This window comes from Mustela erminea, chromosome 1 (assembly GCF_009829155.1).
Source record: "Mustela erminea isolate mMusErm1 chromosome 1, mMusErm1.Pri, whole genome shotgun sequence".
Lineage (NCBI taxonomy): Eukaryota > Metazoa > Chordata > Mammalia > Carnivora > Mustelidae > Mustela > Mustela erminea.
Window position 1 is genome coordinate 172105274 of NC_045614.1, and position 104262 is coordinate 172209535.

At 38.4% G+C, this 104262-nt stretch overlaps 2 protein-coding genes across 5 annotated transcripts; both read right to left on the minus strand.

Annotated features, from left to right (window-relative positions):
- Positions 1-16867: 16867 nt before the first annotated feature.
- NIT2 (nitrilase family member 2) lies at positions 16868-33206 on the minus strand. Of its 2 annotated transcripts, XM_032351003.1 has the most exons (10): positions 33101-33206; positions 30870-30988; positions 29257-29377; positions 27970-28058; positions 24574-24667; positions 23911-23985; positions 22524-22602; positions 20973-21071; positions 18870-18925; positions 16868-18540 (listed from the first exon to the last, which is right to left on the minus strand). In XM_032351003.1, the coding sequence occupies exons 1-10, from the start codon at positions 33126-33128 to the stop codon at positions 18449-18451; spliced, it is 852 nt and encodes a 283-aa protein (XP_032206894.1). In that variant the 5' UTR covers positions 33129-33206; the 3' UTR covers positions 16868-18448. The 2 variants fall into 2 exon arrangements, with proteins under 2 accessions (XP_032206894.1, XP_032206903.1); XM_032351012.1 differs by lacking the exon at positions 23911-23985.
- A 5371-nt stretch (positions 33207-38577) lies between these two features.
- On the minus strand, positions 38578-97409 carry TBC1D23 (TBC1 domain family member 23). Of its 3 annotated transcripts, XM_032351026.1 has the most exons (19): positions 97139-97191; positions 75655-75766; positions 74190-74295; positions 73020-73224; positions 68622-68745; positions 65629-65753; positions 65491-65537; positions 64595-64698; positions 63100-63222; positions 61665-61757; positions 59091-59261; positions 56318-56360; positions 54251-54360; positions 50761-50900; positions 49278-49322; positions 45707-45795; positions 43015-43150; positions 41072-41266; positions 38578-40235 (listed from the first exon to the last, which is right to left on the minus strand). In XM_032351026.1, exons 1-19 carry the CDS (start codon positions 97189-97191, stop codon positions 40154-40156), a joined length of 2103 nt encoding a protein of 700 aa, XP_032206917.1. In that variant the 3' UTR covers positions 38578-40153. The 3 variants fall into 3 exon arrangements, with proteins under 3 accessions (XP_032206917.1, XP_032206927.1, XP_032206935.1); XM_032351036.1 differs by lacking the exon at positions 49278-49322 and having other exon boundaries at positions 40154-40235; positions 97139-97409; XM_032351044.1 differs by lacking the exon at positions 97139-97191 and having other exon boundaries at positions 40154-40235; positions 73020-73219; positions 75655-75765.
- Between the last annotated feature and the right edge of the window lie 6853 nt (positions 97410-104262).

Sequence of the window (104262 nt, forward strand, 5' to 3'; positions counted from 1 at the left end):
TACCTTTAATTCATCTCAAGCTTTATCCTTCACCAATTATAATATCTATCTTGGACAATAGCATGGTGCAGGGAAAAGTGTAACTGGCCTCAGCATGAAGTGACCTAAGTTCTAACAATGCTTTTCACTGTGTGATCTTAAGTAAATAATTGTCCTATCCGGCTCTAAATTATGCAAAGCTACATCATGTCCCAGATCTTACCCAATTAGAATCCCTTAGGGTAAAGAAAAGATTCCAGAAAATGTAGAAGTCATTTAGCCAGAAAACTTGTACATATATTAGTGCAATCTGTAGGAATAAAGTCACTCCAATTTAACATGTTTTTACTGAGCACCCATCACAATGAGGACTAGCCATAAAAAGATAAACATAAAGGCTTTGAGGAGCTCCAAAACTAAGATGACAAAATTGGTGCAATAAAGCTCAATACAATGTGGGATGGAAAAACATACAACAGTAGTGAATTCTGCTAGAACTTGAGGGATAAACAGATTTAGGTAAAGATTCTTGCTAGAAAATGGGGGAAACCACCAGAATTTAAAAATAAAACCAAAGTGAAGACACATTATGAGTATGAGCTGGAAATAAGCCACCCAAATTAAAAGAGTCCAGCAAGATGAAACTGTTGTTTTTATTTTAACTGGTGAGGAGATGCCAATAGTATACTATCAGCATATATTTGCGATTTCAGGGCACCTGGGTGGATCAGTTGGTTAGGTGTCTGCCTTCGGCTCAGGTTATGACCCCAGGGCCCTGGACTGAGTCCTGTATCAGGCTCCCTGCTCAGTGGGGAGCCTGCTTCTCCCTCTGCCCCTGTCTCTCATGAATAAAAAAATAAAATATTTATTTTTAAAAAGATTAATTATAGATGAGATTACTTCAGGAGAAAATAAAAAGGGCTAAAAATAATGGGAAATATCAACATCTAAAGAACAAACAAGTTGGCAATGAAAAGTTGTTAGACCACTAACCACACACAGTAAGACCAAGGTCACAATGACGGTGTTAGGTTTCAAAGAGGTCAAACGGACAGGTCTACAAATAGATTATAAGTAATCTTTGCTGAAGAAGTGTCATTGGAATGGTAAAGGCAATCTCTGGCTACCAGGCTCTGAAAAGTAACTGAAAGACAAGAATGGACCAGTGAGCAGAAATGACTCCTTTAAGAAATGGGGTAAAAAAAAGTTCTAAACTAGGTGAACCCAAGGAAGTACATTCCAAGACATAATTAAAATGGCAAAGGTTGGGGCACCTGGATGACTCAGTTGGTTAAGTATCTGCCTTCAGTTTAGGTAATGATCCCTGGGTCCCTACTTGCACAACAGGGAGCTTGCGTCTTTCTCCTCTTCCCTCTGTTTACAGCTCCCCCTGCCTATTCTCTGTGTCAAATAAATAAATAAAAATCTAAAAAAAAAAAAAAGGAAACCCCATAAGGTTATCAACTGATTTTTTCAGCAGAAACTTAGCAGACCAGAAGAGAGTAGTAGTATGATACATTCAAAGAGCTAACGGGAATAACGTATAACCAAGAATATTCTAGTAGGCAAGGCTATCATTCAGTACAGAAGGAGAGATAGTTTCCTGACATAAGTAAAAGGAATTCAGCACCACTAAACTGGCCTTACAAGAAATGTTAAAGGGACTTGGGGGGGGGAGGCGAGCATAAATAGAAAAGTAAGAAAATTATGAAGAAAGATGTAAAATATGACAACATACACACAAAATGTGGAGGAGGGAATAGAAAAGAAGAAGGTGTCAAACTTAAATGACCAACTTAATGTAATTTGTTATATACTTAGGATCCTATATATGAACCTAATGGTAACCATTAACCCAAAACCTGTAATAGATACACAAAAATAAAGTCTAGCCTAAGAGTACAGAAAGTCATCAATCACAAGAGAGCAAGAAAAGAAACAAAGAACTACAAAAACAACGAGAAACAACAAAATGGCAACAAGTACATACCTATCAATGTATACATTAAATGTAAATGGTCTATATACTCCAATCAAAAGACACAGGGTAGGGGAATGGATGGAGAAAATAAAATCCACCTATATGCTGTCTACAAGAGACATGTCAGATCTAAAGACATATATAGACTAAAAGTGAATGGACAGCACAAGATATACCATGCAAACAGAAGTGAAATAAAGAAAGCCAGGGTAGCAATAGTTAGACAAAATAGACTTTAAAACAGACTGTAACAAGAGGGACACTTGGATGGCTCACCTGATTAAGCATCTGCCTTTGTCTCAAATCATAATCCCAAGGTCCTGGGACTGAGCCCTTTGGCAGGCTCCAGGCTTAGCCTGCTTCTCCCTCTTTCCCTCTGCATCCCTCTCACCACCCCCACTTGTGCATGTGAACTCTCTCTCATAAATAAATAAAATCTTTAAAAAATAAAAATAAAACAAAGACTATAACAAGAGACAAAGACCACTACATAATGATAAAGGGATGAATCTGACAAGAGTACATAACAGTTGTAAATATGTATGCACCCAACACCAGAGTACCTAAATACATAAAGCAATTATTAAAGGATATAAAGGAAGAAAATGATAGTAATACAATAACAGTAGGGGACTTTAACACCCTACCTGCATCAATGGATAGATCATCTGGCAAAAAATCAATAAGGAAACTGTATCTTTTCAGTGACACATTAAACCAGATGAACTTAACAGACATACATAGAACATCCCAACCAAAACAACAGAATACACATTATTTTCAAGTGTACATAGAACATTCTCCAGGACAGATCATGTTAGGCCACAAAACAAATCTCAATAAACTCAAGAAGACTAAAAGCATATAATACCTTATTTCCAACCACAACAATATGAAAAAAGAAAAATCACAAGAAAAATAAATGGAAAAAAAATACAAACATGGAAACTAAACAACATACTACTAAAGAGCCAATGGGTTACAAAGAGAGAGGAAATAAAAAAACTACATGTGGACAAATGAAAATGAACCTACAGTAGTCCAAAATCCTTGGGATGTAGCAAAAGCAGGACTAAGAAAGAAACTTACAGCAATATAGGCCTACCTCAAAGAATAAGAAAAATCTCAAATTAACAATCTAAACATATACCTAAAAGAACTAAAAAAAGAAGAAAATCAAAACCCAAGATTAGTAGAAGGAATGAAATAATACAGATCAAAGCAGAAAGAAATGAAATAGACTGGAGGGCGGGGAGAGAACAACAACAACAAAATATTCATCAAACCAAGTCAGTTCTTTGAAAAAATAAAACTGATAAATCTTCAACCATATTCAGAAAAAAGAGAGAGAGAGAGAAGACAAAAATAAATAAAATTGGAAATGAAAGAGAAGTAACAAGTCAACAGAAACACAAAGGATTACAATGCTAGGAAATATTATATACCAGTAAACTGGACAACCTAGAAGAAATGGGTAAATTCCTGGAAACATGTATTCCTCAAAAACTGAATCAGAAAAAAAAAAAAACAGAAAATCTGAACAATTATTCGTAATGAAACTGAATTGGTAATCAAACTCCTAACAAAGTCCAGGACCAGATGGATTCACAGGTGAATTCTACCAAACATTTAAAGAAGAGATAATAGCTATTCTCTCAAACTATTCCAAAAATAGAAGAGGAAGAAAAGCTTCCAAACAGTCTACAATGCCAGCACTGCCCTTGTAAGAAAACTAGACAAAGACACTACTAAGAAAGAAAATTACAGGCCAATATCTCTGATGATCATAGATGCAAAAATCCTCAACAAAATATTAACAAACTGTATTCAACAATACATTAAAAGGATCATTCATTGCAATCAAATGGGATTTACTCCAGGGATGCAAGGATGGTTCTCTATTTGAAAATGAATCAACATCATACACCAAATGAATAAAACGAAGGATAAGAATCATATGATCATCTCAGATGCAGAAAAAGCATTTGACAAAATTAAACACTCATTCATGATACAACCTTTCAGCAAAGTAGGTTTTCAGGGGACATATCTCAACATAATAAAGGTCATATGTGGGAAAAAACAAAAACAAAACAAACAACCCTACAGCTGAATCTATAGCTGACATCTTATTCAATGGTGAGAAACGGGGAGCTTTTCCTCTAAGATCAGGAACAAGACAAGGATATCCCATATTCTTACTGCTTTTACTCAATGTGGTACTGGAAGTCTTAGCCACAGTAATTAGACAAGGAAAAGGAACAAATGACATCCAAATTGGAAAGGAAAAAGTTAAAACGTCACTATTTCCAGATGACATACTGTGCACTGGAAACCCTAAAGACTCCACCAAGAAAAAAACATTAAGAAATAATGAATACAAAATTAACACAGAAATCAGCTGCATTTCTATGCACTAATAATGAAGTAGCAGAAAGAGAAATTATGAAGACAATACCATTTACAATTGTATAAGAAAGAAAACACCCAGGAATAAATTTCACCAAGGAGGTGAAAGACAGGTTCTCTGAAAACCACAAAAAAAAAAAAAAAAAAATTGATGAAAGAAACTGAAAATGACACAAATGCAAAGACATTCCATGCTTGTGACTGGAAGAACCAATCTTGTTAAAATGTCCATACTACCCAAAGCAATCTACAGATTCAGTGCAATCCCTATTAAAATACCAACAGCATTTTTCACAGAACTTGAATACTAAAATTTGTATGGAACCACAAAAGACCTTGATTAGCCAAAGCAACCTTGAAAAAGAACAACAAAGCTGAAGGTATTACAATCTCAGATCTCAAGACATATTACAAAGCTATATTAATCAAAACAATATGGCACTGGCACCAAAAAAGATCAATGGAACAGAATGAACATCCCAGAAATAAAACCACGTTTATGTGGTCAATTAATCTATGACAAAAGAAGCAAGAACATACCCTAGGCAAAAGATAGTCTCTTTAATAAATAAATGGTGCTGGGAAAGCTGTACAGCAACAAGCAAAAGAATAATACTGGACCACTTTCTTAAACCATACACAAAAATGAAGCTCCAAATGGATTAAAGACCTAAATATGAGACCTGAAACCACAAAGTCCTAGAAGAAAATACTGGCAGTAATTTTGCTGACATCAGCCATAGCAACATTTTCCTAGATTTGTCTCCTCAGTCAATGGAAACAAAAGCAAAATTAAACTACTGAGATTACATCAAAATAAAAAAGCTTTTGCACAGCGAAGGATACCACCAAAAAAAAAGGGGGGGTAGGGGGCAACCTACTGAATGGGAGAAGATATTCACCCATTTCAGCAAAGTGGTATATCAGATATATCTGATAAGGGGTAATATCCAAAATATATAAAGAACTCATACAACTCAGCCCCCCAAAACAAATAAGCCAATTAAAATGGGCAAAGGACCTGAAGAGACATTTTTCCAAAGACAGACAGATGGCCGATGAAGACATGTTCAACATCACTAATCAGCCGGAAAATGCAAACCAAAACCACAATGAGATACTATCTTATACCTGTAAAATTGGTAGAATCAAGAACACAAGAAATAACAAGTGTTGGTGAGGATGTGGAGAAAAAGGGACACTTGTGTGTTATTGGTGGGAATGCAAAATTAGTGCAGCCACTGTGAAAAACAGTATAGAGTTTCCTCAAACAAATTAAAAATAGAATGCCTTTATAATCCAGTAATTCCACTACTGGGTACTTAGCCCTCTGCAAAAGCAAAAAACAAAAAAACACAACCATGAAAACACAAATTCAAAGTTACATGCACCTCTACATTTATTCAGCATTTACAATACCCAAAAACTGGAAGCAACCCCAGTGAACATCCACAGAGGAATGCATAAAGAAGATGTGATCTATGTATACAATGGAATACCAGTCAGCCATAAAATGGGTAAGAGCCCGCCATCTGTGACAACATGGAAGGACCTAGAGGGTATCGTGCTAAATAAATCAGAGAAAGGCAAATACCATATGATTTTACTTATACATTGAGCCTAAAAAAGCAAATGAATAAATAAAGAAAAAGCAGAAACAAACCCATAAAGAACTGATGGTTGTATGGGTGTGAGAGAGCAAAATGGATGAAAGGGTAGGAGATACAGACTTCCACTTACAGAATGAGTAAGTCATAAGGATGAAAGGTACAGTGTGGGCAATATAGTCATTGATATTATATCAGCATTGTATGGCAACAGATGACTGCCGCACTTGTGGTGAGCATAACATAATGTAGAGACTTACTGAATCACTATGTTTTACACCTGAGTTAATGTAATACTGTGATAGATAGACAAATTAATAAAAAGAAATGTGGTGAAAAAAATAGGACTACTTTACAGGATGGTATGGTTTTAAGGGAGAAACTTTGAGAATGAATCTACAGACACAGCAGTAATAACACGAGCACAAAGGAACACATTTATAAGGTTTTAAATATTTCAGGAAGAGCTAGGAACCAGAGCACTTAAAATATTACTACAACTTGCCCACTGTGCTCCATTCTTCCAGATGCTTGTTCACTTGGTGAATTATGAACCAGCTATGAAGTAATTATTGAACAAGAAGTAATCTCTTCCTTGCCTGATTGAGTTTTGGTTATTTGATGGTAGATCTGGAGCTTAAGATGGTTGTTGTTGTTGTTGTTATTGTTGTTGTTTTAAGTAATCTCTACACCCGAAATGGGGTTTGAATTCACAACCCCAAGATCAAGATTTATACATTTCACTAACTGAGCCAGCCAGGCATTCCCCTAATTTAACTTTTTAATTCTTGATTTTAACAAACCACTTTATTCTAAAGCGCATTCTCTCTTCCAATAACTAGCTTTTACTTATTCTTCAATCTTTGCTCAAGAAGAAACAGAACTGAATGAAAATAATAATTTAACAAGAAATATGTAACTATAACACAAAAGTGGTTATAAGGCATAACACAGAAAAGCCCATATGAAACCTGCTGCACTGGCAATATTTTTGGCCAGTGCACACATCACAAAACACACAGCTTTTTCCTTGCCATCCCCTGGCTTCACAAGACCCATTCACCATCAAAACACACCCCACAGTGCCTAGGAGGTAGCACAAAAAACTTAAAACTACTGCCGGTAGACAAAACATTGATCCTGAAACCTAAACTCTTGTCTAAACCCTTTTTCATTTGGTAGACCTTGCACAGACCTAACTTTTGGTGGCTGCAAGAAATCCTTCCCTAAACAACTACTGGATGTCACAATCTAACAGTTAGTTTAAACCCTGTAATGTTAGTAATTTACTCATTTGCAAGCAATGCAAAACCATTATCTGTTAGCTCTCCACTTTAAATAGGCCAGTGTTTAGCGGCACTTTCATAACTACCTGCCATATCTGGACTTATTTCAACAAAAGACATCATTACTGTAAGGGAGTCACTTCAATTAGTTAAACCTGCTGCCTTATTTGAACTGCAGGAGAAAGATTGTGACATGTAATGGCAAATTTCAAAGTATAATGCAAAAAAATATCACTGCCTAAGTCAACAAGAAGTGAAACATTTTCATGGCCTTGAATGCAGTATTCTACTGTTTCAAGTGGACCAAATCCAGGGGTCATTTTGATCAAATATCACTTTTTTAAAAGTGGAATCAGGGGGGACATTACCACATACTATTTAAGAATAAAATGTTACATACTAATGTAGATGCCCACTTCACTCATTCATTTTACAGTCTTCGATGCATCAGAAGGCAAGATCACCCAAAACACCACCAAAAGGACAAGACAACATGCACTTAATGAAATACAAAAATAAGTCTAGCATCCATGTGCTTTATCTGTTATAGGAATGCTACATAAAGGTAAAGTATCTTTCCTTTTATAGCGAGGATGGCTTGTCCATTGGTTTTTAAACTATTCTGAACTGTTCTTCGAAGGAAATAGCATAAAGAGTTGTCTGGGGACTAGGCAGGAATTCAAGGTAGAGGGCTCCTAGGCTTGCCACACCCACATCAGTCAGCTCATTCAGATGTGGGGTTTACTGCAAGATTATCTACCAAAAAATAGTTTCATACTAAAATTATGAAGTTTAAATATTTACTGTGGGCCTACTAGGATACAGAGCAATGATTCTCAAAATCTAGTCCATGGTTACCTGAAAGTTCCACCATCCTTTAAAAGGATCTGTGAGGTTTATTTTTATAAAATACTAAGAAGTTATTTGGGAACTTCTAGTTGTAGCCAAGATGGGAATTATAGGGATCAGATTTACCCTTCCATCTAAAATAAATGAAAAAAAGGACCCCATATGAAACAGTATTTTTCAGACATCAGACCTCAGAACAGTGATCCAAGAGAAGGTAAAAAAAAAAAAAAGGGGCAAATCCTATAATTGCCCTAGCTTGAGTTTCCAGTTTGCAGCACGGGGAATGGGAACACAGTGGAAAGTTAACAGTCTCCCTGAGTTGAGAAGACTAAGTTGAAAACCCTGGGAAGCCAAGATGGTAAGAATTCACATGGCAGAGGTACTGGAGAGGAGAGAGTTGCATACAGAGGAAGCTCAAGAGATCTGTAAAGGGCTGTGCTCGCATCCTCAGCTGAAGTACTGATAGCATATGGATATAAGGAAACCACCTAAAGCATGGGCAGGAACCACCTGACAGTGACAAAGAAAAGACAGCCACTGATACATCAAACAAGGATAAAGAAAAAAATACACCAAAACACAGAAACTAGCCAAAAGGAAATACACAGAAAAAATACCAGGGTGGTGTGCAGCAGGGAGGACAACAATAGTATCCTTATTGGGAAATTTTCAAGCAGCCTGATGCATATGTAATCAGGAAAGGGTTCATAACACTTTAAGAAATCCTACCCGAAAGACACAAAGAAATGGAAAAATGTTCCATGCTCATGGATTAGAAGAACAGATATTGTGAAAATGTCTATGCTACCTAAAGCAATCTACACATTTAATGCAATCCCTATCAAAATACCATCCATTTGTTTTCAAAGAGATGGAACAAATAATCCTAAAATTTATATGGAACCAGAAAAAGCCTTGAATAGCCAAAAGAATATTGAAAAAGAAAACCAAAGTTGGTGGCATCACAATTCCAAACTTCAAGCTCTATTACAAAGCTGTCATCATCAAGACAGTATGGTACTGACACAAAAACAGACACATAGATCAATGGAACAGAATAGAGAGCCCAGAAATAGACCCTCAACTCTATGGTCAACTAATCTTTGACAAAGCAGGAAAGAATGTCCAATGGAAAAAAGCCTCTTCAACAAATGGTGTTGGGAAAATTGGACAGCCACATGCAGAAAAATGAAACTGGACCATTTCCTTACACCACACACGAAAATAGACTCCAAATGGATGAAAGACCTCAATGTGAGAAACGAATCCATCAAAATCCTTGAGGAGAACACAGGCAGCAACCTCTTCGACCTCAGCCGCAGCAACTTCTTCCCAGAAACATCGCCAAAGGCAAGGGAAGCAAGGGCAAAAATGAACTACTGGGATTTCATCAAGATCAAAAGCTTTTGCACAGCAAAGGAAACAGTTACCAAAACCAAAAGACAACTGACAGAATGGGAAAAGATATTCGCAAACAACATAACAGATAAAGGGCTAGTATCCAGAATCTATAAAGAACTTAGCAAATTCAACACCCAAAGAACAAATAATCCAATCAAGAAATGGGCAGAGGACATGAACAGACATTTCTTCAAAGAAGACATCCAGATGGCCAACAGACACATGAAAAAGTGCTCCACATCACTCGGCATCAGGGAAATACAAATCAAAACCACAATGAGGTACCACCTCACACCAGTCAGAATGGCTAAAATTAACAAGTCAGGAAATGACAGATGCTGGCGAGAATGCGGAGAAAGGGGAACCCTCCTACAATGTTGGTGGGAATGCAAGCTGCTGCAGCCACTCTGGAAAACAGCATGGAGGTTCCTCAAAAAGTTGAAAAATAGAGCTACCTTACGACCCAGCAATTGCACTACTGGGTATTTACCCGAAGGATACAAATGTAGTGATCCGAAGGGGCATGTGCACCCGAATGTTTATAGCAGCAATGTCCACAATAGCCAAACTATGGAAAGAACCTAGATGTCCATCAACAGATGAATGGATAAAGAAGACGTGGCATATATATGAATACTATGCAGTCATCAAAATAAATGAAATCTTGCCATTTGCAATGACATGGATGGAACTAGAGGGTATTGTGCATAGCGAGATAAGTCAATTGGAGAAAGACAACTATCATATGATCTCCCTGATATGAGGAAGTGGAGATGCAACGTGGGGGGGTTGGCGGGTAGGAAAAGAGTAAATGAAACAAGATGGTATGGGGAGGGGAGACAAACCATAAGAGACTCTTAATCTCACAAAACAAACTGAGGGGAGCCAGGGGGAGGGGGTAGGGAGAGGGTGGTGGGGTTATGGACATTGGGGAGGGTATGTGCTATGGTGAGTGCTGTGAAGTGTGTAAACCTGGTGGTTCACAGACCTGTACCCCTGGGGCTAATAATACATTATATGTTTATACAAAAAAAAAAAGAAATCCTACCTGATGTTCTCAATTTGATGAAAATTATACAACCAAGGATGCACAAATCACAAAGAACTCCAAAGCATAAGACACATGAAAAAAAAAAATACCCGCACTAAAGCACATCATTTTTTTTTTTTTAAAGATTTTATTTGTTTATTTGACAGAGAGAGATCACAAGTAGGCAGAGAGGCAGGCAGAGAGAGAGGAGGAAGCAAGCTCCCTGCTGAGCAGAAAGCCCGATGCGGGACTCAATCCCAGGACCCTGAGATCATGACCTGAGCCGAAGGCAGCGGCTTAACCCACTGAGCCACCCAGGCGCCCCACTAAAGCACATCATAATCAAGTTCTATGAAATTAATGATGAAGAGAAAATCTTAAAAGCATGCATAGGAAAAACAGACATTACAAAAAGGGACAAAGGATAATAATGACAGTACACTTTGCCTCTAGAATGCAAGCCAGAATATAGAAGAGCAGCATATTTAAAGTATTCAAAGGAAAGAAAAAAAGGGAATTCTATAATGAGTAAAAATATATTTTAAAAAGTGAAAGCAATATAAAAACTTTTCAGATATACAAACGTTGAAAGAATAAATCACCAGGAGACCTACACTACCTAAAATGTTCAAAGAAGTGTTTCAGACAGAAAAAACAAAGGATCTACTCTAATGAAGAGTACCAGAAATGGTAACTATGTTGGCTACAAAAGATGTTTATCCGTATTTTTCTTTTTTTTAACTTGTTCTTTATCTATCTTTAAAAGATTACTGGGTGTTTAAGACAAAAATAGCAATGTATTGTGGGGTTCATACACATGCTGAAGTACAGTGTATAACAATACAAAGGAAGGAATAAAATGAAGTATACGACTTTAAGATTCTTACATGTCAACTGGCATACTACTTGAAGACTAACTGTGACATTAAGAGTATATACCATAAACCATAAAGCAACAAGTAAAATAACACAATAATTATAATTTATAATCCGACAAAGGAGACAAAATCTATCACAGAACAATATTTAGTTAATCTAGGAGAAAGAACAGGAAGATAAAGGAAACAAAGAACAAATGGGATAAATACAAAATAAAAGGATGGTAGATTTAAATCAGCCATATCAATAATCACAATAAACATAAATAGCCTAAACACCCAATTAAAAGAAATATTGTCCAACTACATAAAAAGGCATGACCCAGCTATGTTGCTTAACAGAAACCCACTTTAAGCATGAAGACACATGGAGCACTTGGGTGGCTCAGTTGGTTAAGCATCTGATTCGATTTCAGTTCCCATCACAGTCTCAGGATCACGGGATTAAGCCCCACATAGGGATCCATGCTGAGTGTGGAGCCTGCTTGAGATTCTCTCTCAAGTCCCTCCCCCAGACTATTCACTCTTTTTCTCTGAAATAAATAAATGAAACAACAAACACGAAGACACAAAGAAGTTAAAATTGAAAGGAAAAATTGAAAAACATAAATCATGTAATCCTAATCAAAAGAAAGATGGGCATTATTAATATCAGACAAAGTTACTTCAGGGCAAAAACAGATACTTGTTTCATAATGAAAAAAAGGTCAGTTCAGTGAGATGATATAACAGCCCTAAATGTTTATGCACCTAATAAGAGAGCTTCAAAAAATATGAAGCAAAAACTGATAGACATATGATAGAAAAATCCACAATTATAATCAGAGATACCAACAATTATTTAATTATTTGAAAAATTAGAAAATCAGTACTGATACAAAAGACCTAAAATATTATCACTCAATATGACCTAATTGACATTTATAGAATGTCTAAGAGCAAAATATACATTCTTTTCAACTGCACAGGGAACATAGTATATACTAAGATAGAGCATACTCAGGCCCATAAACAGTCTCAATAAATTTAATATGATTCAACTTATACAAGGTATGTTGTATCACATACCTTGTGATAGGATCACAGAAGACAACAAAGAGAAGTTAGGATTTAAACTGAATGACAATGAAAACACAACATATCAAAGGTAGGAAATTCAATTAAAGCAATCCCGGGCCATTTATAGCACTAAACACCAATCCCGGAAAGAAGGAAGTCTCCAATCAAAGATCCGTAAGTACACATGTCAAAAATCTAGAAAAAATAAGAGCAAACGAAATCCAAAATAAGCAGAAAAATATAAATGAGCAGAAAGCAACAAAATCAAATCTAAAAAAGAGATTAAAAAAAAAATCAATGGAATTTTAAAATGGTTCTATGAAAAGATCAATAAAGTTGATAAAGCTCCAACCAGAATAATCAAAATTAAGAGACAAGATGCAAATTACCACACAGTTCTCTCAGACCAATGAAGAGGGAAAAAAACTTCCCAAGTCATTTTTTTAAATGTTTTAAAGACTTATTTTTTTTATTTGAGAGAGCGTATGGGGGAAAGGGACAGAGAGGAAAGAGAGAGTCCCAAGCAGACTCCCTGAGTAGAGCCGCATATGCAGCCCAATCTCCTGATCCTGAGATCACAGCCTGGGCCAAAACCAAGAGTCAGATGCCCAGCCAACTGCACTACCCAGGCACCTTACTTTCCAAGTCATTTTAGGAGGCCAGCGGTCCCTGGTATCTAAGCCAGAAAGAGGTATTACAAGGAAACTACAGACCAAACTCCCTTATGAACATAGATGCAAAAATTCTTCAAATGTTAGAAATCAAACCCAACAATAATTCATTATGGTCAAGTGAAGTTTATCCCAAGGATGGAAGGCTGGTTTTACAACTCCAAAATCAATCAGTGTAACTCACAATATAAACAGCCTAAAGAAGAAAAAAGACGTTTGTCTCAATAAAGATTGAAAAGGAATCTAAAAAAATCCAGATAAAAACTGGATCCTATCCTGATAAAAACTCTCACCAGACTAGGAATAAAAAGGAATTTTCCCAACCTGATAGAGGGCATCTATGAAAGGCCAAATTTTTTTCTCTAAAATCAGGACCAACACAACTTACAACTACTCACTACTTCTATTCAACACTGTTCTGAAACTTCAAGCCAATGCCACAGGCCAGAAATGGATGAACTAATGAATGAACAAAGAGGAACCAGACTGGAAAGGAAAAAGCCCATTTATTTTACAAAAGGCCTTTATTTGCAGACATGATCATCTATGTAAAAAAATCATATGGAATTTACACCCAAAAAACTGCTTGAGTGAGTTCAGTGAGGTTGCAAGATATAAGATCGAATACAGGAATAAAATTTATTTTTACCAGCAGTAAAAAATTAGAAATTAAAGTTTACAAAACAAGACTACTGCATCAAAAAATCTGTAGTCTCTATGGATAAATCTGACAAAAGAGAAGTTTTCGGGGTTTTTTTTTTTTTAATTTTATTTATTTGACAGAGACAATGAGAGAGGTAACACAAGCAGGGGGAGTGGGAGAGGGAGAACCAGGCTTCCTGCTAAGCAGGATACCCGATGTGGGGCTCATCCCAGGACCCTGGGATCACGACCTGAGCCAAAGGCAGATGCTTAAGGACTGAGCCACCCAGGTGCCCTGACAAAAGATACATATTACCTTACAGAAGCAAACAAACATTCCTAAGAGAAATTAAAGGCCTAAATAACTGAGGACATAGCTTGTTCACAGGTTTGATATTAAGAGGTCAATTTTCCACCAAACAGCTCTGTAGCTTCAATGCAATCCCAATCAAGATTCCAGCAGACTTTTTCTTTTTCTGTAGAAATTTACAGACTGATTCTGAAATGTATATGGAAATACAAAGAGCTTAGAAGTTGGAGGACTAATACCATCAGACTTTCATATTTATTTTAAAGCTAAAATAACCAACATAGTTAAGTTACTTTGTAAAAATAGATGAATAGATTGATGAAACAGGAGAATACAGAGGTAGATCGAGATATATATAGCCAACTCATTTTTCATAAAAGTGCCAAGGCAGGGCGCCTGGGTGGCTCAGTTGGTTAAGCATCTGCCTTCAGCAGCTCAGGTCATGATCAAGTCCCACATTGGGCTCCCAGCTCTGTGGGGAGTCTGCTTCTCCCTCTGACCTTCTCCCCTTTCGTGCTCTTTCTCACTCTCTCTCTCTCTCAAATAATTTTTTAAAAAGTGCCAAGGCAATTCAATGGGAATAGGGTAAGCTTTTCAAGAAACGGTGCTGGAAAAAATAAAAGAATCTTTTTTTTTTAAAGATTTTATTTTTTTTATTTTAGAAAGAGAGAGAGACGGTCCAAGTCCCTACTCCGTTGTGTCGGGTATACTTGGGCCCAAGCTTAAGCTTGTCGAATAAATCCTCATGTGATTGCATAGGTGTTGGCTCCTTGGTGGTCTCTCAGATGTGTAAACTTGGCCATTACATCTGGAGGTTCCACCGAGATCTGGGAGACTCCCAGGACACCAACCCGGAGGGTCTTGCGCCCACTGGACACTATTGGAAACATTGGTTATTTTACCAAGGCTTTGACTGGAATGTCATATTTGAAAAGACTCAGATATGACCAGACAGCTTAAAGGAACTAAGGTTGACTTTATGAAACCTGGAGCTTTATGAAACCTTGCTTACAGAGTTCCCAGCAGCCTCACCAGGTATTGACCTGGTCTGAGGGCCCTCACGAGACTGGGCCACCCCCGGACCCCCGCATCAATATCGGCCAGGTGACTGGGTGTACGTCCAGAGATACCAACACCAGACACTTCAACCACACTGTAAGGGACCCTACATCGTGATCCTGACCACTCCCACTGCTCTCAAGGTTGACGGGATTACTCCCTGGGTCCACTACACCCACATCCAACCAGCTGACCCACACACTGTTCTCAAGGACTTTGTCCCAGAATGGAAAAGTCAGCCCGACAAGGACAACCCCCTAAAGCTAAGACTGCACCGTTCTCACTTACCCCACTAATGTTGCTTACTTTTGTCAAAGACAGAGTCAGTACAGTTCAGCTCATGGTACTCAGACAGCAATACCAACCACCGGACCTTGTTGCTGAGACCAGCCTGGACCCATGATTGGGTCCTTCCTTAGGTTCCTCTGAGAGGGGGAAATGTGGAAGCCGAGAAAAACTACGGCCATCCCACCTCAGGTTTAGCCTTAGCATAAGTACAGCCTTCTTAGCTCCAGTAGCCATCTCAGATCCCTGTGCCCAAGGGCTGAACTTTCCCCTACTTTACTTTAGTTCTAAGGGCCCCCACTCTGCTTTAGTAACAAGAACCCCCACCCTGTTTTGGTTCCAAGACCCCCACACTGCTTTAGTAACAGGAAGCCCCACACTGCTTTGGTACCAGAAACCCCCACCCTCTTTAGTAACAGGAACCCACAAATACCCCTGCCTTTAACTAGGCTCAGGGTCCAAGTCCCTACTCCACTATGTCGGGTATACTTGGGCCCAAGCTTAAGCTTGTCGAATAAACCCTCATGTGATTGCAAAAAAAAAAAAAAAAGAGAGAGAGACACAGCACCAGTGAGAGGGGCAGAGGGAGAGAATCTCATGTAGACTCCAGGCTGAGTGCAAAGCCTGACATGGGGCTCAATCCCTACCCTGAGAGCATGACCTGAGCTGAACCCTAGAGTTGGAGGCTCAACCACCTGTGCCACCCAGGTACCTTGAAAAGCATCCTGACTCTTACCTTACACCATATATAGAAAACCAACCATTCTGAATGGATCCAAGACCTCAATAGAAGAGCTAAAACGATAAAACTTCCAAAAGAAAACACAGGATAAAGTCAGTGACATCAGGTTTGGCAATTTCTTAAATGCAACATAAAAAAGACAAACTTTAAAAGAAGAAAAAGCAATTAACTGGCCTTCAGGGTAATTAAAAACTACTGCTTTGAACTATACTTTTTAAAAAATGAAAAGACTTTTTTTTTTTCTCAGATTTGGAGAACCTATTTGCAAAACATAGTATCTGATTTTTATCCTGAGCATAGAAAGAACTCTTACTAATCAGTAAGAGGATAAATAACCCAACACAAATATGGGAGCAAGCTATGAAGAGACACCACACCAAAAGGGATATACAGACAGCAAACCACATGAAAAGATGCTCAGCATCAGTAGTTATTAGGGGATTACAAAATGAAAAAACCACAATGAAATAACATCACACACACATTAAAATGGCAAAACTTAAACAGTCCTCATTACCAAATATTGCTGAGGATGTGGAGCAGCTGGGACAGTGACAGACCAAGGTGATGAAGTTAAATGGGACAGTCACTTGGAAATACAGTTTGGCCATGAAATACACATAGGACCCCACCGCTCCACTCCTAGATACCTACTCAAGAAAAATGAACAACTCATACAAAACGTTTTTAGCAGCTTTATTTCTGAGACCCAAAAACTATCCCATTACAGTGTATCCGTATAGCAGACTGCCACTGAGCAACACAAAAGAAATGAGTGATACACACAGGGATGAGTCTGCAAACATGATGAGTGAAAGAAGACACAAAGTATACACATGGTGTGATTCCACTTAGTAATTACAGAAAATTCAAACTCACCTACAGTGATGCATCTAGTCAGGGGAGTATCTAGACAGGACCATACAAGAGCACAAGAAAACTGCTGAGGATTGGGGGAGGCTGGGAGGAGTGAGGGTTGCATATTACCTTGATTAGAGTGGTTTCATGGATGTATACATGTGTCAACTTCTACCGAATAATACATGTAATTTTAAAATGTCATTTCCCTTTTTCACTCCTGTGTTATTCTGAGTATACAATGCTGGCTTCCAAAGGTTAAATGACAATGGTGTCGTCATTCTCACAGCTAATAAAATGTGTGCTCATGCATTCTTTTGTTTTAAATTTTTGTTTTATTTTCCAGGATGGTAAATATATATGGAAACAGTGGTGTGCGAGAGCATGACTGCCCCAGCTCACAAGTGCCAACTGTGCTTTTATTTCCAGCTCTGTTTAGAGGTGTTGTACTGATAGTCTGAACCTTGGCCATGGGGCAAAAGTATTAACACCATGGAAACTGGCAAATGCTACTGCAAAATCAGGGCTTTTCGGGGGACAACTGGTTGTTAAACATTTACCAGCCCAACATATAACATAAAAATAAAGTGCATTGGAATTCTTAACTTTTAACTGTGGAAAAGGATACTGAAAAACCCTCGGCTAAACATCTGCCTTTCTCAAGCTAGAAGGTGTTACTAGGGAGGAAAACAAAAAGATTTTCAGGCACTCACCCCGTCAAGAAAATCTTTTGCAGAGGTTTATCTTTAGCTGCCTTGACCAAATGCCACCACTGCCATTCTCCCGTAGGATTCACAGTTGACACAACCCTTCCCCTAAGACCAGGAGGGTCTGGGCTTGATTCATGAGCTCCTTCTTGAATTTGAAGAAAGAACCCCCAGGCAGCTAGGAAGGACTGGGGCTGCCATCTCCTCCAGCAAACACCAAGGCTCCATTGCCTGGCTCCCCAAGGCTGCGCACAGACTAAAAACGTAACTTGAACATCCTCCTCGGAAAAGCACTAGCACTAGACCAAGGTTTCTCCATAACAGACTCCCAACCCCAGCAATGAGGTAAGAGGCGTGTGTGACACAAACGTATTTGTACCACGTGAGTCAACCTGGATACCAAGGTCTGGTACTGTTACCAACTACTAGGAGGCACCGTAGTCTGGAAGGGGTCCGGCCATCCTCTCCTCCTTCCTTGCTCAATGCCAGAGCCCCAATCCTTTTTAACTATTTAATCTGGTGTGAAAAGTACCCTGTGCTGATGCTCCACCGTCTCATTAGAGTGTTCCCAGGAAGGGAAAAAGCTGAATTTAAAAACAAACAAACAAACAAAAAACTCTGAAGAATTCAGCAGGGAGAGGATTACGTTGCAGAAACATATCCTCCTGTTCCATGACATGTTAGAAACATAAAGCTTAGGGCTTTTTTGCCTCCACTGCATAGAGGTCTGATCGTTTCTGGCTAAAAATAGGGATTTGCTGGCGTATTTCAGCCAACTTCTTCAGGTCTGCAAAAACAGGAAAGTGTACCATTACTAAGATGTAACTCCCCACTAACCAATGAGAATTTCTTCCCCAAACAGTATAAAAACCACCAGAGTCTCAGCAGATAACTCAATAATACCAGCCTTGTTCAGAGGCCCAGGTGGCCTGGCACGGCCCCTGGAGTCATTTCAAACCAAACCAAGAAATCCCAAGCTGAGCTACAGCCCCCAGGGTCTGGCCGGAGAACCACGGATAAAAGAAAAGGGGGCCCAAGGGAGCCCCTCCAGGGTCCGGCAGCTTCAGAGCTAGTGAATCACCTCCCACGGACCTAGCTGTGCCCCGCAAATCTCACCTATGTCCGAACACACAATGGTCTCTCCGGTGCCAGCTTTGGCAAGGACGTCCCCCCTGAAAGAGATTGAGGAGGGAGTGAGTGAGAGAGGCTGATGCTTGTGGGCCCCAGGGGTAGGAAATGGAAGGGTAATACAAGACGGGAGGGGCATAAATTCCTGCTCTACCATTCAGGTAGCTGCCGTGGCCTTGTGGAGAGTCATCTGCTATCTCCATTCCCTAACCTATAAAGTGGAAGTAAGAGCTCTGTGAGGACCTAGAGGATTATGCAGTTGGTTTTGTAAACAGCCAGTGGCTAGGAAATGGGAGCTATTCCACGGTTATACACCTCCAGAAGCAGAGCTCCCTATAAACACTGGGAAGCTATCTCATCCTTCCTGAGTGTAGCAGCAAGCCTTTTGGGAGGGTGGTCTGGCTCTCCACACCTACCAAGGCCAGGGACAGAGGCTGGGTCTGAGCAGAGCGCAGCAAGGCCTGGGTCTCTGGTCTCGTGCTTGTGGTCGCTCGTTAGCCCATCACTGGGTTTCAGTTTCTAAAGGAAAGAAGTGGTGGGGAAACCATACCCCAACAGGAGAAGAACCCCATGCTTAAAAATAGCAACCCTCCTCCCTAAATCTGGGGAAAGCCTGATCTGGAAAACCTTCCAGTCCTGAGTCTCTTGGCCCAAAGCAGGACTTCAAAGATATCTAGTGAAATGAAATTTCTCCAATGCACAAAATAAAGTAATCTGACCTAACAATCTGACACAGTGACTGGTTCTGTCTCGCAGATGGCCACAAATCCATTTCTGGCACAAATGAGCTACAAATATCATCATTAATGCCATTTAACTGAATTCTTCTTTATTCTTTTCTATTTCTCCCCCCATTTGCTCTGGCATTCCAAGATCTCTCTTTGGGTTAACCCCAGGCACCCATCCTGATGACTATATAAGCCAGAGGGCCCCCAAATCCTACAGACAGATTTCTGAAAAGGAACAAAGACAAATCTTGTAGACTTCACGTCAGAAGCAGCCAGCTTGATCAGTCACAGAGTTCCTCGGAAGAACGAGCAGGGGAGGAGAGCAGCCCAAGAGGCCAGGAAGCCTATCGCTGACATCTGGACAGAGAAACTCAAACCAAGTTGGAGGAAATCTTCAAGCCTGCCAGTGCCTCCCCAATCCTAATGTGCCTGAGGCTCCCTGGTCATACTTCCAAGGCCTTCCCCATCACACACTTCAATCTTTGGGTCCTGTAAAATCAGAAGAGGGAACTTCAGGGATCCCACAGTAATAGATAATCCTTCTCAGCCTTGTTGTTGGTATATTTACCCTGAAATTAGAGAAATACACATCTGTGTGTGTGTGTGATCATACAAATGTGTGAGAAGTGGCATGGCATAAGTTCTGAAGTCAGGAGTCCTGAGTCTAAACTCTAGTCCTAGCCACTGTGTCCCGCGAACTTCAATTCTGCCACTATAAATGGAGCGTAATTTAGGAAAAGCCTCCGTGAGTTCACACGGAGACCACGAGTGTGAAAGGACTATGAGGACCACACAACTACAGACCTTGATATCCGGACAGTGACAAATGACATGCCTGCGCAGCTGGGCAGACTTTCATGCTGGTTTCCCTAGGACAATGCTTTTCCCTCTCACAGAGGTCAAAGTCAGAGTTTTCCTTAATTGAACTCATCCTCCTCCATCCTCTATTCGTCAGGCAGGGAGCAAAATCCTCACCCTGTAATGAATTCCTGCTCTAGAACCAGTCACCCAGCCTAAATTTTAACCAAAGGCCAAGAGTCTGGAAGCCCTTTTTATTAAAATCACCCACCCATCTGTGCTGCCCTGTTGCCCCCATGTGAGCCAAGTCTGACTGACAGTAAAAGCCACTCAGAAACTCAGAGGAGGGCCAAGGTCAAGCACTCAATCAGGACAGCAGGACCATTTCTTTCTCACATGGTTTTCAGGCGGCAATGTCTCTCAAAGACGAGGCGCAGACCTGGTGGGCAGTGAGGATATGGGGGCGGGGGGAGGAGCAGGGCTGGTCAGGAATCAGAAAACCCCCCAGCCAGAGTGCTGCCTCCCTTAAGCTCCTGGTGAGCGTGTCCCTGCTTAACCAACTCACCAAGGACTCACAATAGTGCTGTGTCCCCAGGCAACATACGAGGCCTGATCATCCCGGGCAGGAGATGCTGTGGCCACATACACCTGATTATCAACAGCCCTGTGGTCAACAGATAAAAAAAGAGGTAATTCATACCTTATAGACCGGCAACATCTTTCTATTCCAAAAGTACAGATCCTTCTTTTAAAAACTAGGACAGGACATGGAACGAAACAACCAATTCGCGAAACCCTCTCTTCCTCTTCAGAAAGTATGTATCTTAATGCATAAACCAGTTCTCAGCTGGGGGGTGATTTTGCCCAGTGGAGACATCTGCCAATGTCCGAAGACACTGACTTTGACCTTCATACTTTCACGATGGGGGTTGCTACAGGCACCTGGTAGGTGGAGACCAGGGATGCTGCTAAACATCCTACCGTGCATGGGACACCCCCACAGCAAAGAACAATCTAGTCCAAAATGTCAATACCACCACAGTTGAGACCCTGGCCTGAGCCAAACCATTCACCTGAAAAAGAGCAAGTCAAGGTGGCCAGAGATAATGGACTGGCCTTGCTGGGGCCATATGCCTTGCTGGGCCACATGGCACTTCCAGGCCTCAATGGCTGAAGTCCCACCAGCTCAAATTAGATAATAATTTCGGGTGGCGGCCTGGGTACATCAGGCCACCTCACCTGGGAGCACTCCAGGCTCAAACAGCAGATCCAGGCCGGGCCATTCCAATGTCTCTCAAGCTTTTGTTGCTTTCTACAAGACTGCATTAACTAATATACATGGTACCAGATACCCCATCTTCCATCAATCACCCAGCCAAACACCTCTGCTGCCTCCTGATAAATATATCATTTATATATATACATATATATCACCATCATTTATAGACAGTGAGAACAGCGGCTCCATCTGAGCAAACAAGGAAAGGGTTGATGGAAGGAACAAAAGGCAGCATTCTAGAGATCTGGAAATGTTCTGTGTTGACTTTGGTCTCAGGTGAATACATGTGTAAAAATTCACTGACCTACAGACTTAAAATTTGTGTATCTTTCTCTAAGGACATTATACCTCAATTAGCAAAATTGTAATAAAGAAAACCAGCACTTTTGACCAGTATTTCATGGTTTTCAGCACACGTTCAGACACACACAGTCACACTCCTCCTCCCTTCCATGTTACACTCACCTCTGCTATCTGCCCTTCTCCGCTCACTCCCCAACCTTATGGGTCTCAGGATACAGCTACTCTGACATGCCAAAGACACTATACAATGGCTCGGACTTACAGATTAGATAAAACAAGAGCCTGTAACAAGTGTTGTGGCAGAGTATTCCAGGATGGGCAGAATGGTGTAAATGTTGGGGCAAGATAAGCACCCCTATCTGAACAGCACCGTCAATGGGGTGACTCATCTCTTCCGACTGCATTTAGATGTCCAAGCGTGCTGGGTCAGGGGCAGCATTCTGCATCAGAAAGGCTGGTACTCCCACCAAACTGGAAATCTTTGCACAAAGCAACACCAAGACACCTGAAGGTCTGCCCAAGATGCTTTCTTACCGGCCTCGTTGAAGCAACTCCCAGTGGGCTGGTCCAGTGGTCATATTAAAAGCTCCGGGATATACCAACAGCTGGCAGCCTTGGGAGAGAAAGGCCAGAGAAGAGTGGGTCCAGGTCAACACCCCACCACACTAGCTCCCTATTTTGTTCCTTAGCCGGGGGGGGACCAAACTCAAACTTTCCCAAGCCTAATAAGAGGTCCGCCAAGCCAGACACTGTCAGGAGTACTAAGCTATGGCTCTGAATTCCTTTAGAGACACACACATGCTTACACATACATACAAAAACGGTGGTACTGATGACCCAAACCATGGTATGTGACTTCACTTTAAAAAATATATATCATTCAAATTTCTCACAGCACCATATGGTCAGCTCCACATGGCCAAGAACCACATTTTTTTTAAAAGATTTTATTTATTTATTTGACAGAGAGAGACAGAGTGAGAGAGGGAACACAAGCAGGGGGAGTGGGACAGGGAGAAGCAGGCTCCCCGCCGAGCAGAGAGTCCGATGCAGGGCTGGATCTCAGGACGCTGGGATCATGACCTGAGCTGAAAGCAGACGCTTAACGACTGAGCCACCCAGGTTCCCACAAGGACCACATTTCGTAATGCTTTTCAAATGAAACGGAGGGCAGAGTGGGTGTTCTAATGCTTACTGAGAGAGCTTGAGAGTGTCTGCCAACATAGAGCCCACGCTCTTCCATCTTTTTTGCTGAGCAGGCCATCAAAATATTTGCACCCACTCTGCTTTGTTAGGTGAAAGTCAAGTCCAATCAGAGTAGCCTGGACAGTCTAGTAGGGATGCTCACATTTGTTGAGTACATACGAGGAGCTAAGTTCTCCCTCCTTAATCTCCATACCATAGCTATGAAAAACTGAGATCCACACTCCCCTAAAAATTAAATAATTTACCCAAAGTATCATGTCAATTAAGAAGAGTTGGAACCAGAACCCAGGTCTTCTGACTTGGTCAGTATTCTTGCAGGCCAGCAGGACACTTCTCTGGACTGGAAGGTCACAGACTACATTTCTACTGTACCCAACGGCTAGGATTACTGAGTGTGAAATCCAGGACAGACACCATAGACCACATCCTTATTTCTAGTGGTATCCAAGTGACTCTTTCCAAACACAGTAGCAAGAAGGGCTCAAAGAACAGAGCAATTTAGGAGCACGGTTCCTGCCTTAGCTGCACGGTGTGCTGAAATACAATCTCCGAAAAACCGTACTGCCCACATGCAGCAAGTCTCAGCAGCTGGACAGGGTGGAGACATGAAGACCTCTTCTCTAGTTTTTCTGCCTAGGGCTCTCTCGAACCACAGAGACCAAGGCAGAATCCCATCGCTAAGCACCTCTACCACACAGCCGTGCGGCCATCTCACCTCTCTGTGCGTAGACTTGTGCGAGCTCTGCAAAGCGCATGTCGTAGCAGATGCCCAGGCCCACTCTGCAGTAAGCTGTTTTTCAGACAGAAAATGCACAAATGAGAAGTCAACTCCTTGCAACATGGTGTGGCAGAGTAAAGCCTCTGTCTAAGATCACCAAACACTGATGGCAATCCACGAACCCAGGGCCATGGATGGAGAGACTGCATAAGCTTAGTCCTGCTTGGATCTCACCTCATAAAGACATCATTTATCTTAGATTAGAAATGAGAAATTCATCCTGACTGAACGCTTAGTATCTATGTGGGAAGTGTTCAATCACAGCCTAAGAGGTAAACTCTGGGAGCAATCATGCTAATAGCATGCTGTGACCAAACCATAGAGCAAAATCCAGTCAAACCCCTAGTTTTCCGGTCAGCCTACCCTTTCTAGATCTCTGACTGGTCTCTGCCTATCTCCCTCTGGTCTTGCAGTCAGGGTGTGTAAAGAAGTGCAGGGGGCGGGGGGGTGCGGACCATAAGAGGGAGAAAAAAGGAACACGTGATCGTCTTTTTTTTTCCATTTTATTTTATTTTATTTCTTTTCAGTGTTCCAGCATTCACTGCACATGATCGTCTTCTACTGATACTACTAAAACAGGTGAACAGGTCTGGTACTTACGAGTATCAAATGTGGAGAAACTATCACCGGGACTCAGTGTTTCAGATTCTTGAAATGTAATTTTCCCAGGCACATCAATGTCAAACAGATGGAGCTGCACCACAAGTAACGAATTTGGTTACCTCTACTCCAGCAGGGCTCACGGCAGTCATAACAAACATCTTTCCACGGCCAAAAGCTGGGAAGCTCTGAGATCAACCACGCAAACAGCAACCCCCACCTGCCCACAACCCACCCCACAAGCTGACATATTATCAAAATGAGTTCTAATACGCAAAATGGGAAAATCATGCTGTAGTTATGACACTTCTTTCCTAGGTGGTGCGCAAGCTGAGGTCTAGGTTTCTTTTGGGAAGCAATTAGCATGTTATTCTTTTACTCAGTGTAAATGCTCAATGAAGTCGTCACAGAATCATAATCAACCTGACAAACTGACAGGAGAGGTAGAGAGCAGGACAGTAATTAAAACAGGTAAAATTCTCCAAATTAAATAGAGCAATATATAAAAAGAGTAACACATCACTTCGAAATTGGGTTTATTCAAGGAAAGCAAATGTTTAACATTAGGAAATCAATCAACGTAATTTATCACGCTAACAAAATGAAGAAGAAAAGTCATAGGATCATCTTAAGAGGTACACAGTGAGCATTTGGTAAACTTCTACATTCATTCTTATTCTAAAAACAAAAGAAAAAAACTGCTAGGAAGGGAACTACCTTAATCTGATAGAGTATCTGGAAAAAAAAAAAAAAGGAAGGACCATCATACTTAACAGTGAAATATTAAAAGCCTTTCCACACTGAGATCAGGAACAAGACAAGGACACTGGGTGAATTTCCTGTTTAGACCCTTTCAGCTGGAAGCAACGTCCCTGCTGTTGCTAGAAGTGGTGGTAAAAATCACCTATAACCATACTGGCCCAAGGAACCAGAGGACAGAGCTTCACAGCAGCTCAGAAGTGAGGGAGAAATCCTGAAAAGGAGAAAGCCAAAGAGGAAGAGCCCTAAATTCTACATATAAAAATCTGTCCAAGTCTCTGGCTAAGTACTGAATTAAAGATGTGCAGGGCTGACTCCAAGCAGCCCAGCTGAAGCTAAACAACTTAGAACAGAGTAGCCGAAGTTGCTGCCCACCTCCCAAAGGAAAAAAAGTAGGGTGTTTGAGTACAAGCAAGTTAACTACTTAGTAAAACAAAATAATACATTTTTCAGATAATAGAAGCTGGAATCTCAACAATATATAATCCAATATGCAACTCAAAATCACTAGACAAAGAAACTAGAAATGTTACTGAACTTTAAGGAAAAGGCAATCAATGAAGCAGACCCCAGCAAGACCCAGATATGATAATTACCAAAAGCAACTACAGAAACTAAGCTTAAGGGTCTAAAGAAAAATACACTCTTGATGAATGGACATACAGGAAATATCAGTAGAAAAATAAGTTTATGTGACTTTATGTGAAATTTTGTATTTATGTGAAATTTTAAAAGATTTCACTGGGTTGGCATAAAGGAGACTGGGGCTTACAGAAGAAAGATTCTGTGAACTTGAAAACAGATCAATGCAACGTGTCCACACTTTAGAATACTGAAAGAGAGAAAAAAGGTAGGAAAAACAAAAACAAGAAGAAACGAGTCTTGGCGACCTGGTTTAGTGGAACAGTATCAAAACTGAAGTCCAGTATGAGAATGGAACAAAAAAATATTTATCAAAATAATACCCCTAATATAATGAAAGAGTTATAAAGGAGCACAAACAGGACACATATAAAGAAAACCATATCTAGGCAGGCACATCAGAGTCCAAACACTGAGAACTAAGGATTATGAAAAAAATTTTGAAGGCAGACAGAAAAAAACCAAGAATTACATACAGGAGAATAATACAAATCACCACATATCAGAAAAATTTTAAAAGGAGGCTAGAAGATACCTGAAAAATGTCATTCAAATTGCTAGGAGACAAAAGAACAGAACAAAAGAATAGAACCCAGAATTCTATTCCACCGAAAAGATCTCTCAAGAATGAAGACAAAATAAAAAACTAAGGGAATTCGTATCTAGTACAGCCTCACTACAAAAATTCTAAAGAAGGTCTTTCTGTTTGAAGGCAAAGATACCAACTAGATAGAACTATGCTCTAAGGGTGGGGGATGGTGGGTGGTAGGGAAGGAAAACATGAAACAAGATGGTACTGGGGTGGGAGACAAACCATAAGAGACTCTTAATCTCAGGAAACAAACTGAGGGTTGCTGGGCGGGGAGGTAGGGATAGGGTGGCTGGGCTATGGACATTGGACAAGGTGTGTGCTATGGTGAATACTGTAAAATGTGTAAGCCTGATGATTCACAGACCTGTACCCCTGGGGCAAATAATACATTATATGTTAATAAAAAAAAAAAAAAGAAAGAAAGATAGATAGATATCAGAAAGGTAAACATTCCAATAAACAAAATATTTTTATTTCTTTAAAATACACAAAGCTACTTAAAAATTGTGTTTTTACAATCTATGTAGATGCAACATGTATATCAACTCTAACACAGAAAATGGGGTCGGGAAAGGAATGACCTATACAATTGGGAAGCTCTTAAATTTCACAATGAAGCAGTATAATAGTAATTCTAAGGAGACTGTAAAAAGCTAGGGTGCATGTTGTAATCCTTAGGGCAACACTTAAAAAAAGCAAAGACGTATATAGCTAAAAGCCAAGAGATAAAATGGAATTCTAAAAAACACTCAACTAAGCCAAAAGAATGCAAAAAACAGGAACAAAAGGAAAAAAAGAAAAAGAAAAATGTCTAATGGCTAAATCCAACCATATCAATGATTATATTAAATAGAAGCGAAGTAAGCACTCCAGCTAAAAGGCAGAGGTTGCCAGAATGAAGACAATAACAAGACCCAAATGCAGGCTATCTATAGGAGAACCATGTTAAATATAAAGACAAATACAGATTGAAAATAAGGAATTAGAAAAGGATGTATTATAAAACACTAAGTATAAGAAGCCTAGAGTGGCCAAAGGAATATCAGAGATAAACTTTAAGACAAAGAGTATTATGAGGGGGGAAAAAACGGATTTTATGATGCCGAAAGGATCAATTTACCAGGAATATTTAACAATCCTCAATGTACATGCATTTACTACAGCAAAGATGTCAGCTTTCCCAACAAGATCTCACTATATTCAATGTAATTCTAATCAAAATTCCTGTAGATTTTAGACTTGGCTTAGTCTAAAATTTGTATCAAAATATCAATAGCCAAGATTCGACAAGTCGACTGTCAATTCATCTAATGCCCCATGTGTGTACAATACGGTGAGAGGGACTAGGGAACTTTACAGCAAATTCTCAATCGGTTATGCGACTTGACACATTCCCTGCTTACCTTTCTGTATTTTACCAGTAAAGTTCCATCAGGCCCAAACACGGTGCAGGTGTTATATAATTTCCCAGCATCCTCTTCAGGAATAGAACCTTTCATTGAGAGGAGAAACACACAGGCAAAGATTCTAAATAAAGCATTCTTTTACGATCACCAGACCAGCACTTGATAAACAGTCACTTGGGTCCAACAATAAAGTATACTACCTTCTAAGGGTTATTAATGGGTTTTTTTGTCTTTGTGAGGATGATCTTTCAGAGATAAACTCCAGACTACAGAGGAAGTATAATAAAGTCAGCCGCCAAAGGCAGGTTTCAAAAATAACCAAACTGTTTCTGAATTCTGCTTTGACCTTGGCCCTACACCGCATCTCTAACACTAGAGCAACACGGAGGAGTCACTGTTGTGCAACCCGAATCCACCAGGCCCTGAAACATAACTGTATCCAAAAGGCCTCGAGATGGGAATGTAAACCGGGCCTGCCTTCATGGAATGTAGTTCCTGCATTTCCCTTTTCTTGCTTTGTCTTTTCTTCACCTCACATTCATTCTAATTCTTAATATAACAGAATAATTTTGCTATATTTATTACACAGTTTTACTGTATTCTTTAAGCAAACAGAACATTTTAAAATGTATTTCAAAACCACTAATATAAAGCTACCTTGATGTGTATGGCCTCTTTGTGAAAAAACAATTTCTTAACTTTGTATTAGTACAATGAAAGACACTCCAATATGGTTTTTCTTTCCACATTTCCACTTGCCCCTGTATCTGCATTGCTTCTCCAGGGAAAAACCGTCCTCATCAGTTTGGTGTGTCCTTACACAACACTTACTCTGTGCTACATATGTAAAGACACACGGAAACACTTAACCTCTTGTGTGAGGGATTCATCTGAATGAGCACCTGTTCACATCATACTGAACTTTCTTCTTCCATGTAATGGTGTATCCGGAACGTTTTTCCACATTATTATGTAAAATCCACCTCATTGTTTTCTTTTCTCTCTTTCCTTCTTTTCCTGAATATTATTTACTTATTTATTTGAGAGAGAGAGTACAGAGAAAGAGGGAGAAGCAGGCTTCCCACTAAGCAGAGAGCCCGATGCGGAGCTCAACCCCGGACCCCGAGATCATGACCTAAGCAGAAGGAGCCACCCACGTGCTCCCACCTCATTCTTTTCAATGCTAATTTATATGGCTTGTATTTCATGGGTTAAATGTAACAACAGAAATTATTCAGATGCTTTCAATGTTTGGGCCATTATACCGTGAGGGTAGGAAGTTACCTCCGATGAGATAAATGCCGCACTCCTTTGCTACTTCAGAAAGCTTCTGTGTGGATTCACCAGGAATTTTTTCCGCATATTCAGGAAAATATTTCGTGCCATATGGAGAATTAAAGCATTCCTAGAATAATGTTGGTGGAGAAAAAGGGGGAAAAAAACACAAATATCCAACTCACTTTAAAGTTCTGCTTTAAGAAAGCAGAGCTGCCTCTTGTAGCTCTGCTCTCAAAGGGGTAAAATACAACTGATAAGAAAAACAACAATATCCCTGAGGTAAAGAGCCTGTGGCCATAAGCAGAACTCCTGGGCTGGCTCAGGTGGGGCCAGCAGATACAAGTCCAGTGTGCTCCCTCGGGTCCTTGTCAATCTAGCAGATCTGCCTCTTCCTCAGCGTCTACAGAACTACAAGATCCCACCCTTGGGCACCCAGGCCCTGTGACAGCTCGGCTCAATCACAGGACTGTGGCTGTCAGAATGAATCCACAGGCTCAGAATTATCATCTGTAGAATGAGCGGTTTCTGACTCCCTTCCAGCACTATCATGCTGATTCTGCGAAATCTCATTCCCCAGAATATGTCTTTCTTCCACGGCTCTGTGATAATGGAAAAGCAGAAACCAGACTTTGACTTTCATTCATTCATTTGCATCCACGGGCACTGTGCACCGCGCACGGTGCTAGGAAACTCAAACCAGAGGACAGCCGGCTTATACAAGCCACGTGTGAGAGAGGGCACAGGCAGAATCCAAGCGCTTTCACTCCAGCCCCCAGCAACTGAAACCAACAGGAGACCATGGTCAGGATACCGATACAGGGAGGTCCCAGAAATGTGGCTGTAAGGCAGGCCGGATTCACATTAAGATCTCGTGTTCCCTTGTTAAAGATTCCTACCCACTGGCCACATCTTTCATGGACTGGAGCCTAAAGTACGAATGGTCCTGTAAATTCTCTAGTTGACCGAAGCAGGGTTTACAAAGGGCTACTTCCTCCCCAGAGTGGGAGCAGGGGAGCAGGAGAGCAGATGAGGGGGCTGCCTGGAGTAGTTCTGCCTCGGATGCTAGCGGTCCTCAGCCACAAGATGCAGTACCACAGGCCCCAACCTGTGTGGGCCCCTTCTCTGGGGCTCACCCTCCACCTACTGACAAACAAATGGGCTGCATCCTTTCCCTGGCTCTGTTCTGAAAGCCATCACCTAGGAAACACACGCAGGGTCTTACAGGCTTGCTCCAGGCTCCGGCATTTAGGGAGGTGCTGCAGGCTTCCTCCGTGTCTCTAACAATTTCCAGTTTTCTACAAATGTGGGAGGCTTAGCACTAAACTCTATCATGGTCCTGTAAAGACTTCATTTCACAAGGAAAGAAGGTAAGTATCCAAGGCACTGACCTTTAAGTAAGTCTTACAACCTCCCAGGATTCTGGAAAGAGTAGATGACCCTAAAGTTAAAGACCTGTAACCATGCTGGCACATCATATCACGAAGACCATTGCTAGGGTCATCTTCCAGACAAGCACGGAAGGACCCCCGGACCCAAGAGCACCACCAGCACTAGCAGGCAGGATTCTACTCGGTCCAGAGTGTCCAGAACGAGGTGGCCACCTCCGCCTCCATACTTACTGGCAGAGAAACGATCTTGGCTCCTTGTGTTGCTGCCTCCCGGACGAGGCCGCAGGCTCGAGTGACATTATCTGATTTGACGGAAGAAACCTGAAGCTGGATGAGGGCCAAGCGGAAAGCTGAGGATGAAAAGAGAAAACCCTCAGAAGATCTGACTGCCAAATCAGAGCAATTCTCAACCGGAGGGCAATTCTGACCCCAGGGACGTGTGGCAACGGAGACATTTTTGATGGTCACAGCTGTTGGGGTGCTACTCAGGGACGTGGCTCAACATGCCACAGGCCATAAGACAGTCTTTCACAATAGTTATCCAACCTGAAACATGACTGATGCCAAGGCTGAGAAACCCTGGGGTAGAGCAGCCCCCACCCGGGCCACGTCCCCACTGGGGCCCCCCGGAGCCTCAAGTTGGGGAGGTAAAGCCAGCTGCTCACATACTAATGAGAACATGGCTTGAAGGAAGGAGGCTGAGTTTGAACATGGAATTATCCCTGTTTGACCTTGGGAATCAACCTACCCCTGGTCCAAGTATCAAGCCCATCTCACTGCAGGTGAAATCCCTTGGATATCACCCATTCCCCGTGAAGTAGGGCAGTGGGCCCATGAGAAGGAGAGGCGCCAGTCTCTGCTTCCCCAGCACCAGCTGGGGCCTGGTGTCACCAGCTGGCCAGGTGCAGGAGGGATGGGGGGTGGGGAGTCTGGCAGCCGATGAGCAGCACCTGTGCTTAGTCACAGGCAGGGCCTGCGGGCACCTGTGAGATTTTGCACTCACTGAATATTCCTGTGCCCCAAGGAGCACAACAGTAAGTAGCAAATAAGAAGCACCAGGAGAGGCTGAGAGAGAGACTACAGAAGGAAAAGTCAGCAGTGTTTTTTCCTGCTACGTGAGTAAGGGGCTCTACATTTACCTCGAGACTGAGTCCCACGGATTATGTGGCCAACAAGAAATGCTGTCAGCCAAGGAGGTCAGGGGCTCTTCCAGGCTTCTTAACCTCCTTGAGGTAATAGCTACAGCCTACATGAGCTTTTCCTATATCCTTTAGAGTTCTCTTGTAGCTCTTAAGAATAATCACCTACTGGTTAATCATTCTTTATAATAAAATTTTCCCCGTTCAGGGGTGCCTGGGTGGCTCAGTGGGTTAAAGCCGCTGCCTTCACCTCAGGTCATGATCTCAGGGTCATGGGATCGAGCCCCGCACTGGGCTCTCTGCTCAGCAGGGAGCCTGCTTCCTCCTCTCTCTGCCTGCCTCTCTGCCTACTTGTGATCTCTGTCAAATAAATAAATAAAATCTTAAAAAAAAAAAAAAAATCCAGGTCTCCAGACAATGAGTCCAGAGCATTTCAAAGCCTCCCAGAAAAGAATCTGGCAGAGCCTGGGGGCAGAGATCGCTACAAACGTGCCCCTGGGGCCGACCCAGGATAGAGATGTGTAAGTGACATGTAATACCTAACCTGAAAGCTCAATGTCCAGATACAGAAACAGTCTGTCCCGTTTTCTTGATCAGAAGAGAGCACTGTCCACTGGCTGTGGGAGTGTGCACCAGGGGGCAAGTTAACCAGTCCTCTTACCACACAGCCCAAACAAAAGAAAACACACGCTTCATTTTCACGCGACAGGGTTCCAACCGCAATCAGGGTTGATGCCTTTGCAAAACGCAAGTCCAAAAATCAGTCTGGGAGGAGAGTGAAAGCCACCCCGCTGGAGAGTCGCGCTTTCTGATGCAAAACCAAAGAGCCTCCAGGAATCCCACCAGGCAGAGGTTCCCACACTTGAAGTATCGTAATCCCCGAAGGCTTTACTGAGAGTGCAGTCCTCGAGTTGGGGCCGGGAAAGCGGGGTGCGGAACTTGGATTTGAAGTGAGCACCCGTCTCCGCGCCTTTTCCCGCGCGGGGGAACTTGCAGGGGGCGGCCCCGGAACGCACCCAGAAGCACGGGACGCAGGAGCCCTGCGAGGAGGAAAGCGCGGGCCCTTCTGGCCGGGAGGCCTGGCGCTCCCGCGGCCGCCCGGCCCTCCCGGAAGCCCCGAGTCCCCGGGAGTGCGCCGGGCCGCGCTCCGCCGCCGCCAAGCCGCCCGAGCCTCCGGCCCCGAGAACGCCGGTCCGGGGAAGGCCTGGAGCGCGGCGGGGACACGGAGCGGAGGCCAGCGGCTGAGCCGGGGAGACCCGCCGCCGGCTCCGCCACCTAGGCCTCCCTCTCCTAGGGCTGAGCTCCGGCCGCCCAGCTACTTACTGGCCATCGCTCTCCCAGGTAGCACCATCGGTAGCGCGGCCCGAGAGGAGGTCTCCGAATCCGGAGCGGCGACACGGCTTGGGGCGGGGCAGAGCCGCGCGCAGGAGGGGGCGGGGCCCTAGGCTCCGTCCACGCCCCGCCTCCGGCTCCGCCCAGAGCATGTCCGCTTCCCTGCTCTCCTCAAGCACCTGGGAGTCCTCCGCTGTTTGCACTAAGATGAAGCAACGAGAAACGACTAATGACATCCCAATCCGGAAAAGGGAATGCCTCAAAAGCCAAAGGGCCCAAGGGGGGCGATCTAAGTTGGGGTGGTATTTAACAATCGGCCTCTCCGATGGTCAGCAAAAAGACCGAACCTCTTGCGGGTTAGATGACCTCTGGCCGGGAATAACACTCTATTTGGTGATTGCCTTGGGCTACTTGAACAGTCCCTGTGAAGGGGATGGAATTACCTAGGTTGCTTTACGCACTCAAGACATCTGCGGGCTCTGACCACAAGGCTGCTCCGTCATCGGGGAGGGGAAAAGAGAAACAGTTCAAATACTGTACCCTCTAAAGTTCAGTCGTCTTGAAGAGGGAAAGCTAGGTTCTTGTCTCAGGGAATCAGAGAATGAGTCTCGCAGACAGTAGAGTGAGTAAAGCGATAGAAATTTATTAAGCAAGGATACAGGGAAAAAAGCATTTAGGAGTGAGAGGGGTCCCGACAGCACTGCCAAGGAGAGCCTTCACTGATAGTCTTTGATTTAGAACTGGCCAGGCACCTTGTGGCCTTATTCTTGTGATGTCTTGGTTTGAGTAATGACTAGTGATAACATCTTTAAAAGCTTCTTTTTTAGGGTCTGGTTATTTTTTGTTGGTCACAGATGACTATTTTAAGACACTCCCCCTCCCCCTCACTCCTAGGGCAGGGTGGTTTGGTTTGTTCCTTATCTCTGGTTCCTTTACACCTCAGCATTTTTGGGATTTCTGTGAGCCTGATCCCATAGCCCCCTACCTATCTCTCCCTACCCAGCCCCGCCTGCATCTTACTCACTGTTACTGAAACACACTGATACTGTTAGGACTTTTGCATTTATATTTATTAGGATTGCTTTTTGATTTTTTAAAAGGATTTATTTATTTGAGAGAGTGAGTGTGGGGGCTGGAGGACAGAGGGAGAGGAAGAAGCAGACTCCTTGCTGAGCAGGATTCCTGAGAACATGACCTGAGCCAAAGGCAAAGGCTTAACTGACTGAGCCACCCACTCGCCCCAGATTGCTCTTTGAATTTTGTGTTTCGTGTGTTTTTGTTGTTGTTGTTGTTGTTGTTAGGTTTGGGGATCAAAAATCATAAAACAAATAAAAGCTTGCTATCCTTTTTTTTTTTTTTTCCTTTTTTCTTGCTATCCTTTTCAATGCTCTGGAGTAGTTTATTGAAGTAGATCCTAGTTTGTTTGTTTGGATCCTAGTTTTTAAAAGGATACTCAAAACATTTTTGGAATAGAGACATTAAAGTATGAACTGGGTATTTGATACCTTAATGACTTTTGTTATTATGCCAATGTCTTTTCGCTGAGAAGATGCATGCTGAAATATTTAGGGGTAAAGTGTCAGAAAGTCTGACTGGAAAATGGTAGACAAACAGAAAACGTGTTTATAGAACAAATGTGGCAAATTTATTAAATCGAAGAGGAGAACATATAGCTGTTCATGGTACTATTTTAAGACCTTCTAAGTTTTAAACTATAAAATTTCAAATTATAAAACGTTCATAATAAAAAGTTGGGGGAAAATAATAGTAATTATGGCCTGGCTTTACAGCAGGAAGATAATAACCTTTTAATTTCTGCTATGTTTATTACCCTATTAAGGTTCCTGAGTCAATATTGGCCACTTATAATCTGCCCAAAAAAGGTCACCCATTTCATTTAGATTTGTAAGTTCATTGGCATAAAGCTGTATCTGACAGTAGTACCAAACATGGCTGGACATGTTATTAGAGCATATAGGTGGAGATGCCCACTAGGCAGTTGGCCATAAGCCTCAAACTCAGATGTTCAGGCTGGAGACTGATTTAGGAGACACCAGCAATTTAAACTAGGACAAAGTTCTGAGTATGGATGACAACATGTGAGTGGACTGTGAAAAGCACAGGCCTAAGTAGGGCCTAGTAAGGAGCCACCTAAGAGGTAAGAGAAGCAGGAGAGGGATATCCAGACCAAGAGTCTGTGGGTGCTGTGTTCCCTACATCGCATTCAGGGAAGCCAGTGACGGGTTCTAGAAAAGGGAACAGTTAAGAAATACGAAAACTGTTTTTGAGCATTCCTTTAGAACTTTCTGGGCATAAGGGAAAGCTAGTCACTGGGTTCCAGTTCTGGCTCTGCCACTGATGGAGGGTAAGGCAAATCACCTCATTCTCAAGAACTTTTCATCATCTGTAGCACAAAAGATTCACAGGCAAAAGAAGAGGCTGGAGGACCGAGTTTGTGCAGTCTTTCCTGTCACATCTTCACCCCCTGTGAACCTCTGCCTTCATGTTTCCATGTTCCTTTCATCTGACATTTGAAAAACAGCCAAAGAATAAAAGCACTACACTAAGTGGATCTCCAGAGCCCAGCTCAAAATCTGGCATCGCCAATCAAGTCTCACAACTCTACTGATCATTTTCCAAGCTGATACTGGTTAGATTTCTACTTTTACTCCAGAGGAGCTTTTCCGGCATCCCCAGCTGCCTGGAAGTCATCTCTATTTATATGTCTTGACATCAGTTTAAACTCAACTGTCCAAAACTAATTTTATCATCTCTACAAGAGCTTCTCCCAGCTTTGCTCTTAAATATAGGCACCACCACATTTGTTCCAATTCTCCCAGTTCCCCATGTCCTCCCTTCAAAAACTGAAATCACCCCTGTATCTTTCAAGTCTTTTATTGTCCACCTTTGGTTAAGGACAGGGCCCTTCTGACTCTCCTAAAATACCCCTTGATTGCTGCCTCCTTTTCTGTCCCTGTGGCCATGGCTAGGCTTTCCTCATTTGGAGGAGACTGCTTTAGGCAACTTAACTGGTGTCTTTTCCCTCAGCACCTTATCCTCCAATTACTCTTTGTAGTATTAGGGAAGTTAGTCTAGGAGACATAAAGTGCAATTCTGAGTGGTGAGGTATATATACAACAGTGAGGACATAAAGTTCAATTCTTGGGGGTGAGGTAGATATCCAATAGACTAACAGTTACAATAGTCACTAACAGTTACAATAACTAAGTTACTAATACAACTAATAGTTACAATAACTAATAGAGATGAAGGGCTGAAGGAAAATGTATGATAATACAAAAATCAAAAGATCCAACTTGACAATTCTCTTATTGGATTTAGAGCTTGGCACAAATTTCCAACAAGTGATGAATGGATAGGGGCACCTGGGTGGCTCAGTCGATTAGACATCTGCCTTCGGCTCACATCATCATCTCAGGTCCTGGGATTGAGCCTGCATCAGGCTCCCTGCTAAGCAGGGAGACTGCTTCTCCCTCTCCCTCTGCTCTTCCCCCCCCCCGGCCCGTACTCAATCTCTCTCTAATAAATAAATAAAATCTTTTTAAAAAGTGATGGATAAATAAAACATGATACATCCATAAATGGAATATTCTTCAGCCATAAAAAGGAACAAAATTCTGATACATACTACAACATGGAGGAAGCTTGAAAATATTATTCAAAGTGAAAGAAGCCAGACATAAAAGACACTGTATGATTCCTTTTATCATGAAATGTCCAGAACAGGCAAATCCATAGAGACAGAAAGGAAACGAGTGGCTACCAAGGGCTGGAGGTTGAGAAAGGAAAAAGGAGAGTATGGATCTTTTTTTTTTAAAGCTTTTATTTGAGACAGAAAAGAAAGAGAGTACATGAATGAAAGCACACAAGTGGGGGAGGGATGGGAAGAGGGGCAGAGGGAGGGAGAAAAACAGACGCCCCCCCACCCCGACCCCCCTGAGCAGGGAGCCAACTCACGCTGGATCCCAGGACCCTGGGATCATGGCCTGAGCCAAAGGCAGGTGCTTCACCACTGAACCAACTGAGCCACCCAGACATCCCAGGTATGGATTTTTTTTGAGCAATGAAATGTTCTGAAGTAAAATAGTTGTGATGGTTGCACAAGTCTGTAAATATATTAAAAACCGCTTTGTGGACCTTCAAAAGGTGAACTTTATGGTATATGGATTATAGTTCAACAAATTATTTATTTTTAAAATGTTTATTTATGAGAGGTAGGGAGAGAGAGAGAGGCAGAGAGCGAGCAAGCAAAAGAGCGGGGAGCGACAGGCAGAGGGAGAAGGCACCCCACTGAGCAAGGAGCCTAATTCAGGGCTCAAGCTGAGGACACTAAGATTATTACCTGAGCTGAAGGCAGACGCTCAACCAACTGAGCCACCCAGGTGCCCCCAATAAATTTTTTAATTCAAAATGTTAAGGGCAGAGTTGAACCATTACTTTCATCACACAACCGACAGAGTTGGGTTTTCTGCAAGACAAACTGTCAATTTTAAAGAGATATGCCAATCTATGGCTGGTTAGTTTAGTATGTTAGATTATTATATGGGCTCAGATCATGATCCTAGAGTCCTGGGATTGAGTCCCGCATGGGAGGTGGGGCGTTCCTGCTCAGTGGGGGTCTGCTTCTCCCTCTGACCTTCCCCTCTCATGGTTGCTCACTCTCATTCTCTCTCAAATAAATAAAATCTTTTTATTTTAAAGATTTTATTTATTTATTAGACAGAGAGATCACAAGTAGGCAGAGCAGCAGGGGGCAGAAGCAGGCTCCCCGCTGAGCATAGAACCTGATGCGGGGCTCAATCCCAGGACCCTGAGATCATGACCTGAGCCGAAGGCAGAGGCCCAACCTCCTGAGCCACCCAGGTGCCCATAAATAAAATCTTTTAAAAAATATATATCATAGGGCGCCTGGGAGGCTCAGTATGTTGAGTAGACTGCCTTCGGCTCAGGTCTTTCAGCCTTCGTTTTCTAATCTTGAAAATACAGGAAATACTAACAACTTCATCATGTTGCAAACTCTGCAATCCTTGAGAGTCCATAGAGGTGGATATCCCAGAGTGAATTCTAGTTCTGTAATTAGTGGGTCCGTTAAGGAAAGATGAGCTACATAAGTGCCTAATACAATCAGTGACATGTGTTTTTATTTGATATTTATGACTAGAACCGCAGGGTTACTGCAGATGAGGAAACTAAAGTTTAGGGAAGTTAAGTTGGTCAAGGCAGAAATTTATTACATGTGGAATTTAATGTCATTAAACCACCTCTTTCCTCCTTCCCCATATAGATGAGCTGAAATAAAAATCTAATACTTTCAATCCTAAAACTTAAACATTAAATTCCACTGAAAGGATAGCCATCAATTTTCTAATTTTGTGTTACCGACAGAGATTTACAAATGGGGAGCGGGAGGGGAGAAAAACGTCGAAAAAGAGTCATTAAGAACAAAGTTATGAGCAAACTGTACTGGTTTATTTACAACTGTAATTTATAAACTGTAACACAAACATCTTTACATTAATATTATGAAAAAAGTCCCATGGCTGAAATGGGCAAAAAATGGAGACTTCAGGGCATTTCTAAAGGGGGCGGGTGCCAAAGAAAATAAGAAAAATGCAATACAACCGTTGTGGGTAGAGTTATAAATACCAAGTACTTCACCAGGTGCAATTTCATGCAAATGTCTTCAACCACTCAAGTAAACGGTTTTTATTTAGATATTAGAATAAAATATCTTGAACTATGTTGCCTGTTATTCACTTGATTTCCAAAAACTGGCTATAAATAGAGTACATCTAAATATTTCTCCTATCAACCCCTTAGAGATAATCCATTACATTTTAGGACATGGTAAATTGTTAGGATTTGCTAGTTCCCAAAAAGATTTTATAAGGAGTCATTCCATAGCCCCAAACATGTTCCCAGATTTTCTCTCACCAAATGTGTCTAATATAGACCTCAATAAATTAAACTGAGAAAGCTGCAAAATGAAGATCACTTTTTAGTTTTGTCATATTAAAAAATAAAAATAGTTTCAAACCACCAGAACTTTAGCAAGAGAAGACAAAAACCAAAGAAGAGAAAAAAAATTCGGAGATGATAAAACAACTGTACTTTATATAGCTCTCTTATTATTTGGCTTTCATTTAAGTGGACACTAATGTGGTCACAGACCATAACCTCAGTAAGGATAAATCAATGTGTGTACAACACCCTTCTGAAATATCCTAAATCAAATATTCCACTTGTAATAAAGACCAATGACATTTTTATAGGTATAATTCTTGTCCCCAAAATGTTTATTTTAATCTTAGTATGCCTACCTACTTATTATTATACTTTTAACTGCTCCTTAGAAACCATTAGGATGAAGTTTATTATGTGAAGCACCCAGTGTTCAAATCATTAGCTAATGATGCAAAAAATGATTTAGATACTGATGCTTCACATTTCACTAACTGGACTGCATTTCTGAGTTGGCTGGAATCTTCACCCACTTCACTGAAAAGATTTCACTTTTTTATAAGGACAGAAACAGCAAGCTATTAATCTATGTAATACTCTCAGTTTCTGATACTGCTCAGTGGATAAACTAAATGTAGCAATTAAAGGGGTCTCTTCAGCTAATTCTATCTCTAATTTTCATTGAAGACATTGCAAGTATATATGTGTATGGGTCTTTTTAAATCTGAAAGTGATACATGTTCCCTTTTTAAAACACAGCTCTTCAAAACAGAACTGCATTCTGTACCCTTAGTTCATAAGGGCATAGGGTCAGTTACTTCAAAGTCATTTAATAACTGACCTTTATAAATCATTTTACAAAACTGAAAATGCAAAAGAAAATTTAAGAAAAATTTTAACTGTCCAGAAATTGATTATAATAATTCACACATACTTAGACCTGCAATTCAAGCACCCCCATGAGCAAATGAAAGGTCCTCAGTTAGTATTCAATCAGGAAAATATGTCTTTGTTTCTTTCTCTTGGTTGCCTTAATTTCTTTTGAAGTAATTCTCTTTTATATTAACTTTCCAAAGCATCCAAAACTTTCATGATCTGTTGTTTTATGGCTTTGGTAGCATCTCCTGCATTTGGAATCAAATACCTGGTGGGGAGAGAGAATATACATATGTATTAATATAAATTGCTTTCACTCCAGGACTCAGTTTAGATGTCACTTCCAGTGGGAAGCCTTCCTAACCTACAAAGCAAGCAGACACATCCTCATATTTACCATAACTTATCCAATACACACTCGAAAGCACATTTTGAAAGAAAGAAAATCTAAATGTAAAGCTACATGATTTTTCATATAGTGTACAGCCACATGTAATGAACCACGCATCAGGAGTCAGGAAGGCTGTATCTGGTCTGATCACAAGCTAGGTGTGAAGATCTCCAAGTCATTCAACTCCTCTGGGGTTCACATTTTTAAAAGATTATAAAGATGGTTTAGTTTTGAGATGAGTGTGGTCCTACAGCTCTTGGTGCCAGTACATGAACTCTGTCACTGGTCCACATTAAGACAAGAAGGAACTTATACCAGATTGTAAATTAAATATACAACACAGCACACTGCTTACTTTGCTGACACATTTTCAAAGCAAGAATTTTTTTGATGAAAGAAAACAGAAACACTGACTTATATTCTGAAACAAGCTTCCTACCTGTTTACAAACCAGCATTTAGTGCAGCAATGGTACAGATTACTTAAAGGCCCTTCAGTCAAAAAGTTTATGAAATTAGCTATGGCACTCACTGGAACCACATGCTGATTAGCCACATGTGACTAAAGATACAGAAGAAAAAAATCAGCGAAGAATGCTGATAAAAGTGGCTCTAGTATGCTAGTCCACCACCTACTCCCCCAAACAGAGAAACAAACTATGTTTAATAATGAACTAATTCAACAATTCAGATATCATCCTAAGAAAATCTTACCTTTCGATTGCCAAGATTTCTATTCCTGAAGCACTGCTGTTGCCATACTTGAAGGTAATTAGCTCAGGGTGTTTTTTTTTAGATGTAATTTTAACTACAGAATTTAGTGCTTGTCGAGACTGTATATAAGCCAATCCTTTCCGTGAAAGAATCTCCCTTAAACAGTACATGTGTGTTGCAGTGACCAACAGATGACTTGAGAGGGAAAAAAAACATTAAAAAACAAGAAGAATTTTAAAGAAATGTCATGCAAAACAGCTGTTAACACAATAAAAAATATTCAATCCAGATGAAATTACTTTTGAATTAAAGAATATAGACAAAGGATCACCTAAGAACAAAAAGGTACCCAGTAACATTTTTAAGTTCCTTTTAATGGTATGAAAAATTAGTATTTTATTAACAGAAAATCCTGTTAACTATATAAAAGCAAGTTTTATATTTTATATAATAAAAACTACAATACAATTAGAAATCATTTAAATAATATTTTTAGAATCTACTCTGCATGATATATGGAAGACAATACTTTTCAAACTTTCCCAGAGTTACTATCTATACTCATAAACTATTCTCACTCACTATACTACAGTATATACTCTACACTGAAGACCGCTAAGCAGTAGTTGGGCTGCCTTACATGTTTTATAATATTCTGTAAGTGGATCTTGAACATAGAATGGGCATAGAATTATTGTGTCTCAGCCTGTGTCCCCCTCTTTGTGTCTCAGTTCATTTATTATAGGGATATACTCATACACTTTTGTGTAATACAATAAGACTAGCATCAGACAAGTCCAGAATGCAGGACATTCTGCAGAATAAATGGCCTAGCCTCAGGATTCATTCATCATAGAGCAAAGGGGAGGTGCTGATAAGGGTAGTGGTACTATTGGACATGGCATGAGACTAAAGCGATTAATGGGCAAATGCAATGTGTAGACCATGACTAGATCCTGGATCGGGAAGAAAAAAAACCAGAGACTATAAAAGATGCTGTGGGGGTACTCTGAAAAATCTGAGTGTGAACTGTATGTTGAATGATGCTCATTTTAAGGTTTTTGAAGAGTTATAATGCTCATATTCTTGGGTGACTTATGCTGAAGCATTTAGGGTAAAGTGTCATATCTGTAAGATTCTTCTGAATGGCTTGACAAAAGAGAACTGTGTATATTCTTGTGCCTATATATAGATAAAAAATGGAAAGATGGGGTAGTACAAATAGAAATTAAAATCCAATGAACCTAAGAGAAGAATCCTATTCCACCACCTATTCCCCCAAATAGAGAAAACAAACTATAAAGATGTTCAATGTACTGTTCCTTCAACTTTTTTGCTTAAAATTTTCAAAATAAAAAATACGTAAGAAATATTCTTTTTTTTTTTTTTAAAGATTTTATTTATTTGACAGATAGAGACAAGTAGGCAGAGAGGCAGGCAGAGAGCGCGAGAGAGAGAGAGAGAGGAGGAAGCAGGCTCCCTGCTGAGCAGAGAGCCCGATGCGGGGCTCGATCCCAGGACCCTGGGATCATGACCTGAGCTGAAGGCAGAGGCTTTAACCCACTGAGCCACCCAGGTGCCCCCGTAAGAAATATTCTTAAAATCAAGACATGTAGAGGTGCCTAGGTGGCTCAGTCAGTAAAGTGTAAGCTTTAGGCTCAGGTCATAATCTCCGGGTCCTGGGATCAAGCCCTGTACTGGGCTCCCTGCTCGGTGAGGAGCCTGCTTTTCCCTCTCCCGCTGCACCTTCCCCACTTGTACACTCTCTCTCTCAAATAAATTCTTTTAATAAAAGAAAAGAAAAATAAAAATCAGGACATATAATACAAGTTGACAAAGTGAAATTATATCTTATACTTGCATAAAGAAAATTTCTTTTGCAGGTGTTTTTTTATTAACTAAATTTAATTTTACTTCAGCAGAAGGCATTTTTTAAAAAGTACCTAGGAAACATGTGTCCACTTTCTTTAACTTCTTTACAAGGAAAATGATGCTTGACATCTGGCTTGTTGATCCAAGTCTGGATGTTTACAACCTCTTTTCTGTCATCATCTGACATTGAAGAGCTATCAATTTCATCTACAGAGAATTGAAAGCATTAAAAGTGGGAATTACCAATTTTAAAAATGAGACATTTCTTAAGAGCCTGAAAAAGATTTCAATATTTTAAACATATATTTTGAAAAACAAAACAATTCTAATCCTGCTACTGTATTTCCTTATGCCACTGGCATAATACAGAAATACTATTTTCAAACATTAGGCCACACAGTAAGAAAGTCAGGTGAAAATACTAAGAATACACTTGTAACACTGTGTGTCAACTATACGTGAATAAAAAATAAATAATGTAAATAAATTTTTAAAAGACAACTATCTGAGGAATTTCAAAACTTTTGCTTTATGTAACATGACTCTAATCTGGGTGCCTGGGTGGCTCAGTGGGTTAAGCCGCTGCCTTCGGCTAAGGTCATGATCCCAGGGTCCTGGGATTGAGTTCCGCGTCGGGCTCTCTGCTCAGCAGGGAGCCTGCTTCCTCCTCTCTCTCTCTCTGCCTGCCTCTCTGCCTACTTGTGATCGCTCTCTGTCAAATAAATAAATAAATAAATAAAACCCTTATTAAAAAAAAAAAAACAAAAAAAACCATGACTCTAATCTATGTCTAGACCCTAGAGAGATGGCTGAATTGTCCAATAATAAGCACCTATCTTGAGGGCACAGATGGCAGAGTTCCTTTTCTCTTGCTGGTTTCGATTTTAAGAAAAACAACAAGAAAATCCACCCTGGGATAAATAAATAAAATCTCTTTAGTCTTTTATCCTTTTTCATGCAGAATTTTAAGACATTCTAATTATTTTGTTTTTCTAATTTAACAAAGGGGAATTATAGTCACTAGTGTTAATAATTACAAATGTTCCTCCCTTTTAAAGAAATACTTCAAAATATAGAGACATAATAAAAAAGGAAATTTCATACATCTATACACTTTCAGCCTAAATAAAAAGTAGAACCCTTATATGTATCTCCCCATTCTCATTCCTCTCCCTTGTCCACTAAGAAACAGTGACTATTGGTTATGGTTCCATCCTTGCCTTTAATCACACATGAATATCCTCAAACAATATACAGTAGTGTTTTGCACTTTAAGTAACATTTATATAAATAGCAGACTGTTTGATTGTATTCTTCCACAACTGCTTCTTCACTGCCAACACTATAAAATTTATCCTTGTTGATACACAGAGCTCTAGTTTTCTCATTTTCATTACTATGCAATTTCCCTAATAAAAATGTATGTGCAAATATATGACACATGAAATTATACCATAATTTATTTATCCATATGCCTCTCAGAGGAATGAAAATAGTTCAAATGAAAACTGTCAACAAAAGAAGAAATATTCAGGGAGAGCTAGAGACTGATAAATAACAAGAAGATAGCAACAAAAAGAGGGGCAAGAATAAAAAGAAACAATTAGAAACAGCACACAGAAAATTTCATTTACCTTAATGTAAGTTTTTGGGAAGGTGATTTTATAATATTTATTAAACTGTCAAATGTGGTTCCCTATAATCTAACAATCTTCCTGCTCAGAATATACCCTCTGTATATACTTACAAAAGTTCAGATAGCTCTATGTATAAAAATATCTATTGTCATTTGAGACAAAAAAAAAAAGGAAAACTATCATGTGAATTGTGAGAAAAATGATTAAATAGATTATGGTATGCTTACAATGGTGGAATATGGGCTAAGATGGAAAATACGCAACATGTATTACTAAACAGAAAAAGCAAGATGAAATTTGGGAGGTTTTTTCCTCTTATTTTGTACGTTTACTGTTTTATTTTTCCTAACCCACTACACATATTAATATTAATATGATTACTTAACCACCGTAATCTTGGCAGCAGTATTATGAACCGAGGTAATAAATTATTTTTAAAATAAAAAGGCAACCACCAAGAATGATACATTTTCCTGGCACAATATCCCCATCTTGTGGCCCTTTAGGATACTGCCTCCAATTCTCTTTCCAGATGTCTCAATTTTGGAATTCTCTGATTTTAAACGCACAACTCTCAATCTCCTAGGTGGATGGATTAAGGAGATTTAAATCAAATCCCATGGACTTGAATACTATTTCAACACTGATAATTCCCAGATCATCATCAGTTTATTAGACCTCCTCTCTCTTGGGCTAAGGACTCCTATAATCCACTGCCTACACACCATTTCTGCTTGAATTCTAACAGGCATAACTTAAGATGTCTAAAACCAAACTCTTAGTAGAAAAACTACAGACTCTCCAATCTAGAGAATTTTTTTTTTAAAGATTTTTATTTATTTATTTGACAGAGAGATCACAAGTAGGCAGAGAGGTAGGCAAAGAGAGAGAGAGAGAGAGAGAGGAGGAAGCAGGCTCCCCGCTGAGCAGAGAGCCCGACGTGGGACTCCATCCCAGGACCTTGAGATCATGACCTGAGCCGAAGGCAGCGGCTTAACGCACTGAGCCACCCAGGCGCCCTAGAGAATTTTTCTTTGAAAGCCGTTGTTGGCTAGCCCCAGAATGCTCTCTCTAATCACTGCTAGTGCCTGCGAAAAGCATCTACAGATAAGTGTTATTACCACACCTGTGTCGTATTCTTCTTCATCCCCAATGCTGAAAACAGGCTTTACACCACGGTAAGGCTTGCCCACTCTGTCACTGCTGCTCACATGCCTACATTCAAAGAATTTTAGAAGGCAAATCATCACTTAAGTAGTTACCAAAGATTTTCACCAAGTATCATATGAATATTTAAATAAAATGTACATATTCTTTGTCCTTAGCCCCCATATATCATGCTATTTAGAATAGTTATGTTAGGGAAACTCTAACAAGGTAAGGAAAATATGTTAGCAAAAGTGGCATTCTGTCTTAATAGACTGAACGCTTTCGATCTGTAAAACTAAAAAAAAAAAAAAAAAAGTTGATATTTATATTAAAACCTTAGATAAGTCATTTAACCTCTCTGTGATTCTGTTTTCATATCTCCAAAACAGTAATAACAACAATATCTACCCTTCAGGGTTACTGTGAGAATTAAATCAGTTAATATTTTGTAAAGCTCTTAGAACAATGCCTGGCATATAGCACGTCTGTTAGAGAAAACAGATTATGGAACCAAATATTCAAATTCCAGGAAAGTGTGAAGACTTCCTCATATGGAAGTAAATACCTTGGGGTTTTTCCTCCCAATTTTTTTAAATCACAGTTTCAGTTGGACAACATTGTGATTCAACAATTCTATACATTACCCAATGCTCACATTATAATACTCCCATTCTTTTATTACTGTTACTTTCGTAAAAGAAACATGCTACTTCTTTTACACAAATGTATATAAACCATAAAAATTAATCTTTCTTTTTTAAGTAGAAGCATAAAGAACAAGTAAACTTGATTAGTTCTGCAACAAGTATGATCTCTCTCTTTTTAATATAAAAATTTATACCTCAGTACTTTTTAGGTAATCTCAAACAAACCAAAAAGAAAACTTAAAATATTTCAACAAAGTACATGCTTCTGGGGAAAAAGCATTATGTTATTTGTAAGATAAATGTTCCATCAAGATTACCTACGATAAAAGAAAAGCTGCCTTTTTTTGAGTCATATATCAAGAGGTAGTCCAATATGGAAAAAATTCAAGTTACATGTCTTTAATCAATCTTAAAATTCAATTTTTCCAGAATATAGAGATCAAATCTGTATTTTAAATAATTTCTTAATACAGATCTTGAATAAAAAATCTTATCATGACCTAATTTTATTGGAATAGGCTTAAACCTCTTTCTCCCAAAATAACTTTCTTCAAGAGAAACCTCATTAGAAAAATCAACTGACAGCTGAACATATAACATTCTTTGGTAATTATAAATTAATCATACATAGTAGTTTAAATTAAATCATAAAATCATTTGATTTTTGGTTAAAACATATCTAATATAAAATTATCCATTATCCATTAAACTATGCTCATTAGAGAAAATGAAATAAGTAAACAACTACGAAACATAGATTGAGTTTTCTTATAAAAGACAAAAACAATATAGCTTTGTCTAAATATACTTTAGTGCCATCTAGGCTATAAAATTGTATGAGATTATTATTGGTTCTTTCCTGATAGTAAAACATAATTAAACAGACATAACACAGAAACAAAGATGTTTACAGTAGATGCTTGATCCAGAAGGCAAGTATAAATAAAGCAAAAATCAAAAATAAATAGGAGGGGGTGGAGCCTGGCTGACTCAATCAGTAGATGTGACTGGATCTCAGGGTTTCAAGTTTAAGCCCCACCTTGGATATAGAATCTACTAAAAATTAAAAAAAAAAAAAAAGTTTTAAAGCTATTCATTATTGATCTAGATTTATAATACAATGCATTTTTTTATAAAGATTACTGAAATAGTTCTTAACAAACTGGCTAAAAATTAATGGAATTCAATGGCTGGACTCTTTAAAAAGCAGTATCCTATACATTTTTAGCTGAAGTAATAACAAAAACATCTGTAATATATAGTATGGCCAGGTTTCAATTTATTTACTGTGCTCAGAAGAAACCCAGTTCTTTCTAACTTTCACTAAATTCTGTTTCTGAAATAGATATATTTGTCTGTAGAACAAGGAAGATTATTTAAATTTTTAAAAACAAGAATTTGGAAGAAAACTTGGTAGTTAAAATTAAACTAATTCAATGGTCCTATAACAAGAGAAGGTAGAAAGATGATTCACAGAATAGCTTATAATTTTAAAAGAAGCAACTACCTTTAAAATAGTCTCAGATAAAACTGTAATAGAAGCTCTAAAACTGGCACTGCCAGGAACACTCACGGTAAATAAAAACTCTTTCCAACAAGTTAGGAGTAAACTACTGCTTTTAAAAATGCTACTTCTAGATACCGAAAACATTAAAATGACAAAAAAAAAAAAGTCAATTCCATTATTCCAAAGCTTAACTTATATTTAAAATACAACTAGAGGGGTGCCTGGGTGGTTCAGTCAGTTGGGATGCTGACTCTTGATTACTGCTCAGGTCATGGTCTCAGGGTTCTGTGATCAAGCCCTGAGTCAGGCTCTGCACTCAGTTGGGAGTCTGCTTGAGGATTCTCTCTCTCCCCCACCACCTCATTCCCCTCACTCGTATGCTCTAAAATAAATCAATACATAAATCTTAAAATACAACTAGAGTTTCTTTTAAAATGTCCATAGATATTGCTGTAATTGATACTCTAAACTTCAGAAAAACTCTGTGGGTATAAAAACTGTAAAGCCATATAAAAGTATGAAGTTAATAAAGTTCTTCTGTCCATCCTAACTGAAGATCCAGTAGATTTTTTAACTTTACACTTGGATCTTATTGGGGCAGAGAAGAGATGCATTTATACATTAACATGTACCCCATGAACTAATTTCTTTCATGGAAAACCAAAGAACTGTGGTTCTTCAGAACTGATTTATATATGCTTATTCACCAACCTACATACACATATCTAATTTTAAAACTATTTTTTAAAAAGATTGTAAAATTACATAAGAAGGGGCACCTGGGTGGCTCAGTGGGTTAAAGCCTCCACCTTCGGCTCAGGTCATGATCCCGGGGGTCCTGGCCCTACATCGGGCTCTCTGCTCAGCAGGGAGCCTGCTTCCTCCTCTCTCTCTCTCTGCCTGCCTCCCTTGCCTACTTGTAATCTCTGTCAAATAAATAAATAAATAAATCTTTTGAAAAAATTACATAACAAACCTGAACTAATAATTTTGAATCATGACATGTGCCTTCTCTCAGTAATATTCTCTAGTGTTAGGGCAGGAGATGGAAGCGTATGATTTCCAAAGCTACCACCCTGCTCATTCTGAGACTAAGTATTTTCTTTGTTTCACCTTCGTCTCTTTCAGAATAAAAGTTCATGGATTTGAATGTACTTGATTTTTATCTGAGGAATGGGATATACAAAGCAGCATGCAAGGAAAAAAAAATGATCAAGCAAAAAACAAATACAGCTCAATCAAAATCACACACTCCTAAAAGCAGAGTAAGAAAAGTTTAGCATTTTAAACAGCTGCATGAAATTTTAGTTAACCGTGGGAGGCTTATAGAGAGCATGAGGCATGCTAAAAAGGAAAAGGATGGTCCCAGAAAGCTGCTCTACTCATTGGCTTACCGCTCTGTACATGCTCTGTCTGGCCAAGGAAGATTGAAAGACATTCTATAGCAAATTGAGGTAGAGGACAGAACAAAATGATTATTAAAAACACAATGGATTTAAAACAAAATATAGTACAATCACTTTTTCTAGCCCTGAGCATATATTATAAAGAAAACGTTTTGATCATCCCAAGTACAAAGAAAAATAAAGAAAAACTAGATTCAAAGGATTTTTTTTAAAACAAAGACAACAGTCTTTTCAAGTTATCATTATCAGTTATCATTAGTTCATCTTAAAAAAAAGTTTACATGTTCATGCTATAAAATTTTAGCAATAGTACTCTAGTTCAGAATGCACTAACTTTAAAGTAAAAAAGTTACAGGCTTTTGAGAACAATTTTAACGAGCAAAAAAGACTCAGGCTTGATAAGTATTATAAAATTAAATATTAAATATTATTTATCAGTGGACCATTTTAGACAGGCACAGTTTTTTTGGATTTGTGAAAATAACCTATTCACTTCTTTGCTATTAAAGGAAACAATGTACTTTTGTATGCATATGTGCTATAATGAAAAAGTGGCAAATAATAAATTTCTGACATTCAATTCTTAAAGTCAAACACTTCAACTTTCCTAGGATACTGCATGGAAGACATGAGACTGAAATGAAATAACGCACTTTCCAGATTAGGCTTGCTTAGCAGCAAATTCTGTGTTGGAATTATTAGGTTAGTTTTGAACTGCAGGAACAAGAAAAATCAACCAGACTACTATTGGAGGAAAAAACACTGAGAACTCTACAGTTCCAGTAAGAAGCATAAAACACACATTCAGAAGCTTATCATTTGTTAGCTAAACCCTTCATTTGTAACTCATGGGAAAACAGGGTCACTTATAGTCTGTGAACACAAATCTATGAAGATCTAAACACGTAAACTAAGAAAACGGGTTTCTGGGATGCCTGGTAGGCTCAGTTGGTAGAGAAGCTAATTCTCAACACTGGGGCTGTTGAGCTTGAGCTCCACGTTGGCTGTAGAGATTACTTAAAAAATAATTAATCTTAAAAAAAGAAAGAAAGAAAATGGGTTTTTGCTTTACCTGACATGACCAAATTTTCTAGGTTAGAAATTCCTAGAGGAGAAGAGGAAGCTCCTGTTTTGAGATTACTGCATTTAGCAGATAGTTCTCATCCATCTGACATGTAGGAAACAGTAATGAAGTGTAATACATACAATAGCATCTTAATATTTTTTTAATGAACCACATAAAGGGGCAGTACCATTATCTGAGTTTCATTCTGATCAGGAGAGAGAAATAGTAATAGTCGAATTTCACAGCAATAAAGAACATCTCTGTCATTATAATGAAAACTGAAATTATCTAATTAAAAAATATACTTTATGATTCTTCTAGAACACATTCAATTCAACTAGCACTTACTGTAAGACACATTTCTTTAGTTACCCATCATAAACTCATACCATATAAGCAACTCACCGATCCACAGGAGTTGATGTATTCTCAATAAAACTGATAACTTTTTCCCTGACATTAACAGACTTCGTCTTCAAAGCAACAGTCATTTTATTTACCAGTGATTTCATTCCTCTATCATTTGAGCCATTAGAAGATTCACCCTGAAAACAAAAACAAAAACAAAAAAACCTTACTAATAAATTAACTGCTCTCTTAATGATTAGCAGAGACATTACTGCTAAAGGTTATGTAGATGGTATGGACTAAACTGTGTCCATATGTTAAAGTTCATTCTAGTACACCTCAGAAAATGCATGCACAGATAGAGCCTTTAAAAGCAAATTAAGGTTAAACGAGGTCATATGTAAATCAGTATGACTAGCATCCTTATAGGAAGAGGGGGAGACATCAGGGATGTACAAACACAGAAAAAAGGCCATGTGCACCCAGACAGACAAGAAGGCAGTCATGTGCAACCCAGAGAGAGAAGCCTGAGGAGTAATAAAATCCGCCAATCCTTTGATCCTAGACCTGCAGCCTCCAGAACTGTAAGAAAATTAACTTCTTTTAAAATTAACTTCTTTTAAGTTTAAGCGAACTACTTGGTTGTATTTTGTTATGACAGCCCCAACAGACTGATACACTAGACAAAACAATTTTAGGGACAGGAATGAGAAATAGAAAAATGAGGCTATATGTTGCATATATAAGTGTGTAAAGTCTGAAACTACCTTCGTTATTCAGTAAGAAATAAAATTACTGACCTTTTCTTAACTTCAATTACACCATAAAAATAATCAAAAGTACAGTCAGGATATCATTCATGTGGCTAAATTTTTAAACATCTATTCCTTATAAATTTTTGCTGTTTAAATATTTTCACTTAGGCCTTTAATTTCTCAAGAAAAATTATTTTTATGTACCTAATGTAATAGGTGTGAGTGTAATTCTTAAACTGTTTAACGAAATTGCTCCATATTCCCTAAAGGGCTAGTTGGCAAGAGATATCAGAAGTGTGCCCATCTTTTGTCTGTTACTCTTTAGAACTTAAGAGAAGGAAATAGTTAGAAAGTGCACTAGGATTTAGGTATTATTAGATGGAAAATTATACAGATTTTTTAAAAAAAGAAATGCTTTTAAATAAGCATTTAATTTTTTTTAAGTTTTTCTTTTAATTACAGTTAGTTAATATATAGTATAAAATAAGATTCTGATGGTGGGGCGCCTGGGTGACATAGTCAGTTAAGTGTCTACCTTCAGCTCAGGTCATGATCCCAAGGTCCTGGGATGAGCCCTGTGTCACCATCATTGGGCTCCTCTGCTCAGTGGGAAACCTATTTCTCCTTCTCCCTATGCCCTTCCCCCTCCCTCAAATATATATACATTTGAAGGAAATACTTCAAAATACGAAAATATAAATAGCAGTTATTTTTCTTTATACTTTTCAAATTTACAGATGTTGTGAAAATAAACATGCGTCATTTCAATTTTTAAGAGAAAGAAGTCATTAAATAACACAAAAACCATATTTCTATTTCCATATCCAAATTTGAAACCAAACTAAACTGATGAAGGAAATTAAATTCTTTGGTACTTTTTAATATACTATATAACATCTTTAAGAGGGTAAGTGCTATGGTGAGTGCTATTGTGTAAGACTGATGATTCACAGAACTGTACCCCTGAAACAAATAATATGTTAATTAAAAAAAATTTTTTTTTTAAGTTTCTTTAGAGGTCTCAATCATTATTTTTCATATCTGAAAACAGGAACTTGAACAGAATTACTATCCAACACTGTGGATGGCAATATAAATTAGAATAATGTTTTTTGGTGGGGGCCTGGGTGGCTCAGTCAGTTAAGCATTTGCCTTCAGCTCAGGTCGTGACCTCAGGGTCCTGGGATCCAGCCCTGCACTGGACTCCCTGATCAGTGGGGAGTCTGCTTCTCTCTCTCCCTCTGCCCTTTTCCCTTCCCCGCCTCATGCTCAGGCTCACTCTCTTTCTCTCTCTCCCAAATAACTAGATAAAATCTTCCAAAAAAAAAAAATTATGTTTTTTAAAGGCCAATCTGATGACAATGTAGAATTCTAAGAATTCTGATATATAATCTTCTGGTCAAGTTATTCTATTCCTAGGACTAAATAATCATGGCATATGTAAATATATTACTACAAAAATTAGTTATAATAGTGTTTATAACACAAAAAGACTAAAAGCAACATAAATATTCAAAAACAGGGGACTAACTGAATAAATTATAATACAGCCATTCAGTGGAACACTATTTAGTTATTCAAAATAAAAACAGAAAATGTTTATTAAATAAATGGTGATCTCACGTGAAGAGCTCTTAGATACCTAGAGGATTACTCTAAGACACATTTCTTTAGTTACCCAGCATAAATTCATACCATATAAGCAACAAATTTGTTGAAAACAAATTTCAGAGGTTTATCTGCTAATAATTTGACAATAATATGATTTGACCTATATGGCTAAAGATAAATGGTAATTAATCATCCAGATATAATTTTATAATAACTGCTATTAAATATGCGACACATACAACACAATACATACACCTGCACATTTAATCCTCACATCACCATGAAGAAAGTTGTGTTATTATCATCTCAACTGCACTGATAGAGAAACCAGAGCTGAAAATATCTTGCTGGAGATCATGAAGAATGTACGTTCTGGAGATAAAACCTGAACATCAAGTTAAGTCAGACTGATAAACCTAAGCTAGTAATAATCATAACCTGTATTGCAGTTTCCTTTTATTTCTGTTCTAAAGAATGATCATTAGGTAAATGTGAACTATTACTGAAAATATGTAATGACATCTAATTCAATTGACATAAAATATTTTTGAAAGAGCATAAAGACTTACTGTGCAAATATTTCTGAAGAAGCACAGAAAAGTGAAAAGTAAATTTACCCACTACAGGAAAACCTTGTAGTAGTAATATACATCTTTATAACTAAAAATCAAATATAATGGGATTTGCAATCAGTTCTTGTCTCCTTCTGACCAGCCCATTCTCAAATGTGGGTGGACTGAAGTTATAATCATGTAAATTTGTGTTGGGGAGGGGTACAAATATGGTCTGCAGGAGATGTGACCATAAGCCTCAGTATTCTTTTGGCTCACATTAATTGGGAGATTCCTAGAACCAGATCACTTGGGAGTCCCAGCTAGTCACAGGACTCAGTATTATCTCCTCCAATATCTAAGCTGAAGCAGAAAATTGTCACTACATGATAACATACTACATCTGGATAGGGAGAAATCTGAATTCAGCAGGTGGATCTCCAGAACTCTAGCTAGTTTAGATGTGCAGGCCTGTTCCATCCTTACATTAACCCTGCAATAACGACTACTCTACACTCTACATGTTTGAAATATTTTGACCCCATTTCTATTATGGTGAGGGTTTAACACTTAGTCACCTTTTCTGGGCATTCACCCAAATCTGGTGACATATTCTACATATACACTTACATCAATAGAAGAATTGATACTGCTCCTTGAGCCTGAGGTACTAGCAATCCAATGGCCATATCCATTTTCTGGTCCATCCACATTTATGTCTGCCAGGTGCTGCTGCAGTGCTTAAGATAAACAAGAAGGAAAAAAAAAAAACAGGTCACATACCAACCCCTCTTTAGAAAGATTCTTTACCAGAGAATTTAATAAACATGTCATAGCTAAATGAAAGAGGATCCAAAGATTTAATTACAGATACTTTTTTCTGTACCTCAGGAAAGGAATGAAGGACTCTAAGCTACAGAAAGCCTTCCTCCTCTCCTTCTAAAGCCCTCTGTACAACTACAATTTTTCATAATTGACCTTAAAGATGGCAGTAACTATATACAGACTCTTTGGAATGGAATCTTTTAAGTATTAAGAGATAATCTCAGCAACAATTTTATGACATAAAGGATTAAAAGAAAACCTATGGTAGCTTTTGTTCTATCACAGACATCTAATTAATCTTTCCCACAGTAAAGAATGCATTAATTGCTATGGAGAGATTCTTGAAAAAGAAATAATCCATAATTAGGAAAAAACTTCTAAAACCTAAACTATACTATAAAAGACTGCATCTCAGGGAGGCTGGTGGCTCAGCTGATAAGCATCTGCCTCTGACTCAGGTCATGATCTCAGGATCCTGGAACTGAGTCCGGCCATCAGGCTTCCTGCTCAGTGGGGAAGAAATCTGCTGCTTCCTCTGCCCCTCATCCTGCTTTCATGTGCTCTCTTTTTCTCTTAAATAAATAACAATTTTTTTTTAAGAAAAATAAGACTGCTTTTCAGATACTTTTGATAATAAGCTTAATAACCAAGTTCTGTATTTTGCTGTCAAAATTCCTAATAAATCACACTGGGGCTAAGGCCAGTACTTGCTTAACACTACTTATTAAAATACCCCTTTTGTAGATCACTCTGTGTGTAAACCCCAAAGGATGTTAGTTATCAGGCCATGATATGTAGGAAATCATCATAATCCTTGCTAGTATCACAAAAGATCAAAGGAAAGAGACCCTAACTTATCATATTCCAAGTTATAACACAAGATTACATTAGGTCAAAAATTAATCCTTATGAGGCTCTCATGATTCAAGCTCATGACTCTACTATTCAACAAATACTAATTTGATTTTACTATTAAAGGCTCTTTATTTCTTAATTGAAATATATTTGACCTATAACAATGTATAAATTCAAAGTATACAACATGTTTGGTTTATATATTATAATATGATTTCCATTTCAGCAATAGTTAGCACCTCTATCCATCATATTATTACCCTTTCTTTTTCATGGTGGCAATAATTAAGATTTGGTCTTTTGGCAAGTTTGATTATTTTAATACAGTACTACTGTCTATGTTCACTATACTTACAGTACTCCAGGACTTATTTATCTACTGGTCACAGGGTTGTACCTTTAAATAACATCAACTGTAAAAACGACAGGCTTTTACCCTGACTTAATCCTTCACAAATTCTCAAATCTCTGCCTGCAGAGATTTTGGCAATTATTTTACTATCCTGGATTACCAAATATTAGTCTGAAGATTTGAAAATATCAGTTTATTTCCTTTATTCCATTCCATTCCATATTTTATATATTATATAATAGCTAAAATATATATTTTAGCTATTAATTTCAAGTAGCTCAAAAATGAAATAAAAACATAACAAAAAGGAGAGTATGAAAAGTATTCCTCCTACCTTTGTTTCCCAGTCCTATCCATTCCACCCTCTCCATAAAGACAAATCATGTAGACAGTTTTTCTCACATCTTTATAAAACTACTTTCTACAAATACAAGCTCGTTAAACATATCTACTGAAATAAACTTCCATTAAATATTTGCTCATTTAAAGTGTCTATCGTGTTTGTCTGTTATCTGTATGTCCTGCTTGCCTTGCCTTTTCTGAAAATACAGAATGACTTAAGAGAGAGTTTATTCACTAATTAATTTGGTCACTACAAATCAGGTCTGGTGATAGAACTGCCTCTGAAAAGCGGAGGCAAAGCGATTAATAAATTAAAACCTTACCCATAAATCCTCCACTGGCGATGCTCACATATTCTTTGTTTTTCTGTAACAAAAAACCAAAACTTAAATTATTCCAAAATGCTATTTAATTAAAACCTCTCATAGTCCTATAAACATTTACAAATGTAATATGAAGTTATACATTAGATTTCTGGACTTTTTCTTTTCTTTGACATTTTGGAAGCTGACAAAAAGATAAACATACATTTAACTTAAATATTTTAAGGTCTGGTGTTAAGATGGAAAGAAGGGGACAACTTCATAGCTACTACCAAGACTATGATTTTATTTGTATTCTAGTTCCAATAATATAATAAAGAGTCAAACCAAAACCACTTAAATTATATTTTTGGATATAATTAGCAAAGTTTTTAAAAGCTTTTAAAATGTGTTGTGTCCTTCATAAAAGAGAAATAAAGAAACAATATTAGAGCTAATTATGAATAAGAAATAATAAATGTTACCATTTTACAAACTACTATAAAAATTAATGGATCTAGGGGCACCTGGGTAGCTCAGTGGGTTAAAGCCTCTGCCTTCAGCTCAAGTCATGATCCCAGGGTCCTGGGATCGAGCCCTGCATTGGGCTCTCTTGCTCAGTGGAGAGCCTGCTTCTCCCCGCCTCTCTCTGCCTACTTGTGATTTCTATCATATAAACAAATAAAATCTTTTTTAAAAAATTAATGGATCTAATAAACAATGGCAAAGAAAGAATAAGACATAAAGAAGAAAGAGATCAGGGCGCCTGGGTGGCTCAGTTAAGCACCTGCCTTCAGCTCAGGTCATGATCCCAGGGTCCTGGGATCGAGCCCCATGTCAGGTTCCCTACTCAGCAGGGAGTCTGCTTCTCACTCTCCCTCTGCTCCTCCCCCTGCTTGTGTTCTCCCTCTGGAATAAGTAAAATCTTAAAAAGAAAAAAAAAAAAAAGAGGGAGAGAGAAAGAGAGATATCTGGGCAGTATGTCCCTCCCGAGGAAAACTCATACCACCCAGGATTTCCTGTCCCTAACCAAGTCTCTAGATCTAATTACCAACTTAGAGGGAATACCAAGGACAGAACCTGATAAACACCACCATGTGAATGCAGCAGTAAAACCTGAATGTGGGAAACTCTCTGTAAGATAAAGCAACCGGTTTTTCCAACAAACCAGCATGATTTTGGGGTCATGATTTTGGGGTCCTGGGATTAAGACCCATATCAGGCTCCCCCTGCTCTGTGGGGAACCTGCTTCTCCCTCTCCCTCTGCCTGCCATTCCCCCTGCTTGTGCTGTCAAATAAATAAAACCCGTAAAAAAAAAATGTTAACCAAGTGCAACATCTTGTCTTGGGTCCTGGGAAAATCAGGGAAACATGAACAAGAGTTAGATTTTTAATAATAAAGTGTAAAAATGTATGTCAGTATAAAGAGTGTATAGGGTTCAATTCTACCTACTTTTGAATTTGCTTGAAATTTTCCATAATAAAAGTTAGGGAAAAAATTTCTAAAACCACATCAAGAACTTGAGTTATAAAAAAGAAGTTCACAGTATTTCAAATTCTTGCCATGTGACAGGTCTTACAATATACAGTTTATACCAGAATATTTTAAAAATAGGCTAATTAAACTTGTAAGTAAAATGTTTGAGTTGCTGTTTTTGTTTTTGTGTAAATTTCTAAAGATCTCTCCATTAATAAGGTATAAAATTATCTTATCATCTCCTTCCCCCAAATACCGTGGTTCCTTTGCTGATTTTTGTCTTTTGAGGATTCCTTCTTTTAGACTTATTTTCTCAAACCAAATTCCCAGTAAAATACAACATGAACAGAACAGGATCCAAACTGAGTGGCTAATGCAACTAGCCTATGGTCTTCCTGATTCCATAGTTCAGGGTCATCTGCCTGCCTCTCTACTTGTGATCTCTGTCTGTCAAATAAACAAATAAAATCTTTAAAAAAAAAAAAAATGAAGACTTTAATGTCTAAGCTATCAAAGAATACCTAATAAACAACTATTTTTATAAAGAAAGAGCCATCACTGAGTAAAGCTTTGTAGAGAAGATAGAGGAACAGGTTACATAAAATCACTAATACAAATTAGCTGTGCTGAAGACAAGGTTCGAACACAAAAAGGAAAGGTAGCTGTATGTAATAAATATATATATATATATATTCTGTTTCACAGTAAAGATACTAAAATGAAATACATAGTTACTGTTTCAAATCTAGAGAAGGAACAGACATAAAGAACAGCACAACAGAATAATCCAGAAATAGATCCTGATGCACTGAGGAATTCAGTGTATTAAAAAGGTGGTATTTCAAATTGATAAGCACAACTGGGTAGCTTTCTGGAAAAAAAACATTTTTTTATTCCTACTTCACTTATTATATGAAAATAAATTCCATATGATTCAAGATCTTTTTTTTTTAAGATTTTATTTATTTATTTGACAGGCAGAAATCACAAGTAGGCAGAGAGGCAGTCAGAGAAAGAGGAGGAAGCAGCCCGATGTGGGGCTCGATCCCAGGACCCTGGCATCTTGACCTGAGCCGAAGGCAGAGGCTTCAACCCACTGAGCCACCCAGCCGCCCCTATGATTCAACATCTTAACACAAAAAATAAATCACACAAGCATGTAAGAAGACATGCAAGACACAAAACCTATAAGCTGTAAAGAAAAACTACATATAAATTTGACAATGCAGAGAACAGTACAAAATTACCCATAAGAACTTCTTAAAGGTGATAGCAATAGCAATAACCAAACAAAACTGAAAAAATTTGTCAGCATACCTGTAAAAAGTGTGCCAGGACCATGTTCATATACATGTCTTCTTCCTCTCTACCACTGCCCATAAAACAGAGGTGCTCCCCACCAGCGATGGAGCCGGACTCGATGGACTGCTTCTGTGCTTCCAGCAAAGATTTTACCGACTGTGCAAACTCAGATGGATTCTGGAGCATCTAGACAATTTTTTAAAAACTAAAAATGTGGCAAAACGGTATTGGACAAACATTTCCAAATTTGAAATATTCTTCCAGGAAAAAAAAAAAATTTAAATAGCTACCAGAAAAACAAAGGAATAAAGGCTCTTATAAATAAAATTGCTGAGATAAGAGAAAAGAAATGTATATAAAGGTACCTATAATACACTAGAACAAAAGTTGAAGATTCACAGAAAGACTAAACATGCAAAGAAAATATTCTAAGAAAAAATGGTTTTGTTGTTTCTTAAACAAGCTATGGTGTCACTAGGTATGATGACAAGAAAAGTTTAACAGTGAGTGGAAGGGTCCATAACTAAAAACAATACATTAAAATAAGATATATTTTTTACTTTCCACTTATATGGCGAACGACGTATTTCTTAGAAGATAGTCAGAAATAGGAGAAACCATTTTTATCAGCTACTCTAAGTTCTAGAGACAAGAGGATGAAAAATATTAATCTCTTTTCCTCAAGGAAACAAATGTAACAATAACCATAAAAATCTGTTAAAACTCTTATAATAGGGCTATATAAAAAGCACAGTGAAAATCCAACAGAAAAATGGACAAACCAAAGAAAAGCAATTTGTAAAGCAAAATACAAATAAACAGTACACTTATAAAAAGATGCTCAACATCACTTATAATTACCACTGTTTTTTACCTGCCATTCTTGTAAAGTAAAATATAATTGGTAATGTTCTATAATGCAACAGCATGGAACATTCTCATCTACAGCTGTAAAGTGTAAGCTGGTTCAGTCTCTTTAAAGGATGATAAAGCATTAATATTTTACTACACCCTTCAAACCAATGGTTCTACTTTTGGAAGCCTATTTTACAGAAATATTTGCACAAGTTCACAAAACATATATAAGTATCTAACTACAGCATTGTTTACTACAAGAAAACTGAAAATAACCCAAATACATATCAAATGGGCAATAAATGATGGTATATTTGTACCGTGGTTCACTATACAGTCATTGCCTGTCTGGCTCAGTCATTGTGTGTAACTCGATCGTGCGGTCGTGAGTTTGAGCCCCATGTTGGGCATAAAGCTTACTTTAAAATGTGGGGATATTAAAAGAATTTACTTAAATGGAAAGATCTCTAAGAAATAGTCTGCTGAAAAAGCAAGTGAACTGTTAAGTGAAACATCAAATGAAAAAAATGTTAGCAAGAAATATATAAATACATATTAAAAGGCCTGGAAGATTAAACAAGCCGGTAATAATTAACTCTAGAGATAATCTTTTGAGTTTTTGAAGAAAAAAATCGAATATTCATGCATCACTTGAGCAAAATTTTAAAAAAGCATAAACAAAGGACCATCTAACTCCTCCTAGACAAATCAAGGATGAGAAAGGCTCAGGGTTCACTTTCAGGATGCAAACCAAGCTTGATCACCTTCCTTACTTAAAGCACTCAAAATTGTCTGAGTTGTTCCACCTCTATTTTCCATTAGGTTTCCTTTCAACACCACCTAAACCCATCATTGTCACCTTTTTCAGATGAGATGGGAAGAAGGGCAGAACACATAGTTAGCAAAAAGGGTTACACCTCTTTCGGTCTTCTCCATCCCTGAGGCTCTTATAACCCAGAATGGTTTAAGTGATGTCTATCTCTCTCTTAAGTATTTCTGACAATATTTAATATTTATTTCATCTACTCTTTTATTTATTTTTTTTTTTAAAGATTTTATTTATTTATTTGAGAGAGAGACAGTGAGAGAGAGCATGAGTGAGGAGAAGGTCAGAGAGCGAAACAGACTCCCCATGGAGCTGGGAGCCCGATGTGGGACTCGATCCCGGGCCTCCGGGATCATGACCTGAGCCGAAGGCAGTCGTCCAACCAACTGAGCCACCCAGGCGTCCCTCATCTACTCTTTTAATTAAAGTGACCCTTGAAAAGCAATTTTAACAAGTGAGCACTGATAGGCCAGATACTACTCTCATTAAATATTAGTTTATTATATGCGTAAATATTCATAATGAGAAAAAGGCTTATAATAAAAAGTTTTAAAACAATAACCCAATTATAGTAAGAGCTTATATTTATAGAGTACTTACTAGATGCAAGGCACTATGCTAAGTGCTACATCAGACGACTCACAGTAAGAAGTTCAGAATTTACTGACATAACAATGGTAGACAACAGCAAGCCACAGTTAACTGCTTGCATCTACCCTTTCTCATACCCAGAGTGACCTGGTAAAAAGGAAACCTGAAAACAGTACTTTTGTTATAAGGGCAGAGACCCCTCTTCAAGCAGAAAATGTCCCCAATCTGGTACATGTATATTTATTCATGAACTAAAGAATAAAAAACCTATTTATTCTCTTACTCCATAAAAAATTTTAACTAGCATTTATACTAACCAGATCTGAATCTAAGTGGAAAGCAGTTGATAAGTGCCCAGCATTATACTGTTCTGCAGGACGGCAATCCACGACAAAGAACCGGACTCCTTCCTAGGAGGAAAACAACATTTGACATACTGAAATTTACCATGAGGGTCACATTTTACACAATATAATGTTACAATTAGCCAAAGGAGAGGAAACAGGTTTAAAAAAAGAAAAAAACAAACAGATCTCACAGAATTAGGACCCAGTTAGAAGCGATGCAACAGAATAACCTCAAGATCTTAAACAACTATATTCATTTTCAACAGTTAAAACACTTTATATATACTGTTCTTGACTAGGAAGTCTGAAAATATGTAGCAGAAGAATGTCAGTTTGAGCTATAAAACTGTATCAGAATTTAACATTTTAATGTGTATCATGTTACATATATATTTAAAAACTACATAGTTATAAACAAAGATCTAGATACAATTACTATTTCTGCAAATAAATCCACAAGTTGGCAGCAATTCATGTAAGAACTAAACATCTCGGGGATGAGAGGAAGTTCTGCAATGCTGCAATGCCAGTATGACCTGAAGAAACTCACAGGACGATCTTTAAACTGGATTACAGGTTGTCATTTGTTTTTAATACTAGTTCTAATACGGGGTATCTGGAGGGCTCAGTCAGTTAAGCGTCTGCCTTTGGCTCAGGTCATGATTTTGGGGTCCTGGAATTGGACCCCACATCAGGCTCCCTGCTCAGCAGGGAATCTGCTTCTCCCTCTGTCCCTTCCCCACTCGTACTCACTCTCTCTCTCAAATAAATATAACCTTTAAAAACAAAAATACTAGTTCTAATAGGAAAAACATGTGAATGTTTGTTTTTAAAAAATGTATTATAAAATGCCTGCCCTTCCATATCCCTTCTTCCTCCCTCCATCTCAAAAATGCACAAAAACAGCCCATGGTTAACTGTTGCACTACTAGTAATAAAGAACATACACTGAAAAAACTGGCTCATGAGATTTTTATGAAGATAGTAGCAGACAGAAAATTATGGTATATTCTCAATTTTCCTTTGTTATATGCTCTATGGCATTAGACCATCTAATTCAATTAGCTGTATAATTACAAGAATTTAACCATTATATGCTAAATTCACCTTTTTAAGTACTTTATACAGTACTCAGCTGCTTTGTTAAAATATGAAAAAAGATTTGGCAATTTATAATTGCCAAAGAGTAATTGCCCAGAATCATAACTGACAACTAAAATAACACACAAGCCAGCAGTTTTAAAATGAGCACACAGATTAAACACATTCATCATTCAAAAAAGCAAAACAGCTACATGGTTTCAGTAAATTATTTTTGTGGGAAGCCACAAACAGGGTGAAAATGCTGGTTCCTTGCATTTAAAAGGGGCATTCCTCTGACAAACTGTGGGTTTTCTTTATTTACCCCTTGAAGCTGATTTGCTTGAAGGATCTCTGACACGGAGATGGCCAGACAAAGAGCCTGACTCAGATCTGCATCATCATCCTTAATTCCCAACAGAGTACTACCAAATAGATGGTGATTATCCTGTTTGAAGAGAAATGTTTAAAATATCACAAAGAAAAACAAAATTAATCTTTCTTCCAAAAAATATTCTTAATAAACCATAATGAAAGGTAAAATAAATACGTTTAGCACTCCTGAGTCATGTGACTTTTAAAACTTAGTATTATATCATCTCAAATATTGACGCAAAGGCTACAAGGCTATATACAAAGTCCCTGTCACAGTTCACACAAAATAAAAGACTATGAAAAAATAAAACATTCTACACAGCTATTTTCTATAATATGAACTGTAAACACTGAATTTTAAAAAAAATGGTTATGACTTTCCATACTTTAACATAATAAAAGGCAAAAATTATATAATACACTAATCTACAGCCTGATTTAACTAGCAATTGCAAGTGTATATTATTTATTATGTCTGAAGAATAAAAGCTGTTCCTCTTAAGACTGAAAAGGAATAAGACTTCTTTTTCATCCAGCATCCTAACCACTACCCTATCATCTGACTTGTCTGACATTGTTAGGAACTGAGGTGGTCTACATAAGGCAATTATTAAAACAGCTGAAATTATCCCTAGAAATGAACCTCTTTTTTAATTAGTTAGTTTCAGGGGAAATGTTTTTAAAAGATTTCTCTTGTCTGCTTTCTGAAACATTACACTGAACATAACATAATCTTGATGTTTCAGTGACATGACCACCAACTAGTAATCATTATCACTGAATGCCTTAAAAAAATAAATAAAAGACAATAATGCTCTCATAGACACCTGAATGCCTTAAAAAAATAAATAAAAGACAATAATGCTCTCATAGACACCTGAAGTCAAACAAACCCATTTACTTTATAAATGGTACTTCTGTGCCTCCTCCACTATTAGCCTTTGCTTCTTGGAGTTTTACTTTCTAGGAACTCATACCATCATGTTTCTAAACTGGGTGTCCCGTCACTTTAAAGCACTTGAGAAAGGTTCTAAGTCTCTATGCAGCTAAGTTACCCCTTTTGTTCACGAGACAGCTCTGCATCATTAAAACTGCACAAAGCTGAACTCCAGATAAAGGAGGCATAAATATACATCCTCCATCAGATTTTGGAAATTTTTTAAGTCAAGAAAGCACTAATAGGAACTACCTCAATTTTCTCATGATCAAAAGTAATAATCAAAGAAAAAATTAAATAATTGCTAGCATATCGTTATACTATCTTTCTAAATTTTTCTGTTCCTCTAGTAGGAAGAGTATTTACAGTGAAAAATCACATAAAACTGCAATACATAAAAAGAAAGAAAAGAGTGACAAACTAGAGGATTTTAACTGAAGTGGACACAACACAAACAATAAAACAATGTACTAAATGAAATACTGAAGCTGGTAATTTCATTTTCTACCTTCCTAAAAGACGCTGGTGTTTTACTGCAATAATACTGAGCCAGAGAGAAAAGATCTTCTATGTCTTCTAGATTCAAACTGGATGGAGTGTTTTCCAAGAACTCTGAAAAAGGATTATAGATATGAGAATATTTAAAACATTGTGATTAATACAATCACGAACATTATTTACATATCAAAGCTAGAGTATTTTCAACATAATAAAAACTACATAAATGGAATCTTAACAGTGATGCCTTTAAAACTGTTTGAGGAGAACCAGAGTTCCCAAAAGAGCTAAACTGTTAATGCAATTCTGCTGTTAATGAAAGATAGGTTCAAGTAATCAAATCAAATTCATTAGCCTGGATGGCAGTACTGTTATTTAACACATACTAAGTGCCACAGCCCCTGGAAATAAAAAAGGACTAAGAAATAGTTCCTGACTAAGGAACTCTGTCTTGTGTAATAATAAATTGTTATAATGTAGGAAGATAAACACTGTAATACAAATAGTACAAAGTGGCAGCAACATAGAGAGGAAGTAACTTAATCTGTGTGAGTGCTAGAATAGGGAGAACCAAAAAGAATCAAATTTCCACAATGGAAATAATTGTGAAATCTGAGTACTCAAAGGTAAATTAAGAAAGAAAGAGGGGAAGAAGGGAAAGAGAGGAGGGCATCTGAAAATGAACAATGAAACCAAAATACCAGTATATGAAAGGGAACTGAAAGAGTGAAAAAACATGGAAGAAATGAAAGGGGATGGCAAAATTGAAGGAAAATAGTCCTTAAGGTTTGCACCTACAGTGTGTATGAGTTGAATGAAACCTGTAGACTAATCTTTTAAAGATGAACCTGAGTTTTAGAAAATAAAGTGATTTGAAATATTTTCTCTACAGTAAGTGATGCTTACGGATAACTTCTTCTTTGCTGTCTGACTCCTGTGCTAAAATAACTTCTCTGTAAAAGAAAAACAAATGAATTTGAGTTAAATATTAACAGAGCACCTTGAGAATACAAAGGAGAAAAATCTAAGCAACAGCATACTTACTTTGCATTAACAAGGATTATTAACATTAAGAAATAAATAAAAAATGGATCTGCTTGTTGTAGATATCCATCCCATATTGCCTGAGTGACTTCAATGGAACAGTAACATGCAAAAAGGCTTCCAAGCTGTAATCAGGAAATGAAATGAGACATAAACCACTGGAAATGACCTGTTCTTTTCAAAGTATGAAAGCATATGTGTAAGTAACATTATATCAAATTATCTGCACCTGAGACATAATGTGTAGCTTAATTTTACTGTATATAATGCAAAGATAGAATATGTGGATTCAAGGCACAATGAAGCCACTTAACTAGCTGTGTGAATTAAGGCACTTTCCTTAACCTCAAAACTTCCATTTCTACTTCTTTAAAAAAAAAAAAAAAAAAAAAAGGACTACTGCTACCTTTCTTCTACCATTGTTGGGAAGAGAGAGATAATTAACCTAGAGTAACTAAAGTAACTAGGACCTATCTGCCATAGCATAATAACTAACATAACTACCACTATAAGGGTAACTAGCACAATTATTACTATACTTAACTTATAAGGTAACTCTAAGGATCAAACATGGTTTTAAGAACACAGAGAAAAGTTTTAATAACAATATAATGGTGAATTGCTGCCAAAGCTTACTTGTCCATCATTTGAAATAGGTGATACAAATTTGTATCAATGTTTCAGGAGCTCTCTGGTTTTCTATTTCAAATAAAAGAGCTGTTTAAGTTTCTCTAAAGCCTGTGTTTTAAATTGCATAAACTCAGTGATATTTTTAAAGTTCGATTTTCATTACATACAGAAACAGTTCCATCTAGAGGTTTAAATTCAAAACATTTTTAATGGCTAATGGGAACATACACATTAGTGCATATTTCAGTACTAACCTACTGTCACATATCCTTTATTAGCTATCACTTATTTTAAATAGTCTCATAACGGGTCTTCAAAGTTGCTATTTTTATCCCCAGTTTATAGGTGAGGAAATAGACTGGTATTAAATAACCTTCCCAAGCTCACGGAGGTGGCAAGTGGTGGTATTTGCACTAGAAAAATGACCTGATATTCCACAGCCAGCTAACTGCCATTACACTTGACCACAAAGTTTTCAAAGTATATAATGATACTAATGTTTTTTGTTCTTTTAAAAATTACTATTATAAATAAGATTACTATTACAAATACCAAAGATATAAATACGAACAGAATCACAGTATATGATTACTGTTAAACTCATGTAGGCAAACTATAGCTATCCCTGCACTGCTCACAGTTACAGGTTCTCAATGAGATTTAGGAATTAGTTTTGACAGTTTCACCTCATGATTTAAAAAAAAAAAAAAAAAAAAGGACTCCGTTCCATAAACATGATACTAGTAGCAAAAACAAACTATTTGGTGCACACACTGAAGAGAGAACAGCTATTTCAGTACTTTGTTAAAAATCTGCACTGAGGACTAATTTAAAGATCTGACAACAGAAATGGCAGAAGTGACAGGAGAGACCTCTGTTACAGATATCAGAATGCCCAAAAGAAACAGTTTTTTACTTCAACACAAATAAATACATTGAAAGGCAATACATGTATCTCAGAGAAATCATAATTTTACAGGTATTTTATTATTTTAACTCAAAGCGACAAGACTGGCTAAGAACTAAAGAGTGGGCTGCTGTAGTCTGAGATTTAATATGCTAGATTGAAACCAGTTAGAATTCTCAAAGTACCATTTCTTGATTTAATTATTATTATTATTATTCCCATTATTATTATTCCCATTTTACAGATAAAGAAATTGAGGCTCGGAGGTATTATTATTATTCCCATTTTACAGATAAAGAAATTGAGGCTCAGAGGCTAAGTGTCTTAAATCACACAGTAAGTGGCAGAAAGAAATCCTTTCTGAAGAAAAGTTAGGTTAAGACATGATCAAGGAATATGTTTAGTTTTTGAATATACATTCTTCTAGCACCCAATCACTGTTTTAGAAAAATGATCAAGTTAATCTAGAAGACAGTTTCACAAAGCATAGTCTAAGGAGTCCTAGAAGTCCCCAAGAGTATTTACAGGGGAGTCCATGAGGTCAAAACTATTTTCATAATAATCATAAACTTTAATTGCCTTTTTCATACTCATTCTCTCACAAATAACAATACTTTTCCAGAGGTTACACGAACTGTAGTATCATCCCAGAATGAATAAAGAAGCAGATATGAGAATCTACCTACCTGTGATCTAGCCAGATACTGAGATTCACAAAAATATAAATAATGCCACCATTCTCACTAATTTTCTTTTGGAAAATACAGTTATTTAGCATTAGAAAAACAGGCCATTTATGTTAATATGTAATAGATTTACCACTATTTCTAAATGAATTAATATTTTAAATTTCTTAGTTTTAATTTCTAACCAACATAATCCATATAAACTATGGATCCTCAATAGATATTGAGTATAAGAGGTCCTGACACCAAAAGGTCTGAAAACCACTGACCTAGAATTAAAAAACTTCCCACTGAAAATAAAATAAAGAATAACAGAGCTGAGACGTACTTTATATTTTTATACTGATCATTTGATAATCTTAAGACATTCTTCTTATGATCAGATATCAATTCTTATACACAGCATCAAAAATTTAATCACACAAAGTTTTAAAGTAAACTGATACCTATCACATATTTACATATATTCCATGCATATATTTGCACGTATTGTATTCATCTACTCACACTGTATATAGCACATACATATGTAATATATGTGAGATGTATATAAAACAACAAAAGGTTAAACTTCATTTTAAACACTCTGAACACAGTTAAGAGCTAAAAAAGAAATTTTTGAAGTGCCAAAAATTTTACTCCTTTGGTTTAAGTAGTAAAGGTCTGTAATTTAGTACTTTTCTTTCTCCTTCTTGGGAAAAGAAAAAAACCTAACTATAGTTTAATAGAAAGCTATTTTTCATTAAGTGTTCCTACTTTCACTTTATTACCCAGTTGAGTGCATAGGAGTCTGGAGTAATTTTCTTTGTATCAAGAAAAGAACAAAGTTCAGGCTCATGGTACTGGATGAGTAATCGGAAAAGATGAAATGGTCTTCCCTTCAGAGAACAATCCCTAAAAGAGAAGAGAAGCAAGATGTTCAGATTAATGGGTCAGAAATGTCATATTAGTAACCAGTCCTCCTGCAATACCCACCTCCTCCCCTCACCCCCAAAACAGCTGACCACCACAGCATTCATAACAAGTCTATCTGATACAATCAGGTTCAGAACACCTAATATACTTGACTTGACAGAAAATTTGTAGAAACAGCAGGTCTACAGCCAACTCAAGGGAGACTCTCTCCAGGTAAGCCCAGGTAGCACTCAAATGGAAGAACTGCAGGGACCACTGAAAACAGCAGGACCATTTAAGTTATTCCGATAAGTTCTGGATCCCAAAAGGATATCTGTAGAGTTCCAAATTAGTCCAGCCCTCTTCTTCCCTACCAAGTAAGAGGAAACTCCTATAAGGCTTCAGGTTAGCTCCACAGTTAACATACTCAATGTAGGGATGGCCTTTAACAAAGGCAAAAGTGGGAAATGGCCACAGATGAACAAAATACTGGACCAGAGCATTAGAAGTTGTTGAAGTGGCCTGGGTACTAGTGATCATAATGAACTCCAAGAGGTACAAAACACTTAATGGAGCAAGTGTACTACTTCTTTCCTTCTTCCCTTCCTAATGAATCAATAAAAATGTAAGCAACTCAAACTACAGGCCATCTCAATAAAAGTCAGTATTTGGGGCGCCTGGGTGGCTCAGTGTGTTGAACCACTGCCTTCGGCTCAGGTCATGATCACAGGGTCCTGGGATCGAGTCCCACATCAGGCTCTCCGCTCAGCAGGGAGCCTGCTTCCCTTCCTCTCTCTCTGCCTGCCTCTCTGCCTACTTGTGATCTCTCTCTGTCAAATAAATAAATAAAATCTTTAAAAAAAAATAATAAAAGTCAGTATTTATTGAGAAAATACCATGTGCCAGACACTGTAACAGGCATTCTACAAAGTTATCTGATTTTATCCTTACAAAGCAACCCTATAAAATAGTTACAAGTTTTTCCCTCATTTTACAGATGAGAAAACTGAGGCTTAGTTGTGGGTAAGGAGCTTACCCAAGGTCACATAGTTAAGAAGTCAGCTAAGACCTCTGCACAGAAACTGCATTAAACTACTCTTCACTATACATAATTTGATATCTCAGCAAGTGGCATTTTGGTGTGGGTACAGTCTCTAAAAAAAAACCTGAATTGTAAAGAAATTGAAATAAAGTAAATGCCATCATGTGAAAAAGCTAATGAAATGAAGGTCACAGTTTTGACATAAAAGCATTCTGATAAAGAATGCTGTCAAATGCTATTTAAGTGGGAATATTGAAAAATAATTTCAATAAAACCAAGATCTGAGAAGAATGCCAGGATTTGGAATGAACTTCTATCTATCATTTTTTGATACTGTAAATGACAGAGAAGTTTTGTTAGAGAAAGCCCTAGGTTATTAATTCAGATGCCCAGAGACAGAACTGAATTCAAACTGGCAAGATTTCCCCCTCCTTTGTCTGAATACTCTCCCCATTCTATAAATGCAAGGCAATTGACTGCTAAGGCAAAACACAGAAACAGTTGTGTAAGGACATAAAAACGTAGAAACAACTGCCAGTTTGTGCCTCTAGCAGGACCTCTCAGGGAGTCAGCCATTGCAACAGCATCTATTCATTTAATAGCTGTGTATTGTTACTGTAAGGCACTGTGCTTGACAGGATTCTACACAAGTTAGACTGAATTTGTAACTAGAAGATATATTACAGTGGAGTTCTTCTAGCAGCATTTTGTGGGGCTGTGTTCTATCCAGGGGCATTAATGCTAACCCTAGCTGGAGTGCTATATTACAGTTGAAACTCACAGAAAGTAACTGGAGGAACCTAACAAGACAGTATATTACACGGTTCAATGTAAATCCATCTCCCCCAATATTACTACCTATCACCACCAATATCCCCTAGAGAAAAAGTTGGAACATCATGTCCCTTGCTATCACTAGCTTTGTTACACTGAATGGTGGTAAAATATAAGCTAAAATATAAGCAATTGAGAGACTTAGCACGACTCACAAATATGAATTCCAGGCTCAGCTCTACCATGACTGTAGTAGGCCTGTCTCTTGGCATCTCTGGGACTATTTTACTTACATGAAGGACTATGGCTTCAAGGTAGCACAGAGGTTCTCTACCCTGCTGTACATTAGAACACCTGGGAAGTTTTTAAAAAACATGCCTGGGCTCTATTTCGTCTGTTCACAGTTAAAACTTCAAGGACCCACATGTTTTCAAAGTTCTTTGGCTAAACAGACATTTCCCCAAAGAAGATATACAAACTGCCAATAAGCGCATGAAAGGTGCTTAACATCATTGACTATCAGGGCAATGCAAAGCAAAACCATAAAGAGATACCAATTCGCACTCATTAGTTTAGGTACAATAGTTTTTTTTTACATGTTGACAGGGATGAGGAAAAACTGGGATCTTCATTCACTACTGATGGGAATGTAAAATGATACAGTTGTGGAAAAGGCTGGCAATTCCTCAAAAGGTAAAACATATAATCACCATATAATTCAGCAATTCCACTTCTCAGTACATACCCTAGAGAAATGAATTATGTGTCCACACAAAAACCTGTACACAAATATTCACAGAAGCATATTCATAAGAGCCAAAAAGTAAAAATAATCCAAATGTCCGTTCACTGTTGTAAATAAAGTATGTAAATAAACAAAATAACTAAATAAAATGTGGTACATGTGGTAAAATGTGGTATAAATCCACAGAGACAGAAAGATTAGTGGTTGCCTACAGCTAAGAGTATTGGGAGAAAATGGAGAGCTGACTACTAAAAGGAACGAGGTTCCTTCCTGGAGTGATGAAAATGTTCTAAAAATGATTGTGGTTAGGGTGGCACAACTCTGTGACTATACTAAAAACCAATGTATTGTACACACTAAACAGATGCATTTTATATGTATGTAATATATTAAACTATTAAAGAAAAAATTCTTCAGTTGATTCTAACAAGCAATCAGGGTGAATAACTGTGTTAGTTAAAGCACAGGAGTCCATCCAATTTTAGGTTCAAATCTTGACTCAAACATATACCAGAAGTGTAATCCTGTATAGGTCTTTAATCTCTTTCTTTGCCTCAGTTTTTGTAGTTGTAAATCAGGGACACCCACCCTTTAGTGGTCATTGTTTAAATGAGAAAACACACAAAGCACTTGCATTTAGTATAATGCATATCACAGAAAGCAATAAAAAATAGTAGTTATTTAACTACCAAGCTCCAGAATGGTAGATCTCTACTTTGGTTACATTTTGCAGTCAGTTGAGAAGCGCTGAGAAAACAATGATGCTTGGGTGCTCTCCTCAGAGATTTGATAATCAGGTACAACAAGCATCAGGATTTTTCAGAGCCCCTTCAATGATTCCAATGTGCATCCAAGGTTCACTGTGCAGCCAAACCACTGATCAAAAGTTCCTTTTGGCTGTGAATTCCTGACTACCTAAGCCATAGCACTAGGAGCTACAAGAATTCTTTCTGGCCTCATGAGTGCAGCCCCTGTATTCCCTCCCCACCCTCCCTACCTACCCCCCACACCAACACTACTACAACCATCTAAACAACTACAGCCTAAGTGTCACTTGCCCAAGAAGGCCATCTCTGACCTCCGGGGCAAATTAGGTCACTCCCATTAAATATTCCCATAGCATTCTAGAGGCACCTGGGTGGTGGTTAAGTCGGTTAAATGTCCAACTCTTGATTTCATCTCCTGTCATGTTCTCAGGGTTGTTGAGATCAAGCCCTGTGTCAGGCTCCACGCCCAGTGTGGAGATTCTCTCTCTCCCTCTCCCTCTGCCCCTCCCACTGGAAAAAAAATTCCCATAGCATTCTATATTTCATCTTCCTAACACTCAGCATACTTCTAATCACTTGTTTAATACCTGCTTATCTAAGATTACATTCTAAGCTGTAATGGCAGCACCTCACTTAAGGAAGCACTCCAAAATTTTTACTTTCCATGTTGCCATTATAATGTTATTTTTATTTTATAAGGAAGGAAATTAAAATAGGGATATTACCAAAAAATTGGCATAAACTCTACAAGCATAAATTCTTAAAATTAATAAATTTTAAAAATGTCTACAACCACAAAAATAAAGTCTAATAACCATTAAGACTCAAAACAACCCTAAAAATTATTTGAACCTCTTTACCACCAAAGTAAATCTTACAACTTTAATTCAAAGCAAACTAGACTTTTATTCATTTTTAAAACTAGGATAATTAAATCACATTTTACCTGGGAATGTACTTATTCATGATAGCATAAAAGCAGTTGTATAAATCACTGCGAGGCAGTTGAAGATGCACCAATGGTTTCAGCAGATGTATCCAGCTAAGAGACGTGCTGTATTTAATGTTACGTGATTTACAGTAAAAGGTAATTACAGATTCAATATCCAAAAGTAATTCTGTTGCCTTCTCTTCTGGCACTGAAAGCTGTTCTAGAAAATAAGTGTCAAAAATAAGTTAGGAAGGTTCTGTCAGAGACTCCATTACTGTACATAACACTTGTTTACAAACATACGATACTATCTTAGTATACCTAGCCTGTGACAAGGACAAAATAAAACTACATGAAAGTACATGTTTCCTTATATTTATCCAGTATTTACTAGCTATTCAGTATTTACTAACTCAATAATACTTGACCTATGTATATGTTGAACATAAGAATAAATAATCTGAAGTAGAGAGATAAGAAAGATAGGCTTAACCCATATTCCAGGAAAGCAAAAAGGTTTTTTCTAAGCAACAGATTAGCATCTACCCGCATCTACCCCATAATGGGCAGCTGCCTCTATAACTTTGTCATGGAAGGTCATCCATTCTCTACCACCAAATTCCCTTTCCTTTGCACACACCAGCAATGTTTCTGTTGTGGTTAGTACACCAAAGCCTATCTAATCAAAGCTTAACTAAAATGTGATGAAAAAAGTAACAGAAAGACACCAAAAACTGTAGATAAATTTAAAATATAAACTAAATTCATTTACTCATGAAAAAGACCTTGTGGAGTGATTAGAAACCTTTCACCCATGACTTACAATAGTTTTTTCACAGCAGATCATTACCTATGATGTATAGATAAACTTGTGGAATGCAGACCCCTTTAACGTGGAGACTATAGACAATTATACAGATCTTTACACAAACACACAAAAAAACCCAGTTTTAAAACTGTAAAGGTACCTGAAGAACTATTTTTAAAAAACCCTGGAAATTGGACTCTCTTTCTTAAAAATACTAGACATTATTTCATGAGAATTTCAAAAGACGTTCTATTTAGCAGTCCTTCACAAACACAACATACCCCAATTATAACAAGATGATTCTAACAGAGTTACTCCTCTACCTCAAAATAGTATTTTCAAAATTTTCACTGTTTGAAAACAATTATTAAACTTACCAATAAACTCAAGACAATCTTTGTGAATAGCATTCTGTTCTGGCAAGTCTAAAATACCATCCCATGATGCCAAACTATCACCTTTTCCTGCAACATTTAGAGCAATCTGGAAGAAAGATAAAAGCAACTAGCTTCACATGCCATTTTTCATTCCTGGAAAAAATGCTGTAATAATGGAAAGTCCTGAATTTAGAAATAATAATGCATACTTCTAAGATTACAAAGTAATGTATTTATGCTCCAACAAATGCTGATTCTTGATCCCTTAAGTCATACCACAATGAACACACTTATTTTAAGTGTGTGCATTAAATTTTACTACTTCATATCAATCCAATCAATAACCTTTATTTCAAGCAAACATCATCAATGCTATAGATTGAATGTTTGTATCCCTTGCCCTCAAAATTCATTGTTGAAACCTAATCCCCATATGATGTTATAAAGAAGCGAGGCCTTAGGGAGGTGATTAGGTCATGAGGGTGGAGCCCTCATAATAGAATTAGTGTCCTTATAAAAGAGACCCCAGAAAGAGCCCCTGTTCCTTCAGACATGTGAGGACACATTAAGGATTCACTGTTTTTTGTGTGGTTTTTTTCAGTTTAATGGTATTATAAGAGTCTTTATCTTCTAGACTTTCATAGTAAAGTGCTTCAGTGTGCTACCAAGGATTTGCTTTAAAATAATCCAGAAGGTGGAGTGGGGAGGAAGATGGAGATACTAATCAAACAAGATTGGCCAAATGTTAACAAAGCTAAGTGACAGGTCATGGGGGTTCATTAGACAAGTCTCTACTTTTGTGTTTTAAATTTCTATAATAAAGCATTCAGAATTTTATATGCAATTATAATTCCATTTCTGTTACATATATATGTGCAGAGAATAAAAAATAAAAAGATATATACTAAGACATAATTATGTGTTTTACCTATAGGTGATAGCAGATGATTTTCATCTTATCCTATGCTTTGCATATTTTAACAAAGGTGAATATTTCTTTTGCAATCAACAAAATCTTAATTTAAATATTTTTAAAAATGGTAATACACATACATTGGAGAACAGCTGAAGAGGAAAATAAAGCAAAGTAAAATATCCTGTAATTCTAACACCCAGAAAGACCTATATACCCTCCCCATCTTGTCTTTAACGTAGCTAAGGTAATTCCAGCTGCAATTATAAATCCTATTTTACTCATTGGCTGCACTGTCCCATTTCATTTAACAATCTTCATAAACATCATTTCTAATAACTACAAAAGAAAAACATTGCCTTCCAAAACCTAAATCATTAAATAACCAAACATGACAGAAATACACATTTCAGTAAGCTGTTCTGTTCGATAAATTATCAAGATGCAGCATGCTCATAAGTTGATAAAGTTTTCTGCAACTTAAACAAGTGAACATAAAAATTCTCAAATGTTATTCTTAAGTGATTACATTTTGTTTTAGTTTCCAGTTACCTTCCAAACTTTGGCCCTCAGATCAGCAGGCAGTGGTCTCCCTTGAATTATATTTCTCAAAGTTTCAAGATCACAACCTCCTGCTTCCAGAGCTTCTTCAAGATCTTTTTCCCTAAAAAACAAGTCCTTAATAGATCAATTTTACTTCTTATTTTTTCTTATTCAAGATTCATTTATAATCTTGGCCTGTTAAAGGTTGTGTCTACTAAAAGAAGGTTCTCAGCAGCCAAAACATAATGCCAAGGCATACAAGGCATTTTATCCGCTTGAAAGGGAATCTCAGGTTTCATGCAATTTATTCTTGTTTTGCATTTAGTTCTAACAAGCTTAGTTATGTTTTCTAAGATTAAATAAATTTAAAAAGAGAAAACAGGGCAAGCAAGCTGACAGCACTGAAGAAAAGTCACAGTAACAGCACTACTTGTGGTAGTAGTCATGACTAACAGTTTATATAGCACTATCTTTGTACCAGGCAGTTCCAAACTCTTATGCCTGCGTTTTTCTAATTCTCACAACAACCCCATGAAGTAACCACAATCATCACTGGCCTCAGTTTACATATGCAGAAGGTGAGGAAAAGAGGAGCTATACAGCTTATGATCATTTATCAGGTAAGTACTAGAGCCAAGACTCAAACTTCAGCAGTCAGGTTCTAGAATTTATGTACCTAATATTATGCTAAATAGTGGCAAGGAGGAGAAATCATAAAATTCCGCCAAGAATTCAAAGCACTGCAATATGGGAATACTCAGCACGTAAGTTATACAAATATAACACCTAGAGGAGTGCCTGGCTTAGAGCGTCCAATTAATGTTAGAGGAATAAAAAAGCTCTAATGGCATCACTGCCTTATATATTAAAGCAAAACAATACAACATCATCAAGTAAATCATCAAGCAGTTATGCTCAGTCTACTACATTTAAAGAGAAAATTAAACACAAAATAAATTTTGTTTGTATATAGTTAAAAAGAATACATTTTTTAAAAAACTTTCACAAATGTTATGAATTGATTTTTAGCCATGAAATAGCCACTTAAAATAACTAATTCCCTCAGAATTCTCAAAAGCTGAAGTTTCATTCTTTATAATTTAAATATTCAATACATTAAAAAAATCTATAGAAATAAAAATCCATAACTCAACTAGGTAATTTCTAAAATTCTTGAAAGCAGCCACAAAGATAGTATCCTACTATCATCAGGAAACCAAGATTTTTAAGATTTTATTTATTTATTTTACAGACAGAGATCATAAGTAGGCAGAGAGGCAGGCAGAGAGAGAGGAAGGGAAGCAGGCTCCCTGCTGAGCAGAGAGCCCGATGTGGGGCTCGATCCCAGAACCCTGGGATCATGACCTGAGCCGAAAGCAGAGGCTTTAACCCCCTGAGCCACCCAGGCGCCCAGGAAACCAAGATTTTATCAAATTTTTGTGTTGGTGCTTTTGAGAAAAATAATTTACTCCCATTCCACATCCTCTCAATAAGACCATGTAAATCTCCCCTACTGATAGGATTCCAAAAATCTTAGTTTAAATGTATAAATTTTTAAAAATATTTTATTTGACAGAGAGAGAATATAAGCAAGGGGAGCAGCAGGCAGAGGGAGAAAGAGAAGCAGACTCCCCAATGACCAGGAATCCCAATACGGGACTCGATCCCAGGACCTTGGGATCATGACCTGAGCTGAAGGCAGATGCTTAACTGACTGAGCTAGCCAGGCACCCCAAGAAGTGTTAAGTTTACTAAAGTGCTGCCCTGTTAAGAGGAAGGAATTAAATGAAAATGTAATCACTTGGGCTCATATTCAACACAAATGTAGTGATCAAACTTGAGAGTTTTCTTAACAAAGCTACTACAAATTCATAAGGATAAGAAAATAACAAGTAACCAAGCAAGAAACATTTTGTTCTTTTGCTATATAGTCACCAAAGTGTTGGAGGAGAAAATGAGGGAAAGAGGTTTCAAGTCAGCTGTTGAGAAATGGTTCAGGCCTATAGCTGACGAAGAATGGGTTTTTTCTATTATCTTCTGGCCAAAATGTATGAGAGAGCCTGTTAGAATCTGGAAGACTGTTTGCAACCATGAAAAAAAGAAAATGAGTAAATGCTGTATTTTTTAAAATGCTATATTTTTAATGATAAGTATATAAATGAACTGAAAACACCATTGCATGAGATAGAACTCTTCTACCAAGTAAGTGAAGAATTAGAATTTTTCCATTTTTCAGTGCAAAAACCCTTGGTTTCTTTATGAAGAAACTGTGCCAAATCCCTTACTATTCCAGACAACAAAGTCAGTATTGTGGGACAAAATGCCCACCCCTCAACATTTTTAAATCATAACAATGTACAAGCACATCCCTGTTGATACAGCTGCTGTTGGATTCTTTGATGCTGCTCCCAGGGAACCACAAATGTGGTCTCTAGCAGTACAACCATGAGCAAGAAGCCAAACTAAGTAGTAAAAGGAATGTCTCACAAATTAAGTAATTAAAAGTAACAATATCTTCTGAACAAGGTATTCAAAAAGTTCAGTTATCGTACCTTCAACATTACAAATGCACTTCTAAAGCAGGAAAACAGGTGAAAACAGTAAAGTTAAATAATTCATATAAGGCTCAAGTTCCTATCAAAAGATAGAAACTCTATGGCACTTAGCTCTTAAACAAAATTTTCCTTCCCCAAACCCAAGTTTCCTTCTATTTTTGACTATGCAATACCTAACATTCAAAAGCAAGACACCTGTCTGGTGGAGTATAATTGGGTGGGTTACAGTTTTTTAAATCTTCTTTGGTGACGGTGGCTTCTTACTGACTTCACAAACTAAAGACTGGTAGAAATGTACTGCACACTCAGGCAGGTCCTAAAATAGAAAAGTACAGGCCTTGTCCATTTATCCTAGTTAAGTCTGAAAAATAATTGTCTATTTTGCTCAGAAGGTTCATGGCAAAGCAAATTCAAAGCTTCGGGTTTGCAAAGTAAGAGAAATGAATCTCTTCCCAGATCTCTTTTGTGACACTAAAACCGTATCTGTTAGTATAATACTATAGATTACTGCTGATGATCGATCAATGACATATTTTCAAAACCTAAATAAAACATAATAGAATATCCCCTCACCTAGATTTTGTTCTGGCAAAACAAAAACAAAAACAAAAACAGAATATCCCCACACCACAGATTTTGTTCTGTGGCAAAAATCACCTAATCTAAGCATTGTAACCCACACATTGTTTTACAATTATAGCAAGGAAACAATGTGACTACATTCATATGAAGTCAGTTTAATGCTTATTCAAGCTAGCAACTGGGTAAGACTTTTCTTCTTCAGTCAAATGGGAACTTCTAGCGTACGGAAGCATTTGGACAATGAAAGTTAAGAAGACATGGTGGTGCAAGGGGGGGGAATATGAATTTTCAAGCACTACCAAATTAAACATGGATTCTAAATGCTTCTAGGATTAATAAATTCAATTTGAAATTCTGTACATAATTATGAATATGTACATAATTATGAATAAGCCATAAAACAAATCCATATGAAAGTATAACTTTTTTTTTTAAGGAGTTTATTTATTTGACAGAGAGACAGCGGGAGTGAGAACACAATCAGGGAGAGTGAGAAAAGGAGAAGCAGGATTCCCGTGGAGCAGAGAGCCCAATGCAGGGCTTGATCCCAGAAGCCTGGGATCATGACCTGAGCCAAAGGCAGACACTTAATGACTGAGCCCCCCAGGTGCCCCAGAAATTATAATTTCTTTTAAAGATTTTTTATTTATTTACTTGACAGACAGAGATCACAAGCAGGCAGAGAGGCAGGTAGAGAAAGAGGGGGAAGCAGGCTCCCCGCTGAGCAGAGAGCCTGATGTGGGGCTTGATCCCAGGACTCTGGGATCATGACCTGAGCCGAAGGCAGAGGCTTTAACCCACTGAGCCACCCACGCGCCCCTGAAATTATAATTTTTAAAAGCAACTAGATTATATATGCTGTGTTCCTAAAAGTTAAAGAGTCACAGAAAACCTGCCATGGTGTGTGTGTGGGGGGAGCTGTATATTACACTTTTCTAAATATTTCACTTATTTATTTGAGAGAGAGAGCACAAGCAGGGGGTGGTGGGGCAGGCGAAAGGGAGAAGAAGGCTCCCCGCTTCATGGGGAACCTGATGCAGGGCTTGATCCCAGGATCCTGATCTCTTGGCCTGAGCTGAAGTAAGACACTTAACTAACAGCCTCCAAGGCGCCCCTACACTATTCTCTAAATTGTTTTTCCCCTAACCATATTCTAAAAGCTTCTCTTCCCTATAATTTCAAAAACTGATGAAACTTTAATTAGACATACTCCAAACAAGAGATGAAAATAGTTCATCTCTCCTTTTTTAAATGTATACCTTTCTGCATTCAAACTCCATATCCATTATCAGCCACTCTCCACTCCTCCCACCCTGCTCCCAGCCTCTGACAACCACTGACTTACTTTGTCTCAAGACATTTACCTACTCTGAACATTTTATAAAATTTATTCATTTTTAAGTAATCTCTACACCCAACATGGGGCCCTATGAGCATGACCCCAAGATCAAGAGTTGCATGCTATGGTCTCTCAATTAAGCCAGCCAGTGCTCCAATTCTGGACATCTTATATATGGAATCTTATTTATGTCGTCTTTGTGTCTGGTTTATTTCACTTACCATGTTTTCAAAGTCTATGTTTTACCATGTATCAGAACGTGATTTTTATTGCCAAATAATATTGCACTGCATGTATATACATTTTACTGTTTCTTTTTGTGCACGTACGCACACGAGAGAGAACACAAGCACACAAGACTGAGCATGCACACAGTGGGGTAGCTGGGGCAGGGGGAGGCCAGAAGGAGAGGGGGAAAAAATCCCAAACAAGCTCCATGCCTAGCTTGGGGCTTGATCTCAAGACCCTGAAAGCAAGACCTGAGCCAAAATCAAGAGTTTGACACTTAACTGATGGAGCCACCCCAGGCACCCCTCTACTACATTTTATTTATCCATTCATCAGTTAATGGGTATTAGAGTTGTTTTTAACTTTTTGGCTTTATGCCCCATCATTTCTCCTCCCTCTTTCACCCCTACCCCTCCACAGAGACACTCTCGCTATCCTCCCCACTTCCTGCCTAATATCCAAATCTTTACCTTAATTTAACCTTTCCAAGGCATCTGACAACTCTTCTTCCTTCAAAAAAAATAAATAAATAAACAAATGACCTGTAAGTCATGAAAAGACATTCACATCTTTAGCCATTAGGGAAGTTCATTCCAATTGTAGTATATGTGCTGCCAAAGTGAGCACACCATTAAGGAAGTTCAAATCAAAACCATAATGAGATACCCATTTCACATTCACACTATGTGAACATGCAATGGCTTATATCAAAAGGACACACTAAATTTCATACCCATTAAGATGGCCAGTATCAAAAAAAGGACAAGGATGTGGAGAAATTACAATCCTTGTGCAGTGCTGGTGGGAATGTAAAATGGAATAGCCAGTATGGAAAAAGTCTGGCAGTTACTGAAAAGTTACAGAGAATTACCATATAATCTAGCAATTCCACTTCTGGGTATATATCCAAAAGAACTAAAAACAAGGACTCAAACAGTTATATCTACATCCACATTCATATCAGCATTATTCACAATAGCCAAAAGTGGTAACAAGCCAAATGTCTACCAATGGATGGGTAAACAAAATGTGGTATATAGGGGCACCTGGGTGGCTCAGTGGGTTAGAGCCTCTGCCTTCAGCTCAGGTCATGATCCCAGGGTCCTGGGATTGAGCCCCGCATCAGGCTCTCTGCTCAGCAGGAAGCCTGCTTCCTCCTCTCTCTCTGCCTACTTGTGATCTCTGTCAAATAAATAAAATCTTAAAAAAAAAAAAAGTGGTATATGCATACAATGAAACTATTACTCAACCTTAAAAAGGAAGGAAATTCTGACTGATGGTACAACTTGGATGAACTCTGAAGACAAGTGATAAGTGAAATAAACTAGTCACAAAAAAGTAAATACTATACGATTATATTTATATTAGGTACCTAAAATATTCAAATTCATAGAGATAGAAAATGTAAGTTACCAAGGATAGAGGTAGGAGAGGTGAATAGGAAGTTATTGTTTATTAGTTACAAAGCATCTGTCTGGAATGATGAAAAATCCTGGAAATGGATAGTGGTGAGTGATGGCTATACAAAACTGTGAATGTACTTAATGTTACTGAATCGCACGTGTTAAAACGGTAAAACTTAATGTTATAAATGTTATATATATTTTACATTTTATAAGTTTTATAAGTAAAACTTAATTGTTATATATTATATAAATATATATGATTTTATGTTTTAATATATTTTAAATATATATATTTAATGTTTTATAAATATATTTAAAAAGACAACAAAAAACTTGTACATCAGTGCTTATGAAGGTATTATTTATAATAGCCAAAAGGTAGAAGGAATCCAAAAGTCCATCACCTGATGAATAAATAGAATATAACATATTCATACAATGGAATATTACTCAGCAACAAAAGGAATGAACTATTGATACATGTAACATGTTGATAAAAACTGAAAACATGCTAAGTGAAAGAAATCAGATACAAAGGCTACATACTATGATTCCACTCACAGGAAATGTCTAAAGCAGGCAAATGTACAGACAGAATCAGTGGTCGTCAAGGGTCTGGAGTGACAAGGAATTAGAGAGACTGCTGATGGGTAGGGGGTTTCTTTTGGGGGTAATAAAAATAGTCTAAACTTATATCATGGTGATGACTGCCTGACACTATGAATATACTGAAACCACAGAACTGCATATATACTTCAAATGGCTGAATTTTAAGGTACATAAATTATATGTCAAAAAAACATTACAAAAGAAGTAACTGGATCAAGGCGCTTTAATTTAGGGCTTTCAAATGAAGCTACTGTGTCAAACCCTCATTTACCATTTCAATGAAGGAATTTATCATATGAAGGATTCAAGCCACACCTTAGGTTAAGGGGTAAGAACTTCCTTGCCTCTTCAGTTCCTCAAGTTAACAGCAGTTCATTTAACTACCATTGTGGGAAAGGAACAAACTCCTAAACATCGACATGGCAGCTCAATAGCAAGACCACCAAGAAACTGAGAATATAAAGTCCTTCAGGAAACATATTACAGAGAAAATAATATAAAATTTAAAATCAGAAATGTGATTTCTGATGTGATAGCTATGTGACCTAGAATACAAACTTATTATTCACCTATAAAATGGGGATAGTATCAGATAGTACCAGTACCACGAAGCAAGAGGTAGGAAGTATTCACACAGCATATGAATTATCTTCTGTTCTACCAGTGTAGAACACTCCTCCTTCCACTCCATCTTAATGCCTACAATTTGCCTGAATCTGTCCTTTTCAACTCTCTCTTTCTGGATAGTCTCCGTAGGCAATGAAGCCTTCACTGTAGTTGTCAGACAGTAGTTGCTCACATGAACCATTTACGGGTACACGTGACACAAATCCTGAGACAAATGAAACAATAATAAAATGAAGAAAAGAGAAAACATGTACGTAGGAACACTAAGTCACTCTTCACTTAGTTAAGGATAAATATTTAAAGGCAATAGTAACACTCAATAAATGTTTTTTAAAGAAATAGAAGGCACTCATACAAAATAATGAAAAAGCCCTAGAATTAAGCAATTAGTAATCATTCCCAGCAACTTACTGATAGTATGATTTCTCATAGCCTATTCAACTTCAGAATAACACTCCCGTCACCTGAGCATATTAAGATAAATTTCTAACTTTAGACAGGATGTTCTCTGAATGGAAAAAAAAATTTTTTTTAACCCATGAAGCCTCTCAGTCTACCAAATAAACCAAATCAACTTCACCAGTTTTCCAAATCCTTAAAATCTAATCCTTTTTTTTTTTTTTTTTAGATTTTATTTATTTATTTGACAGAGATCACAAGTAGGCAGAGAGGCAGGCAGAGAGAGATGGGGAAGCAGGCTCCCTGCTGAGCAGAGAGCCCTATGCCGGGCTCCATTCCAGGTCCCCGGGATCATGACCTGAACCAAAGGCAGAGGCTTTAACCCACTGATCCACCCAGGTGCCCCCATATCTAATCCTTTTTGAAAGACCTGAATGTGAGACAGGAATCCATCAAAATCCTAGAGAACACAGGCAGCAACCTCTTCGACCTTAGCCACAGCAACTGCTTCCTAGACATGTCTCCAAAGCCAAGGAAAACAAAAGCAAAAATGAACTATTGGGACTTCAAGATAAAAAGCTTCTGAACAGCAAAGGAAACAGTCAACAAGACTACAAGGCAACTTAGAGAATGGGAGAAGGTATTTGCAAATGATGTAGTATCCAAAATCTATATAGAACCTACCAAACTCAACACCCAAAAAAAAAAAAAACCAAACAATCTGGTCAAGAAATGGGCAGAAGACATGAACAGACTTTTCTCCAAAGAAGACATACAAATGACCAATAGACACATAAAGAAATGCTCTATATCACTTGGCATCAGGAAAATACAAATCAAAACCACAACGAGATACAATCTCACACTAGTCAGAATGGTTAAAATTAACAAGACAGGAAACAACAAATGTTGGCGAGGATGTGAAGAAAGAGGAACCCCCTACACTGTTGGTGGGAGTGCAAGCTGGTGCAGCCACTATGGAAACCAGTATGGAGGTTCCTTAAGACATTCAAAATAGAACTACCCTATAAACCAGCAATTGCACTAATAGGTATTTACCCCAAAGATACAAATGTAGTGATCTCAAAGGGCACCTGTTCTGCAAAGTTCGTAACAGCAATGTCCACAATAGCCAAGCTGTGAAAAGAGCTGAGATGTCCATCAACAAATGAATGGATAAAGATGTAGTGTATACATACATACACACCACACACACACACACACATATATGTGTGTATATGTATATATACACATACACAATGGAATATTACTCAGCCATCAGAAAGGATAAATACTTACCATTTACATCAACATGGATGGAACTGGAAGGTATTATGCTGAGTGAAATAAGTCAATCAGAGAAAGACAATTATCATATGGTTTCACTCATATGTGGAATATAAGAAACACTGTAGAGGATCATAGGGGAAGGTAGGGAAAACTGAATGGAAAGAAGTCAGAGGGGGAGAAAAACCATGAGACTCTACAGGAAACAAACAAGGTTGCTGGAGGGGTAGCACGTCAGGGATGGGGTAACTGGGTGATGGGCATTAAGGAGGGCACATGATGTGATGAGCATCGGATGTTATATGCAACTGATGAATCACTGAACACTAGATCTGAAACTAATGATGTACTACTGTTGGCTAGCTGAAATTAAATTTTTAAAAAATCTAATCCACTATAAAAAAAGACCACATGGGACCTAGAATATATGTTAATCACCTAAAGTTCAAAGAGAAACCATAGAGAAAAAACAATTACCAATTTTTTTCCAATTTTTAATTAAAAATTTTTAATTTTTAAGTTAATTTGGTATCTTAAAGTGGTCGGGGTCTAAGATACATTATTTCACTAAAAATAAAAATTTTAAAGCTGCGCTATTAAGGTAATCATACAAGCCCGAAGCCTGCTATGTAAACATATTAAACATGTTATTTCTACTGCATTGGCTATTACTCAAACTTCTGCATCTGCTAGCATTATTAAACAGAGCCAAGAGATAAAATGGACTCAAAACTTACAGCACTCAAAAATATAAAGAACAATACAGACTGTGATTATTGTTTCCTCAAATATTTCCACATTCGCTTATTTAACAGGTCCTATGCATGACCTACTCCCTTTCAAAGTTCTCTTTTCCCCCTCCTTTTCCAGTTCAACTCCTTGCAAACAGTAGTCACCACTCACCTCTACTTAATCTCATTCACTCAAATCCCACCCTTACACTGTAATTGCTCAAAAAAGTCATTAATCATCTAATTCAGTCCTTGTCCTCTTTACATACTCTGCAAAGTTAGATTCTCTCCTTAAAACGTTCTCCTTAAGTTTCCGTTACTTCCCTATACTTCTTTCTAATCCTTGCTGTGAATTTTCCTTCCCTGCCCAAAGTACTCTTTTACTCATACCTTCAATAAATATATATAGAGCACCACCACCTGCTAGCCACTATGTGAGGAACTGGAGGCAATGAACAAAAAGTCATGCTCTCATGTAGCCTATATACTAGCTGGCAATTCCAAGTTTTATTTTAAGTCCTGTTATCTGAAACCTGCTCAAAAATGGTAGGAGCAGCTCCTTCTGAAGTGCAGCCTATTTTGATTTGTCCAGAATGTAAATCACTAAGAGCACAGATTAAACCATGAAAGGCCAGCCTGCCCACATATATATTACATCCAGGCACAAGCCTCTGATCAATTACTGAAAACTCAAAAATGACCAGCTAACTAGTTCTAAGTACCAGCAGATTGTGTAACAGTGTCAAGCTGCACATGTGAAGTTGTGGTTCCATGACTTACTTTGTGCCTCCTTATTTCTGGTTATGTCTTAATGTCCAGGTCCTGACACATCAGCATCAAAAGCTTGGCCTGAACTTACTTTGCTACTATTGCTAGCAAACTGGTTACAAATTACTACCACAACAATACTCCTTAATTAGTTCCTGAAATTTTTGTGTGCTATTTGATAGAAATGGAAGTAAGACAACTTTGTTACACATTCACTCCTACAGTAGATATGAATGAAGTTCAATAACCACTATATGTACTGTGTACCTTATTTTTATTTTATTTATTTATATATTTTTAAAGTAAGCTCTATGCGGGGCTTGATCTCATGATTCCAAGATCAAGAGTCCCTTTCTCTACCAACTCAGCCACCCAGGAGCCCCATGTGTAACTTACTTTTAAATACCAATCTTGAACCATCAAAACTTTTGTTTTAAAAAATGGTTTATTTTATTTACTTACTTATTTTGAGAGAGAGAGGGCAAGCAAGCTGGTGAGTGGGGTTGGGGGACGCAGAGGAAGAGGGAGAGAGAGAATCACAAGCAGGCTCCACAGCCAACATGGAGCCTGACGTGGGGCTCCACCTCACAACCCTGACCTGAGCCCAAATCAAGCATTAGATGCTTAACAAACTGCACCACCCAGGTGCCGCTCAAACCATCAAAACTTTCTAACAACAAACAGTATGAGACATATTAAGAAATTACCATGTTACTTGGGGCGCCTGGGTGGCTCAGTGGGTTAAGCCGCTGCCTTCGGCTCAGGTCATGATCTCAGGGTCCTGGGATCGAGTCCCGCATCGGGCTCTCTGCTCGGCAGGGAGTCTGCTTCCTCCTCTCTCTCTCTCTGCCTGCCTCTCTGCCTACTTGTGATCTCTCTCTGTCAAATAAATAAATAAAATCTTAAAAAAAAAAAAAAGAAATTACCATGTTACCTTATAGTCTGTGAGAACACAATATGGTTAATTGTGAAATCTTGATGTTATCTGGATTTTTGTCAGAATTAAACACACTTATTACAGCATTTTAACAAGATGTATATTTGAATGGCAAGAGAAGAAAAATCCCCTTCACCAGTTTTGGGGGGGGAAAAATATATATATATATATATATCAGTGAAACTTTGTTTCAGGATCAGATCCACAAAAGCAGCTTTGGGAGATCCCCTTACCAAATGATACATCCTCTTCAGAATTTATACTTAAGCAGGATTTTATGCTAAGTAAAAAAAAGTATAAAGTTAGTCCTCTACTCTTGACAAGCCAAACAAACATGGTATTTACATTATTTCAGCAGTGTGCAAAAGGCAAAGGAGACAGAAATCATAGAACTCTCCTCTGTCAACTGCTAAAATTAACTAACTACAAATGGAACAAATGCTTTAATCTTCACTTATTTTTTATCCATAATCCATGCAGATCAAATCTCACCAATGCTACCAAAGGGGTGCACCCCTTCTGCTACAAAAAAAACTCGGGAATTTTTGCCTAAGCAAAAGAGAAAAAAAAAAAAGCAGCTTAAGCAAAAAAAGCAGCTTAAGCAGCTCCTCTTAACTTTATGTATAATGTTGCAATGCATTTGCTGTAAGACTTTGCTTGCAAAATGAAAGAATATCTTCTTTACTAATGGGAAGTTGACTTTAAAGAGTGCTCCAAACCCTTTCCTCTTTCATGCTTCCTCAAAATAAAAAGTTCCTAATAAACTGTTCTTTTCTATACATAAGAGGTGACTTTCCAGTACTTTTTTTTTTTCAATATTTATTTATTTATTTTTGAGAGAGAGAGGAAGAGAGTGCAGGCATACCCAGTGGGGGGAGAAAGAAACAGACTCACTGCTGAGTACAGAACCTGATGGATGTGGGGCTCCATCTCAGGAACCTAAGATCATGACCTGAGCTGAAATCAAGAGCCAGATGCTCAACCAACTGAGCCTTCCAGGCACCCCGACTTTCTGGCATTTTTATTGCACAAAGAAATGCACCAGGTTTCCCCCACCCCACCAAAGCAGTAGTTTATTTGGAAAATAGAGTATGCCCTTTACCAAAGATAAAGAATGGGATGAAAACATAAGTCAACATAAAACAGCACATTACTTATTTCTATCACAAATTTCCAATTTATCCAAAATGTAATGAGAAATGAAACACTACCAATAATCCTGTCCTTGAAACCATCATATTAGAAAATAAAGGAACACTACTACAAATGAGGTGATAAATCTGCATGTCTTTCCAAGGGTACCCTGCCAGAAGAGATTAGTTTGGCAAAGAAATACACAATAGATTTTTTTTTTAAGATTTTATTTATTTATTTGACAGACAGAGATCACAAGTAGGCAGAGCAGCAGGCAGAGAGAGAGGGGGAAGCAGGCTCCCCACTGAGTAGAGAACCCCGGACGCGGGGCTCGATCCCAGGACCCTGAGATCATGACCTGAGCCGAAGGCAGACGCTTAACCCACTGAGCCAGCCAGGTGCCCCACACAATAGATTTTTTTAACTTGCATTGCAATCATCAATAATTTATTTGATTAAAGAGAATCTCATATCAGAGAATCTTATATCAGTGATTAAATCTAAATAGAATCTATAAAATAAAGCTCAAGAATTGCTAGTATTTAATTGCACCACCGTATGAGATAAATATATTCTTCTATGGGTCACCTTAGTACTTCAAAACAGGGGCCAGAAACTCCTGAAAAGAGGGGGAAAAAAGGAAACTCCTGAAAGGGGAAAGTAACCACCAGAGAGTTATCTTAAAACCAAGTTTCTTGGGGCACCTGGATGGCTCAGTCGGTTGACTATTTGCCTTTGGCTCAGGTCCTGATCCCAAGGTCCTGGGATCAAGCTCTGCATCAGGCTTCCTGCTCAGCAGGAGGGAGGATCATCTGCTTCTCCCTCTCCCTCTGCTCCTAACTACCCTTCTCAAGTGCTCCCCCGCTCTCAAATAAATAAAATCTTTAAAAAGAAAAAAGAACCAAAAATCAAGTTTGTTTCTCCAATATCCCTAAATAAAACAAAAGAAAAATTACTAAGCTGATGAATTTACTTAACTGTATAATTACTTCTATTTTCTAAGTATCACTATTATGTTTTCACAGATTGTAAATAAAAATTCTATTTTATACATAATATAGGTATACACATTACTCATATAACATATTTAAGATAATTATACAAATACATTTAAATATATTTAAATACACTTCAGATATGTACATTTTATCTAAATACAAATATATAAGCATAATATCTCAAGATCAAAAACTAATCTATTTATTTTTGGCTAGGGTATGAGAATATATTATGAAAACTAAAGAGGTTTAAAGCTATAGTATATAATGCTCTGTATCACATCCCACCATATCAGTCATGAACTGTCCCTTCTTGTGCATGTAAGACAGACAAAGTAGTATACAGCTTATGCATATCCTTATAGCTTTACAGGTGCCACAGATAAATACATATGTTCAACAATGCACATCTTAGACTACTGTGTCTTTCAAATCACAGACTGAGCATAGGACTAGCACATCTTAATTTTTATTTACTTTTATTTTTTTTAAGTAGGCTCCACACCCAGAGTAGAGCCCAACACAGACAGGGCTTGAACTCACAGCCCTGAGATCAAGACCTGAGCTGATACCAAGAGTCAGACATCTAACCTACTGAGCCACCCATGTACTCCAGGACTACCATATTTTTTTTTTTTAAAGATTTTATTTATTTATTTGACAGAGAGAGATCACAAGTAGGCAGAGAGGCAGGCAGGCAGAGAGAGAGGAGGAAGCAGGCTCCCCGCCGAGCAGAGAGCCCGACGTGGGACTCGATCCCAGGACCCTGAGATCATGACCTGAGCCGAAGGCAGCGGCTTAACCCACTGAGCCACTCAGGCGCCCAGGACTACCATATTTTTAATTGGGTTCTCTCTAGGTGTCTGTTCAAGTATATGTGAAATACATAATATTTACGCAATCAACTTTAGAAAGGGCACAGGGCTGAAAGAGACAAAATTTTAAGTCCCAGATTTTCCACTAACTAGGTTTGTCATCTGACCATCCCAAGCCTGTCTTCTCATCTCTAACCAGAAAACAATAATTCATAACTTCCCCTTCTCAAGGAAATGTTGTAAAAACCAAACAAGATAACAAATACAAGCATTACATTGAGATAAAGTCCTATAAAAACATATAGTACTTTCTTATAATCTGCTAAAATTATTAAATATCACCACAGAAAGTTTTTATGTTTTACATAACATAACATATGTTTTATGTATGTTTTTTAGTTTTATGTAACAACTGCTTTAAAGCAAGAAAAGCACACACTACAGCATTTCTATCCAACTATGAAATGCTGTATTGGCTTAAGGATAAGAAAAAACTCCTTTAACCCTCAAGAAAAAGAGAGGAAACTTGAAACACATGATTTAATTATTTAATTATTGATCATTTTCTCAGCTCAGGTCAAAGGTCAGACAGACTTAAAATTTCAGGAAATAGGTTTTTTCGGGAAATAGGTTTTTTTTTTTTAAATATTTTACTTATTTGACAGAGAGAGATCACAAGCAGGCAGAGAAGCAGGCAAAGAGAGAGAGGAGGAAGCAGGCTCCTCGCTAAGCAGTGAGCCTGATGTGGGGCTCGATCCCAGGACCCTGAAATCATGACCTGAGCCGAAGGCAGTGGCTTAAACCATGAGCCACCCAGGCACCCCAGGAAATAGGGTTTTTTTAAACTGGCTTTTAACTTACTGCTCTTACATTTCCACAAGGAACAATTTGCTCTTGTAAGTCTAACATGAGGGACTGATTTATTTTCCATTCATAATTCTCAATACCTAAGTAAGTTACTTCAAGCACTGTCCCCTTTTAAGCTATATAATCCTATTCAAGCAAGTCAGAACAATGCAACTTCTGGCTTCTGGTTTTAAATCTGTCTCAAATTTTTTCTAAAACACCACATAGCAGCTTGAATATAACCAGAATTTAGTTAAATGTCTGCTGAATGCTTTGCTAAACTCTGGCTTGCTTTTTGACAAAGGGAAGTCACTGTTTTTAGTTTATTCCAAGTAGAATTCATATTTTAGCGTAAGCAGCAGAAATGATTTGCCACACATAGTTTATCAATTCTGTTCAGAAGACACCTACTCATAAGTTCGCTGTGTACTGCAGCACACTTAACAGGGTACTCCTGAATTACCTGACTTGCCTCTAAGATAGGGAATATACCTGTACTCTTTTCAGTAAGTACAAATAAAGGAAAGTAAACCAATTGAATACTTTTTTTTTTTTTTTGGCATGCAAAAACCAGGTACTACAATCCAAAGGAGTAAAATCCTGTGAATTATTATTTAGGAATTACCTTTAAAAACAGTAAAATATGGGGGCGCCTGGGTGGCTCAGTGGGTTAAAGCCTCTGTCTTCAGTTCAGGTTATGATTCCAGGGTCCTGGGATTGAGCCCCACATCAGGCTCTCTGCTCAGCGGGGAGCCTGCTTCCCTTCCTCTCTCTCTGCCTGCCTCTCTGCCTACTTGTGATCTGTCAAACTAAATAAAATCTTTAAAAAAAAAAAAAAGTAAAATATGAATTATAAGAAAAACATTAATGTAAATACTATAAACAAAATAAGTCTTTTTAATTTCTTTTTTTAACATCTTCTTAATTTCTAATCATTGTCTGCATTCTACTTAGTTTACAAAATCAAACAGTTGTCACTTAAAAACCCCTAATTCAAAACAATAAGTTTTATTTTCCTTTTCATTTTTTTCATTTTCTGTAAGGTAATATCCAGTCTGCCCAGAACCACAAGCTGTCAATATTCCTCTAAAACAACAAGTTCTGGGGCGCCTGGGTGGCTCAGTGGGTTGAGCCGCTGCCTTCGGCTCGGGTCGTGATCTCGGGGTCCTGGGATCAAGTCCCGCATCGGGCTCTCTGCTCCGCAGGGAGCCTGCTTCCCTATCTCTCTGCCTGCCTCTCTGTCTACTTGTGATCTCTCTCTGTCAAATAAATAAATAAATAAAATAAAAATAAAACAACAAGTTCCATTCTCTTTCATATTAAATATATTTCTTTACTGATTGTATCATTTCTGAAATTGCAATCACCTACTCTCCTTAAATCTCTCCTCATATTTCAATGCTTATGAAATGGGAAGCACTGAGAACACTATTTACAAAGTGCACAGAACTTTGAAAAAGACCCTATTATTCCCAAGACAATTCTATTCACATTTCAAATGAAAAAATAAAAGCTTTACGAACTGCTACTTTTACAATTTTAAGAAAAGTTTAGCAATAATTTTAAAAGTTTAGCAATAAATTAAAATCATGACTTTAAAGTATATACTCTACAAAAATTTTAAACTGAACGTAGAATACCAACAATTGTAAAATTAAAATCTACAGAAAAAACATTTTTTAAATTATGACTTTAGATGTTTAGGCCTTATGTTAGGAAGAAAGCCTCAGAAAATGAGAAACTTTTGTTCAAATTCAAGGCTGACTACTTCAATACCGAGAAGATAATTATCAACCTTTGAATTGTAAAAATTAAACACTTGTTTGATTTTTACAAAGCAGTAGCTTGTTTATTTATTTATTTTTTTTTTTTTTTTAAGATTTTATTTATTTATCAGAGAGAGAGAGGGGGGGAGAGAGTGAGCACAGGCAGACAGAATGGCAGGCAGAGGCAGAGGGAGAAGCAGGCTCCCTGCTGAGCAAGTAGCCTGATGTGGGACTCGATCCCAGGACGCTGGGATCATGACCTGAGCCGAAGGCAGCTGCTTAACCAACTGAGCCGCCCAGGCGTCCCAAGCAGTAGCTTGTTTAAATTTAAATAATTTCAAACTCGTGGGCACCTGGCTGGCTCAGTCAGTAGCACATGATACTCTTGATTTCACGGTCATGAGCTCAAGACCCACATTAGGAGTAGAGTTGACTTAATAGAAAAAAAAAAAATTTATAATAGTAATTTCAAACTTGCTATAAACATTTTTAAAAGATTTCTCCAGACCCTCTGAGCTTGTGTGGCTGCAGTTTCAGAAAGTTAGAGAGCTATTTTCTGGTATCTTTGGTTTTTCATAAAAGGTGAGTGTACAAGCAATTACACAGTTCAAAAAAACAATGGAGTTAGAAATGTATATGAAATGACAGGTTGGTATGTTATTGCACATGATTTTACAAAAGTCTCTCAGACAATAAACATCCACTGAGCCACCTGCTATCAGTCACAGCCCTTGAGAAGTTCACTATGTAAACAGCAATGATAAATCATATTAATGAGATAAATTACAGCATAATGTGTTAGGTGAAAAAATAGAACCGAAATATAGAGATAAATTCCTCTGGCTAACTCATTTCAAGTTATGCATCATCTAGAATCTTGCTAAAGAATACGGTCCATGAACCAGCAAAACTGCCATCATCTAGAAGCTAACCAGTCAGAAATACAAAATCTCAGTCCCAAGCAAATCTACTGAATCTACATTTTAACATGACCCCCAGGTAACTGTAATGCACATTTAAATTTTGAGAAGCACTGGCGTGGAACATAACTGAAAATACATGGGTAAGTGTTATCTTGTACTTTTAAGATCTTTGGGCTCCATCCTGAACCTTTTTACAAATGTACACATGATTTAACACGGTTAGCTACCCAGTATCACAGATTAAGAACAAACTGGGAAATACTACTAAGAAAGGAAAGAAAACAGAAAAAACTAACAAAAAGCAATCTCAAAAAGAGATGGTTGTATGGGTCCATTCATTTAACATAGCAACTATCTACCCATTCTGCCCAGATAGGTCTCACTGTATTACAAAAGTATAATAGTAATTTATATTCTTTTTTTTTTTAGATTTTTTTTTTTTAATTTACTTATTTGACAGAGTTCACAAGTAGGCAGAGAGGCAGGCAGAGGTGCGGGGGGCGGGGGGGGCACGGGAAGCAGGCTCCCTGCTGAGCAGAGAGCCCAATGCAGAGCTTGATCCCAAGACCCTGGGATCATGATCTGAACCAAAGGCAGAGGCTTAACCCACTGAGCCACCCAGGCGCCACAGTAATTGATATTCTTAAATGTGCCTCCTCTAACTAGACCACAAATTCCTTGAGGACAGGGACCTAGTTTTTTTCTTATACACTTAACTCTGTAAACTGAATGACCCTAAGACACTGAGCTAAGTTCAGGTTAGGCAATGAGATATATAACACATTTCAGGAAATATTACAATAAAAATGTGACTTGGAGCTCCTGGGTAGCTCAACCAGCTTAGCATGTGACTCTTGATTTCAGCTCAAGTCATTATCTCAGGGTCATAAGATGGGAGCCCCGCGAGAAGCCTGGTTAAGATAAAGGTTCTTTGCCTCTCCCTCTGCCTCTCTACCACCCCCCCCCCACAACACACACAAACACACACACACTCTCCCACAAAAAAAAAAAAAAAAAAAAGCGACTTTTTTGGGGGAAAAGTAAACCCTCCCCATTCCATAACGATCCATTTACCAGTCTAAGAACAGAGGCTTTCCAAATCTATGACTCCAAATCCAAATGTCTTCTCTGACTATATTCAAACTCACTCCAAGGGGACACCCCAGAGTGGAGTAAGCAGAGAAAAGAGAGAAAGACTACATGAGAATGGAAGGAGAGCAGAAATCAAAGAACACCTCGGGGTTCCTCCATTCATGAAAATAAAAACAACAAAAACTAAAAGCCACACAAAAGGTACAGTAGCCCTAGAAGAGAACAAATACTACCTTTAACAACCATTAATTCCATGTTCCTTGCATCAGACTCATACTCACAATCCTCCTAAGAACTTCTCAAAGATATTTTAACTCTAGAAACATTTCTCATGGTGAGTGAGCTGAATAAAGTCAGTTTATGATATAAAAGATTAACACTTCCAAGACAACAAATTTCATGAAGTTCTAGTCCTCACTCTCCAAACAATCATTAGTTTTCTTGCCTATGTCCATGCTCACACTATTACTCCATTCAGAGGCCCTTCCCATCTATTACTCTGAATGCACTATCCAATATTAGCCACTAGCTTTGTGTAGCTATTTAACATCTGCACTGTGGCTAGATCCAATTGAGATATAGGCTAAAAGAAAAATACATGTTGAATTTTGAAGGCTTATTACCAAAAAAGATATAAAATTATCTAATTGGTTTCTTCCAACAATGATATATTTAAATAGTATTTTAGATATAATAAAATAATTTCAACTGTTTTTGTTGTTGTTGTTGTTATCATTATTTAATTTTTAATGTGGCTACTAGAAAATTTAAATTACAGGGCACCTGGCTAGCTCAGTTGGTGGAACATGTGTCTTTTGATCTCAGGTTGTGAGTTTAAGCCCCAGGCTGGGTGTAGAGATTACTTAAAAAGTTTAAAAAAAGGGGGCGCCTGGGTGGCTCAGTGGGTTAAAGCCTCTGCCTTCAGCTCAGGTCATGATCCCAGGATCCTGGGATCGAGCCCCACATTGAGCTCTCTGCTCGGTGGGGAGCCTGCTTCCTCCTCTCTCTCTGCCTACTTGTGATCTATCTCTGTGTCAAATAAATTTTTTTTAAAAAACAAAAAAAAAAAACCCACTTAGAAAAGAAAAATTTAAATTACATATGTGGCTCACATTCTATTTCTATTGGACAACACCAGTCTAAATCCTGTTGATTCTTCAAGGCCTAATTCTAATACCTTTGCTTCCATGAAGCTTTCTCCAGTAACTGCAAATAGAAGTGGCTTCTGTCCCCCCCTGAAATCCCGTAACATTTTCACTCACATTCCCAAAGAGCTGGATCAACTTTACCTTGTTATTGAGTGTAACTGTCACAGCTCTAATATAAGCAAATTGAAAAAAGAAACTATATGTAGGTCACCGGTAAGTTTTCCTCCTACACCTTGGAGAGTACATGCATGCACTAAGGTAATACTGGATATCTGCTAGTTGAAAGTTGAATTTCTCAGTTATTATCTATCCCTTTCAATGATTTCCATTTCAGGATTAAAATCCGTGTCTAAAATGTCTTGTATAAACTTTAGGCAAACAGCTTTATTAAATGAGCTGTATACATGTCACATGATGAAAAAGCAAATCTAAAACTATCTAATACATGCGGTCAACATACTTAAATACAAAAATTCAAAAAGCCTCTAAAGGTTTCATCTTTTTTTTTATGATATTAATGTCCCTAAAAATATTTTGTAAAGATCCACTATTTCAAAAAGAGGAGCCCTTCCCAAAGATTAACGACACTGGGTGACAAACTCCACTACTACTGCAGGTCCCTCCCCGCTCCACAACTCTGAGTATAAGTCAGGTAAGCATGCAAAGGCTTGGGAGCAGCTAGAGCAATGTCCAGAAAGCATCCAAAGCTGTAAAGACTGAGCTGTGAGGAAAGTGACCAGAAGAAAAAAGACGACTTGGGTGAGACGAATAGTGGGAACTGCTGAAACGCAAAACAAGAAATAAACGCTAGAATAAAAAGCAGCTCAACTCTGTGGGAGGGATCCTCCCTGAATATGTCTCTCAACCTCTAGGCAAAGGCTGCGGTGGTCATTTCAAGGGTCCTGTCTTCAAATGGTATTCTAGTGCCTCACATCTGTATCCGCGAAACTTCCTTCCGAACCAACCTACTCTAACTCCCAGGGCCACGTATTCCGGCCAAACCCAGCCCTGAAGCCACCCTCTCCAGCACGTTTTGGAAACCGATGAACGAAAGCGGAGGACCGAACTGAGGCCCAGTACCCGGGTGACACCCCTCTCCCTTGGAATCGGGCCTTAGCCCCTCTGTCTTGACGGAACTGGCTGAAAGAACCCGGCCGGCAGAGGGGGCGGGGCACGGCAGTGGACTTTGTCTAGGAAGGGTCTTCCCGTTCCATGCTGGAGCCTGCTGGTGTCTCAGGGACGGGCAGGACGGTGAAAAGGAAGAATAGAAGGGCAATAAGAATCAGCCCTGGGCTTCACTCACCAGCCGTCACCGCTTGACGTTGGCTCCGGCAGGACCTCTTCTCCTTCCGCCATTGCTGTTGACGTCCACGTCACTTTGCCGAAAAGTGGACCCGGCGCCGGGACCGACTCGGAGACCCAACGTCGTAAAAGATCCTCGGAAGTCTGAGACTGAGCTTCTGGAGAGGAAAAGAAAAAGGGAGGAGGGAAGAGACGGGAGGAACGCAACGTCACGACAACCCCACCGCGAAAGCCAGCTTGGGGGAGGAGACTTGGTCAAAGCTGTTGCCCTCTCAAAGACTACGTGTCCCAGGATGCCCCGGGGGCCCGGACGGAATGCGAGCGCAGGGAGAGTAGGCGGAGCTGGATGAGGGAGCGTGACCTGGTAAAAGGCTCTTGGAGCGTCGCCTTTTAGCGTCGGTTTGGCTTCTTCGTTACGTCTTGGCGTCCTACTTAGCAAAGTCAGAACTGGGAACCTTAACTGGTGGAAAGAATAGGAGAGGGAGGAATGCCACAGGGAAGGTGGAAGGTAGGAGGATAGCCACTTTTCAGTCATTTCCGACTGTAGCAACTGGGTTTGCGGAGAGTTGGGTCTGAGGAAAGGTCACGCCCACTCCTGTATGTGGGGCGCGGTCAAAAGTACAAATGGAGGCCCCGTACTTTCTGCCTGAATAAAGTTGTTTGAAAACAAGCGCTAAAAACAAAGGAAATATGCTCCCGCCTACCCCCTTGATACATATCTTCTTAATAACCTGGAAGATTAAAAATCCAAATTTAGATTTCCGAATTCCTGGAGTTCCGAACAGAACTGCCACGTTTTTTCTCTTCCCACCCTACTTCTTTCCCTCTTCGCAAGTAGGGGCACCTTGGCCTCCACATCCAAGCTCGGGCCACATCACTGACATCGAAGCACCAGCCTCTTGTCTCCCTTTGTCCATAACTGGCGTGCACAAGCGCAGGAGGATGAACCTAGGGAAATGCTTTTACAAGCCCTGAAACCAAAACAAAGGAAGTAGAAAGGCATGTAGCAATATGAATAAATGGACAAAACAGATTGCGGAAGGTTAGGTAAGGTATGGTGTCGTTTCTATTTGGTGTTAAAAATGGGCAATACAAATCAGTTTGATGAATAGGTGCATATGTGCTTTTTAAAAATGAAGGGGAAAGATAGAAAAACTGGAATGGCATTTCTCATACAGCCAGACATTAGTTAAAGCAGTGAAAACAGATTTTATTCAGAAACTACTGACAGTAGGAGAAAGAGAGGAGCTCCATTCCAATTGGTGCAGAGGTGATTAGAGGTTTAAAAGGGAGAATGAGGGAGTAGGGAGAGTGGAGCTCATTAGAGTCAGAGAAGTGAAAAATTACAAAGGGTTAGCCAGTGTGATTGTGATTAATGCCAGCTGTGTCTGCTAGTTGGCAGTTTTTGAAGTTAGGATTCTATCCTCCCACAGAGGCTGGGAGATACGGCCCTATCATTCCAGATGATTACATTTCAAAGAAATGACTCTTAGGCCCTTGAGAAGGACACTTTTAAGTTGTAAGAGAAACATAGTCACAGTTGTAAGCCCTTTCTAATAAATGCTCCAAGAAAGAGAGGTCAGCAACATATCAGGATTGGCTAGAACGAAGAGTGAATTCTGGCGGTTGAACTTTCTCAATCAGGCATTTTAATGAGGAGCTGGATTTCTGTGGGAGGCCTAGAGTCCTCCTAGGGACATGGTGTTAAGTTGCTAGAAACTATGCTAGAGTTTGGTCAAGTCTCTTAGTGCAGAAGTTTGGACAAGTTGTTATCTGAGAAAAGTTCTGCAGTTCTCAGAATTACATTTAGGGGAATGGGAAGAAATGGCTTCAGTTATATTTTTAATATTTTGTTTCTTAGGAGCTGAGAAGTGTAGTACAGAAGGTTTTCAATGTTCTTTAAAGAGTCTAGACTCTGGTATACAGAATTTTTCATAATTTTAAACCTATTTGACTAAAATAAGCAGAAAGCATAGTCCAGGCATTTCATTAACAACCAAGAACATGTTTACTCTCTTCCCAAAAGGGGGATGATGCAGAGCCACAGGTTACTACACCCACTTCCAAGCCCAGGATCTTTGCATGATGTTCAATCCTTCTGTGGGGAAGATTTCTTTTAACATGGAATGAGGGTTTTGATAACAACCATCAAAAAGAATAAAAGGCAAAAAAAAAAAAAGAAAAAGAATAAAAGGCATGCATCCAGGTCAGTTTACCATCCTAACCTCAAGACTTACATACACTGTATCCCTTCAACTGTTGGTGGGTTTTCAGAAGCTTTTCTAAAATGGTTTTAAAAATGATCACGTTGGGGGAGCCTGGGTGGCTCAGTGGGTTGGACCTCTGCCTTCGGCTCGGGTAGTGGTCTCAGGGTCCTTGGATGAGCCCCACATCGGGCTCTCTGCTCAGCAGGGAGCCTGCTTCCTCCTCTCTCTCTGCCTGCATCTCCGCCTACTTGTGATCTCTGTCAAGTAAATAAATAAAATATTTAAAAAAAAAAAAATGATTATGTTGGGGTGCCCAGGTGGCTCAGTTGGTTAAGTGTCTGCCTCTGGCTCAGGTCCTGATTGCCAGGGTCCTGGGATCCAGCTCCCCACCCCCAAATCAGGATCTCCCTCTGCCACTCCCCCTGCTTGTGCTTTCTCTTTCTCTCTCTGTCAAATAACTAAATAAATTTTTTTTAAATGTTTCAACTTATTTTTTTAAAAACTATTATATCAGTGACTTGACATGCTATTGTTTACTGGGTAAGGCATTTCTAATCCTCAATTGTAATATTCATGTTCGTATAATTAAATCAGTGATTGCTTTATACTCTGGTAAAAGTATTATTTCATTAAAAATATCTCACTTGACGTTTCGAGCAGTTCTTCACTTTGTAGAAGTAAAGTCAAAACTTCTGACTTCCTCTCTTTTTAATAGGGCCGGAGTCAGCTTCATGAGCATGCAACCTAGGCAACAGCACAAGACCCTGTGCTTAGAAGGGCCCTGCACTTGGTTTAGTGCTCTGCTATTGCCATCTGGAAGCTCCTAATGATTTAGAAATGAAAGACCCGCGGATCCCCTTACCCAAGAATCCAACACTGCCACTGGATGCAAACAGCAAGAGGTTTATTGGGGCGCAGGTACCGGCGGGTGGTCGGCAGCTCCAGCTAACCGAGCACACCGACCGAGGGGAAAGCGGGGGTTTTTATAGACAGGTACAAACAAGTTTTGGGTGGGGACGGCGCTGATTGATTGATCCTTTGAACAGGCATACTTGCCGTCAGTGGATTGGGTCAGGGGACCCCGCGCGAAAAGCAGACAAAGCAATCTTACAGAAGTAGAACTGGCCGGTTAGCCCACGCATGCGAAAAAAGCACTACCAGGATATTGAAGGCCTGGTTACTTATCAAGTAAAGACAATTGGGAGTCTACTGGTGGAATGTTACATTCCTGCTATCAAGCATCCTTGTTAATGAGATTTAGGTTTAGAAGAAATTCAACTTTATTTACTTTTCCTTCTACCTCCGCCTCCTTCGGTGTTTTATGGAGGGGAGGGTGACATTAGGGCTATTGATAAGGTAACTTCTTTGTTGTAAATCTCAAGGACATTTGCAAACCAAGGGAGACTCCTACCTTGCAGGACTGTGATCTCTGCAAGTTAACTATTTATCGTTTTATGGCAGTCAGGGGTGCCTGAGGAATGTCACACATATAACCAAGGGGAGTGGGTGGAGAGGGGGTGCAAGGCATCAGCCCCTTCTCCATCCTCAGCCTGCCTCCTGCTCCCTCATCATTTCCCCCTGAACAATTTTGACCCTTAAATCTTTAAGGTGGTTGAAGGTGGAAGGTCTCATCTTCTATAACTTCTTCGTGCTGAATAGGGGCGTAGAGCTGTCCCTACCTACTGGGGTCAATATTGATCAGGGTAGGAATGTATAAGGGAGTTACGAAAGGTGGAGGCAGCTGAATCCAGCGCTGACAGTGAAGAGGCGTCCTCGTGTGCGATAAGGATCATCTGTCGTGGTGTAGTCATTGTAGCAATGGAGTCTCGGCACCAAGTAGAGAAACATGGAACAAAGTAACATATTAAGGTTAATAAGGTGATAAGAATGAGAAGCCCGAAAAGGAGATTTGGCCATAGTCCTCCTTCAAACCAGGAACTTAACCATTCGCTAAAAGAGAGAGAGGGACCTTGTAGAGCCTTAATCTGGGCATTCATATCCTTTATTAGTCCTGTGATATTTTTGTGATAGTCTGGGATGTACACACAACATTCTGTCTTGATAATTGCACATGTGCCACCCTGGGCTGCTGTCAGGACATCTAAAGCCATCCTATTTATCTCTTAAGGGAGGGGACTCTCCAGGGCAGGGGTCTTTCAGAAACAGGAGGTCTCTTGTTTTCTTTTTGTATAGGGCCTCCCACAAATTCTGTAGCCAGTCCTAGATGGGGTTAATATGATATGAATATATAACCCATTGGGAACAAGATCTCACTTGAAATTGGCTAATGATAATATTTTCGTTTGTTCTTTACTCATCAGCCTGTTCTGTGTTCTGCTGAGTTCACTCTGAGTTCATGATACTCACCAAGATGATGACATCCTCTTCCTTCAGTGTTAATTCTAGAAATCTGATTGTTAGGTGAAGTCCTTGAAACTTGGTATGCCTTTGGTTCCTCTTTCTTGAGCAGGTTCTACTTGTTTACTTTCCACAGTGTATGGTGTTTCCTCATGTTTTGCTTGTTAACATCCAAGCTACAGTTCCGACAGATCTAGGTGGTAGGTGATTCCTCTGGCCACAAAGCCCTTTGTCCTCTTTATCTTGCTCTGGATCAGGGTCATCCACACTTTACCCTTACCTTGTCTCATCTTCTGGAAGGACAAAAACCACACTGGGTTGTTGAACTCCAAGCTGCTGAGTTATTACTGACCCTTGCTGATGGGTTTCTTACCATAAGCCCTTCTTCTTTCTCTGGATCTTGTTTGTCCACATTTTCCCCAATACACCTCACTTCCTGAGATGACAAAGACCATGCTATGGCCACAGAGCATTTCCTAGCAGCTGCAGATTTTTACAGGTGTAACTTCTGAGTATTTTGTGCTTTAAGAAATCTCATTGTCCTGCCATTTACCTCAATTGTTACGACTTTTTTTTTTTTTTTAAGATTGTATTTATTTATTTGACAGAGAGAGACACAGTAAGAAAGGGAACACAACCAGGGGAAGTGGGAGAGGGAGAAGCAGGCTTTCCAATAAGGAAGGACCTCGATGCGGGGCTCAATGTGTGAAGCTTGATCCCAGGACCCTGGGATCATGACCTGAGCAAGGCAGACGCTTGATGACTGAGCCACCCACTCACCACTGTTACATGCCTTTAAAATATAGCATGGGACTACAAGTAGATCTCTCCTTTAAAACAACAACAACAAAAAAAACTTTTCAACAGCTAGAGAAGAAATCATCTGTCTGTATTTTCTTACATTTCTCTTTTTTCCTAATTTTAAGAGGATTTCATCAATAATACTAGGAACTCTTTCTGTTTTTGTACTTCTCTGTATCCCTCTGGAGCAGAGGGAGTTGGAATCTCTTTTTGTATAGACCTGATGCCATGCTAAGGTGATGCTGATAGGGGTGACCATCTGGAACTGTGCAGAGTGCAGGCATTCTGAGATGCGTGTCCAACAAAGCCACACCCAGTCATCCACACAGGGTGTGTTTGTGCATCTAATTGTATCCTCACACCCAAATAAGTATAGAATTATGCCATATTATCCTTGGACAAAATCAAGTTGCAATTTTCATGAAGGAAAAGTTAAGTCTCTTGTTTTTTTTTTTTTTTAAGTCTCTTGGTTTTAAATGAAACTATAAAGAAACAGAAATATTTTTCACCTATTATTTGCCATTCTATGCCATAGAATTATATAATTTACATTTTATTATATGTACTTATTGCCATAGAATTATATAATTTATATTTTATTATATATACTTAATTCATCCTTGACACATAGTTTATTCTCAATAAACAAATAAACAAGTATGTTATTATTCTAAATAAACAAATGAACTAAAGGGTTCCTTTTTTTTTTTTTAAGTATTTTTGAATGGATGAAGTCATTCACCTATATAACTGGTTGGGATTGAGGCAGGTAGAGATTGTGAACTCATTTCTGTGGCCAGTTGTTATGTTAGTGTAGTAGAGTTTATTTCACTTTTCACTATGATCTTATAACATTTCTTTTAAGAAAAGAGAAATGATGCTAGCTCAATTCATATTTGAGTAATCTCTTCTTGATTTTCATGTATTCCTTGGTGTAGAGGAAGACCTAATACACTGTATTAATCTATTGCTACATTAAAACACCCCAAAACTCTGAGTCCTAAAACTTTCATTATCTCACAATTTCTGTGGGTCAGGAATTTAGAAGCAGGTTAGTGGAAGTTCTGGGTCAGGGTCTCTTGAAGTTAATCAGGTTTGCAGTTACAAAGTCATCTGAAAACTTCACTGGGGCTGGAGGATCTACTTCCATGGTGGCTCATAAACATGTCTGACAAGTTAGTGTTGACTATTGGTGGGAGTCCCAGGGTATTCTCCAAATAATTCTTTCCATGGGGTAATTGAATGTCCTCTCAACATGGAGCCTGGCTTCCCCTGGAGTGAGAGATTGAGAGAGACCAAGATTGAAGCCACAGTATTTTTTATGACCTAGCCTCAAAAGTCACACACCCATCATTTCTGCAATATCCTGCTGGTGATAGAGGTCAGCTCTGTTCAACCCATATCCAACTGGTTACACAAACAGAGCTGTGTAACCAATATCGAGTTGGTTACACAGGTCAGCTACAAAAAATCTTGAATACCCAAAGGCAAGCATCGCTGAGAGCCGTCTTAGAATCTGTCACTTGAGGTAGTATTAAATCCTGTACATCCGTCACTGTCCAACCAAGTTGCCCCTGAAGTCCCTGCCCCTATCATCTCAGCTCTCCTTGAGCTACTCCTCCTCTGAATCTGTGAGGGACTATTAAGAGGCCCCCTCCTGTGGGCCCTGAGTCATACAGCATCTTGTACTCTTTCACTCTGAGAATGATAACCACTTAGGTTTCTTTGTAGCCTCCATTACACCAAATGTAGGGCTGAA

Bases quoted from the DNA above. Each gene is read 5' to 3' on its own strand.
- TBC1D23 (XM_032351026.1), bottom strand. From the start codon at position 97,191: ATGGCGGAAGGAGAAGAGGTCCTGCCGGAGCCAACGTCAAGCGGTGAC. The intron at 63,223-64,594 runs GTAGAAAATGAA...CTCTTCAAACAG, and splicing joins CACCAGCGTCTTTTAGGAAG to GATAATCACCATCTATTTGG. The intron at 43,151-45,706 runs GTGTGGTAATAA...AATTCTCTGTAG, and splicing joins TGAAGAAGAATACGACACAG to ATGAAATTGATAGCTCTTCA.
- NIT2 (XM_032351003.1), bottom strand. From the start codon at position 33,128: ATGGTGCTACCTGGGAGAGCGATGGCCA. The intron at 23,986-24,573 runs GTAAGTACCAGA...TCTGAAAAACAG, and splicing joins TTTCTCCACATTTGATACTC to CTTACTGCAGAGTGGGCCTG. The intron at 21,072-22,523 runs GTAAGAAAGCAT...TGTTGACCACAG, and splicing joins GAGTTGCTTCAACGAGGCCG to GGCTGTTGATAATCAGGTGT.